General features: G+C 47.4%; 3 protein-coding genes, 1 long non-coding RNA gene and 2 pseudogenes across 6 annotated transcripts; 2 read left to right on the top strand and 4 right to left on the bottom strand.

Moving 5' to 3' along the window:
• Nucleotides 1-24,510: 24,510 nt before the first annotated feature.
• Nucleotides 24,511-24,754, bottom strand: LOC127691217 (PHD finger-like domain-containing protein 5A; annotated as a pseudogene).
• A 29,141-nt stretch (nt 24,755-53,895) lies between these two features.
• Nucleotides 53,896-74,397, top strand: Ctsb (cathepsin B). 2 transcript variants are annotated; one of them, XM_052191229.1, is made up of 10 exons: nt 53,896-54,010; nt 64,352-64,502; nt 65,019-65,104; nt 66,727-66,841; nt 67,504-67,622; nt 69,295-69,380; nt 69,610-69,753; nt 70,249-70,365; nt 73,041-73,169; nt 73,535-74,397. In XM_052191229.1, exons 2-10 carry the CDS (start codon nt 64,377-64,379, stop codon nt 73,630-73,632), a joined length of 1,020 nt encoding a protein of 339 aa, XP_052047189.1. In that variant the 5' UTR covers nt 53,896-54,010; nt 64,352-64,376; the 3' UTR covers nt 73,633-74,397. The 2 variants fall into 2 exon arrangements, with proteins under 2 accessions (XP_052047189.1, XP_052047190.1); XM_052191230.1 differs by lacking the exons at nt 53,896-54,010; nt 64,352-64,502; nt 65,019-65,104; nt 67,504-67,622 and having other exon boundaries at nt 66,768-66,841.
• Nucleotides 74,398-77,792: 3,395 nt separating this feature from the next.
• Nucleotides 77,793-105,773, bottom strand: Fdft1 (farnesyl-diphosphate farnesyltransferase 1). The gene is made up of 8 exons (XM_052191228.1): nt 105,557-105,773; nt 95,906-96,003; nt 94,666-94,849; nt 90,222-90,350; nt 87,703-87,894; nt 83,552-83,728; nt 82,403-82,555; nt 77,793-78,363 (listed from the first exon to the last, which is right to left on the bottom strand). Exons 1-8 carry the CDS (start codon nt 105,653-105,655, stop codon nt 78,142-78,144), a joined length of 1,254 nt encoding a protein of 417 aa, XP_052047188.1. The 5' UTR covers nt 105,656-105,773; the 3' UTR covers nt 77,793-78,141.
• A 6,545-nt stretch (nt 105,774-112,318) lies between these two features.
• On the top strand, nt 112,319-112,733 carry LOC127691422 (uncharacterized). The gene is made up of 3 exons (XR_007979261.1): nt 112,319-112,400; nt 112,545-112,620; nt 112,669-112,733. It is a non-coding gene; the product is annotated as an uncharacterized LOC127691422 (long non-coding RNA).
• Nucleotides 112,734-113,184: 451 nt separating this feature from the next.
• On the bottom strand, nt 113,185-122,710 carry Neil2 (nei like DNA glycosylase 2). Of its 2 annotated transcripts, none has more exons than XM_052191226.1 (5): nt 122,609-122,710; nt 120,854-121,007; nt 119,095-119,438; nt 116,839-117,035; nt 113,185-114,217 (listed from the first exon to the last, which is right to left on the bottom strand). In XM_052191226.1, exons 2-5 carry the CDS (start codon nt 120,989-120,991, stop codon nt 113,904-113,906), a joined length of 993 nt encoding a protein of 330 aa, XP_052047186.1. In that variant the 5' UTR covers nt 120,992-121,007; nt 122,609-122,710; the 3' UTR covers nt 113,185-113,903. The 2 variants fall into 2 exon arrangements, with proteins under 2 accessions (XP_052047186.1, XP_052047187.1); XM_052191227.1 differs by lacking the exon at nt 122,609-122,710 and adding an exon at nt 120,263-120,381 and having other exon boundaries at nt 120,854-120,938.
• A 1,183-nt stretch (nt 122,711-123,893) lies between these two features.
• Nucleotides 123,894-126,729, bottom strand: LOC127690696 (neurotrophin receptor-interacting factor 2-like; annotated as a pseudogene).
• Nucleotides 126,730-130,304: the final 3,575 nt, after the last annotated feature.

Genomic DNA, 130,304 nt, shown 5'->3' with positions numbered 1-130,304 from the left:
GCCCAAAACCTCTTGCCTAAGGAATGGTGCCGCTCACAGTGGACTGGACTCTCCCACGTCAATTAGCAACTAATGCAGTTGCCCACAGCATGCCACAGGCCAGTGCAATCTAATCTAAGTGTTCCCTCAACTGAGACTCCCTTCTCAGATGACTCGAGGCTCTGTCACCTTGATAATTAAAGCTAACTATGAGCTCAGAGTCCAGTGCTATGGCTCTGAACTAAGGACTCACAATGGGAGAGTGAGATGTGTGACCACGTCTACAACCTAAACCTTGACGTGTAAACATCTTAGCAGCCTCCTTCTGCCTCCCTGTGGGTTCTTCCTTGCAGAATACAGAGCCCATGCTGTTGACGTTCTGATGGTTCCTGCGGACTGTTCCAGAGGAAAGGATGGTGGTTCGCAATCGAAGATTAAATCTGTTACACGTTGTCTTAGTCAGGGTTTCTATTCCTGCACAAACATCATAACCAAGAAGCAAGTTGGGGAGGAAAAGGTTTATTCAGCTTACACTTCCACATTGCTGTTCTTCAAAAACGGAAGTCAGGACTGGAACTCAAGCAGGTCAGGAAGAAGGAGCTGATGCAGAGGCCATGAAGAGATGTTCCTTACTGGCTTGCTTCCCCTGGCTTGCTCAGCCTGCTCTCTTATAGAACCCAAGAATACCAGCCCAGAGATGGCACCACCAACAAGGGGCCCTCCCCCTTGATCACTAATTGAGAAAATGCCTCACAGTTGGATCTCATGGAGACACTTCCCCAACTGAAACTCCTTTCTCTGTGACAACTCCAGCCTGTGTCAAGTTGACACACAAAACCAGCCAGTACACACGGATCTTCCTATTGTCACCTCTGTTGAAGAACTGGATTGTTCTCTAGGCCACAGGTGACCTGGATTGCTAGTCAGTTACCCAGATCCACTCCAGGAAAGCTGTGACTGGCAGCAGCTTCCAGGGAGTTCTTCCTATTAACCCAGCTCCTGCAGGAGCCCAGACAGCACAGTTTACAGATTTGTGATTGGTGTTGGCCTTTAAGATCTATGCTATACTCTATGTGTATATGTGAATGCCTGTGTGTATGTATGTGTTTCACATGTGTGCCTGGTGTCTAGGAAGGTCAGAAGACGGTGTCTGATCCCCTGGAACTGGAGTTGCAAACAGTTGTGAGCTATCTTGTGGGTGCTGGGACCCGAACCAGGTCCAGGTCTTCTGCAAAAGTAGCAAGTGGCTTTTAACTGCTGAGCCATCTCTCCAACCTATCACCTTGTTGTTATTTATTACCCTTATATGAATGTAGATATAAACACATCATGAATTGAAATCTCATATAGCATAATAAAGACTGTTAGCTATATAATACAGTTATTACCGTGGCAGGCTATGTTAAACACAAAGAAAAGTACATAAAACCAATTCCCAATATGAGCACCTGTAAGTTGTTTTTTTTTTTATTTGTTTGTTTGGTTTGTTGGTTTTTGTTTGTTTGTTTTCGGAGACAGGGTTTCTCTGTGTAGCCATGACCGTCCTGGAACTCTGTAGACCAGGCTGGATTCAAACTCACAGAGATCTACCTGCCTCTGCCTCCCAAATGCTGGGATTAAAGGTGTGAGCCTCCACATCTGGCTGCACCCATAACTTTCAGCGAGCATTAATATTTTACCACACTGGTTTCAGATACCTTAAGAGAAAAGGCAAACCATTACAGATACAGCATACATCTTTGTCAATGCCTCTATTCTAACCAAGGCAGGTGATCCTGACACCTGGAGTCTGTTTTTATCATTTACAGTCATATTATGAGCTATTTCTGAGCATATACTTATAAACAGACAGCTAGCTACCCATGCTCAAATAAACAAGATTGCATCTGAACGTTACAGGGACACATGCAGTACCTGAACACTCCAGCAGATGGCACTAGAGTCTCGATCAGCGAGGTTTAAAAAAAAAAAATTAGCTGTGCTGTGCTGTGCAGATGAAGACAACTACTAGCAAAACAGAAGGTCTTCAGTTTTCCATTTTGTTTCTGAAGGTCTCCAGTTTGGAATCCACAACCTGCAGTCGTGATGTACGGGGAAGGAATAGAATTACACACCAGAGCTTTGAGCACCAACCCCTTGGGTACGCACAGATTTAGCTGTTATTAAAGGAGCGCGTAGTAAGGTGAGGCCTTAGGTGAAGACTCTGAATCAGAGAGCATAGACACTGGAAACTTCCCAGAGCTGTGCGGACCGTGACCAAGTTTGGCTTCTGAAGAGCATCTCCGGCTCCCAAATTCACGGCAGCCAGGACACAGGCATCCACTCCTAACTCTACCCACGAAAATAGCTAACAGACACAGTAAAATGAGAAATTGAGCAGGGTAGGGAAGGGAGGGTTCACACCCTGATGAACCCTCAGGGCTTCTGGTGCCCAAATCCCGGGTCCTGGTGTCTGGGCTCGAGGTAGGGGTATGGACCCACAAGCAGATCCTGGGGTTCCTGGAGACCTCAGGTTTCCAATAGCTACCCAAGAGGCTTAGAGACCGGCTACCCTGCACCATCTCCTCTCCCGGGCCCTCCCTGACCTGCCCTCTCTCTGGCCTCCGGGCCTGAGAAGGCCTGGAGAGGCCGTGGGAGTTTGGCTAGCATTATCTGGCCCTTATCACCACTAAGTTCAGGCTGACACGGAGCCCTCTTAGTTCAATGACGAGGGGCCCGCCCGAGGTCATGCCTGACTCCAGAGAGCCGGGTCCTATCTCAGTGACCTACGGAAGCCTTGGCGTGAGCTCATGCTTTCTGACGACAGAGAGGGACCCTGCCCTATCACTGCCCAGACACCCACCCCCACAGCGTCTGGCAAAAGCCTGGTGAAGGCTCCACCATTCTTCACTGAAATAGCAACACTGATAACTGCAGCAGACAGAAGTACATTGACGAATCTCCATTCAGAAAAGCACTTCTCCCTCCTCCCTCTGCCTTGGTGCAGCCTTTCTGGAATGGACACCACCATACAGGCCGAGTCTGTCCTGACATAGAGACATGAAGATGGTGTGCCCATAGCCCTGCAGAACCCAGGTTAAAGCATACTTTCTCTCAGGCAGAAAAATGCCTTTGATGCCAACCCCCATGCACCAAAGTTGCTACTGAAAGGATCTTGCCTGGATTGGTGACCTAAACAGTTCGTGGAGGATGCTGGGAAGAGCCCTTGTATAAGCACCCCAGCACCAAAAACAATTGTAAATCTGTTCTTGTGGCAATTTCATCTCTTTGGGTACAAAGTTATCTTTTCTGTGTTGGGCCCATTCTACTGGAAAAACTGCTTACTGAAATTATTTCATATCTGAGATAAAACTACTTTCCTTGAAAGAGAATTCTGCTTGCTTGTGCCTCTACTGAACCACTTTCAACCCAATTCAAAGTTTAATGCTCCTTGGACTGCCCAAGCTATGTGATTCCACCCCTAGTTAACTGGCATGTCTACTTTAACCTGACTATAGGGATTTAACTCTTCAGGATTCCTGTGCAGTATGGGGACCTTTTCTATTCTGTTTTTTTGATTGATTTGGGCTCAGGTTTATTTCTGTCTCCTGTTCTCTGTGAGGTTCTCAAAATAAAACCAATTGACTAGAAATGACAAATGTCCTCCAGGCAAAAGTGGCTTCTAGAGTCTATATCTTTAGGGACCTGTTAATGGGTTCGTTTCATATTAATAATGACTGTTGTCAAATACTTGAGAGGATGTTCTTGATCTAAAATTTGTTTTCAGGGTCTCCCAACAAGGTGACTGTTGGCAAAGGAGGGGGGTCTCTGAAGACTTGACAAGGGAGGAGAGTACTTATGAGTCACCATTGACGTTGTGAGTGAGGAGGGGGTCCCTTTGGGGACAATGGGATGTGGCTCGGCTCCCGTTTGGCTTTGGAGGAGTGGCTCTCCCGTGCTTCCCATGGGGCTCTCAGATCTTAGCTTGACAAAGCCATCAAGGGACAGCAAGACCAAAATCAGACTCCTGTGGTCTAATCACAGAAGTGACATCCCTCATGTGACAGTTACTAAATTAACCAGAAGCTAGCTACCATGGGAACTCACAGGGTAGGGAATACCAGACAGTTAGGACCCCCAGAGACCCCCAAAGCTGCTGGCATGGCCATCCTGGATGCCACCCTAGACTTGGGAGTGTTCTATGGGACACCTCCTCTCTGCCTAGAAGACACTTCATTTCAAAGCCTAGATGTAAAAGAGTCTTGACTCTCTTGCTCAATCATTGATTTACCTTCAGCAAATCACTTCTCTGAATCTTTGTATTCTGGCATTTAAACTAGGATAATGAACCATGCCCCGAACCCCCAAAAGCTCATGCACCCTCACAGCCTTACACTATGCAGTGTTGAAATATTTATAGATTGCTTGGCAAAATTCTAGTTTTTTCCCACCCTTCCAGATGTGCCTTGATCATCCTGAGTCTTAAGTCCCACCTCAGGGTCGTCTTGAACTCCACACTCTCCAGCCTGTTGTCTGTGGAAGCCAGAAGGAGGCATCGAATCTCCTTAATCTGGAATTACAGACAGCTGCAAGCCATCATGTGAGTGCAGGGATTTGAACTCAAGCCTCTGGAAGAGCAGCCAGTGCTCTTAACTGCTGAGGCATGTGGAGTTGCTGGAATCTCAAGTAAAGGTCTTATGACCCTCCTCAGCACCGCCTTCTACAAGGGAATGGCAGCAGGCTGGCTCAGGAGGGTCTCCTGTGAGCAACCCCAGCTCCTCTGATTAAGGTAGGAATACCTGCTGTGCTCTAAGCACAGCATTCCACAACAGTGGCACAGCCATGCCACTACAGAGGAGTCAGACTAGCACTGACAGAGTTCCAGCAACGGAGGATGGTGACAGCCGCCAACTCCATTGCCTTTCCCAGCCGCCCTCTGACTTTGGTAAAGGTGTTTCAAAAGCAGAAGAAGCCCCCGGGAAGTATCTGACCCAAACCTCCCTTTTACCAAACACAGCATCTGGCACAGAAGGCGGAGGCATGGCTTACCTCCCACCACACAGAAGCCATGCACATTGTTTTGGGGGAACTGGTTGACACACAGCCCTATGCCACACACTAGAGACGGCTATGTTGACAGGTAAGATGCTCAGAGAGAGTGACAGACTAAGGACCTACCTGGCCCTGTTCCTTCATCTTTGATGTAGATTTCTCCATTTCCTGCCTCCCTCACCAGTAGATCAACTTGTAGTCCTAGTAGGTGGCAAATTTGAAAGTGTGTTTCCTAAAGCGTTTTCCAAACTTGGATTGAGTCTCACTACCCGCATCCAGCCCCTCCTTGGCCACTAAAGCAAACCACACAAGACTGTCCTTGGCTCCCAGAGTCTGTCTGGGAAATGCTGCTCAAATCTAAATCCCGTCCCCACGCCATCTTGGTGATTGTCCTTTCCTCTATAGAAAAGTGACCCTCTACTACTGGATGCCTGCTAGGATATACTGCATTTCCAGGGAGCTTCTAATTCACATCTTTCTGATCTGTTAAAACAACCATTGGCCCCCTGCTATGCATGTATGCATGCCATCCTGTGCTCGGCAATAGAAATATGGCCTCTGCCACCGAAGAGGAAAGTCAGCTGGAGTTCCCATGGCAACAAAACTCAAAACAAGAACTGGGAGGTCTGTAGAAATCAGGCCAGGCTGCCCTACCTGCCTCACTGCAGGCTTCCCAGGGAAGGAGATGCCTAGGCCGTGTCCCAGCTACTACACAGGCAGTGAGCTGGCTGCAGGGGGAAGAGTGGGCATGGGACAAGAGATGCCCACGCAAACAGACGTGGGAAAGAGTAGAGCTGTCTCGGGAATTGTGCCGGAGAAGTGCTTAGTATTGATTATCACTGTGAGAAAACCTGGAATCACCCAGGAAGCAAAGCTTGGAGTGCCTGTGAGGAAGCTTCTAGACTGGGTTAACTGAAGTGGGAAGACTGCTCGCCCCCTAGCCGCAGCAGCACCATTGCATGGGTTGGGGTCCCCGGGGCATAAAAAGGCAAAAAAGCAATGAGCTGAGTGTTTGCATTCGGCGCACTCTGCTTCCTGACTGTGCTAAGCTGCCAACTACTTAAAGCTCCTACCACCATTGCCTTCTTCAGCACTAAGGGCCAACCTCTTAAATGGTGACCTGAAATAAAGCCTTCTCTCTGTCTCTCTTTCCTTCCTTCCCTCCTTCCCTCCTTCCCTCCTTCCTTCCCGCCTTCCCTCCTTCCTTCCCTCCCTTCTTTCTTCCTTCCATCCTTCCTTCCTAAAGTTGCTTCCCCAGGAGCTTTGTCACAGCACTGAGAGCCGGCTGATGCAGGCATGGGCCACAGCAGCACCAGCGCCTGGTTAGACTCAGCAGCAGCACAAGAACCAAGCACAAAAGCCACGAATCCCCCTGCTGTGCATCAGGTGAGAACCGTGTGGGTTCTCTCAGTGCTTTCTCCAGGACTCTATTTCAGAGTGGTCTTTCATCTTATCTCTGTAAATCCCACCGTCCCCTCCGTTGACCCCTGAACCATTTGTTCCCTAGGCTTGCGCGCACTGCTGTTCTCCAGCCCTACAGTGACCACCTGCTCTAACTGATTGCCTACCTGGACGCAGGGTCTGCGGCCACATCCATACTGGTGCCTCTGAGGAACTCCCAGGCCGATGGCCAGGAAGCCAGCCTTCTGGGAAGACTTGAGTGTCAGAGGGTGCAGAAGGAGAGGGCAGATGGAAACAAAAAGTTAGAGGTGATAAGAGGGAAGCCTTGGGCTGGAGAGATAGATAGTTCAATGGTTAAGAGCACTGACTGCTCTTCCAGAGTTCCTGAGTTCAATTCCTGGGAACCACATGGTGGCTCACAACCATCTATAATGGGATCTGATGCCCTCTTCTGGTGTGTCTGAAGACAGTTACAGTGTACTCATATGTAAAATAAATAAATCTTTAAAAAAAAAAAAAGGCAATAAAGTTTGGGCAAGTCCTGGGCTGCTAAATAGCAGTAGTTCCAGGTCATCTGGTTCAGAGCAGAGCTGAGCCAGAAACACCACTGATCACACGATCACTGAGGAATAAGTTTCCGTGTTCTGCTGTGAATGATCCATCAAGGAAGCTGGTCCTTCGTTCATCCAATAAGGACTTTAGTACGGGGCTATAACTATATGTTTCATACATGCACAAGTCTGGCCTGCCCCTGCGTTTGTGTGTACTGAACATCCCAGCTGTGCTGCTGCATCTGGCGTTGGCTTTTTTTTGTTTGCTTTTTCCTCTTCCTGGAGTTACATTCCTGCAGATGTCCACTCCTCCATCCATTATGTCACCTGCCAAACAATGTTTTATATCGTCATCCTGCTTAGAATTATAGAACTCCTCCAAGCTCACCCTACCCTACTTGCTTTCAAAGTTCCTTCCCCTGACTTCCAAGACCTGCGCTGTGAGCTCAGAGCCCAGTTCACTGCTGGTCTCGAGAAGAGCCAATTGCACACCCTCACACAGATGGGGATTTTACACTTTGTTCACTGACACACTCTTAGGTTATTTACACTCATAACAGAATCTGATATACACTGGTGTTTATCAAATACCTGGAGAAGCAATAATGGATTTGATAGTTTCTAGGTCCTGGGAGAGAAACCAGGGGAGGGGAAGATGTATCTGCATAAAACTTTGTTGTTCTAGAGAACTCTGACAGGAAGGTCATAAGGCGAGTGAGGTGCAACTCCTTAGGAATGGACAAAGCCCATCAAGGACACTCTAACTGAGCTCTACTTCCTGACAGACAGTGAGGACGATGTGCTGGAGTTTTGCAGTCCCGTGCATAATGTTCACATCAGTGTATCCATAATATGGCTGTACACAGCCGTATCCATGGTGACCCAGCTTCAGCCTTTGGCTTGCCTAGTCAGATCCTCATGCCCCTGAGGTTCTTTATTAGTGTTCAATCCACTGGCTTTCTCAATGCTCCTCTTTGGCCTTGTTGCAGTAGGAGTTGAGCCCCAATAGTCATAACTCACTGAACTAGTCTTAAACTGTTTTCTGATGTTTAGGCAGTAATCAGAACACAGGAATCCAAAACTCAGGGTCTTTGACTTCAGAGTTCCAATCAGTAGGAATTCATATGCATAAATATGCATAAATATGCATAAATATGCATAAATAAATAGGCAAATACAAGACCACCAGGAGCATGGTAAAAGCATGATCAGACGTTGAGGTTTGGTCTTGTTGCTGTGTATTGTAATGCTAAATTCTGTACCCGAAGGTCTAGGCCTGTGAGGGAATTCTCATGATTACAAGATTCTGTCGCGCAAACCTTATATCTTTGTCAGGGTTTCTATTCTTACACAAACATCATGACCAAGAAGCAAGTTGTGGAGGAAAGGATTTATTCAGTTTACACTTCTACATAACTGTTCATCACCAAAGGAAGTCAGGACTGGAACTCAAGCAGGTCAGGAAGCAGGAGCTGATGCAGAGGCCATGGGGGGATGTTACTTACTGGCTTGCTTCCCTTGGCTTGCTCAGCTTGCTTTCTTATAGAACCCAAGACTACCAGCCCAGGGATGGCACCACCCACAATGGGCCCTCCCTTCTGATCACTGAGAAAAAAATACCTTACAGCTGGATCTCATGGAGGCATTTCCTCAAGGGAGGCTCCTTTCTCTGTGATAACTCCAGTTTGTGTCAAGTTGACACAAAACCAGCCAGTACACCTTGTTTCTCAATTCAAAACTATTAGTTAAATAATATCGGCTACAGCCAATTACTGGCAAGATTAGAGGTCAGTGGGTTTTGAGTTACCTGGTGGGGAGTGAAGAGGAGAGAGGCCAGGAGGAGGAGGCAGGAAGAAGCCACCACGAGGGGAGATGGACCATGAGCCGGGAGAAGCAGCAAGTAACTGGGGTACACCCCTGGGGCAGTGGCCAGGCCAGCAGTTAGAAGAGTAGATTAGGGATGACCCCCAGTAACTGTCAAAGCTGAATAAAATAACCACAGTCCAAGTCTCATTTATCTGTAAACTAGTTGAGGATGAGCTTAAGTTGCTCGTGCTACAATGAAATGTTGTCCAACTGCCCACTGAATGTTTACGTTTATCCTCTGAGGTTGGCGCTGCCCTCGCCCTTGGCCAGACAGCCCATTTTCTGCAGTGGGCAGCAATGTAGGGACTCACAACTCATCAACACGCAGAGAAGCGACTTGAGTGCTCAGCCTTAAGTGGGAGTCGATCTGTGTCGAGCCACCCCAAGCTCTGGGAACACTGTGGGGGAGGAGGCAGAGGGGAGGAACTGGAATGAAGTCTGTGGAATTCTGTCTTCTGGGCGTGAGCATCACACACAGAGGTACTGCAGCTATGGTCACCAGATCAAGGCAGCACTCTAGCAGACAGTGCTTGCTGGGGACAGAGAGGTGGGGGAGGGAAGAAGAGGGGGAGGGGGAGGGGGAGAGAGAGAGGGAGGGAGAGAGTTAGGGAGAGGGAAAGAGGGAGGGAGAGGGAGGGAGGGAGAAGGGAGAGAGAAAGGGAGGAAGACAGAGAGGGAGAGAAAGAGAGGGAGGTAGAGAGAGAGGGCAGGGGAGGGAGGGAGAGAGAGGGAAGGAGGTAGGGAGAGAGAAGGGGGAGAGAGGGAGGGAGAGAGGAAGGGAAGGAGGGATGGAGAGAGAGGGAGAGAGGGAGGAAGAAAGAGAGAGAGGGAGGGAGAGAGGGAGAGGGAGAGGGGGATTGAAGGCGATATACAGGATATGAACAGGGAATTGGAGGTGGGCATGATCTAAATATATTGCATACATGTATGAATTGTCAAAGAACAACAAAAAAAAGGTTTTCTCAGCAAAAAAGCATGGACAGTTACTTCAGCCTGTGGGAGCCACAGAGTCCTGCAGGGAAGAGCAATGTGGGCTGGACTTGAAGCATACACAAGGCCTCATGCTTCAAGGAGCTCAGTGATTAGAGGTAGAAAATGACTGTCTTCAAAGATTATCAACACACACAATCCTTGACATCGAAAGCAATTAACTCTTTTCTCCCTTTTCCATGTGTGTGTGTGTGTGTGTGTGTGTGTGTGTGTGTGTGTGTGTGTGTGCGTTTACACAGGGAGGGGTCTTTAATCTAGAAGAATGTATCCATTGAAAATTGAGTACTGGGCACGCACTTTTGGGTGGGCTGTCAGAAACCAAGAGAGGCTGCTCCTAAGCCTGGGGGTTTTCCTTGTGGAGTTAGCAAGCGATGCTTCCTTTTCCTGCAAGCTGTTTTGCATGGAAGCAGATCCACTTCGTCTTTACAGCTAGGTGCTGTGGCGGTAAGGAACAGATCTCATCCCCAATGTTTGGCTGGAAGTGCTGCTCATCCCCTGGGCCTAGAGGGCCCAGGAGTCAGGACACCTGGAGTACAAACTAAGAAACCCTTCTTCCTCCAGCCATGCCCACAAGGAAGACACGCCATCTCGGCAGGGGTGGGGGGCTTCAAAGCAGGCCCTGAGTGAGGAGGCTTTGCTTTTAACACCGACTCCCACCCTATCTCTTTCCAGAGGTGGCAAGATGGTCAGGGCAAACATAATGGAGTGTAGCCCAATGTCATCTCACCCTGGGTCAGGCTGGGCCTAGAGGGCCCAGGAGTCAGGACACCTGGAGTTTGGAGAGACGCAGGTTCCACTGTGTGGGCAGGGGGTGGGGTGCAGATAGCAAGGAGGCGGAGGCGCTGATGCAGAAGAATGAGGTGGAGGTGCAGGAGGAGCTGAAGGCAGAGTCGTAAGGAAGGTGCAGGTGGAGGAGCAGGTAGCACCGGAGCTCAGGTGATGGGCAGGTGGAGGTGGGGTGAGATGCGGAAACCAGGCCACCGCCTCTCGAACACACGCTGGCCCATATAAACTTGGGGGTCATTAGACGATGTTATGAGAGGGTTTCTCAGCTCCCCAAGTACAGCCCTGTCTACAGACCCCCGAGACAGGAAAGGAGGAACACCAACGTCACAGCGGAAGAAGTCAGGGAGAGCTGTACCACGTGTTCGAGCGGAACACTGGCATGCCTGTGAGGAGAAGGCTCCTCCTGGATTGGCCCAATTCGCTCCAGGTAATTGGCTGTTCTTCCACCAGGTCAGCCACTTGGTGGCGCTGTGAGCATGACGGGAGGGCACTGGAGTCTATAGGCCTTTTGCAAGACTGGAGATGTGACTTGGAGAAAGTCTAGGCGCAATGTAAGGAGCTCAGCCTACAACCAAGGCCCCAGCTGGAAACAAATGCAGACTTGGAGAGCTCCCGTGAGACACCAGGAGGCAGACAGGGCAGGGACGGTGACTGTCTGTCTCACGACCAGGAAACTGGGCTCTCGGGGTTATGGGACCCGTTCCTCTTTCCTTGACTCTGTGCTATTTGGTTAGGAGAGGGCATATGTGTACAGAAAACAGCACAGGGGAACGGGGTCTACAGAGAACTGGTGGACTCTAGCTGTCCCCAAAACCTCCGGCATCGAGGAAAAGGAAGAAAGGAAGACACGCAAAGTGACCCATAGCTGGGAACCCTACAGGTCAAAAAAGCCCCCTACAGGGCTGGGGATGGGGGTGGGGGTGGGAGTGGGAGGGGTGGCACACACCTTTAATCTCAACACTAGGAAGGCAGAGGCAGGTTGATCTTCATGAGTTCAAGGCTAGCCTAGTCTAAGAGCAAGTTCCAAAACAGCCAGAGCTACACAGAGAAACCTAGTCTTGAAAAAGACAAACAAATAAACAAATAACAACAATAAAAAGTGAAGTCCTGTCAGAAAGGGCTGAGGACAAGGCCTTGACTGAGCATGGCTGTTCTCCAACTTCCCAGGACCCCGCGCCTGCTAAATGTGGACAGTGTCATGGTAGGGTGACAATAGATGACAGCAACAGACCATAGGTTTCATAAAAAGGGAGAGCTGGAATTTGTTTCTGAGACAGGGCCTCCCTGTGAAACCTTGGAACTGATTAAGAACACTTAGGCTGACCTCAATCTCAGAGACTGCCTCTGCCTCCAGAGCTCTGGGATTAAAGATATACACCACCACACCCTGCCTAAGGGCTGGAGTTTTAACCCTAAGGTAGATCCCTTGCCTGGCCCATAGAGGTCCAGCACTGAAGAGTTATCAACACCCAGTCAGGTGGCTCACAGTCACGTGGATCTCCAACTCCAGGGGTACCTGATGCCCCCTTCTGGCCTCCTCGGGCACTGCATGCACAGAGCAGCATAAAATAACAATAAATATATATTTTTAAATTGGCGTCTGCATGTACGTTCGTGTGTGCGTGCGTACGTGCGTGGCGTGTGTGCACCATGCATGCGTGTTCTCAGGAGCCAGCCACCTTGTTATTTTGAGGCTAGGATTCTCATTGGTCTGGAGTTTGGTTGAGTGTATAGGGTGGCTGGCCAGTAGCACCCAGGGAATCTTACCTCTACCTTCCTGGGCTGGGATTACAATCACCACCATCGTGTTCAGCTTTTCCACTTGAGGCCTGGGGATAAAACTCAAATCTTCATGTCTGCGCAATACCCTCACTTCACCTACTGAGCTATCTCTGCAGCCCTGGTTAAAATTATTTTTACTAAAAAAAAGTTTTTCCTAAGACACCTCCCCGCCCCCAACAAACCAAAACCATCTGTGGTTCCACTAATCCCCTCCCGTGTTCACACTATTAGTGACAAGAATTCCCTAGTGCAACTTTTAATACAAGCTCAAGGAGTTTGGGCATGGAGACCCATGCACCTAATCTCAGTGGTAGAGAGACAAACGCAAGAAGATCAGGAGGTCAAGGTCACCCTTGGCTACACAGCAAGTTCAAGGCCTGCCTGGGCTACATTTGATCTTGTCCAAAGGATCAAACAACAAGGCAAAGGTAGAAAGAAATCAGCGAGGTCGAGGGTGTGTTGCTCAGTGGTCAAGGTTTCCGGCCATTGTGAGGCCTTTGGTTTGATCCCCCAAACCAGAGAATAGAAGAAGGGGAGGAGACAGGGAGGAATTTCATCAGAAAAGCCTACAAGCTCCTTCGTTGCTTCACACTACAAAAAAGCTTTCTCTGTGCTGAACACTTTTTTTCAGCCAACACTGCCATTCCACGTTGCTGGGCAACATAGGGGGTACTGTGTCACACCCAAGAGAGTCTCCTATGACCCTGCCTCCTGAAGTCACGCTTATGCAGTGGCCTCTGTCGCAAGCAGCTGTCTGCAAAACTGGTTGCAGAAATATTGATCTGATTTTTCAGACAAGGTCATAAAGAAGGCCCTGCTTTCACTGTGGGGATGTCAGCCACCTTGTTGAGGGAACACTCCAGCAATCCTGGTGGGGAGAAGCTGAGGACTCCTTGCCAGCAGCCAGCACCAGCAGCCAGCACCCAGCACCAGAACCAGCACCCAGCACCCAGCACTCAGCACCCAGCACCCAGCACCAACACCCAGTACCAGCAGCCAGCACCAGCACCCAGCACCCAGCACCAGCACCCAGTACCAGCAGCCAGCACCAGCACCAGCACCAGCACCCAGCACCCAGCACCAGCACCCAGTACCAGCAGCCAGCACCAGCACCAGCACCCAGCACCCAGCACCAGCACCCAGTACCAGCAGCCAGCACCAGCACCCAGCACCCAGCACCCAGTACCAGCAGCCAGCACCAGCAGCCAGCACCAGCAGCCAGCACCCAGTACCCAGCACTTAGCACCCAGCACCCAGTACTAGCACCAGCACCCAGTACCAGCAGCCAGCACCAGCACCAGCACCCAACACCCAGCACCAGCACCCAGCACCCAGCACCAGCACCAGCACCCAGTACCAGCAGCCAGCACCAGCACCAGCACCCAACACCCAGCACCAGCACCCAGCACCCAGTACTAGCACCAGCACCCAGTACCAGCAGCCAGCACCAGCACCAGCAACCAGCAACTAGCACCCAGTACCAGCAGCCAGCACTCAGCAGCCAGCACCAGCACCAGCACCCAGCACCAACACCCAGCACTAGCACCAGCATTCAGCACCCAGCACTCAGCACCAGCACCAGTACCAGTACCAGCACCAGCACCAGTACCAGCACCCAGTACCAGCACCAGCAGCCAGCAGCCAGCACCAGCACCCAGTACCAGCAGCCAAAAGCTAGCACCAGCACCCAGTACCAGAAACCAGCAGCCAGCAGCCAGCAGCCAGCAGCCAGCGCCAGCACCCAGCACCCAGCAGCCAGAAGCAGAAGCCAGAGCCAGCACCAGCACCAGCACCAGCACCCAGCACCCAGCACCCAGCACCCAGCACCCAGCAGCAACAGCCAGCAGCCAGCAGTCAGCAGCCAGCAACAGCACCAGCACTAGCACCCAGCAGCCAGCAGCCAGCAGCCAGTAGCCAGTAGCCAGCAGCTAGCACTAGCACCAGCACCCAGCACCCAGAACCCAGCACCCAGCACGCGCACCAGCACCAGCACCAGCAGCCAGCCATGCAGTGAGCACCTTGGAAGCAGATCTCCAGCCTCAGTTGGGCCTTTTGGGAACTCAGGTTCCCACAGGACAGATAGCATGATGAAATTCCTGGAGACCCCAATCCATGGCAGCCTTCCCCTCTGTTCCACCCCCCACTCCCTCCACACACACCACACTCTCAGATTCCAGATGTTCCAGAAGCACCCCATCACTGTTCCAGATTAAATAGAAAGTGTCCTCCACAGACTCGTGGATGGGAAAATGGCTTCCTCAAGGCTGCGGAGACTTCTGGACATGGGGCTGCCCAGTCTCACTGGAAGCATATCTAGTTTCTGCTTCCCGGTTCAGCCTCAAATTGAGCAGCTTAGCCACAGGCTCCAGCCTCTTAACCCATCATCATGGACCTCAGTCCCCTACCACGAGCCTTGAGTTGTTTCTGTGGGTTCTTTTGTCACCGCCATGAGGAAAGTTATCCAACGCAACCGTAAATGGTTATCTACAGCTGAAGCTCTGTTTGCCCAGCAGCCGGCAGCCAGCACCAACAGCTGATCAAGTGTTTGCTGAGCGGCATGAGAACTAGAGTTCAGAGTCCCCAAGTAAAAGCCACGGGGCCCTGCTTGGTGGCTCACACCTTTAATCCCAGCATCCAGGAAGCAGAGGCAGATGGATCTCTGTGAGTTTGAGGTCAGCTTGATCTACATAGTGATTTTCAGGACCGCCAGGGCTATGTAGAGAGAGGCCCTGTCTCAAAACTCCAAAATCAAAACAAAACAAAAAGCCAGATAGGTATTTGCAATCCCAGGGCTCTGTTAGCAAAGACAGGGGATCCCCAGAGCAAATGAACTCCTTAGCATAATCCAAAGGTGATCTCCAGGGCCACGGAGAGACCCTGCCTGTGTGTATAAGTCAGAGGGAAGGAGACGTTCGGCATCAACCTTAAACCTTCCCATACATCTACAACAGTGTGTGTGTGTGTGTGTGTGTGTGTGTGTGTGTGTGTAAAGCACATGCTTAGTGTGTGTGGTGGGGGAAGCATGAACAAACAGGAACCTGACGAGGGCGTCAGGCTTAGGGAAGAGACAAGCACTGGCCCTGCTAAGCAGGCACTTCACACTGTGACTCACTCTCACTGTAGAATGGGTTTATCTGCCTTCGGGGCTGCTGCTGCGAGAGCCTTGTGGGAATCTGTGGTCAGCGGCTTATAGACTCTGCAGGACCGTGTAAACGTGCAGGAGTTAGCATCTGAGGGCCTATGTCCGGGGACTCTGCCAGCGTGGCTTCCTCGTTGAAGGTTCACAGCGGGGTCTACCAGGGTTGTTTTGCTGCCATGTTATCACAGAACTGTAGGTAGAAAGCAGCAGGAAACCTGTTCCCCTCTCCAGGGACCATCTGAAGTCGCCAAGGCTGGGCCACAGCAAACTCAAACACAGACACAGATAAGGCATGTGACTCAGTCAGGAGACGCTGAGCTTACTGGGGAAAAGGAAGCAAAAATCCCAAAGTGAAAGGTCTTTAGTGATGACTAAAGAAGAAATACGCTGACCACCACTGTGCTGGGAAATCTGCCCTCCCGCGGCCTCTGGGCAGAGCAGTTCTGAGTCCACAGTCCAGCGTCAGGCTTCCTTCTCCCTTTCTGCCTAAGAGTCCTTCGGGCTTGGCAAGTGGGCTGTGATGTGGTTCTGGTCCGATTAAGCACGCGACCCTCTTAAATCACCCCCTGATGACCAATAAAGACTTATGCAAACCAGGGACAGAAAGAGGAGCGAAAATAACTGTGGCCTCATCAAAGGACCCCTGAAAGTTGCTTTTTACAAACGTTTGGGTCTGTGAAATTCTACTTCAAAATCTGAATTTTTAAATTCGATTCTCCTACAATTCTTTCCATTAAACAAATATGTAAAGAAAAAATAATATTTTTCAAAAAATAAAACCAGGAAGTGAAGATGCGGCTCAGTGGTAGAACACATGCCTAACACATACCACAGAATACAGTGTTTATGGGGCTGGAGAGATGCCTCAGTGGTTAAGAGCACTCGCTGCTCTTCTGAAGGTCCTGTGTTCAAATCCCAGCAACCACATCTATCTCACAACTATCCATAATGAGATCTGACTCCCTCTTCTGGAGTGTCTGAAGACAGCTACAGTGTACTCATATATAATAAAAAAAAAAATCTAAAAAAATTTTTAAAAAGTAAAAACAGAATATGGTGTTTATAATGTCATACTTTAAAGAGAAAAACCACTGCACATGGTAGTAAACACTTGTAATCCTACCTCTTAGGATCCTGGAACAGAAGGGTTTTGAGTTTGAGGAAGATCTTGTAGCAAATTAATTAATTGATATTGATTGGAAGGAAGGAAGGAAGGAAGGAAGGAAGGAAGGAAGGAAGGAAGGAAGGAAGGAAGGAAGGAAAGAAGGAAGGAAGGAAGGAAGAAAGGAAGGAAGGAAGGAAGGGACAGACTATACAAACAAGCATAGCTGGGGTTGGTGGGCACATGCGGTAAGCCTAGCACTTAGAGGCCGAGGCTTGTCCAACACTGGTTTGAAAACAGACCAGACCACACAGTGAGAGCCTGTCACCAAAAAAATAAAGAAGAGGGAGAGATGGGGCGGAGGAAGGGTCAGCAGGTCAAAGGTCCCAGAGAATTCTGCATAGTGTTCATAATTTTAAAAGAAAGTAAACAAGCTATTGTGCTGGTGTCCCAGGCAACCAGAGCACACTTCCACAAACTGGATGGGTTGAACCCAGAGAAACACTCTTCTTTCCGTTCTGAAACCTTGAAGTACATCTGACATCAAAGTGTCATGCTGCCTTCAAAGACTCGATCAAAAGAGTCCTTGCCCATTTCTCTTCTTCTTTCTGGTGACAGCCCTTGGGACTCCCCCGGGCTGTGGGGCATGGCTGACACCCAGACTTGGCCCCTGCCTGTCTCTGTGTCCAATGTTCTGTTAAGGATATAGTGAACCTAAATCTAGTGTCGGACACCGATTGTGGACATAGACTGTGTGTACCTTGTTGAACCCACAACTTGGGTGCAACAATTGGAAGTAGCCAATGCTGGTTTTAAAGTGAGACATAGGTGGCCACAGGCAAGCAGTCCAGGTTGACGGGCTGTTGCTCCTGGCCACACTGGAGGAAATTTGCATCCTGGGCTGAGAATGTAGCTCAGAGATACAGCACTTTGCTCAGCATGTATATGACGCTGGGTTCAGTTCCCAGAGAGAACCCAGTGAAAGATTATGGGGAGCTGTCTGTTCTTCCCAGTTCATTACTGAGGCACTGGGAGGGGGGCAGGGGTACTTAGACCAAGAATAACTGGAATCTAAGGAATGCTCCATCTCTGAGATGTAGGGTTGCTATTTGTGTGGGTTACAAATGGGAATTAGCTTAGCACCTGGATACAATGGGACACATGCCTGTGATCTGCTCCTCAGGCCAGAGATCTGGACCAGAACCAGAGGGGCCTTCTCTGCTCCTTGGTCCTTTACAAGGCCCCATTATGGTGCCTACCAAGGTGACAGGATCTGCTTCTGAGCTCTCCTGTGCAGCTGTTGAAAGATTCACTTCATTTTAGGCAGTTAGACTGGGCCTCAGTTCCTGGACAGCTTTGATCCCAAAGCTACTTCAAGCTCCTAGCTGAGATAGACGGCTGGACAGTCAGGAGGCTACCTGAAGCATTACAGTCACACAGGCAGCCTCCTGACTGTCCAGCCGTCTGGGCAAAGGACCCTCTTGTTTTTCTGGGGATGTCTTCTTTCTCCCTCCCCGCCCCCTTTCCCTTACCTGTCTCCTTACTGTTCTGATGCAATAGGCGTCCAGGGCCTTTTACTCTTACTAACTGCTCAACCTAAAATGTTCTTCCTCTAAACCGATGGCTCAGCTGCTGACTTCCTCACCTTCTAGGGCCCCGCCCATGTATTCGCGGAAAGCTGTACAGGGAAAACGAAAGTGACGGGAAAAGCCCTCATCCCCCCTTGTTTTCATCTGCCCCATGGCTTGTTACTATCTAACTTAACACACCATTGATTTCTGGCTATGGCCTCTAAGCTCCATGGATCTGAAATTTGCTTCTGCTTGGACTACATCCCTGGCTCGCAGGAGGATCGCTGGCAAAGGGCAGGCACTCAATAAATACTGAATTGCTACTTGCTGTAACTCTGAGAATATTTTTTTAAACTAAAATTTATATGGATGCATGACAAAACTATGGTCTTTCTTTTAAAAAGTTTTTTTTTTCTGTAATTAGCAAAATACAACAAAACTCAGTATTTGGGAGGCCAAGGTAGAAGGATGGTAAGTTCAAGGCCAGCCTGGACTACATAGCGAGAAGTTGTCTCACAGAAACAAATAGGCTGGACCCGAGAGCACGGGTCTATAATTCCAGCTTCTTTGGAGGCTGAGGCAGGAGGACATCAAGGCTAGCCTAGGTAACTTAGCCATACCCTGCCTCAAAATAGAAATAAAAAAATAAGAAGAACTGAGCTCAATGGTGGGACACTCGCCAACCATGAGAAAGGCCCCGGGCTTAATCCCCAGTACAGGGAAAGTAAAACAAAATAAAACATCTTGGACTGCTTTGTGGGTGCGCCTCAGTGATGTGGGGAAGCCCGCCATCTCCCCAAACCCTGTGGCAACTCTGGGCTGCTCACCCTAGCCACTCACTCAAGCTGCAGGCCCCACCCTACTCCACACCTGCACAAGGCACAGGAAATGCGGAGGAGAATCCAGAGACCGTCTCCCTGTCCCGGGGATCCTCTTGCATTCTCACCTGGTCTTTGCTGCATGTTGCCTTCACTCTGTGGTGTTGTCTTTCCTTGAGTGAGCACCCAAGGACCTGTTTGGTCTTTACAACCAAAGTGTCTAAAAGTTACATGTTCTGTCATTAAAAGTTCTGACAAAACTAAGAAAATCCCTACATTTCCTATCTGTCCACAAAATTAGGAACCAACTTGGTACCCGGAGGCTCCCTGAAGGGTTAGGTATGGACACTAGATACTGGTTCTCAGTGGGACTTGGGATGTGGGCAGAGGGCTCTCTCCAACTGTGGCAGCATTCAGAGTCCCTGCATCCAAGATGATCTTCGCATTGGAGACGAAACCACCCAGCCTTGTTTTGGGGGCAAAAGTGTGTTCATGGAGACCTACAAAGTATTGCCCTGAGCCATCTCCAGAGGACCATGGTAACAAGAAGGCAGAACAGATGGCAGGGTCTGGGGTGGGGCTAAGGGGACTCCAGGCCTGGCAGTTGCTCAGGAAGCTGTGAATAGGTTCCACCAATGACAGATGGAAAGAGGCTGTCACTGCGGAGAAGCCCAGCATTTCCCCAAACCCTGTAGGGTTACCTGGTCAGAAAGAAAGAAAACAGAAAGGTATACGTCAGAATCATAGTTTCCCCAAAGCACAACCTCTGAGGATGATTCTTTCTCCATGATCGTTCCTGTTTTCATTGAAACCAATATCTCATTTTAAAAGATTTTTTTTAATTTTATTTAGTTAGTTAGTTCTGACATGTGCAAAAGTCAGGTGACAACTTATGGGAGTCAGTTTACCCTTTTTACCATGTAGATCTTGAGGTTCAAACTGAGGTAGCCCATTAGGGCTGGCAGCAAGTACCTTTACCCAATGAGCCATCTTGCCAGCCCATGAAACTAGCATCTCAAAAGCAGGGGTCAGGCTGGAGAGATGGCCCAGTGGTTAAGAACCCATAATGCACTTTTCAAGGACCCAAGTTCAATTCCCAGCACCCACTTCAGGAGGTTAACACTTGGTCCTTAGTTGGTGGCACTGCTTGGGAGGCAGCCCATCTCACTGGAAGAAGTGTATCCCTGGGGCAGGCTTTGAGAGCACGTGTCCTCAGGAAACTTCCTGGTCTCCTTGCCTGCTCTCTGATTTGTGATTACAGCTGAAGAGGTGATCCTGCTCTAGCAGCCTGCTGCTGTGCCAACCCCACCATTATGGACTCTTCCTCTGGAACCCCAAACCAAAATAAATTCTTAAGTTGCCCTCCACCATGGGCTTGGCACAGAAATAGAAAAGTAACAAATACAACCACAATTACAAAGTTTGATGATTTCAAAGTCATGAAAGCAAGAAGATCAAGGGACAGAGTAAACAAAAAGGAGGCTAGGCCTGGGGTCAAGGATGTAGCTTGGTTGGTAGAGTCATGGCCTAACATGCGTGAGGTCCAAGGATCCATCTCCAGCACCACATAAAACTAGGCGTGATGGCACATGTCTATAGTCCCAACCCTTGGGAGACAGAGCGGGAGAATCAAGCATTCAGTCATCCTGTAACACACAGAAAATTCAAGGCCAACCAGGAACTACATAATGTCGCAGGATTGTCCCTGTCCATTAGGGCAATAGGAGGCCTGTGATTGGACAGGGAAAGGGAAGGCGGAGCTAAGAGTTGCAGACTCAGGGAGTGTCTTGGGGGTAGCCGGAAGAAAGAAAGATGGCAGCAGACATGAGTCAGTGTGGCTATGGCCAGCCACAGGTTGTTATGATATCATAAAGGTTAAAATATTGGAATAATTTGTCTAATCTAGGTGGGCAGCTTTTATCATTATCAGTTGGTTCTGAAATTATTGTATTGAGAATTTATTGATATATAAATCTGATTGGTTAACTATAAGCATTGAGTATTGTCTTTACCGGGTATTGTGCTATCAAACCTCGAGGATGCCGGATCTATCTGGTTATTGGAATGTGGGACAGAGCCAGAGGGACCCCGCTGGGACATAGTGTTGTGGCCCGCCGGTACTAGAGCGGGAACATGGCCCGGCGGGACCGAGAGTTGGCAGGTTGAGAGAAGCAGGAACACGGAGAGTTGGCAGGGTCTTTTTTTTTTTTTTTTTTTAAATATTTCCCACAACATCAGACCTGACTTGATAAACAAACAAACAAATACATGAAAAAACAAATAAACAAATACTTTAAAATGAAAAAAGGCAACTGTCCAGAAGACTTCTCCCATGATGCACCTGTTCCTGAGACTGCGGTTGATCTTTGCCACTGCTGAAGCTAAAATCCTGGCAAAAAGAAAAAAGCAGTCATCACGGCAGGCAAGATTGCTGCTGCCCAGAGCGCTGTGGCAGAAAGCACTGCATCCTTCAAAGGTCAGAAGACTCCAGCCCAGAAAACACCTGCTCCGGAGACAGCTGGCACGAAAGCAGAAGAGAAGACCGGAAAGAGCAGAGGCTGCTACGGTGTTGGTGCATGGCCATCAGTCTGGCATCGGGAGGTGGAGCCTAGATAATGCAAGCTCTTACTGAACCACCTGTGATGCCTGGGACTCTGTGTCAACAACAACAACAACAATAATAATAATAATGAGGAGGAGGAAGGGAGAAAGAGGAAGAGAAGGAGAAGGAGAAAGGAATAAAGGTTATTTCTAACAAATCAATCAACTGGAGATTTCTCCTCCTGTCCAATAACCCAAAAGACAGCAATATTCTTTTTGGCTTTCCTGGATAGTGGGAACCTGCCTGACTGAGTCATTCTGTTTTCTCTGTGGTGCTTGGGTTAAATCCAGAGCCTTATGCGTGCCAGGCTAGCGCTCTGTGCTCCTCTCAGGAAAGAAGCCAGTGCCTCGCCCCACTCCCTTAGTTTCTCCCCAGCTCTGAGGCCAGCTGTTAACACCTGCCCCTTACTTCTTCTCTTAGGACAGAAATGACTGTAAGCATGATTCTCAAATAGGGGTGGGGGAAAGGAGTCTGGTGCTGACCTCTGATGGAGTCTAATGAACTGTGGGAGGGGCTCACCAGGTGAAACTCACTCCATTGCACTCAGGAGTGGAGTACCCAAGGCTGGCACAATGAGCAGTTTCCACAGACAAACGGGGCTTTGTGCAAGCACAAAAAAAGATGGCATGTGGCCCAGACCTGAACGAACAGGGTGGGCAGGCTATGGACAACAAAGCCCTTTCAACTTCTCTGAAGAAAGAAGGAAGAGGAAGTGAGATTGGGGTTGTGGGTATGTATGGTAGCAGAACGTAGAAGAAAATGGAGATATTTAACCCTCATCTGCTTCCATTTTACGACACATGGGCTGAGAGAAGGCCTCTCGGTACCCTGATGCAGTCTGTAGTTCCTAGCCTGGGATGTTTGGAAGACTACAGACATGGTTTAACTGTTTCCTAGACAAAGCCTCATCTTGATTCTTCCTTCCATATAAAGGGAAGGTTTCTGGATGTCAGGAGACTGAGACAAGAGCTGAGGATAAATATAGCATGGGTAGAGTGCTTGCCTAGCATGCACAACCTCTGGATTCAGTCCCTTGCACGAAACCAGATATGGTGGTACACACTTATAATCATCCCTTGCACTGGGGAAACGGAAGCAGAAGGATCAGAAGTTTAAGGTCATCTTTGGCTACAAAGAAAGTTTGAGATCAGTTTAGGCTTCATGAGACTGTGTACGTGCGTGTGTGCATGTGCTTGTGTGTGTCTGTGTAAGAGAGAATGTTTTTGGTGTGTGTGTGTGTCTTTAGCCCCTGTCCACAGAAGACTAGACAAACAGTCTGGGGCCCAACACACGAACCCTTCCTTTACTGGCAAGTGGGCATCAACAGGTTATATGGACCCCAAAGCCACAGAGAGCAGGCAGCCCCAAGATCATGGGACAAGCCCCCTTTCTCTTTCACTAGTGCATAAGGGGGCACACAGAGACATCTGATCTAATGTCTCTTGTTCCTTTTCAATAGTGAGAGTCCACGTTTTTTTTTTTTCAGCTGAAAAAAAAATGTGTAGAGCCGGGGAGTCCACCATGAGGCTTGGCATCAGGCAGCCCTCTTTCTCTGGAGAGTCATGTTTATTGTGAGAGGGAACTATAAATTCTCATAGGTAGCTCAAAACTAGACAGTGGCCACTTGAACACTGGAAAACACTGTCACACAGTGCTAAGTTGTTTTAAACCCACCAGGGCATTCTTAACAAGCCAGTAACCATTAAGGTGCTACCACAGGGCTAGTATCCAGGTCCTCCAGAGGACAGATGTGCAAGGCACTTTCTCTCCCACCCAATGCTCCCAAGAGGAACAATAATGCAAGAACTATCAAAGCCATGCCTAAGGTGAGAGCTAAGCCTGGAAAAGGAGACTGCTTCCCTAGAAGGAAGACATCCACTTCCAAAAAGAGCTCTGAGGAGTTTACAATTAGGACAGCAGACGGTTTTCCAAAGGCATGACCAGGAAAGGTGTTGTGGGAAATTCTTCCCACAGGTGCACTGCCACACATTCTCCAGGCTCCCATCTGGTTCCTCCAGACCACCATCTCTCGCTTGATTCCCATTAACAGATGTGCTGGATCTTTTGGTCTCTCTTGGAGGCCTTTGATAAAGTCTTCATGATAAAGGGCCCATGATTATTATTATTATTATCATTATTATAAGATTTATTTATTTATTATATGTAAGTACACTGTAGCTGTCTTCAGACACCCAGAAGAGGGCATCAGATCTCATTACAGATAGTTGTGAGCCACCATGTGATTGCTGGGGTTTGAACTCAGGACCTCTGGAAGAGCAGTCAGTGCTCTTATCTGCTGAGCCATCTCTCCAGCTCCAGGCCAATGGTTTTTTGTTGTTGTTGTTGTTGTTGTGGGTGGTGGTGGTGGTTTTTTGCTTTGTTTTGTTTTAGATATACACCACCTTTATTAGCATAACAGAAACTTCCAATTTATAAAGAAAAATAACATGAACCCAGCACCACCTGCGAATTGTCAGGTCACATTATTATTCTGATGACCCCTGGACACACAGCAGGTCACAGGACAACCCCGTCATCGCTGCTGTAAGACCACACTTCTGCTGTGACAGTTTCATCATCAAGGCCACACACTGACTTATTTTGAAGCTTTCGAGTTGAAAAGATCAATGCAGAGAACAGAGCCTTGCTTTTCCAACAAAAACAAAAAGGAAACTAGGGACTGAGTGAGCAACATCTCCTCCAGTCTGCTAGAGCTCTCTGCGGGCACTGGACAATGGCAGGGTCACTAGCACTAGCACTAGCAGGCTGCTCTGGTGACTCTCTGCTCTGTTTCTGCTGGGTGCTTTCTGCTGGTGGTAGCAGGCTTCTATTTTGACAACAGCAGCAGATTGATGGGGGTGGGGTGGGGGAGCGGAAGGAGCCATCCACTCATCACCTCTTCTTGAAGCTGCATATTTTGTGTTCATAGAACAGATCTGTCTTAGAGCTCCCCAAACTGATAACCTTTGGGAAACTGTCTCTATCCTTTTCCTGAATGGTGCTCTCTTTATAATAGTAGGCATCAGAGACTCCGGGACCTCCATAGATCACACACTGGCCATTTTTCACACAGTCTTCCTATGGCAACACCAGCCTGCTTGCAGCAGAAAATCAAATTTGGATGATGTTTGGCCATAACTCTTCTCAAAGCTGGTAGCCAGAAGCTTAAAGGGCCCATGTTCTTAACACAAAGCATTGTCCAATCCTTTCATCAACTTCTTAGACCTTTGAGCAACTGGAGAAACTGAGGCACAGGGACTAAGGTAAGCTTACTCTCTGGGGTTATAAGTACAAATTCAGCAACTTAGCCAAGAAATGAGGAAGCTGTGGGGAGGAGGAATCAGAATGGACTGTCTCTGAGGAGGAGGGAAAGTTAGTGCTTTTCTGTATGACATCACAGGAGAACACCAGGATAAGTCTTCCTCTTTCTGTCATTAATCCCTAAACAACACGGTAGGCCAACTGTGTGCCTGGCATTTACACAGCACACCTGTAAGTCATCCTGAGATGATCTAGGGTTAAAGGACTCTGTGTAAGTTGTATGCAAATTCTGCACCATTTATATAAGGAACATCAAAAGGCTATGGTGGGACAGATACCTAAACCAATCCCTACAGACAGCAAGGGAGAAAGAGGTTACAGTCAAACCTGCCTTTGAAAAGTCTTGCACCCAGAGGACAGAATTTACTTCAAGGGAAGCAAACTGAGTGGGAAGGACTGATGATTGGTCCTTAGGCATATAGTGGCCTGGAACTGTTCTAGAAAAAGAAAGGATTCCCAACATCCTCTTGGCAGCCAAAACCATACACCGGGCTTTTAGAAACCCATAAAATATTTAGGGCAGGCCTCCGCTCCATCAGAGCTGCTGAAGCCAGCCAACACTGCTGATATTGTCATGACCATTGCACAGGAGAGAGAAGCTGGAGGGAGGACCATAGTGTGCTACCACACAGGACAGGGAAGACAGCCAGCAGCTTAGGATGGGTGTGAACACCAGAAGTTTGGAGGAAAGGGCCCCTTCCTTGCTAGCCTTGATGAGCTGTGGTCATTTTCCAGGGAGCAGCGCCTACATGCCTTCACGCCTTGCTCTCAGCCATCCAGGCCCGGTCCATTTCTGAGGCTTTTAAAGGAAGACATCAGTACCTGCTAAGTAGCCAGGATGATGTGAGGTCTGGGCGGGCGTTGATCCATGAGTGGGTGGACCTGAGCCATTTGGCCCCACCTGGGCAGAGTGGCATTGGAAACCAGAGAGGGCTGGTGGCCAGGGCTAAGATTCACTCCATATCAGGAAATTCAGAAAGGCCTTGGAAAGTATTGAGCACACCAGTACCCAGTGTTGAGTGGCCAGTGGCCAGGGTTTGCATTACAGAAACAGAACATTGTTGAGCTGTAAGCTTTTTGGAAATAGATTATATGAGACAATGTTAGAGGCTAAGCTTCTTGGGGACAAAGAACCTGTCAGACTCTGCCCCTGAAAACTAGGAAAGTGCCAGAACATAAAAGTCTGTTCAAGGGGCCTTCCAGTCTTGTGATGATTTAGAGTTTGTCAAGGACTAAATAATAAATGATAATTTCTGGTGTGTGTGGCTCATGTCTGTACTCCCAGCACTTGGGAAGTAAACGCAAAAGGATCAGCAGTTCAAGGCCAACTTCAGCTACACAGTGAGTTTGAGACCAGCCTGAACTGTGTGAGTTTCTGTCTCACAGAATCCAAATAACTAAATAAACAAACAAGGCCGAAAAGAATCTTCTTACCAGAGAAACTTCAGTCATGACACTTAGTCAGTAATGAACTTGGTGTACCATTTGGGCTCCAAAATTACAAAGAAAAAATGTTCACACTGAGGTGTGTTACCAGTGTGTCCTAGACACACCTGCTGTGCCCTGGTGGAATACAAATGCAGTGCACAGCTGTACACAGTACCTAGGACTTGATAGAGCAAGCTGTGACACATCGCACATTTGTCTGTCCTGCTTTTATCATGTTTAAGAGTGTTGTGTGACTCAGGAGGCAGAGGCAGGCAGATCTCCAAGTTCAAGGCCATCCTGGTCTACAGAGTAAGTTCTAGGACAGCCAGGGCTACACAGAGAGAGCTTGTCTCAAAAAACAAACAAAAAAGTGTTTAGTTTCGAGGTTTGGTTGTTGCTGCTTATTTTGTTCTTTGTATGTTTGAGGGTTTTGTTTTGTTTTATTTTTAGGCAGGGTCTCACTGTGAAGCCTTGGCTAGCCTGGAACTCCTTATGTAGATCAGGCTAGCCTATCTCCTTTGCCTCTCGAGTATGGGAGTTAAAGGCATGTGCTACCGTGACCAACATGCTTTGTTTGTTTTTGTCTTGGGGAATGAATCTGGAGCCTCACACAAATTAGACAGATGCTCTGCTCTTGAGCTGTATACACAGCCACTGACAGCGTTTTATAGTGTGTGTGTGTGTGTGTGTGTGTGTGTGTGTGTGTGTGTGTGTCTGGGTGTATCTGGGTGTCTGTGTCTGTGTGTGTCTGTGTCTGTTTGTGTATGTGTGTCTGTGTGTGTCTGTGTGTGTGTATGTGTAAATAATAAATAGGTTGATAGTAGATAGATGGTATATAATTATAGACAGATGACTGATAGATAATAGGTTGATACATAGTAGATAGATGATAGATTGATAGTAGATTGATAGATGATAGATTGATAGATATATGATAGATAGTAGATAGTAGATAGATAACAGAGATATGTAATAAGCATGTAGAGATAGGTATCTGCATGGTGATACCCTAGTGTGCTTATTTTATGTCAACTTGATCCAAACTACAATCATCTGAGTGGAGGGAATCTCAGTTCAAAAAAGGCTTCTGTAAGACAGGGCTATAGGCAAACCTGTAGAACATTTGCCCTCTGTGGGAAGTATGGTCCTGGCTTCTATAAGAAATGTCCCACAGATAAAGGGGCTTGCCATGCAAATTTGGCAACTTGAGTTCAATCCTAAATACCAGAAAAGTCAGAAGAAGAGAATCCACTCCACAAGGTTGTCCTCTGATCTCCACATGCAGGTAGTGCCACGTGAGTGCACATCCTGTTCTACAGGAGACCTGTCTCATAAAGCAGACACTGGCGGTGTTGGCAGCATGCTTACCTAGCCTGCTTGAGGCCCTGGATGCAATCCCCTGCACTGCATAGTGGGTTTCACACGTCTGTGATGCCAGCTAGAGCCACAAGGATCAAAGTCCAAGGTCCTCCTCTGCTTTAAATCAAATTCAAGGCTAGCCTGGGCTACATGAGGCACCATCAAAGGAAATGGAAGGAAGGACAGAAAGACAGACGGGACACAAAGGGAAGAAAGCGGTACCTTGAGCTAAATAAACCAGTACATGTGTACTGTTTTAGGCTTATCCTCCATAATAACAACCTAAACAGAGTCACCCAGGATGAAGTTTCGCAACACCAGCTCCAAACTAAGAAACAAAGGCCGGTTCTCTCTAAGGGTCCAGTGTAATCACTTCCCACTGCCTTAATCATTAAACCAGGAAGGTAGTCACCTGGAGTCACACTTGCCAACCAAACAGCTCATGCATTGTTCAATCTCCTGAACCCAGCCGTGCGAGGAAAGCAACATCGTGTTTTGTCCCTGGCTTTTTCAAGTCCTTTCCTTGAAACTGACTTTCTCTGCCTGACTTCCTGTAACACTTCAATTCAATCAGTGAAGTGTTGCTCAGTTCTAGAATGAAAAGATAAAGCTAATTGAGATCTTTGTTGTATATGTGTATGTATGTATTAGGCAGGGGTGGCTGGATGTCGGGGGATCAAGGCTTGGTGGATGGCTAACACTTCTACCCACTGAGCCATCCTGCCAGCCCTCACTTAAACCCTTTAAAGAATATTTGGGATTTTGTTGTTGTTGTTGTTTTCGTTTTGTTTTTAAATTCCAATAAAGTGACTGTCTAAATGTAAAATACCCTGGGACGCAGACAACTCTGAATCAACCATTGGGGGATGTCCCTAGGGAAGTTATTTTCTTGCTAAGGCCAAAGAGAAGCCCAGGTGTGCTCAAGTCATGAATAGCCTCATCTTCCCATGCCTTTCATCTCAGCACTAGGGAGGCAGCTTCTGGTTTATATATGAGTCCCAGGAGTGCTAGGACTACAGAGAAAGACCCTGTCTCAAACAAAACAAAACAGCACAAAGCCTCCATCCAGGCCAAAGGCTAAAGATGCACACCTAACGTGTTCTGGCTGTGCATCCCAGTAGCATCTGGCTTTCAGGTCTCCCTCAGCCTCACCTGTGGTCCATGGCCTTGGTGGATGCTGTTTTACTTGTATTCAAGGACTTTCTGAGGCTATACCAATTTTTGGCTGAAAACAACACAAAGTAGCCATTGGCCACGTGGCTGAGAGAAGGGCAAATGAGTGAATTATGGCGTTCAAATCCACTTCTCCTGTGGAGGCTTGGCGTACCCACTCTAGCTAGCTTTCAAATCCAGCAACTGGATCCCAATAGCATGGATGCTATAACGTCCTTCAGAATCAATTAGACTCAACCCGTATGGGAGAGTTGAGAAGGATTCGGCTAAAAAAACTTATGTAGAGGGCTAGAGAGATGGTTCAGTGGGTAAAGGTGCTTGCTGCCAGTCCTAATGGTCTGAGTTTAATCCCTGGGACACACATAGTGGGAGGAGAGAACCACTTTCCAAAAATTGTTCTCTAAGCTACACACGTGTACCATGGTATGTGCACACACACTCAAACACACACACACATACATATATACACACACATACTACATATACTGCATACACACACAGACACAAACATACACACATAATCCAATATTTTTTGTATTCCGTGACGTGTACAGATCAGATCACCTGAATAAGAACAAACTGGATCCCAGGTGCCTGACTAAGAATGGTGGCTCTGACCCCCCTGCCCCAGGCTGCCTTCCCAGAGGCACACGCAGATGACTGATAGAGGCATTTACCTGATAGAGATCATCTTCTGCTGTGTCACTTGGGCCAGAGGCAGTAAGACTAATATCACAGCTGGTGTGAGCTGTTCCCCCAGCCCCAGGCTAGTGTCCAGCTTGGCAACACTGGCTGAAAGCTTTACCACAGAGAACATGTGGTAAATCCACCCCAGTGGCACCCCAAATGCCAAGTGACAAGATCACCACGGAGATGACTCTCTCCACACCGTGTTCAATGAGACAGGTGCTGGCAAACGTGCCAGTAGCAGTGGTGTGGCTCACGCTGACACCTACACCAGCTCTTCCACCCCAGGTAGCTCACCAGAGAAAGGAGGCTGCCAGCAGCTATTCCTGTGGGCGCTACAGCGAGAAGGCGTCCAACCTCATCTGACTGAATTCAAGCCGTCTGACCGATGCGCAGGTCTTCTGGGCTTCTTGGTTTGTCACAGCTTTGTGGGGAAACTGAACCTGGTTCATCTGTCTGCTAGTGGAGTGATCTCTGGTGACTATAGCAAGAAGCCAAGCTGAGGTTCTCCGCCTGCTATCTCCAGGTTTTCACAGGTATGGCTAAGTCCATCCTTATCACCCATACCCCCAGAGTGCTTAGATTGTGCCTTCATGGTAGACGAGAAATTTGAATACCATGTGCCCAAACTGTACTAACCTCAACTTGCTTGTTATTAAGAACACATCTTCCACCACCACCACTCACACCAGATTTTATGGAGAATTGAAAGTCAATCTGGCAGATTCCATACCAACTTGAAATCCCACCCCTACATACACCTCCATGTAGACACATAGGCCCCTGCCATCTCTGCTGAGAAAGCCTACCCAAGCATCAAAGAAACCCGAGAGTGGGCAGCAACACCTCCTGGTCAAACTATACCAATGAGGTGTGGTTTGACCAAGAAAGAGCCCGAATTAGAATTCCCTGTTCCTCCCTGTGTCTTCCATCTGTCTATAGTCTGTGATTACTGGTCTGCCTGCAGCCAGTCTGTTGTATGTGTCTGAGATCTCTCCCCCATTGTCTGTGGTGGTGTGCCTATCTCTAACAAAGTGCTTTGCTGTGTATGTATTTACTGAACAGCACATTAGAGGGCATGGGAAAGCAATGAGGATTACAGAAATCTTCAACAAGGTTTTACAAGGGAAAAAGTTATCCCTACTGACTCCAACTGACCCAGAATAGTGCTCAAAACTGCAAATGGGTGTTATCAACCATAAAAAAAAACATTTATAGGTTACTTGTTTTGTTTAATTTTTTAACTCTTGAATGCTTTCAGCAAATGATTACAAGACACTCGCATGTTGTTCTGGGTCTGAGGACGGAAGAGTACATAGCTTAAAGCTATGTATTTAGCTTAGGCTGTAAAGCCGAATACATGGGGATTCCAAGGCATGGTAAGGTTGGCTTCATTGTTCTCTTAAAGGCAGGTTAAACTCAAACAGGCCGAGGACACAGTAGGGCATCACATTAACTACATACTCTTTTGGGGGAGGGGATATTTTCTTTATTTACATTTTAAATGTTTTCCCTTTTTGAAGTCTCCCCTTCGGAAACCTCCTATCCTATCCCCCCTCCCCCTGCCTCTATGAGGCACCCCCACCCACACACCCTCTCCTGTCTTCCCACCCTGGCATTTCCCTACATTGGGGTATCAGGCCCAAAGGCCTCTCCTCCCACTGATGTCCAACAAGGCCGTCCTCTGCCACATATGTGGTCAGCGCCATGGGTCCCTCCATGTGTACTATTAGGATGGTGGTCCAGTCCCTGGGACACTGTTGACACTGTTGCTCCCTCCATGGGGTTTCAGCCCCTCAGCTCCTCAGTCCCTTCCCTGGGTGCATACTCTTAAGGGGTCCTAAGGCATCTTAAGGGGTCCTAAGGCATCTTAAGGGGTCCTAAGGCATATTATTAACTTGGCCCCAAAGTTCAGCAAAAGCTCAATCAGTCTCTTTGAAGTCAAGAGATATTTTTCAGGAAAAAATAAAAGTATCACTTTAGCCTGGGCAGCTTTTATCATGGGCAGCTTTCTATAACACAGGTGCCAATGAGCTGGGCACCCCGATGGTGAATGAGGTAACCCAGACATAAAAGGACAAGCATGGTATGTATTCATGGTATGTAATACGTGGATATTAGCCAAAAAGTACAGGATACCCATGGTACACTCTACAGACCCAAAGAAGCTAAGGATGCTTGAACTCACTTAGAAGGCGGGGTAAACTACTCACATAAGGTAGATGGAGGAAGAGGAGTGGGTAAGGGAGCAGATAGGGAGGAGAAAGGGGGATACAGGATAAGGTGTGGGGACAGCACCTGGGGACTCATCCCAGATACAGTCAGCAATCTCCGACACTATTGTGGATACTAAGAAAGGTTTGCTGAAAGGAGCCTGATATGGCTGTCTCCTGAGAGGCCCTGCCAGAACCTTACAAATACAGAGTTGGATGCTCGCAGCTAACCGTTGGACTGAGTGTGGGGTCCCCAGTGGAGGAGTTAGAGAAAGGACTGAAGGAGCTGAAGGGATTTGCATAGGAAAGAACAACAATATCAACCAACCAGACAACCCCCCCCCATGCCCCCAGAGCTCGCAGGGACTAAGCCACCAATCAAGGAGTACACATGGGCTCCAGCTGCATATGTAGCAGAGGACGGCCTTGACAGCATCAATGGGAGGAGAGGTCTTTGGTCCTATGAAGGTTTGATAGATGTCCCAGTGTAGGGGAATCGAGGGCGGGGAGGTGGGACTGGGTGGGTGGAAGGAGGAGCACCCTCCTAGAAGCAGGGGGAGGGGGAATGGGATGGGGATTTCCTGGAGAGGGGGAAACCTGGTGAAGGAATAACACTTGAAATGTAAATAAATTAATAAATAAATTAATTTTAAAAGGTGTGAAGACAGACAGAATAGTGCTCCAGAGGGCTTGGAAAATGAGTGGAAATTGGCAGCTAGTGGGGGTGGGAATGGAGGGCATCTCTAGGATGTCAGAGGCCTGGGATGGTGAGGCTCCCAAGAGTCTAAGGGGGTGACTTTAGCTGAGACTCCTAGCAGTGAGATTTAGAACCTGAAAGGGCTACTTCTTGTAGCCAGGCAGGACCCTAGAATAAGGACACTAACCCACCTACAAAACTTTCAACCCCAAATTTGTCCTGTCGGCAAGAAATGCAGGGGCGAGGATGGAGCAGAGACTGAGGGAATGACCAGTCTGCAACTTGAGACTTGATGGGCAAGCACCAGTCCCTGACACTATTAATGACACTCTGTTATGCTTGCAGACACGAGCCTAGCATGATTGCCTTCTGAGAGGCTCCATGCAGCAGCTGCTGACTGAAACAGATGCAGAGACCCACAAGCAAACATTAGACAGAGCTCAGGGAGTCTCATGGAAGAGTTGGGGGAAGGATTGAGGAAGCTGGAGGGAACTGCACAGGAAGACCAACAGCGTCAACTAGCCTGGGTCCTTGGGTGCTCCCAGAGACTGAGCCACCAAACAGAGAGCATACAGGGGTTCCCCAGCAGACGTAGCAGATGTGCAGCTGAGTCTTCATTCAGGTCTCCCAACAACTGGAGCAGGGGCTGTCCCTAAATCTGTTGCCTACCTGTGGGGAATCTGATCCCATTCCCCAACAGGGCTGTGTTAGATGTGTCAGAATTGGGGGATACCCAGGGGACCTCCACTCTCTGAGGAGAAAAGGAGGGGAGGTGGGGGGAGAGACTGTGTGAGGGAGAGACCAGGAAGGGGATTTGGAACAATTGGGATATAAAATGAATAAGTAAATTATTGGGGAAAAAAGAACATTGGGAAGAGATATAATTTATCATATTAAAGTTTGCTTTTAGTTTCAAGTTAGCAATTTGATATTTCAAAAATAAAATATTCAAAATTGAAATAAATTAAACACCTCATCCTAATACAGGATTTCCCCCTTCACCTTCATAAACTGACATTTGCCTATGTGCCAGTCTGTCTCTTCTACCCAGAGGCAGCCCCTCATGCCCTGAGGCAAACATCCCTTCCCTCTCCCTTGTTCCCTTCCCCTCCTCCCTCATTCTCTACCTCCTGTCTTTGTCTCTGATTTCCTACCCTCTGTTTTTCTGGGTCAGATAAATCTCCTTTGTGCTGAGAACTTGGTCTTGGGGTGTCTTGTGCCCATGAGGTCCTTAGTCTGAGCCATCTGAGAAAGAGGAGGCTGACAGGGACAGGGACAGGGACAGGGACAGGATAGGAAAAGGCTGGGAGGCTGAGGAACAGAAAGGGAGATCTGTGAAGGAGAGAAGGTTAAAATTACAGAGAATCAGTAAAATCCAGAAGGACCTGGGAGTGGTGAGGCATACCTGCTACTCCAGTGCTTGGAAAGCTGAGGCAGGGGGATTGCTATGAGCTCAAGGCCAACCTGGGCTACAGAATGAGAATCTCCGAGGGAGAGAGAGGGAAAGAGAGTGTATGTCCTGTGTTATAGATGTTATTATCATCAAGCTCCACCGCATGGCTATTTCTGCCTACAAACTTCAGAGTTTACCTCGCTTGCCATGATTCCGATGTGTGCGGAAATCAAACAGGGGCCAAGTTTCATGGCTAGATTAGCATGTGCCCAAGGCCCAGAAACCAGAGTTCAGTGGAGACAGGAGAATCAGAAGTTTAATATCATCGTGGCTATATAAGTTTAAGGCCAGCCTGTGCTACATGAGACACTGTCTCAAACAAACAAAGAAACAAACAAAAATTCCTAAAATGAATAGATACGTGGATAGATGGATAGATAGAGAGATGATAGAAGAAAGAAAAATAGCTTTTCCTCCTTTTTCACGACTGTTTTTGTATTTTTTAAAATTACATTTTAATTGGTTTTGTGTGTGTGTGTGTGTGTATGTGTGTACATGAGTTGTGTCACAGGGCAGACACAAAGGTCAGAGGACAACTTTCAGGAGTCTGTTCCCTCTTTCCACCTTTCTATGCACTCTCAGGATTTGGCAGCCTGCACCTTCGCCTGCCGAGGCCCCTGCCGCCCCCCACCCCCCAGTGAACGAGAATAGAAAGCTGGCTTTTTTATAGTTTTGGCTCCATCATAGTTCGTGGTGGATCTATGAATTCAACTTCTGTGCACTGAAGTGGCAAGAACAATTTTGTGGAGTTGGAGAGAGATCTCAGCAGTTTGGAGCACTGACTGCTTTTCTAGAGGTCCCAGGTTCATTTCCCAGCACCCACATAGAAGCTCACGACTGTCTATAACTCCGTTCTCTGGGGATTTGGCACTTGTACACACACACATACATGCAGGCAAAACACCAATGCACATAAAGTCAACCAACCAATCAATTCATTAATTAAAAGACCAATTTTGCATCCAAAAAAATACACCATGTTTTAGAGTTGGTTATTGTGAAGGTCAGGATTTCTTTTTAATGCCACGGACCTTTGGGGCAATAGGAACCAGACACGACTAGTCACTGCTGACAACTGTCCTGCTCACCCACTTACAAAAAGGGATTAAAAGGATAACGCATTTGTTCTAAGGAGAAGGACCCTATAACCTGAAATTTTCCCTTTTCTCTTCCCTTTAAAACTATATTAAAATTACATTCTGTTATACTTTTATTTAATATGTAGATTGTACTGCTGTACATAAAATGCAGCTTTTACATTTTAAAATTAAGACTAGTGAAGGCCAAGTGTAGTGGTGCACACCTGTAATGTCAGGGCCTTGGAAAGTAGAGATGGGATGATTAGGGGCTCAAGATATCCTTAGCTATAGAGTAAGTTCAAGGTTAGCCTAGGATGCTTTATTGAAGGAGGAGGAGGAAGAGGAGGAAGAAGAAGGTGGTGATGGTAATGGTGATGATGATGATTTTTAGAAAATCAATAGAGGCTAGAGAAATGTCTCAGCAGTTGAAATCATTGACTGCTCCTCCAGAATTTGGTTTCCATCACCCACATTGGACAGCTCATAAGTGCCGGCAGGCCCAGCTCCAGGGGATACACACACACACACACACATGAATTTTATAAATAAATGAATAAATATTTTAAAAATAAATCAAATCCAGAAGCCGTGCAATCAGACTTCTGCCCATTTCACCGAGATGAGGGATTAGCATAAAGCCAAGTACCATGAGTCTGTATCTATGCCAAGTCAGCTAGCCTCCTGTCTCTGTCTCCGTACCAACACCAACCCAGCTCCACGCTGCCCCGCCTCTGTTACTGGAGGCGTCCTTTGAATCACTTGTCTTTAGCCCCAGCCATCCTTCCACGTATGGCCGTGGGCTCTGGAGAGCACTCGTACCAGATTGACAAGCAGAACAGAACAGGAAGTAAAAGACTAGTGTGAAGTCCTTCTGCCTTCCAAGCCCTGCCCAGCTCCTACTGCAATACCCTCCAGTTTCTCACGTGTCCCTGATGAGTGCTCCACTCCGCCCTACACAGACACAAGCGCGGCGGTAAACAACAGAAAAATGCTTCATATGCACAGTCACAGACATCACAATTATCGGAAATCATCTTGCCTACACAGCGCTTTATGTAAACAAACAAGGATGGAGGGCCCCTGGCAGGCAAACAGCTGGCGAAACAAATGATTTCATGCCTCAACATGGACTCCTAAACTCCAAAGATATTCAACCGCCACAGCTCACGAATAATAAAAGACTGACAGCAAAATAATTTGATTTTGCTGTTGTTGTGTTGCTGATGCAGTTCAGAACAAGAGCTTTACTGATGAGTGACAGCCCACTTGCTTAAAACCAAATAAATCCTGAAAATTATTTCTTGGCCATCTTCATCTGCCTGCCTGCGTTTCTAATATGGATAGAGTACTCAGAGCATTCTTCAAGGCCAAGGGCACAGGTGTCAATGTGAACCGGAAGAAATCCTGCACACTGAAGTAGGGACCAATGTTGTTGTGTTGTTTCAGTTTTGTTTATTTTGACAAGATCTCGGGTTCCTCTGGCTGGTCTTAAGCTCGGTGTAGCTGAAGATGGCCTTGGGCGTCTTCTAATCCTCCTGCCTCTGCCTCCCCAGTGCTGGGATTGTAGGTGCGTACCGCCATAGCCATGTTTTGAAATGGGACAATTAACTTACCTACTCTAAAGCTGGATCTCAGTCACACTTTTTCTGCTGGCCTGCAACCAAGAAACTTCTCTCCATCTGGCCTGTGAGCTGGGTCACAGTGACAGAGAAACCACAGTGCGTAGTCCCCTCTTGTCACCCTTTCTGATCACAGACATTGCTGAAAGCACAAAGCTGTTTCTCAGAGAGCTAAGTCAATAAATCTGTCCTGAGGGAAAACTGCATACCCAGAACAAAACCACTCTGGAACATTCTATAAGAGCTCCAGATGGAGGACCAAAGAAACCAGCTCAGTTCCTGTAACCCAAAACTTCCCTGCCAGCTTCTCCAAAACCTTGGAGAGCATCCAAAGAGCACTTCATGGGGAGATGTTGACTGTGACCTCAGCAGAAGAGCCAGGCTGAATCAGCAGACCTGGCTGCTAAGAATCATGTGACTTTGGCAGGCTCTCAGCCTCTCTGGGATTTTTCTCATCTGTAGAGTGCCTACCTCCCAGGGATGCTAAGAAGCTCAAATTAACCCGATTATGACGATGACAATGTGCTGTAAACATCAAGGAGCCGCCTGAATGTAAGCATTCTCTCCTGGCGCTTTCAGGATGGGGCATCCCCCAGTATCCACAGGCTCCAGATCTACAGATCCAACTAACCACAGATGGAAACGGTCTAAAAAGCTGAGCGTGTGCACCTCAACGCCTGCAAGCTAGAACAGGAGGGCTGAATGATGGAGGTCAGCCTGGGCTTCGCTGTCTTTAAAATGAAGAAAGGAAAGAAGGAAGGGAGGGAGGCAGGGGGGAAAGGAAGAAGAAAGAAGACATGGGAGAGGAGACAGAAGAGGAAGGAGGGGATGGGAGGTGTATTCGTAAGTCAAGCACTGTAACATACACCTACAATCCCAGCACTGGGGGAGTGGAGGCAGTCAGATCAAGACTAATCTTGGCTATGAGACGAGAGAGAGAGAGAGAGAGAGAGAGAGAGAGAGAGAGAGAGAGAGAGAGAGAGAGAGAGAGAGAGAGAGAGAGACAGGCTAGCTAGGGCTCCCACATCTTTTTCCTAGGCCTGAATCTAAGCCATGTTTCCCTGCCCTGGAACATCCAAACAGAATGTAGTTGAAGCTTTGTAGATTCCACCTGTCGCCTGGAGCAGATTATAGGGCAGCCTGAGTCCCTCAGAGACACAGCCCAGCAGAGAGCCTGCCTGCCCACAGCTCTTCAGGTGAACAAGTAATTAGCGACCATAAGGCTGAGAGGTGGCTCAGTGGCTCACACTTGCCTTGTGTGTGAGAGGTATGAGGTTTTATCTAAAGCAGAGAAAGCAGGAGAGCGAGAGAGGGAGGGAGGGAGGTAAAGAGGGAGGGAGGGAAGGAGGAAGGGAGGATTGTTCCAGCAGCCCTGTAATCCCAGCTACTAGAAAGGTTAAAGCAGAAGGATCACAAATCCAAGGCCAGCTCACTGTAATGTCTATCAGTGGGAGAGCATTTGCCTCGCATGTCAAAGGCCCAGAGTTTAACTCCCAGACTCACACACACCATTCGGTTAACCCCCAGACTCACACACACCATTCGGTTAATTTGTGACAGGTCCTTAACAGGGACTACTGACTCTCTTTTGACAAGAGCCATAGATCATATACTATCATGTTGGATGGCTTAGGATCGTAAAGTCACCTCTAGACATCAGTGTCAACTAGGGAGCCAGATAACAGTCCGCATAGCAATGAAGGTTTTTATTCTTCCTATAAAAACCTGCATATGGTCTCTATCAACCTAGAAACCACACTATGGGTCTGCAATGAGGGCAGGAGAGACCACTGGCTACTTCTGTCTCCTTCCAGGAGACTTGCTTTGATATCTACCACCTAATCACATAAGACCTGTAGCAACGTTCTCTCCTGATTGCCGGCACCCAGGGTATCTATCGACTGTCGCATGGCCAATGATCAGTCAGTATTTGTGGATGGAATGGCAGGCCATTGTTCCATTTGTTCCCCCTCTCTGTGGTATAAGATACAGTCAGGATCACCCCCTACTGGGTTTTCTCTCTGGTGTCTCCAAAGTCTGAGGCAGTCAGCTTTCCTAGTTTAGTGTTACAGACTCAACTATGGTCCCTCTTAAAGTCAGGTGTGTTAAAAGCCCAGCTCCTAGCAGCTCAAAATGTGACTCTCCTTGAAGATGGGTGCTCTGACATGAGGTCAGCCCATTGGGCGCCAGTCTAAGGTGACATGTGTCTCTCCATATATTTTATTTCATTATTTTGAGACAGTGTCTCATGTAGCTCAGGTTGCCCTCAAACTCCCTATGCATCTAAGGATGTTCTTGAACTTCTGATCCTCCTGCAACTCCCTCCTGGGTCCTGGCATCACGGATGTGAGTCACTATGCCTGGGGATCAAACCAGGTCTTTGTGGACGTTAGGCAAGCACTCTACCGACAAAACTATACTCCCAGGCCCTGGCTACTATCTTAATACAAAGAGGAAATCCAAGCTAAGCCTAGTGGTGCTCTATAGACAGCTCCTTAAGAGCCTGAGGCAAGAAAATAGGAAACCCAGTGTTTGTCCAGTTTGAAGAACACAATTCAAGGCCAGCCTGGTACGAGGTCTTGCTTAGCATGTGCAAGATGCTGGGATTAATCCCAGGTACCACCAAAAGTGAGTGGTGGGCAACCCAGATGCTATGACCCTCCAGGGATCTCCAAGTGGAAATGGCCCCACCCACGAGCCAAGGGAAGAGGCCTTCCCCGGGGGGCAACCATCCGCATTAGCACCTGATTCTGAGCCTTCTGCTGTCTGAACTTTGACAAAATGAACTTGGTTGCTCCTCCCCTGCCGCGTATGCTGTTTGCTGACAGGCCCGACAGGCCGAGTGGACTAACACGGGGTAGGGGGTAGGGGTGGGGGATGGGGGGTGGGGGGGGTGGGAGGGTTGTGAGGGGGGGCACTTGCTTCACGGCCCACTTGCTGGCCCAGCTTACCTGCTGGCCACAGTGAGCAACACTTTCCCCATGATGTTTCCTGGAGAAGCATCTTTCCAAACTTAAACTGTCCCCAAAGTGCTGCCCCTGAGTGTGGAAGGAGCACTCACCCAGAACCCTGAGAATACTGGGTGCTTGGTTGCCTGTGCTGTGACTGGCAGGGGGAAGTATGCCAATGACTTGGATTTGCAGCGAGAACAGCTGAGATGCTGAGATAGCAAATACAACTCTCTCTCTCTCTCTCTCTCTCTCTGTGTGTGTGTGTGTGTGTGTGTGTGTGTATGTGTGTGTGTGAGAATATGCTTGCTCACACATGCCTGGGAGGGGGAGGGGGCTATGGAAGCCACAGGTGGACATTGAAATGTCCCCCTTCTTCCTTTCCTTCCTTCCTTCCTTCCTTCCTTCCTTCCTTCCTTCCTTCCTTCCTTCCTTCCTTCCTTCCTTCCTTCCTTCCTTCCTTTTTTAGTTAGGATCTCTTCACTGAACCCAAACCTTGCCTTTTTAGTCAGATTGGCTGGCTAAGTGAGCCCCGAGACCCACCTGTCCCCACGGCCTAGTGCTGGAGTTACAGGTGTAGACCACCACTCGCAGCCTTTGTGAGCTGAGGGGATCTTCATGTTTAAGCAGCAAGCACTTTACCTACCAGCTGTCTCGTCAGCTGCCTCCCCTTTTCTGTGGCACCCACTTAGCAAGTGCCCCCCCCCCCAGCTGAGCTTCGTCCCAGTCCACGCCTTCCTGTATCTTGAGGCAGCGGTTCATTAAGTTGCTTAGACTGTCCCAGAACTCATTTATGTAACCCAGGCAGGCCTTGAACTTGTGATCCTCCAGCTTCAGACCCCCAAGTATCTGGGGGTAACAGGCCTGTCCCAACAGTCAGGCTTCATGGCTGCATCTGGTTCTGACAGGCTCAATGAGAAAGGATTCGGAAACTCAGTCCCTCATCACACCTCAGCTGGCAAGATGGCCGTCTTTGGTCATTTGGTGTCTCTCAGCGAATATCCTATTGCCACAACTGAATGGCAGCCTGTCATCCAGGGTAATGGGCTCACTGGGTACCACACCCAGCCTTGAAAACAAAGCCAGAGCCTCCAGCCTGAAGCAACTCCACCCTAACTCCGTTTTTTTGTTTTTTTGTTTTTTTTGTTTTTTGTTTTTTTTTCTGGTGCATAGGGCATCCTTCGTTGAGTCATTTGGTAGGCTCTGGAAAGAGTTCCCCGGAGATGGACTCACCAGCTTGAGGACATCCTGGATCACAGCGGGTGACTCTGAGGCTGGCCAGGTGCACACCACACATCACCACCACAGCCTGTCTCCTCGGCTGAGAAGGCTGGTGGCTACCCCGTGAGGAGCAATTCCCTCTGTGTTCACTTCAGGAGAGCCCATGGCACTCCAGCCTACAAGCCCTGGGTGACATCCTGTCTGTGCAGAAGCCTAAACTTTTGACTTTAGCACTATACAAATACAATGCCACTTACAGACTACGAACTTTTCAAAGCTGGCAGGCCTCCAAGAGGGGGTGTTGTTTCTTATCTTGTTTTGTTTAATACCAAGTCTCACTATGTAGCTCTGGCTAGCCTGGAACTGTCTGTGTAGACCAGGCTGGGTGTGGTAGTGTGTACATATTATCCTATGAGAGGCACCCAGGAAGTAAAGGTTCTCATACCACACCCAGGAGAGAGCAGCGAACACTGAGACTCCGGAGCCTCGATGGCGATGGCGACTCCTGGCCCCACCCCCACCGGACCCAGTGCGGACGGCACACAGGACCGTTGCCCCTTCCTTTCCTCTCCTTTTCTTCTTTCCCTTTTTCTTTTTATTATGATCTTTTTAAGGCAGGGTTTCATGTAACCCAGGCTGTAATCTGAGGATGACCTTGAATTTTTGATCCTCCTGCCTCCACCTCCAGAGTGCTAGGATTACGGGTGTGTACACAGTTAACTAGGAAATGGGAGTGTTTCTTTTAAAAAAAATGTGAAGGGCTGGAAAGATGGCTCAGTAGTTAAGAGCACTGACTGCTCTTCCAGGGGTTCTGAGTTTAACTCCCAGCAACCACATGGTAGCTCACAACCATCTGTAATGGGATCCGATACCCTCTTCTGATGTGTCTGAAGACAGCGACAATGTATTCAAATATATAAAAATAAACAAATCTTTTTTAAAAATCTGGAAATTATTTCAGTCAATTGAAAGCCCAAATCAGGAGAGCGGAGTTAAGATTACTGGCTGCTCTGACAGGGGGCCCAGGCTTGGTTCTCAAAACCCACAAATGGTGCTCAGAACCATTTGTAACTCCAGTTCAGCTCTCGCCTTCTCTGGCACTGCATGCATGTAGTATGCAGAAATACATGCAGGAGAAACATTCAAACACATAAAATAAAAATAAATACTTAAATTAGTTAATTATTATGGGTAAGTCTCTGGACAGAGTGTTCAAATATAGTCTTTTGCAGAATAAAGGGAGCTGTGCATAGAACCTCATTTGTAGCACACATGCCTAGCATATGCAGGGTCCGAGTTAAATCCTTAGCACTATAGGAGAGGGAAGAAAGTAGGGGAGCAGGGAATCAACACATCTAAGCAAAACAAAGCCCACAGAAAACATTGCAATGCACAGCAGTTCGTGCCTGTAATCCCGCTTGGCTGCCAGGAGTTTCAGGCTAACCTAGACTATATAAAAATTTTCAAATCAATGTATCAATGTGTAAGATGGAACTGGTGGTCAGCACTGAGAAAGCTGAAGCAGGAGGATTGCTTGAGCCCAGAAGCTCAAGGCCAGTCTGGGTAACTATTTCAAAAAGAGAATCTTTTAAAGCCATGTATGGTAGTATATAAGTGTAATCCCAGCACTCGGAAGGTAGCAGCAGGCAGATCTCTGTGAGTTCTCGACCAGCCTGGTCTACAGAGCTAGTTTTAGGACAACCAAGGCTAGACACACACACACACACACACACACACACAAACCTCCTGCTTTGAAAAAAGCCAAAAAAAAAAAAAAAAAAAAAGGAAAGGAAAAGAAAGACAGATAGACAGACAAGACCAGCCTGGGCTCCATGAGACCCTGTTTCACCCTCCCCCAAAATTATTAATATGAAAATTAGAAAGCATTGCAGCTAATTCAAAGGACACTGTGAAGAGCAAGCACATTTATAAGACAGAAATATGGCCACTCGTGGGAAGCAGGCCGCAGCTGTGTCCCTGTGGGAGGAAAGGCACTGGGCCTTCCCAACTGGAGGGCGATCTTGGAAGACAAGAACCACTGTGAGTATGTGCTATTGCTTATCTACAAATGACAGGGCTGTAGCACGGTCACATTAGAACCACGCCCTGGGAGGTGCTAAGGAGGCAGGGCCCTGCTCAAACACCTTGTAGCATGATGAGAGAAGCAGGTTGGAAGCTGTGATAACCCTAATGATCATGACCGTATAGATGACAAACAAGCCACAGGCCCCTTACATGTGCCTGTCACCACGTAATAGGAGCTAGAGCATTGGGAGTGTAGTGGCAGGAATAACTATTTTCTGTTAGGTAGCTGGCTAGCTCAAGTTTTGGGAAAAGAGAAATTAAAGCCTGTCCCTCCAGAATAGTTTTTGTAGTGACACACATCCAAGCACAGGCACAAGCAAGCACAGGCCCTGAGTACAATCTCTAGTACTGTAGTGAGGGGGCGAACTGGGGTGGGGTGGGGGTGGGAAGTCAATAGATCTGAAAAAGAAAAAGCCAAATACAGTATCCATGTCCATGTATTATGTCATGTCTATGATTCCAGCATTTGGAAGGCTGAAGCAGGAGGGCTTTTTATGAGTATTTGTTTAATCTTTTTTTTTTTTTGAAGTTGGCCTGGAACTCATTATGTAGCCAAAAATAGTCTTGATCTTTTGATTCTCCTGCCTCTACTTCCCAGATGCTGGGATTACAGTTACATGCCACCACGTCTTGTTTATGTGGTCCTGGGGATCAATCCCAGGGTCTCACGCACACTGAGAAAGCACTCTATCTGCTAGGTTTTGTTCACATGCTTGTAAGACTAGACTATTATTACAATATGTTATTGGGCAATTTTTCTAAGTGATGTCCCTCTGTATTCATGGAAAATTGGTTCCAAGATCCCAGTCTCCCAAGGATCTGTGAATTCTCCAATGCTTAAGTCCCTCTCATAAAGCAAACAATGTAGTGGTTTCATAGAGCTGTGGTTCTCAATCTGTAATTCGAGATCCATTTGGGGCTTGAATATCAGATATTCTACACATCAGATATTTTCATTACAATTCATGACAATAACAAAATTACAGCTATAAAATAGCAACAAAATATTTTTATGGTTGGGGGTCACAAAATGAGGGACTGTATTAAAGGGTCACAGCATTAGGAAGGTAAAGAACCACTCTCATAAAGCCTTCGTACTTCCTCCTGTATGAGTTAAATCATCTCTGGATTGCTTGTATAAATAATGATGTAACACTATGTAAGTATTTGTCATGCTGCATTGTTATCAGAACAATGACAAGAAAATGTTCTGTGTTCAGCACAGACACAATTGTGTGTGAGCGTGTGTGTGAGTGTGTGTGTGATTATATGTGTGTGTGAGAGAGTGTGTTATGTGTGTGAGAATGTGTGAGTGTGTGTGTGGGTTAGTGTGCGTGTGAATGTGATTGTGTGAGTGTATGTAAATGTGAGTATATATGTGTGAGTATGTATACATGTGTGAGTGTGTGGGGGGGGGTATGTGCCCATGTGGAAATCAGAGGAGGATGTTGGGTCTTTTTGTTGTATTCCATAGCTGCCTGCAGCTATTACGAAGTGGGTTGCTGGAACAGAAGCTGAGGGATGGATGGGGAAGGGGCGAAAAGAAGGAGGGCCAAGACAATATTTCACTGATCAAAGCCGGAAACTTTAATGGCGGTCGGACCTTTTAACAGTTTGGGCAAATCCTTCCCCCCCAGACTCCGGTCTGAGTTCCGGTGGAAGTTGTCTAGCTTCTCTTGGAGGTCCTTGTCTTGACTGCTCCAGCAGCTGGGTTGGTCACCTGCTTTTAATTCAGGAATTCCTAGACCTGGAGGAACAATGAACTTAACCTTCACTGAGCTTCTCCACCCTAGGATAAAAATTCCTGCTTTAACCTACTTCCCTATAATGTCAAATTCAAACCACGTGCACGACTGCCCCAAAACGCTCTGTACATCTCTTCATTCTACTAACCTCCTTAGTCTGAGGAATCTCAAAGCCTGGAGTCACGCTGGGGTCCTGCAGGCCTAGGCAATCCTCCTGTCTCCACCCCTGACAGTGCAGAGATTCCACTCCATCCTGCCGCCAAGCCCAGTTTTTTATGCATGGAAGCTAGGGACTCAGTCTTGGGTGTTCTTGTTTGCACATTAAGCACCTTTACACACTCATCTGTCTCCCCAGCACCAGGCATCAGTTTTTGTGATTATTATAGTGAGTCATTACAGAGTGTGTGGTGTGTGTGAGGATAGGCTGCATGTGTCACAGTTCCTGTGGGGATCGGAGGACATAACCAAGTTCTTCCCTTCCACCTGTGGGAGCAGAATCTTACTTGTCTGGACCATACTGGGCACTCCAGGATAGCTGCCGTGCTGTAAAATGCATCTGTGACATCAGTATATTTCATGTGTATTAACGTGTGTGCACCTGAGGCCAGGCATAGTACATACCTGGGCTCTCAGCATTTGGAAGGCTGAGGCAGGAAGATCATGAGTTCAAGGCCAACTTAGGCTGTATGAAGAGCTGGATGCTTGGTGGCCAGTGCCCTTACCAAATGAGCCCTTTTACCAGCCAGTCAATATCTGTTTTGTTGGTGGCAGTGGTGGGTTTTTGTTTGCTTGTTTTGTTTTTTGCATATGTGGTATGTGTGTGTGTGTGTGTGTGTGTGTGGTATAGTACATATGGACAACTTATGGGAGTTACTGTGTGGGTCCCAGGAATGGAACTCAGGTTGTCAGGCTTGGTGGCAAGTGGCTTTATGCTCTGAGACAAACATCTCCAGGCCCAATGTGCACTCTTTTCAAGGAGGTCTCTCAGTATAATGAACGGCTTTGAGACCTAACTCCTCAGTGTGTATGACAGCCAGCTGACCCATTTCCTAACTGCCAAGTTAGGGACCATCTCCTGTTGACGGAGGCTTCTGAGGGAGAACACCTGATCTTTGAAAATCTGGGTCACGTTTTGTCTTCAATAAGGATCTCACTATGTAGCCCAGGCTGGCCTTGAATCCATGGGTCTTTAGCCTCAACCTCTTGAGTGTTGGTTTTATGGCAATTTGGAGCTAGTTTGAAGGAAACTGCTGACCACTCTTCTTCTAATCACTTTATGGCCACGTTTCCACTTTCCTTTGCTTCACTAAGTAGATGAAAACAGAATTTCTGGGCTATAGAGTAACCTGGCAATAGTGTGTGTGCGTGTGTGTGTGTGTGTGTGTGTGTGTGTGTGTGTGTATGTGTGTATGTGTGTTTAAATTTAATTGAACAGGGTTTTTTTGTTTGTTTTTAACTGTTCTTCTCAGAAAGACTAATTTTCATTACTAAATTATGGTATTTCTGGGGGTAGTAGACATGCCTCTGTCATCTTTTTTTTTTTTTTTTGGATTTGGTTTTTTTCGAGACAGGGTTTCTCTGTGTAGCCCTGGCTGTCCTGGAACTCACTCTGTAAACCAGGCTGGCCTTGAACTCAGAAATCCGCCTGCCTCTGCCTCCCAGAGTGCTGGGACTACAGGCATGCGCCACCACCGCCCGGCCTCTGTCATCTTTTTAAAGACAACATTTGTTTTATTCTTTGAAAGTGTATACTGTGAATTTCGGTTTTATCTATCTGTTCTGTTTGTACAGCTCCACTCAGAGCTCACCAACCTTACCTCTCTTCCCCTTCATATTCCCTTTTAACGGTCGTTGTCACCAGAACCATGTGTTAGGTCACTGCTGAGCATGTACAATATTGTTAAACTAAACCACTGGGGGCCTGGGAGATCTGCTAGCAGCCACACCTCCACAGAGTGACCCTCCATCAGCAGCCAGTAGATTCTCAGCCAAGGATGCAGAGAGTGTCTTAAGATCAAGTCACTGCCCCAACAACAACCCCCAAGAGCTCCCACTGCTCCCCATGCTGGCAAACATTTGATGTCATCAGAGGGTCGTCCCCCACCCCCAGTTCTTCAAAGATCTATTATTCTTTATTTATGTGTACATGTGTGCCTGCACGTGTTATTAACACGTGTGAGAACCCTTGGAGGTGGGAAAGGTATCAGGTTCTCGGGAGCTGGAGTCATAGGTTGTGACCCACCAGACACGGCTGCTGGGAACTGGACAGACATCGGCTAGAGCAGCAAGTGCTCTTAACAGCTGAGCCTCCCTCCATCCAGGCCTTTGTCTTCGGGGTTTTGTTTGACCAGAATTTCCGGTGCTTTGGGCCTTGGAAACCAGGAGGGGCTTTGCTCTGATTCATGTGAGCTTCTGCGCTGTGCCTGGCATTGATTATCTGAGGATTGTCCTCACATACCCCGGAGGAGTAACGCACAAGTAGGATCCAAACTGCAGTTTTGCTCCATGCTTTTGGTTGGCTGGTTAGTTGTGAGATTTCCCCCCCCCCCCACACACACACACCCACACCCACACCCACCTGGTTTGGAGAATCCTGGAAAGGGAGGCCCCTGTGTGAGGAAGTGGCGAGAAAGATCCTCAGTGTGCGGGTCTGTGGGGATGGTGGGACATACAAGATTCTGGTGCTTTTGACAAGTGAGTTAGGAGATGAAGTAAAGAAGTGACCAGGACAATGACAACAATGACAAAAGGAAATCACAACTTAAACATCTAGGGGCTGGAGAGATGGCTCAGCAGTTAAGAGCACTGACTGCTCTTCCAAAGGTCCTGAGTTCAAATCCCAGCAACCACACGGTGGCTCACAACCATCTGTTATAAGATCTGACACCCTCTTCTGGTGTGTCTGATGACAGCTACAGTGTACTTACATATAATAAATAAATAAATCTTTAAAACAAACAAATAAATATTTAGGAATTTTTTATTTATTTGTTTGCTGTCTTTGCCTTTATTTTGCTGGGTTTTTTTTGTTTTGGGTTTTGGGTTTTGGACAGGACGTCTCTTTGTAGCCCAGGCAGGCCGTGAACTTCTGATCTTCCTGTCTTGGCCTCTGGCTCTGATATTACAGGAGCGGATGCCTTAATTGGCTTTAGTCTATAATTCTGGGACTGAGCAGCCCTTCGTTTCATAAAATGGAGTGTGTTCCAGTGACTTGAACAGAAACCAAAACAAATGGTGACTCCGGGTGTGGCCAGATCAGGGAAACTGAACAATCGCTCAACCGCGGTGGTTTGAGAGCTGGCCAGCTCAGGTCAGCCTTCTGTGGAAGGGTTAAGGCAGGGTCACCTTCATGAAACTGCCCTCTGAGAAGTGTCTGGGTCAGCTCGGTTGCTTTCTTTCAGCTTGGTGGTATGGAACCTTAGTTTTTCTGTGGAGTACCCACCAGAGAAGACTGCTCAGACATGAGTTCCAGCCACTGGGAAGTCGCTATGAGCCGGCCAGTGACTGCACTGCCTGTTCAGGATCCTGGGGTAGGCTGGAGCCTTTCTCAGGGTGAGCTTTTAAGCACAAAAGCCATATGTGTTGATGTACTTCAGTTAACAAGAACAGTTAGCCAGAAGCAGAACTTCAGAAGCTGAAAAAGCAAGGTTAGCGCATTGAAAGGCTTTCCCGGGACTGTAGACATTGAAGGATTGATTAGGTCTTTGTGTCGCTTGTATCATTGGCTGATGCTGTCTACATGTGGAGTTTCATGGCCCGAATGGGTGCTCCAGAACAGTTTGTTTTTTCTTTTGTTTTCTGGGGTGTTGGGTATCACCTCAGAACCTCAAACATGTCGAGACGCCGCCACTATTAAGCTGTAGTTCCAGCCTTTACGTTACTTTTTATTTCCGAGACCGGGTCCCACAATGTGGGGTCCCACAATGTCTCAGGCCGGCCTTAACTTTTCTCCGTAACACTTGTGATGGGTGCAGGCGGGACAGAGAGAGAGGCACTTCATATTCTGCATCATAAAGACACACGTGTGCTCCATGTTGTAAAAGGAATCAGCCCACGCAAGTAGCAGTTTGTTCTAAGTTAAGCAACCACCCTTTGGCTCAGATGCCCCTGGAGCAGTGGTTCTCAGCCTTCCTAAAGCTGTGATCCTGTAACACAGTTCCTCTTGTTGTGGTGACCCTCATCTATAAAGTTATTTTATTGCCGCTTCATAACTGTAATTTTGCTGCTGTTGTGAATCATAAAGTAAATATCTGTGTTTTCCCATGGTCTTAGGCAACCCCTGTGAAAGGGTCACTCAATGCCCAGGGGGTCATGACCCACAGATTGAGAAACGTTGCCCTAGAAGAAATCACGGCTGAGACCAGCAAACAAATAAAGGCCGGAGCCTAAACAGCTACAGAATTGGGAAAGGTGGAAAGAGCCGAGGAGGCCAGAGAGCTGCAAAGCCTCAGTGTCGGCCCTGGCTAAGCACTGAGTGGGGCTTACCCAGATTTTACTAGACACCTTTTCTCTCCTTTACGAAACAGTGAAGCTGGGCCTTTCTTACACAGGATAGGGGAAAGTTTCTCCAAATCTATCTATCTATCTATCTCTCTCTCTCTCTCTCTATCTATCTATCTATCTATCTATCTATCTATCTATCTATCTATCTATCTGAGGCTAGGGTTATTAGAGCTAGTGACAGCACACACCTCTAATCCCTGCACTTGGGAGTAGAGGCAGGTGGATCTCTGAGTTCTAGTCTAGTGTAGTGGCTATTCCTGGTTGTCAACTTGACTATATCTGGAATGAACTGCAATCTAGAATTGGAAGGCTCACCTATGATCCTAATCTGGAGGCTCAGAGATATAAGTTTCTGACCTGGATCTTGGCATGGAGATCTTGAAGCATAGTGGCTATGAATTCCAGAAGATTAAGACAAGAAGATCTCCCGAGTTCAAGATCATCTGGGATTAAAGGCATGGAGGCATACGCCTTTAATCTGGACCACATTCTCTACTGGAGACCCACAAGCCTTTAATCTAGGCCACACCCTCTGTTGTAGACCTACAGCCTTTAATCTGGGCTACACCCTCTGCTGTAGATATATAAGGACATTGGAAGAAGGAAGATTTACTCACTCTTCCTTGCCTGCTTGCCTCATGGGACAGAGCAACTGCTAGATCCTTGGACTTCCATTCACAGCTGCTGCTGACCATTGTTGGGGAGTTGGACTACCGACTGTAAGTCATCGACAAATTCCCTAACTATATAGAGACTGCCCATACAGTCTGTGACTCTAGAGAATCCAAACTAATACATCTAGCCTGATCTACAGAGTGAGTTTCAGGACAGCCAGGGCTACCCAGAGAATGAGACCCTGGATTTAATCCCCAGCCCTGAGGGGTGCGCAAGTCATAATTACCCAGGAGATGACCAATATTGATCCTTTTCCCCTTTTCTTTCTCTCCCGATTGGGCCAAGTAGGTTGTGCAGAAGCAAGCTAACCTGTTCTGTCCTGCTGATGTCAGCAGACACCTTCTGTAGGGTAGTGACAATGTTTCCCTGTCCCCTGGTGTTCTTATTATGTCTGGTTGCTGGTCATCTCACTATTGTTAATATTATCTTCATTGTTACACTCAATCTTAGCTAAAAGGCAGAAAGGTGATTATCATCATTGTTGTTATTTACTATATTGGGAGTCGAACCCAGGACCTCTACAGACTAGGTAATGATCTACCAAAGATCTATATCCTCACCCCTGGAGGTGCCTCTTCCTCTCTCTCCTCTTCCTTCCTTTTCTTTTAATAGAGACAGGGGTCTCATAATAGCCCAGGCTGGCTTTGAACTTATGATGTAACCAAGTCTGGCTCTGAATTGCTGTCTCAGATTTCTCAATGCAGAAATTGCAGGCATGTACTACCACAAGCAGCTATTTGTATCGTTGGGATCATGCTTGCCTTAAGTGTGAGATGCTCCTGCCTCAGTCTACTGCATGCCGGCTTTCCTCTCATAGGAGTCACCTTGTGGACTTCATTCCTGTGAGATAGAACTGGAAAGAACTAGACAGATGACTAAAGCTATCAGTGCTGCCACCAACTCCTGGAATAACCTATTTGTTTGCTTTTTTGTTTTTGATTATTTTGAAACAGGATCTCAGTATGTAGAAGTGGCCTGCCTGGAACTTGCTATGTTGACTAGGCTAGCTCCAAATTCACAGGGATCCAGCTGCCTCTGCCTCCCAGGTGTTGGCATTAAAGGCAAGCACTGTATAGTCAGGTATGGTGGTGCACACCTTTAATCTCTGCATGAGGGAGGCAGGAACAGGTAGATCTCTGTGAGTTGAAGGTTAGTCTGGTCTACATAGTGAATTCCAGGACAGTCAGGACCACAGAGTGAGCCTTGTCTCAGAAAACAAACAAAAAGTAGGGGGTGTGGTGGGTAGGAATCCCCCAAATTCTAAAAATAAAATGAAGCATATAAGTCTGTAGTTGTCTTGGAGAATTTCTGTAATGCAATGCCCCGTAGGGTCCTAGACTGAAAGCTCTCCTCCCCGGCCTCATTGGTTCACCAGCTAATCTATGTTGGCTTTCTCTTGCTGTACGCATAAGTGGGAGCACACAGCATGAGGTCGGTCCCTTACGTAGCATAGTCTTGAAGGTTTATCCACAGTGTATGTGGTATTGCAGCATTTTTTTTATAGCTGAGTCACACCCTCTTTTGCGATTACAGGACATTTTGTTTATCCAAGCATCAGTTGATAAACAGGAGTTGCTTCCACCTCTAGGCTCCCGTGAATAATGCCCCTGCGCATATTTGGTAACGTTAATATGAGGATCCATATTTCTTCAGGGCGTATGGCCAGTCTCCTGTCCACATGTTCACCAGGGAAATCCTTTTACACACTCAGGACAAGATCCCTCTGAACATTCTGAGAACAATGCCTGCGCCCCAGGCGAGGCTGGTGAAGCTGAAACTGTACCCAGTCCTCAAGGTTCACTTCATGTGCACACCCATTGTAATCTGCCCTCTGCCTGGTGACAGGCGCTGTGCCGAACACAGCAAGGAACAGCATAGCATGTTCCTGGATTCAATGTGTGCATGAAGGGAGTTAAATATGCAGGGATAACTTCCTCCCTGAAGTTTCCCAGGTTAGAGGACTTTTGGGAATGTCTGCTCTCCTTCCACTGTGGCTTCCAGGGATCAGAGTAATGTAGGTCATCAGTCTGTGTAGAAAGCCCTTTTACCAGCTGAGCCATCAAATTGGTGCTGTGGTCTTGGACTTCTGACCTTTCTGCTTCCACCTCAGGAGTGCCTGAACCACTATGCCAGGTTTACGTGGGGCTAGTGCAAAACTCTACGCACTCAAGTCAGAATTCAACTGAACTATGTTCACAGTTCTGTGTGTTGGTCATTTGAGACAGGGTCTCATGTAGCCATGTTGGATTTGATTGTTCTGTGTAGCTCAGATTGACCCTATAGCCTCCAAACTTCCCAAGTGTTAGGGCTACAGTCTTTTATCACATGTGACTGTCATTGTTTTGCTTTAGAAGAATCTCCTTTATTAACACACTGTGTGATAATGCATACGTAGCCCTCAGCACATCTGAGGCTCTATAAAGGAAGGATTTACGATGGTCTATGTGTGTCCTCTCATTTGTGCCCATGTGGAGGATGGCATATTAAAACACTGGTTTGCAGGCTGAAATCGTAAGCTGTTTGGACAGGCTGGGGTGAGCCTGCAGTAGTAAAGGAATATTCTAACATTTTAAAATGAAGCCTTTTTCAGTGCTATCAAGGTCACCCCAAGCCAGAGGCTTCTGGGTTCTTGTCTCTCAATTTTGAAGAATGACATTAATGAACCACGGAAGGTGAGTTTTAGGAAGGGGGGAAGTTCTGCAGGGACCTGAAGGGAGAGAAAGAAGGCTAAGGTCCTGAGCAGGGGGGAGGGATCCCGGGAGGGAGGGCGATCCCACTGTGGAGTTTCCCAAGGCCTGGGGGTCAGCAGGACTTTAGCCTTTAGCAGGATGGAGGCAGGAAGGAGGATGAGCAGCTGGTCAGTCCAGTTTCCATTCCAGGTATTCTGGTCATTTCAGTTTGGGTCACAGCCTCAGTGTGGCTTCCAGGAAAGGTCATGCTCCCTTGGGGAAGAGAGATGAAGGGTCCCTTCCTGGCAGTCAGGGACAGTTTTGGCTTAGACACTGGAAACATCTCTAGCTCCTGCAAGGACAAGGCTCTGGACATGTCAGAGGACAGTTTTGGATTTTAGTCAAGAAAGACTGCTCATTTTGTTGTTGTTGTTGTTGTTTGGACTTTTCCCCCTAATAAGCAGCCAATTTCCACCTGTTGTCAGCCGCTGGGACAGCTGGCCTTGGACAGCTGGCCTCAGACCTGCCTTTCCACAAGATTTCAGAGTTCCTCCGGTGTTCCACTTAACTGGGGCTCAGTCTCTATACTTCCACTCCTTTCCTTAACTTGGAGCCGACCAACAGAGCCTTGAAATCTACTAGATCCATATGCCTTTCTTATAGTCACAAGCCTGGCTATAAGACACCATGCTGTCATGAGGCCATTCCTATATTACAAGGATTGGATTATTAAGGATTGGAGAGATCTGAGGGTGCTTGACAGAGACCCTGGGGTGGGGGTGGTGGTGGCGGTGGTGGCAGCACCAGCAGCAGCAGCGTTGGTGGCGGCGGTGGGGATATGCTATGACCTGTCAGATCAACTAAGTTAGCTAGTTTCTCACTGGCTAGCCTACCACACAAGTTAGGGGAAGTTCATATAGCCTGGCAGGAGTTCTGAATTTCATACCATGCCTTGGACAAAAGTTCAAGGGGTCTTGGTTTCTTTCTTTCCTTTTAAAGTGGGAGTCGAACCTAGGAACTCTACTCCTGGGGTACAGTCCCAGCCCAGCTCTAGTTTTTGATTGCTTTCGTTGGTCTGAGTATTTTTTTCGCATTATAGTCTGAGCTTCAGAATATAAGGCCAGGAGGCTCCACTGGGACACCAGCCATTTCCAGGTCCCCGAACCCGCCGGGCTTTCCCGATGAATGCCTGTCACGAAGATGTTATGTCTTCCCGGTGCAGGGTACCTGCAGCGGTCCCTGGAGAGCATCTCTGTGCGAGATGGAGAGAGCAGACGAACCCCGGTTTCTTTTGGGTTTAACACAGAGGTGCGGTGCCGGCCTAGGGTAGGCAGCTTGCGGAGTCCCGGGACGAAGGGGGAGGGGCCGGCGGGGTTGGGGGCGCGGCCCGTGGTCACGTGACGAATCAGCCCCAGCGGAGGGCGGAGCTGCGCGGGTACTTAGGGGTGCACTGGGGAGGCCGGGAGCGGCTCGGTTCGATTCCGTGGCTGCAGGCCCAGGCTGTCGCGCTGCGCTCGGTGAGTTTGCCCGGGGCACAGTGGCTCCGCGGAGGAAGTCACTTTGGCTGGGGTCTGGGGAGTGGGCAGAGCGCGGGCGGCGGAGACGGGCCCCTCGCTTGCCCAGGGCGCAGGCGCGGTTCCTCTGCGGCGGTAGATGCTGCGCGCCGCGGCAGATCGCGGTCCTCTAGAAGAGGAGACCGAGGCTCCGGCACACTAGTCCGGCAGAGCTCCTGGCCTTCACGCTTTAGAGCCGAGCCTGGTGTCCCCGCGGTGGTCGGCTTCCCTCCAGTGGCCTTGGCGCACTTCAAGGGCGGAGGTGGGGACTTCGGGGAGCTCCGAGGGAGGAGCTTAAAGGGAAGGGTTCGGCCCTGGCTCTCCCAGCTCTCAGACTGCGAGTCTCAGGGGTGCTCAGGGCGAGTGTCGACCTGCATTTAGTGTAGGTTTGTGGCTTATTCTAAAGAATCTGCCCCGGGAACTTTTCCACACACAAACCCACGCAGTGCTTGGCACCCTAAAAGACCTGTTCTGTTGAAAACAGGAACCTATGGTAGTAGGTGGCTGGGGTGGAACCTGCATGAAGAGTTAAACCGAGAAACAGGAAGAGAAGCAGAGCTAAAGAATAGGGACTGCCAGGACCTTTCTCTGCAGGGGGATAGCCAAGGTGATGGGAATGTGGTGGAGGAGGGGTATTGCAGAACAGCCTCCTTCATTCAGGGTCCTGCTGGCCGGGAGAGATAGCATGCGGACCAAGAGATGGGTGAATTGGACTTGATTCCCCCAGGGAATCAAGTAGCCCGAGTAAAGGACTAAAGCCCACCCTCCCCTTGCCTCCAGCTGACCAGATCCCCTCACCTCTTTGGGGAGGAAGATAAATTGTGGGATTCCAAGGGAAGCTTAACACCTTTTAGTGTCTCTGGAAGACTGATCTCCGGGTGCCTCCTTGTGAGGTACTGCCACGGAGGTGTGTTCTTCAGTCTCCAGATTCTGAAGGGTAGCATTTGCAGAATGTTGGTGAAGGTGCTCTCATCTTTCCCTAAAGCCCTTCAGAAGAGAATTGCTTCTCATAGGCTTTGGCCATGGTAACCTAAAACTCCAGAGTTCCCAGAGGCACACCAGAGCCAGGCAATCACAGCACTTGGAAGGCTGAGGCAGGAGAATCGCTGTGTATTGGAAACCAGCCTGGGCTACATAATGAATTCCATGGCAGTCCAGAGGGACTGAGAGTGAAACTTTTTCATCTCCTAAACCTTCCTTCCTTAAAAAAAAAAAAAGCATGCTTGAAAGAGGCACCCTGGAGGAAAATGACCTCTGCTCCTCTAAAGCCACGTGACCCGGGCCTACTGGGACTGCTGGCCAGTGCTTCAGCCCAGGTGCCATCAGAGATTTCCAGCACTCCCCCTGATGTTGACTTAAGTGTTTTCAGACTAGTCAGGTAGTGGGAGGATGGAGCTCCTGACTCCAGGTTGAAGCTGTTCCCGGGAGGTGCTGATTCAGCAGTCTAGGCTGTGGCCCTTATATGGTATGGATCGAAACCTTTAGATCTCTGAGTCTCAGGTTGGCCACTGACTTTTGGTGTATTGCTATAAGGAAAATGTTAGCTATGTGTGAAGGTGAAACTGTGCAATAGAACTTTTGAAAATCAAAAGGGAAACCAGGGGCTTCAGTGTGATTGATGTGAGGGTGGTGATGTGGGGAGGTGTACAAAGGTCTGTATTGTCTTTGCTTAGTTAACAGTCAATATCCCTGCTCTGGTCTCCTCAGGTTTTTTGAGGCAGGTGGTTACCCTGTAGTCCAGTAGGTAGTTCTGTGCCTCAACCCTCCTAAAGAGCTAATGCTCCTGGTTTAGGCTTTTTTTTTTGAGAGCAGGTCTCATCGCTCACTGTGTAGTCTTGGCTAGCCTGGAACTAACTGGCTATGTAGACCAGGATGGCCTGGGCATGATGGGATACACAAACCTGCCTCTGCTTCCCCAGTACTGGGATTAAAACTGTGGGCCACATAGCAATCCTTTCATTTTTAGCTTCAAGCCTGAACACCCCTTTCTGCAGATGGCAGGCCTCCCAGGCTCAGGTTTGGGAGAGACGTGGGTGGCTCCCCTCTGTGGGACTTGTTTGGTTGGGGTCAGTTTGGCTCACAGAGACTTTGGCAGCTGTTCCTTTCCTTATTCTTACCTTGAATACACTGTATCAATCTATAAGTATTGTTTTCTGTAACTTAGCTATACTGTGTTTCTCTTTCACTCTGTTTATGAGATTTGTTGATGTCCATTTAACTGCAGATTTAACATTTATTTTAATTTGTTGGGGACAGATGGCAGTGTGACAGGGGTTTCATGTATCCCAGCTAACTCACCACATAGGGGAGGATGGCTTTGAACTCCTGATCTTCTTGCCTACCTCCCAAGTCCTGAGAATATAGGCCTGTACCCAATCAGGCCCAGGGAGTTTAGTTTATTAGTCTTTTTCTTCATTTATTTGAGACTGAGCTATGTAGACCAGGCTGGCCTTGAGCTCACAGAGATTCACCTGCCTTTGCCTCCTGAGTACTGGGATTGAAGGTGTGTGCCACCACAACCCTCTTTTTTTTTTTTTAAATGTTAGAGTTTAGCTTAGCAGGGTAGTGAGCTACTTTAATCCCAGCATTCTATGAGTTCAAGGCCAGCTTGGTCTATCTAACGAACTCTAGGTTAGCCAGGGCTACATCGTGACCCTGTCTCAAAAAAAAAAAAAAAAAAAAAAAACCAAACAAACAAATAACAAACAAAACAACAACAAAAACAAGTTTAAGTTTAGGTTAGGATTTAGTTTTTGAGACAGGATCTCATATTGCCCAGGATGGCTTCAAACTTGATACGTAGCCAAGGAGAACTCGAGATTTCTCCTGCCTGTGCCTTTTAAGTGCTGAGCTTAAAGTATGTATACCATCACATACAACTATTGTTCTTTAGGTCATAAACCTGGGTGTCTGAACTTAGGTGCAATTGGATGTAGCTTCTAAATATTCTTGTGTGTATGTGTGTTAGTTTTGTGGGTGGTTTTGTGGTGGCAGGGGACGTTGGGCGTCTCGGCTTCGTGAGGCAGGGTCACTTAGACCCGGAGCTTATGAACTTGCTTGGTTTGGCTAGTTAGCCAGCTGGCCTCAGGAATCTTTCTCTGCCTCCCAAAGCCTGGGATTACAGTTGCAGACCACCGAGTCCTCACAGCATTTACCTGGGTATTAGGGATTCAGACCCAGGTCCTTATGACTGCACAGCAATGCCTTCCTCACTGAACATCTCCTGCAAGTCCTAGTTTCTCATTTTTAAAATTCAGGATGCTTGTGATGTTGAGAGACTTCATGAGAAAGTGAAGTCACCTGCAAGTCTATGACATGGTTATAGTCACTTAGGTAACTGTGGTGGAATTTGACCTAGAATTCGATCTCCTGGAGGTGATTGATTCCTACTCAGGTATGGCCATTCAGGGCCTGCCCCTGGTCTTGTCTCATGCCTCAGTTTCCCTCCCCATGTGAAATAGAAGCCTTCTACAAGACTGGAGGGCTCATTCCAGAACTGGTGTTTTATAAAAGCTGAATGCTGGGAAGGACCTATGGTCTGTGATCTCAACTGTTAACCTGTTTTAATTGGGTCAGTAACTAGCCAAGATACTGCTATGCCCTAGCTGGCAGGGTGGAAGAGAATAAGGCTGATAAATACCAAGTTAGTATCCACAGAGCACCACAGAACTCTTAGATACTCTGCTCTCAGATCAGAGGTGGCTGCCCTCTGACCCCCCGACCCTCTGACCTGCTGATCTGGCCTGGCCACAGAGGTCACATGCCCTTCTAACTTACATAAAGTGCTGGCCAGCTTGTGCTAGTCAAGGATATATCAAACCATATCAAATTCAAGTAGCCTGACACTCATTCTCAGCACGATCCCCTCTGGATTTGGAGCTATGCTGTGTTTTGGTATCAAATAGCAGAATAGACATCTGCATATAAGGCTTTTTTACAAATAGTATGGTGGTCACAGTTTTTTACACCAAACAGGACATGTGGTAGGGAGAGGATGTGTTTTGAGACACAGTCGTATATTTCAGGCTGGCCTTGAATTCATAGTGTAGCCAAGGATGGCATTTGAACTCTGTATCCTGCCTCTTCATGAGGTGTTATAGGCATATACCACTTACTAGGTTTGGCTTATGTGATGCTGGGGACTGAACCCAGGACGCTAGGTAAGCATGCCAGCTGTAGAGTGTCCTTGGTCTCAAACTGGGATGCTTTTTTAAGACAAAGATAATTACTCAGATAATGTTGACTGCTGCACACATAGAGTCAGTCAGCAGTGACCGGAAGTTGTACCTGGTGGCTCTTCCTTGAGAGGCTCCCAGAAAGGAGAAGCTCATAGACAACATGTTTCTGTTGTCTGCCTGGTCCTCAGGCTGACCAGCCTGGAGCTTAATTTAGCCTGCAATCGAATTAGGGAGCAGGCAGAGAAGCAAGAGCGCTAATCTCATTTACATTTCGAGGTCTTTAAAGGCCTTGTACTCTGTATATTTTAGGAGCAGACTTGGGAGACTATACTACCCCTGCATCTCGGAAGCATCTCTGCAGGTCTAGTCAAATTATCTTGTCTTCTACAAACAATTAAATGTTTTTCCTCTTAAATGAGGGCCTACCTAGCTAGGATTACTATTGCTAAAGTGAAACACCATAATCAAAAGTAAGTTAGGGAGGAAAGGGTTTGATTGGTTTATACTTCTGCATTGTAGTTCATCGTTGAAAGAAGTCAGGAAGGGAACTCCTCCAGGGCAGGATCCTGAAGGAAGGAGCTGATGCAGAGGTGATGGGGGGTGGGGGGGGAGGGATGCGCTGCTTACTGGCTTGCTCAGCCTGCTTTCTTGTAGAACCCAGCCCAAGGGTGGCCCAACGCACAGTAGGCTGAGCCCTCCCCCATCAATCACTAGTTAAGAAAATGCCATATAGGCCTGCCCACAATCTGATCTTATGGGGGCATTTTCTCAATTGAGCAGGTCTGAGCCTTGTCTAGTTAGCAGCTCAACTCACTGCCATTAACTTGCATCTCTAGCTTCTGGGTAGATGTGCCCTGGGTAGGTAGATGGTAGCCGTGGGCAGCCCCAAGCTGCTTGTTCTTTAGGATCACCATGAATTAATTACACAGTTTTTTACTAGGAGCACAGATGTGGAATCTGGAAGCCCACATCAGGGCTCTGATTCATACTTGGCAAAGTGGGGCCTCTGGCCTCCTTCAAGTCTGCTCTGCACACCTTTGAGATTGCTGTGTCTGCTTCCACTACAGCTATCCCAGCGTTGGGGGCAACGGGGCAAACCAGTCAAAAGGGAATGCAGTTCCCACTGTTCTGTTCTGTGGGTGGACTGAGGTGTTAATACTTGAGGAACTGATGTACTTAATGACAGGCAAAGCCTAGACAAGTTTGTTTTATGGAAGAGAAGCTCATAAAGTTCAACATCAAGGTCCCAGCTAGTCTCTCATCCTCTCCCCATCCCCCTCGTGTAGAGTCCCTCCACACATCTGGGATGGACGGCCACAGTTGTGGCTGCACAGTGAGAGCTGGTGTGTGAGAGCTCAGTCCTATGTCCCACAGTCAGGGAGACATGGATGAAGACCGCTTGGGGGGCGCGGTGCACTTATCCTGAGCCAGGACATGGCAGGTGGCCTGTGGGACTTTCGGTCTACATATTTCTGTCTCCTTACAGCCTTTAGAATGTATACTTAGACTCTCGTCTGCCTGAGACTCAAGAAGGCTTTCTTTGTCAGGCGTGTGTCCCCCCAACGCCCCAGAGTTCACTGTGTCATGACATTGTGCTTCCTTCACGCTGGCGTCAGCTTCTCCTTGGACGTTGGCGCCATTTTCTTCTAGCGTCCCAGGAGTATGTTTGTCTGAGGAAGGGCATCCAGCTAGTTTGGGAAATGGTTTTGCTGTTGATAGTATCACCAGTCTACTCACTGGCCATTCTGTTCATGTGACAGTGACAGTAATAGCAGGATATTGAGACACTGATGGCTACAAAGGGTTGACAAGGAAGAGGGTAGTGGAACCCAGGGCCAGCTGACTTGAGCTAGAAATAAATTTTGCCCACAACTGCCCTCTGCATGCACACCTGGAAGAGGAGGCAGGGTAGTACAGGCTGGAGGACTTGTGTGTTCCACCACCACCCCCTTTGTCAAATAAAGACTTTCTGTTAACTGAAGTGAAAAATCACAGAATTGGGAAATACAAGGAAGTGCTTGCTAAACTACGGGAAGCGAAAGCCCTTGGCTATTTAAGGCAAAAGCATGGAACACATGACAGGTTGACGGGTTTATGGACAGCTTAGCTTGTCATTGTCACTGTTGGCTGTGTCATCAGAGTGCTTGTGTGCGTGATGTCTGGGAAGACTGGCATCTTCAGGGAATCAGCTACTGGTGCCCTAGGCAGTGACAGCAGGTTTCGTACACTCCAGGCTCAGGACTCAAGCCTTTTACTGAGGGTGGAAGCTTCTTTTAACTCAGAGTCCTGCCTAGTGGAGGCTTTGAGAGTGGGTTTGGATCAAACTGGAATTAGCTATCACAAGCTGAAAGACGGAAATTTAGGAGGAGCAGGGCCGAGCCTTGTCTAGCAGCTCCTTCTCTCTGTGTCCACTGATATAGGATTTCCCTACCCTCCTCTGCTTCTTACATCACATGGTGCTCAGTACCACCTCAGAAGTGCAGGATCTGAGCCTCAGAGAATTGCCCACGGATGACAGGCAATGCACGATCTGGATGTTGGGGCCCAGTGTCTAGTCTCCAGTAGAGCCTGGCCTCCGCATGCAGCCGCAGTGGCTGGTGGCCAAGTGAATCCCTTCGGGATGCCACCCCTCATCCTAGCCTCTTAAAGAAGAAGTAGAAAATCTAGGTATTTGGGGCTTCATCTTGGTATAAGTAGGGTTAGACACTGGGTGGAGACTGCCTTGCTCCTGAAACCCCAATACCTAGGTTTGCAGCTGGGCAGAACCCTGATAATGAGGAGAATAAAGTAGGGGTCAGGGGGAGGCTGCAGAACCAATGCCAACCCAGCTTCCCAGAGTGTCCTGCAGCTGGGCAGTGGTGGCACACGCCTGTAATCCCAGCACTTGGGAGGCAGAAGCAGGCGGATTTCTGAGTTCAAGGCCAGCCTGGTCTACAGAGTGAGTTCCAGGACAGCCAGGGCTACACAAAGAAACCTTGTCTTGAAAAACCAATACATAAATACATAAATATATAAATAAATAAAGAAAAAGAAAAAGAAAAAAGAAAGTGTCCTGCAGTGGCAGTAGCCAGGACTGTAGGCTACAGTGGTTGGCCGTGGGAGTACATGCGCTCTTTGCAGAAACCAAAGAAGACATCTTGTTTAAAATTTAAAATTTGTTTAGCTTGTTTAAAATTTCAAGTTACTATGGAAACGAACCTTTCTACCCAGCATATATTTAACAGCTCAACAGATGGCCAAGTCCCAATGGGGCATCTTAGGACACTCTTTTTCTCTGCATACAGTATGTCGTGAACCCAAGGGTTTCCATCCTTTAACATAGGAGATCCTAACAGATTTACCAGCCCCTCCTTCATCTAGATACGCACCCTAGGGAGTGGATACTCCAGGGTTTCTGCATCAGTGTCTAGGAGGAATCAGTTTCTGGACTCAGGAAATGAGTAGCTGAAAAAGAGCTTGAATAAGGATCTGAGTTTGATTCCTAAGGACCTGAATGATCCCCTAAACCCATGTCAAAAAGCCAGGCATGTTGGTGCACACTTTGTATTGTTTGGAAATAAGCGCGCACAAACACACACACACACACACACAGAACAAGTACAAGGTACAGAGTGCTGCTGAAAAGAAGAAGAAAGGAGACACAATTACCTAACAGTATGATTGGAGGCCTTGTGATGGCTGACTCATGGTCATGTGACCGTGAGTCACCAGAACCACAGCAGTGAGTGTGCTGCATAGAAAGCCCTGGAGGAGGAAGCCTTCTTGGCGGCAGGAGATGGTGGGTAATGCAGTTAAGGGCCATTTTCAAAGGCCTTGTTCTGCGTGGCTGTGATTCTTCGTCTAACAGTGGATCCCTTGGTAGGTGTGCAGGAGTGCACTAGCAGTCACAGCCTTCAAAAGGCAGAAACCTGAAGGTCACTGTAAGTTCAAGGTTGGCATGGTCTATATAGCAAGTTCCAGGCCAGTTGGGGCTATGCTCATGGCCCTGTCCTATAGCAACAGGGTGAGGAGAGGAGAGAGAATACTTTGAAATACAAGAACGTGTATGTTTAAAGGTTTACATAGTATATGCACGGGCAGTCCATTTTCCACCGTTATGCATAACAAGTCACTGTATCCATTTTCCCACTGTGGTCTTCCTGTGTTTCTGGTGTGAGAGTGTGTGGTGCTGGGGCTGGAGCTCAGAGCCTCAGGTGTGCTAAGCCCACAGTTTCAGCTGTAGTTCAGCCTCGAGTCCTCTGACCTCCAGGTCTTGTTTTATAGAGGACACAAAGCCTTTACTGGGAGCTCAGTTCCCCCCTCCCCCCCATTATCTTGGTCACTGTAAGAGTCAGTTTTCTCCTTCATCAAGCAGGGGATCAAAGTCTGGTCATGAGGCTTGGCAGCAAACTCCTGTACCCGCAGAGCTAGCTCACTGGCATAAGACTTCATTTTAACATGGTGCCCAAAGGCTTATGTTTTGTGCCAGTTTTAGGCTTTCTAGGGAGTTGGTTTGGTTTGGGACTGTTTACTTGTTTCACTCTGTGAATCATAGTGTAGCCGAGGCTAGCCTTGGAGCCTTGCTCCCCAGGCTTCCTCCTTCTGAGCCCTAGGATTACGAGCGTGCCTCCCAGGCAGCTCAGACTTGTGTGTTTCTGAGGTCTGTCTGCCCTCTGTGTAGCACTTTTGTTTGGGGGAGCCAGGTGTACAGAGTTAGCCCCTCCTTGTTTTCCCAGGACAGGCAGCCAGCTGTGTAAGCACGTCTGCAGGAGTGTGCCACTTCCTCTTTCCCTAGCCCGCACACACTTTTCTCACACCCAAGGTGAGTTTTGAGAGGCCTGACTTTTTTTTTTAAATAGAACTTTTCTGAGCCAGTGTCACCAGGCATTTTATAATAATATATTGTGAGATTGTTCCAGAAGGCCTCTTTTGGATCTTTTCCAGATCCATACACATTATTTTTATAGATGAGTTGTTGTTTAGACTCCCTCCCGTGTACCCACCACATGCACTAGACATGTTCTGACTCATTGAGGTCATATCTCTGCTGCTTGAACTTAATAGAGAACTTTTAGTTTTCTTTCAATACAATTTCATGTCTGTGATCCAGCACCCAGGGAGCAGGCAGGAAGGGTAAGTCTGTGTTCCAGTGTCCTTTCGACCTTTGACCCTGATGTAGAGCGTTCACTCCTGTAAGCCCTAGAGTCAGGGCAGGGTCCCAGTCTATCCACACCTACTGTTGCTCCCACCAGGTTCAAACCATATGTCAGCATCCAGGAAGACCTGGCCTTTGTTAGCTACTTGCCCAAGAGGGTGACTCATGGGTTCAGCTGGAAATGACTGGTCTCCTGATTCTTGAGTCAGTTCACAAGCTCTAAAGGCCAAGGTATTGATGTAATAGTTTTCCTTCTCAGGAGCCAGAAGCAAAGCCCTCAAGTGACAGGAAAAACCAGAGGGGCTTCTGGGAGCCTGGTGTCCCTGGCACAGCCAGTGTGGCTCCTTAGTTGCCAGCAGCTGACACCAGCCCAGCTGGGGAGATAGCTTACGCCTAAAGTGAAAGGAAAGAGCCAGCTCCTAGAACTAGGCCTCCAGCCTGCACAGTCACACATACATGCAGAGTGAATTTAACCTGACATTTTACATGTCTTCAAGCGAGGCTTTTAACCCTGCTTTCTTTTTAGTTTCCTTACCCATTGACTCTCCTTAGGACTCACATAGATTGATGGCTCTGGAGTTGTTTGGGTGGTTTTTTTTTTTAATTTAATTAATTAGTTTTTTTATTTATTCATTTTACATCCTGCTCACTGCCCCCCTCCCACTTACCCCCCCCATCTTGTTTTTTTTCTTTTTTGTTTTGTTTTTGTGAAGCAGGCTGAAGCTTCATGACCCAGGCTGAGCTCTTATTCTAATACCTTAGGCTTCCCAGTGCAGGGCTTACACTACGTCCAGCTTAGAGCTAACCCTTCTTCTAGAACACTGGAGAGAGTCTCTTGAACTTAGTTCATCAGGTACATACAGTTTAGAAATAGCCAGGAGGAGGCATATATATTGTTGTGTGTGATAGCGGCTCCCTTCAACCAGGCTTCACTGTGAGGCCATCAAGGCCCGTGTGTGGAAGTCGTTTTGATGTTGCCTGTGTCCTTTCTAGGTGAGTGCAGGATCCAGCTTCCAGGATGTGGTGGTCCTTGATCCTTCTCTCTTGCCTGCTGGCACTGACCAGTGCCCACGACAAGCCTTCCTTCCACCCACTGTCGGATGACCTGATTAACTATATCAACAAGCAGAACACGACATGGCAGGTAGGCTGTGCTGCTGTTTCCTGTCTGTCTGTCTGTCTGTCTGTCTGTCTGTCTTTGTGGGTCCCTGTTTGGGTCACCTTGTGCGCATTGCCTCTGAGGTGACTGATTGGCTGTAGGGCATTATTTTCTGGAAGTTGAAGCTCATAGATCACACCACCGATTCCTCTCTGATTTCCATGGTGTGTGCATGGGAGTGCACATACATGTGAGTCCTTGCACATGGAGGTGCATGGAGGGATATGTGAGCTTTGGAACGAGGCGGACCATGGGAAAGCTCCTGTGGGAGACGAGGAAGTTCTACTTCCTGCCATCATTTCCTCCAGGTCTTGGGCAGGTCTCCTGCTCACATCTGAAAGCAGATTAGAGAAGACACTGTTGTCTGAGAACTGTGCTCTGACCCTGACTCACTCTACTGTTCCCTAGCTCCATGCATTGGACAGGGCCCCTGATCTACCTGTCCCATCATGGGAAGCTCTTTGGTGGGTAGGTGATTGTCCTCGTGTGACTCTCTTTCAGGCTGGACGAAACTTCTACAATGTTGAAGTAAGTTATCTGAAGAAGCTGTGTGGCACTGTCATGGGTGGACCCAAGCTGCCGGGGAGGTAAGTGACAGCCTGCAGTGGACATAGCCCCCACATACTGGCCTGTGAACAGTGGTGCTAGTGTTGAGGTTAGGGAGAGGCAGAAGAAGCCCTCTCTGGATTGCCTCGGTGTGTTCTTCAGAGACTCAAATGCTCGATACACCACCTTGCCTCCAAGGTGCCACATCCTATGTGAGGTCCCAGATGTCGCAGTTGAGGTCTGGCTACACTCAGCTCTGAATAATTCGAGGAGAGCCCATAGAAGTTACCATTACTATTTTATTTTTCTGGAAAACTGAAATGGACATTTTTATGCAGAAGTTGTTCTTAGCAAGGATTAGAGATGGCCATCCGAGGATGGTGACGATGTTGTCTAACTCCAGTCAAACTGTGGATAAGGCACAGTTTAATATTTTGGAAGTTCTAAGTGAGAAAGGTGGGAGAAGATTGCTTTAGAATCAGGGCAGAATCCGTACAGGAGCAAATGCCCCTACTGCAGGCCTTTCTGTGGCTCTCCCTTTTAGTGACAGCAATACAGATACACTGTCCCTGAGGGGGTTTCCTGTGGCCTTGAACCCATGGTCTTCCTGCCAGACTTGCTCCTCTCCATCCAGCCCCCATGCTAGTCCTGGACATCACACAAGACTCACACAGGCTTCACAGTTGCTCAGCTGTTGTGACTTCTGCAGATCTAGTGAGAGAATTTGAATGTTTTCTGTAGACAGCCATAACACATAGGGTAGTCACATCTACCCTAGTGCATTGCTAAATGTCTTTTCAAGGAAAATAAAATAAAATAAATCCCAGGGCTGGAGAGATGGCTTGGTGGTTAAGACACTTATTGCTCTTGCAGAGAGAGGATCTGGGTTCAATTCCTAGCACCTATACAGTGGCTCAAACACATCCATAACCCCAGTCGAGGGGGATCTAATAATGCCTTCTGACCTCTGAGGGCACCAGGCACACAAATAGTGCAAAGACATACATACAGGCAGAAAACAATAAAACAGCTACAAAACCTCAAAACCCACTCGTACACCAAGTAAATAAATCTAAAAGAGAAGGGTGAATCACAGATGCTTTTCTTGCACATCTGCTACGCTGACCTAAAAATAAACCTGAAGGAGTATTTAAAGTCGTTTGAATGAGATGCAATGAGATGTGCTTGTAATTCTGACATTCACTAAGGAGTTGGTCAAGGTAGGAGGATGAGGAGTTCCAGGCTAGCCTGGGCTACATAGCCAGACCCTAAATTAATGAAAGAAAGAAAGAAAGAGAGAAAGAAAGAGAAAGGAAGAAAGAAAGAAAGAAAGGAAGGAAAAGAAAGGAAGGAAGGAAAAGAAAGGAAGGAAGGAAAAGAAAGGAAGGAAAGGGCAGGGAAAAACTTGAAGTACCAGGACAGATACTTGTGGTGAGGGGAAGAAGACCACACCTGCACCCCATGGGCCGGATGGTTTAAAAATACCGGTTAAAAGACCGTAGAGCAAGAGCCGAGTCACACCGACCAGTGGACAGTGGTAAAGGCTACCCCTGCCTGTGTCTCCCCACCTCTCTGGGAGACACCACCCAGGCCGGGGACAGCCATGCCCACTGGTCTGTCAGGGGCAGGGAGTGAAGTTTGCAACCGTCCTTCTTTTGCCTAGGGTTGGGTTTGCTGAGGACATAAATCTACCTGAAAGCTTTGATGCACGCGTCCAGTGGTCCCACTGCCCGACCATCCTCCAGATTAGAGACCAGGGGTCCTGCGGCTCTTGTTGGGTAAGACCCTGCTGGAGGGGAGGGCTGGTGGAAGAAGACTGGTTGGGGTGTGATTGGCATATCTAGGGCGGGACCAGCTGTGACGAGGCAAGCGAGGAAATACTTGAGGTTCATTTCCTCCCATTGCTATGGCTCGCGATCCTCGTGTCGGGAATTACTGCAGGGCTGGAGTGAGTGGTGGGCATGCGGTGCATTTTGTATGTCTAGGTCTGTGTGCATAGGCTGTGAAGCTACTTTCCCTCAGTGAACAAGGCAGCTTCATGAGTGTCCTGTGTCTGTCAGCAAGCCGGTTTCTGAATTGGGGCAAAACACCAGCAAATGGAACCCTCTTCACTAAGCACATAGTTCAGTGCGTTAACCGTGTTCCCAGTGCTGGGCGGTCATGCCTGTGGCCTATCCATAGTCCTTTCATTCCCCAGATGAACTGGTTCAGTTATCTGACTCTTCGTGGCCCTCCTGTGCCTGTGTTAGCTCCCATCTGCTCTCTCTGCCTCGGGATTTGCTCCGTGTGGACCAAGTCCTCAGGCAGAAGAAGGCTCTTCAATGCTAAGTGTGAGCCCAAGGAACCCTGACATTGAAAGGATCTAACCACTCAGGTTGAAGGCTCTCCCTGCTTCAGGCAAGATGGGCTTCTTACCAGGCAGAACTTACTATTACCATAGGCATTTGGGGCAGTGGAAGCCATTTCTGACCGATACTGCATTCACACCAATGGCCGAGTCAACGTGGAGGTGTCTGCCGAGGACCTGCTTACCTGCTGTGGTATCCAGTGTGGGGATGGGTAAGTGTTGGGGACCTAGTCCTGGAGACCCTAACTCCTCCTCTGTGCTCCGCCACTCAGGGGTCCCTGGGAAGAGGAAAGCTGCTTTCATGACTGGAACAGAGGGAGACTCGAGGGTCTGCAGGCAGACTCTGTTGTAGCGGCTGCTGTTGAGCTTCTCGGAGCCAGACTTGCCTCAGCTGGGTGGGGGTAGAGTCCTGGCAGAAAGAACATCGTCTCCAAAAGTTGCTTGCTTTCTGTTCCCTGTCTGGCTTTTGTCCTTACTTGTCCCTCATCCGCCCTCAACCCCAACCCCTAGCTCAGGGAAGCATACTGGTCTGCTCTGTAAGGATGACAGACTGCAGATCGAGTATGGGCTCATCTCTCCAGAAGTTCGGTACTCACTAGTGTCATTCGGCCCTTATTCTATAACAGTGGTACAGGTGAGACATTCCTGCGAGCTCCTAAATGTGTGTGTCTAGGCCTCTCAGCAGTCTGGGAGCAGCCAGGAGAGAGAAAGGATAATGCCCATCTCTCACCCGGCCTCGCCTCATTTGTCTCTATTCTGCCTAATGCTTTGGAGCTGCAAGGGACACCACATCTTGTTTTGCAGGGGTTCTCCTAAGTACAGCCCCCAGCCCAAGTGGATGCCTTAAACCAGGGGCATGTCCACTGTGGCTGTGACTTTTAGAGTTCGACAGGTAGCGGTGAAGGCAACGTGAATCTTCCTTCCTTCGTGATTTAAGGCACAGAAGAGTCATTCTAACTATAGATCTTAACAACTCCAGTTTATAATTTTTTCTCTCATTAAGTTCAGAACTTGTGCCTTTTCACATGAAAAAGGCATTTTATAGCTTCTGTTTGACATGTCTGAGCTGCCAGCATCACCAATCTTACAATTGACCATCAAGGATTACTTGAAGCCATGCTGCAGTATCACAGCTGTGGACTCCATAACCAAGATGGCCCAGTTGGCTAGAGATAGTAGCTGTATACGGTATACAGCATGCAGCATACAGCATAGATACTGCAGACAGAGATGCTTTGTGTTCCGTACTGAATGGATCAAGGGAGAGCGAGATTTCATCATGCTGCTCAGGACAATGTGCAATTTAAAACTGAGTTAATTCTGGAATTTTCCACTTAAGGTGTTTGGCCCTTAATTGATGGTATAAATAAACCTTAGAAATCTAGCCTAGGCCTGGCTGGCGTTTCATGCCTTTAGCCTCAGCACTTGGGAGGCAGAACAGGAGAATCTCAGTCTGGTCTACATAACAAGTTCTAGGACAGCCAGGTCTACATAGAAAGGCCCTGCCTCCAAAAAAAAAAAAAAAAAAAAAAAAAAAAAAAATATATATATATATATATATATATATATATATTAGAATGGAAGCAATGCAGATAGGGAATGGGGTGGGGGTGGGGCTACTGCACTCTAGGGAATTACACAGTTGAGAACCACTGTTCCAGAAAGAGGGGAGTGTTGAAGCTCAGTGTGATATGGACATGAAAAAAAGAGATGGCCTTGTGGACAGAGATGGAGCTTGGTTGAGTCCCTGGTGGGGCGCCAGTGGAGAGGGTATGACTTGGGGTGAGGACAGTGTATTCTCAGTAGGACCTTGGCATTTGTACCGTGCAGTGATGCATGGGAACAGCTGGGACTGCCTTGCCATTGACAAAAGCTCTTTTTCAGCTGCAATGGTGGCTATCCCTCTGGAGCGTGGAGCTTCTGGACGAAAAAAGGCCTGGTTTCTGGTGGAGTCTACAATTCTCATGTAGGTGAGTGTGTGCCCATAACTCCTGTCTCTCAGTGCATTTTATAGGCAAGTGTTAGTGGCTTCCTTTTTTATGGTAAGGGGAAGGTCAAGGGTAGAGGGCCAGCTGATGGATAGTTAGCCAGACCATCCTCAGTATAGGAGCTGCCCCACAGGATATAGACATGGTCTGGCCTGGGGGCCTCGCAGTGGGGATTGCAGGCTGATATCATCTTATCCCCTCCATCCGTCAGGCTGCTTACCATACACCATCCCTCCCTGTGAGCACCATGTCAATGGCTCCCGTCCCCCTTGCTCTGGAGAAGGAGATACTCCCAGGTGCAACAAGAGCTGTGAGACTGGCTACTCCCCGTCCTACAAAGAAGATAAGCACTATGGTAAGCTGTGCTGAGGCCTGCTGAAAGAGGAAGAGGTCAAAGTCATTGAGTGTTAAGAGTCCAGAGATGGGTGGTGGTGGTACACACCTTACACAGTCCTAACACTTGGGAGGTAGAGGCTGGCGGCTTTCTGAGTTCAAGGCCAGACTGATCTACATACAGAGAGTTCCAAGACAGCCAGGGTCACACAGAAAAAACTCAGGAGCAGCAAGAAGGGAAGCTGAGGTAATCCACACCTGTCTCACTGAACAGAGATGCACACTGTACACTTTGTCTGGTTCACACTGTCATGTGTCAGCCCATTTGAGCTCCAAGGGACTGGGCAGATGGTTGTTTTGCAAGGGGTTAGAACCTGTTTTTAAACCTTGGGGTCCTTTTAGCCTCTTCTAGGACTGTCTAGCTCTGCTTAACTTCTTATCCAGGGAAGCATTCCTCGGGAGGCCTGGTCAGGCAGGAGGCCCTTTCTTATCTTGACCAGTTTTGTTCCTTCTGCAGGATACACTTCCTACAGCGTGTCTGACAATGAGAAGGAGATCATGGCAGAAATCTACAAAAATGGCCCAGTGGAGGGTGCCTTCACTGTGTTTGCTGACTTCTTGACTTACAAATCAGGTACCAGTCAACTCCAACAGCAACCAGGGTTGGAAGGAAGTCAGAGCTCAAAGGCTCAGGGTCTACAGAAGCCAGAGGTCTCACAGCGAGAAAAGTAGGGGCTTTGGGAGGGGACTGGGGACTCAGTCCCCCTCCACTCTCTTCTCTGGGCGGATAGTCAGCAGGTGGTAGTGGTGGTAGTGGTGGTGGTGGTGGTGGTGGTGGTGGTGGTGTGATGGTCACACCCTCCCACCTGCTGTGCTCACTGGCTCTCTGGTCTCCACAGAGCCTCTCTAGGGTCCCTTTCCCACCTTGGCAGCCCAGCTCTGCTCCATACTCTGTCGCTCTCACTTCTTCCTTCTACAGCAGTCACTCCTGCCTTTGTCTCTCATCCACACTTGACAGTGGTCATTTCTCTTTATCTTTGCAAAGGCCTAGATCACCTCAGCTGTCCACTTAGCTGGGATGACAACTCAGAATCAGGGTTCTCTAGACCAGTGATTCTCAGTTTGTAACAATGAAAATACATCCTGCATATCAAATATTTACATTACTATTCATAACAGTATCAAAATTACAGTTATAAAGTAGAAACAAAAATAATTTTATGGTTGGGGTCACTACAACATAAGAAAATGTAAGGATTGCAGCATTAGGAAGCCTGAAGGCCACTGCTATAGAAGAACAACGTAAATAACAAGTCTGTCTGGATTGTAAGGTCTTTGATCCTGGATGAATAGATTTTTATAGAGAATTAGCAACATGAGTCTAGTGTCTCTCCTTTACATTTACATATCCAGTTTTTCTTTTACCATTTGTTGAAGAAGCCATCTTTCTCTAATGCATGTTTTTAGCACCCTTCTTAGAAATGAGCTACCTGTAGTTGTGTGATCTGTCTGTCCACCCTATCTATCTATCTCTATCTTTTATCTGTCATCTATCATCTATCTATCTATCTATCCATCCATCCATCCATCCATCTTTTTTCTGGAGGGGATTACAGTGGCTTACAGGCTGTGGTCCAGATAGTCCAACAATGACTGTCTACTAACAGAAGGCTCAATAATCCAGTTCAGTCCATAAGGCTAGATGTTGCAACTGGTCTTCAGAATCTGCTGGAATCTCAAGAAATAGGCTCTAATGCCAGTGAAGGAATGACTTACTAGCAAGAGCAAGGTGGCAAAGAGAGAGTGAGTTTCTTCTGTGTCCAGCAGACAATGTGGCCCAGATTAAAGCTGGGTCTCCTCACCTGCAAAGATCTGAATTAAAGGTGGATCTATCCACCTCAGAGATCCAGATTAGAAGTGGGTCTTCCTACTTCAAATTATTTAATTAAGAAAACAATTCTCATCACAGGTGTGCTCAGTCATTTGAGTTTTAGTTACTTCCAGATGTAGTCAAGTTGACAACCAAGAACAGCCATCGCAGCACCTGTACCCTTAAGATACATTTCAATTTGAAAAGTGGATCACCCTCAAGTAGAAGGCCTGGTTGACCAGATCTCTGAACACCTGAGTAGCACCGCTTTGGTCAGCTGACAGTGGCTTGCACCCATCTCTCCATTACCTTCCAGCAAACCCCAGAGCAGGAACTTGAAAACTCTGCAAGCTATCTAAAGCTTCACAGATGAACCCTGACATGGAATCTCAGGGTGTAAAACAAATAATTGGCCTTTGGGTTTTAAGTTTGCTTCATAACTTCAGAGTTTATCAGAACCTTTATTTTAAAGCCAACCAAACAATATTTTTGTAGGATCCCACTTTTGAAAATTTGCATTTTTAAGTATGTTAGGCTTCCAAAAATACTTTTGGAAGTGCTAGGCATGTTAGTTTACACCATTAATTTTAGCACTCAGAAGGCAATGGCAAGCAGATCTCTTGAGAATACCTTGGTCTACACAGTGAGTTTCAGGCCAGCTAGGGATATTTAAATATGACTCTGTCTTTAAAAGAAAAAGTATATACACACACATTTAAGTCATATATAGTGGCACCCATATGTAATCCCAGCATTTGGGAAACAGAGGCAGAATTTTGAAGTTTGAGGCCAACTTGGGCTTTTTAGACCATTTCTCAAACACAAACATACACACACACACAATCTCCTAATACCATGGATACCGCTTGTCATAGATACTGTTCTGAAGAGATACCGTAACCAAGGAACTCTAAAAAGCAAGCATTTAATGTGGGCTTGTTTACAGCTACAGAGGGTTAGTCCACTATCATCATGGCAGAGAGCGTGGCTCCCCACGTGCTAGAGCAGTAGCTGAGAGCTACATCTTGGTGCACAAGTGTATTTGTGTATGGGGGGCAAGGGGTACCCCAGAGACAGAGGAACACCCAACCCCCCCAAGTTACACACAAGGCACCTTTCCCTAATCCTTCTGACATTTCTAATCCTTCCATAAGTGCCATTCCCAGGTAACAAATCATTCAAACATGAGCCTGTGGGGCCATTCTCATTCAAACCACACATCGAAGCTCCCCGATAAAGACTGGCTTTGTTGGTGCTGGAGACCCAGCCCAGGGCCTTGACATGCTAGCAAGTGCTCATCTTGAGTCCCTTCTCCAGCCTTCTAGGGGTTTCTGTGTTGGAGACCATTTGGTTCCTGTCAACCTGACTGGGTGGCTAGTTGGGAGTCTGTGGGCAGGCAGTGACCTGGGTTCAGTCATAACTGCCTTTTTCTTCCCCAGGAGTATACAAGCATGAAGCCGGTGACATGATGGGTGGCCACGCCATCCGCATCCTGGGCTGGGGAGTAGAGAATGGAGTTCCCTATTGGCTGGCAGCCAACTCTTGGAACGTTGACTGGGGTGATAATGGTGAGTGGCAGTCCCCCTCCTCAGACTACATATGACTGCAAGCGGGTATGGGCCAGAGCATCTTAGCCCCTTTGGTCCTCTGTGGCCTGAGGTGTGGACCTGACTAAGTGTATATAGATAGATCCTTTGGTCTAGAACCATCTGTGAGCCCCAGAGCTCCGCGTGGCTTTGTTTGAGCAGCATGTGAAGAGAACTGAGGGATGGTCTTAGACGATGCCGGGTGTCAGGCAGCTCCCCCTGGCTCCTGTAGCCCTAGCACTTAGGATGCTTGAGGCTAAGGATAGGGTGTGTGGCCAGCCTGGGTTACAGAGTGGGGCATCATTTGAGAGCATACTTTCAAAGCACCTACTTTTTCTCCATCCCAGGCTTCTTTAAAATCCTCAGAGGAGAGAACCACTGTGGAATTGAATCGGAAATTGTGGCTGGAATCCCACGCACTGACCAGTACTGGGGAAGATTCTAATCTGCTGTGACTTAGTCCAGTCCTTAGGGGCTTTTTCCAAAATTTAGCAACCCTGGCAGGGAGTAAGGTAGCCAGGAGAGTCTTTGAGTTCACCTAACATGCATGAAGCTTTCGGCAAGATTTGGGCGACTGGACCAGAGCTGCCTGCCGTCAGAGCTCCCCTCCAGCACTCTGCCCTTTCCTGGCTCCCTTCTAGCCTGGCCCACGACAGTGATCACAGCCTGCACCCTAGCCTCTCCCTAGACTAGTGCTGTGTGTAGTGCCTGCTGCTGCAGCTCTGCCTGCCATCCCTGTAACCCCAATCCCAGGAGCCCCAGACCCAAGGCTGCAGGATTTCCAAAAGAATGAACACCAACTTCATGAGGGCAGATGCCACCCGTCGGTTGCACCTTGAAGCTAGTCCTTTCTAGGTCTATGACGGCATTGATGGCCCAATGCACTTCTCTGGAGAAAGCTACCTTTTCCCAAGGCATCTGCATCCATCAACACTGGTAATGTGGCCAGCTCTTCTTGGTCGTCCTCAGCCGATGCTTTTTCAATAGGATTTTGTGCTTTGTGTACCTCAACTGAGTATGAAGAGCTGTACTGATCATCTCCAATTGTGTGGCTTAAAACAAGCTTCATGGTCATGGTTTGCTGGGTGACCGACAGATACCACAATCAAACTAGTCTGGGACAAACCTGCTTTTTGTTGTAGTTACCACTTAACCCTGTCAGTCTAACAAGAAATGGCTGTGCCAATAAACCACTTCTCCCTCTGCTTGACATTGGCTCTCACGGCCTTCTGGAGGCAGGGTGAATAATGGTTCTGTGCTGCATTTCCAAGGCTTTTGTGGCATCTCTCTCCCGTTTCCGGTCACCCTCAGAAACGCTTCTAAAAATCATACCTCCAACCGTGCTCCCGCCTTGGAGCACTTCTTCCTGCTAGGGAAGGGATACACTTCATGTGTTATTAACCAAAGCAGGCTTCTTATGTGAAATGTGTATTTCACATAAGACCAGGGCCGCCATCTTCCTAGAGGTCGACATTTCCCTGGAATGGAGCAAAAGCTTGTGCACCCTGTTTTACGTTTGCCCCGTCACTAGATTTCATGGATTTTATAAAAATCATAGCGAAGTATAGTTCAGAGGGAACAGGGAGCCTCACTCATCAGCACTGGCGCCATGGTCCTGTGGAACTGTCACTTTTCCTGCTAAAGAGGGGCCCATTCTCTGGAAGCTGAGGAAGCTTGCCTTCCCGTGTCTACACATCAGAACTGCATCAAAGAAGCTCCGAATGCCTGCCCAGTGCTAGACATGTAACTCAAGGGGTTGAGGCAGCCTGGCCTGGGTGCTGGGGCCTCTGCAAGATGGTTCCACCTGTCCTCAACCACACCCAATAGTTAGTTCCCTCCTACACTTCCTTTCTTGCCTCACCACATGCCCTCCTGCAACTCCCTATCTCCCATAGCCAGTGAAGAAGGGCTAAATTAAGAGGACCTTGGGTATCCTCTCGCTCATTGAGGGAGCCTGAGAAACCTGTTTTGTTATCATATGCATGGGGGTGGCTCTAGATGTCTTCCATAACCAGATTGTCCTGTGGGTGGCTTCCTGTGCTCGAGTCAGGAGTTGTCTTCCGTAGGTACAAGATGACAAATAGGTACTTGGGAGGCAGAGGCAAACATCTCTGGGAGTTTGAGACCAGCCTGGTCTACAATGAGACCCTGAAGCTAGGAGCATTTCCATTTCAGCCCGCCCAAGGGCTTTTTGATGATTCCATGTTTATACATCCCTCTCTTTCTACACATTAGACTAAAACACACCATTGTAAGAGTCCTATTCTGTGTGTGTGGTTCTCAAACCTGAGCCAGTATCAGTGCCAGGCCTTTGATTGCAGTTCTTTGTAGCCTGGCTAGATCATTTTAGATACACTAATTACAGTTTGAGCAATGGCCTTCAAACAGGGCCTATGACAAACAGCATTCACGCCACCCAGGAGCTCACTAGGTAACACGGCAGACCATCAGGGTCAGAAGTCTTGCTGCAGATGGAGTATACTACGGAACCGCCACCTTAGAGCACTCACTCCCTCTACCAGACACTAGGAAACTCCAGCGGGGGAAAAGCCTCCAAAGGGCTGTCCTAGACATGATTTGCAAATAACCAGAGGAAAGGTATAGGGCACATCCTTCTAGTTGTAATGGCTGGGTGCAGATGAGCCTCGGAAGGCAGAACTCAATGTGGACACATTGGCGATGCTGTAAATTACAGAGTCAAAATAGGCTAGGGATGTCTCTCAGTGGTAGAGGGTTTATCCAGCACATGGTCCAAGCAAGACCCTTGGTTCAGTGCCCAACAAAAAAATAATGGGAGAAAGAGGTAGGTGCGTCAGATGTAGACAGTGTGTATAATGTCCAACTAAATTTATATAATGGCTTGATAGAAATGCATCATGCTAAATATTTGGATATAAACAAAACTATCTAGAATTCAACTGTCTTGTTTTACTTGCTAAGGGAAAGAAGTTTCGGAGGGTTAGAGTCTGTCACACCCTCCCCCCCCCCCCCCCAGTTTTTTAAAGATTATTTATGCAGTTTGTGTACAAGTGCTCCGTCTTCATGCACATCAAAAGGAATCAGATCTCATAGGTGGTTGTGAGCCACTATGGGGTGGCTGGGGATTGAACTCAGGTGCTGACCACCTCTCCAGCCCCCAGGTTTTGTTACAGTGTCGTGTGTAGCTCAGGCCCACCTCCCTGAGAACAACCTTGAACTTCTGCCTCCACCTTAACATGCTGGGATTACTGGAAGAGTTGTAGCTTCCAGAAAGGATGAACATTAAGACCTTTGTGCTTCCGTGAGAACAGAAGTTAAGGAACCGTGTAACATTACTTTGACTGGTTTCAACAGGGTGATATTTGGTCAAGGCTGAGAACCTCAAATGACCAATTAAGTGAAGTCTCCATACCCCAGTGATCCAGCAAGGAATCAAAGATGAACAACCGGACCAAGCTGGCTAAGGCACCTCAGTGATGAAGTCAACATACCCAGCAGGCTGAGGAGGGGAGCAGACTGTATGCTACACGTGTCTGTGGTCTGAGCGTCCCCCAAAGGGTCATATGCATGTCACAGAATGACAGTGAGCTGGCTGAGGCCCAGTGCAAGGTGGTCAGGTTTTGGAGGCACTGTTTTCAAAAGGGCTCAGTGCTCATCTTACAGAGCTAGGGCTCCCGAGACCAAGCTCTGAGGACAAGGGTGGGGTGGCTCATGCCTGCAACTTACATTCAGAAGGCTGAGGCAGTGGGATCTCCATTAAGTTCAAAGCTACACAGACTTGCAGCATGCCAGGGCTTCAGCTCCTGCTTCTTGTCACATGCTCTCTCCTGCATGTCCTCTGACCACTTTAGGGTCATTTCCCACAAGGCCCTCCAAGGGCTAAAGATGGGGGCCACCTCATCTTGTACTTTCATCCTCCTAAGCTGTAATATAAATAAACCTCTTTCTTTGGTAAAGTAGCCTCCGGTATCTTGTTATACAGGTCAGCATGTTTGCCTAGAGCCTCTCCACTGCTGTGCCTCAAATACTGGTTTTCAGATACACAGGGTGCTAGAGACCAACATGACAATGAAACCGACTAGCCATGCTAGAATTAAAAAGTATACCAATATAGAACTGGTCTTCCTGCCTGTCATCATTTGTCTTGAGACTACAAGAAAAACCAAAATGACTGCAGAGGTGGCTGGTAGGGCAAGTGCCAGTGGCAGGCTGAAGCAGCCCGATCAGACTGCCTGCTTACCCTCCCATCAGCAACACGGCCAGTCCCTGCCGACCGGCTGTTGGACAGGACCCTGTCCTGAGATCACTGCCATCTGTCTGGGCTCTCAGGTGAGCTGCACTGGATAAACTCAGTCATTACAGGGATTTTAGTTTGTTACCTTGTGATGCTGGGGATCAAATCTAGGGCCTTGTGGACTACATACTATTACAAAAATCTCAAGATCAAAAGCCTTTCCTCGAGGACATGCTTCTGACAAGTAGACAAAGTGACCAAGGACTGCTTAAGCTTCCCACTGCCGCCGTCCGAGAAAGCACGCACTCTTGGGAAGCCTGGCAGCATCACCTAGAGTAACAGCGATTAACACCTTCTACTGTCAAACTGATGAGAAAGATAAGGACCAGACAGTCGCTTCATTTTCTATTGTCATAGGTATTCAAAGGCTGTTTCAAATTAAATAAATTCAATCAGCAGTCTAGCCAGGTTCACTAGGATCTTGTGACCATCACATGTGGCCATTCCAGCTAACGTGCAGCAGTGAGTACGCTGCCAGTGGCTACAGGAGGCAGAGGGACCACGACCCAGCGAGCACCAGGCTGCTGAGGGCAGGGCATCCTTTCTTCTGCAGAGTTCCTAAAGGTCCCACACTCCGTTCTCCGAAAGATTAGAGCAGGAGGAAAAACAAGGGAAGTCATAATCCGCCTGGAGGAAAAGGAAAAACCCACTTCACGAGAACGTCCATCCAGCTCAACAAAATCAGTGCTCTCCTCTCTGGATGTAGTCTTCTGTGACCTGGGACAGGGTGCTCAGGTACTGCCAGCTCAGGGCAGCCAAGAGCATGATAAATGACAGGTAAATGGGGGAGAAGTGGCTCCGGGAGATGAGCTGACAGTTGGGAAGGCTCTGTGTCCTGATGTTGGAGATGATCTGCTTGGTTTGGCCAGACGATGGGTCTGAGCTGGGGATCCGGTGATAAATCTGTTAAGGAAACCAGAGAAGCTACTTAGCACTGCCTCCAGTACCTCACATTTTCCGTGCTTTCTTCTAACAATTCTCAACAGGTAGGTGCTTTAGTTCATGTCACCAAGGTCAAAACAGGTTCTAAGAACAGGAATCCCTTGTTATTCTACGATAAGGCCGCTGCACCGCCTAGGCCCAGTAAGCAAGGACAGTGCACCACACACCTCACCAAGGAGCCACTAAGTGCCTGGAGAGCAGTGACCATGCAGCTTCAGATCCCAGCCACCCACAGTGGCAGCCATGGAGTGGGTGCCCAGTGCGTGTTGGCACAATGGAGTCAGGTTGACCAAAGAGCATGTGTTGGATGGGGAAGACTCCAGTCTCCAATAGGCAGATAGCTCAGCAGTTAAGAGATCTGATCACATCACCCATATGAAGGCTCACATTTGAAATTCTAGTCCCAAAGGATCCACCACCCACTTCCTGTCTCCATAGGCACTGCACACACAGACATGCATATAAGCAAAACACCTGTGTGCATAAAAGAAAAAAAAAAGCAAATCTTTGTGAAGACAACTGGGGCTAGAGAAATGTCTACATGGTTAAGAGCACGGGGACCAGATTTGATTCCCAGCACCTAGATGGTGGTTCAAAACCATTTGTAACACCAGTTCTGGGGGACATGCATGGTGCATATATACACACATAGGCAAAACATTCATACACATAAGGCAAAATCAAATGCCTCCAGCCTGTACTTGTGCAATGGTGTGCAGCTTCGGATCTGAAGCTCACACACATAAATGTGTAATAAACAAAGCATGAAGCTGATGGTATCAAATTTTCACTATACAATGGATATTTCCCCCCCAAAGGTCATACTAAATTTTCTTTAGTGTTTTTGTTAGAGTCAGGGCTTATACTGTCCCGGCTGGCCTTGACGCCTGACCTTTCTACCGCAACCTCCCACAGGCTGGGATTACGTGTATACAATATACACTTACCTTTGGGGGGGATGATTTATTTTTAATGTCTATCAGTGTTTTGTATGTATGTATGTATGTATGTATGTATGTATGTATGTGTATCATGTATGTGCCTGGTGCCTGTGGTAGTCAGAAGGGGGCATTTTGAATCCCTTGGAACAGCTGTGAGCTGTCACGTGGGTGCTAGGAACTGAATCCAAGTCCTCTACAAGAGTGAGTATACTTAACTACTGAGCCATCTATCTAGGCCCTATTATTTTTTAAAGTGTAGGAGGGTGGAGAGGTGGCTCAGTGGTTAAGAGTATTTGTGGCTTGTGAAGAGAGCCTGGGCTCAGGTCCTGGCACCCACAGAGTGGCTCACAGCCACCTGCTATTCTAGCTCCAGGGACTCAGACACTCACTTCCGGCCTCTACAGGATCCTACACTTACTCGTGACACTTACACAAGATATACACATATATGCAAAAACAAATAATTTAAAACTATTTCAAAGTTCATATCAGCACTACGAACAGGAGTGAAAACCCTCACACTCTACCTTACCCACAGGCTGGGGCCGGTCCCTCCCTCCCTCCCTCCCTCCCTCCCTCCCTCCCTCCCTCCCTCTCTCCCTCTCTCCCTCTCTCCCTCCCTCCCTTCCAGATAGTGGAGAGGGGAGGATGTTACTTCACTATGCACTTGCATAAATGTGCTGCCTTGCCACAAGCCGGAACTCCCAACACTCAGCCAAAATAACCCATTCTCTTTGTAAGCTAATTACCTCAGGTAGTCCATTATAGTGACGCAAAGCCAATGAGGTCAGAACAAATGCTATATAACCTGCACCCCCTTCCATACATGCCCTTCCTTCTGCAGATCTGAGTCCCGCACACTGATCAGAGGCTGATGCAGTTATGAAAGTAGTGTGGATATGTGGGGGCTCTAGGGGGTCCCAGGACTAAGGAAGATGGCAGTGTCACTAAGAGTTCACATCCAAGGCCTTAGCTGGGTAAGAGCCATCAAACAGCTCCATGATGGGAAATGATGAAGGCTGAACACAGAGCAACCCAACACCCAAGGAGTGAGTAGAAGAGACAGAAAGGCTCAGGAGCAGGGACAGAGGTTAAGTAGCACCGTCAAAGTCACCGCCAAAGACGGGAAAGCCAAGGGCTCCGAGGAGAAAGAGCCCCGGAGTCAAATGACGGCAGATGGTAATTTGAAACAAACTGGTTACTGGGCTTATCATCAGAAAGACCATCAAACTATTTCTTCCTCTTCTGGGTTATACACACCCAAGTGGCTAATGTTAAGGATGCCCCAAGAGTAAAAATAAAAAAGGCACAGGAACATGAAAACAATGGCCCTTGCCAAGGAATTCAGTTTGGCAGAGTAGGGGATGTAAGTTTCCAGGTGTTTGCCCAAGATAGCAGGGAGAGTTCCTGGGCTGACGGATATGTAAGCTGCTCCAGCCACTGCTGAGGTCTGTCCACCTGAGCTGCAGGACACAGGCCTACATACGCTGCACCTCTCTGGAGGCATTAGGGGCCTCTCGGAAGCCTCTTCCTGGTACATTCTCAGTACAACTGAGGAGACAGAGACTACAGAAGAGATATAATCTCCTTTCCTATAAGTACAGAACTGATCTGTGAGGAGAAACAAGATCGGATCTAGCTGATATCTAGATATCTACAGATCAGCCTACCCACAGACCTCATATACATCTTGACTGGTTGACTGACTTTGAAGACAGTGCCTCATAGCTATGGCTGGCCTCAAACCTGCCATAAATGTGAGGATGACTTTGAACTCCTGACCCTACCTCCCCAATAGTGGGATTATAGCCATATTCCACCCTGGCCGGTTTATATGGTGGGTGCTGGGGACTCAAACCTAGAGCTCCGTGCATGCTAGGCCAACACTTTACCAGCTAAGTTATATTTCCAGGCACCAAGTCTTCATTATAAAACATCACTGGGAAAATCTCCATTAGGCTGACAGGAAAGCTCAGATTTTAATGTTTGAACTTTACAATTTTGATTATTTTTTTCTTTATCAACTTAAATATTAATACAGTCTTTACCTTGCATTTCACTGAAGTAACTAAAGAAAATTGGAAAACCCGGATCAGAGGTCAGCCAGCTTTCTCTTAAAGGGCTGGAAGCTATTTTTAGCTATCTGGGCTACTGTGTTGTAACTACTCAACTCTGCCCTGAAGTGACAAAAGCAGCCAGATAAGGAGGGGACACAGTGGCAGAGTTCCAGCAGCAGCACTCACACAAACACCCCGTGCCACCTTTGCCCCCAAACTCAGCTACCAGCAGCCCTTACTAACAGTCAAGAAAAACACAAAATACAACATGAACTCAACTGCTCATCAACTTTTCAAAAACAATTTTCTACAATTAGGGACCAGTAAGCCAGGGTAATTCCCAAATCTCGCCTGTAGTCCCAGTGTCTGGGGACTGAGGGAGAAGGATTACAGTGTGTTTAAAAGCAGGCTGGGCAGACTCCAAGTTCCAGTCACACACTGCCACCTGTGCATGCCGGCACAGCTTGGGGAGGTATGTTTTGCTTTATACAGTGGTTTTGGCATTTGAATAAGAGTTACAGGAAAACAAAACAAAACTCATTTAAGAACTGACTGCATCTTCATAGTCTTACTTTGTCTCTATTTCCCACTGGGGTTTTTCAGGTGAGGTCTGTGACAAGATAGAACATACCAGACTGACTGTCAGGACATGAGCATTTATAATCTGAGATTCCCTCAGCCATGTTCTGCCTTAGCTTCCAAAAGCCTCCATGTCACATCCTTCACCCAGCACACAAGCTTGGTTGGCCTCGATCATCTCACAGCTCAGGAGACACGAGTCTTCCTTGAGGCTTCAGCATGCATACTCATTTCATGTCTTCACCCGCGTCCTGCAGGGCTGTGTGTGTGTTCTCCAACAAGGGATACCAACTACTCTCTAAACTATAACACTAAGTAGTGAGGACTAACTATCTACTATCTGAACATGGTCTGGTTAAACAGTGACATGACTTAATGTGTAAAAACAGGTAAAGATTACCAGAAAATTCAATGAAAACCCACCTCTTCTATATACTGGTATATGATAGCTTTGACAGCTGGCATGTTGGTGGCATCCATCATGAGGGTGACTGCTTGTCCCTTCCGAATCTTCACTACTCCTTTGAACACCTGCTGGTTATTATAACAGGCGGCCAGTGTAGCAATGGCCATTACCTACAGGCAACAGGAGAGGGGAGACTCTCAGTTCATGAAGACAGAGCAACAGGCGCTCCAGACACTCATAAATTAGCGAAGCCCTTCTGTGGCATGCACAAGTGCCAAAGAGCCAGTGTGTGCCAGCCAAGCAGCAGTACCCAGAGTAGGCCAGTAAGGTTCTACCCTCCTAGCTCCCCATACTCAACAACAGGGTTAAATTACTCTGTCATTTAGTCAAGAAGATTCTGTCTTATTTATAAACACAAAGAAATCTAACATTTTCCATACTAAAGCAGTTAGTAGACTGAATATACATTTCAAAATAGTATCTGGAAAGAGTTTTTAATCTTCTTATGGATATCGTCATTATACATTAAAAACAGTGTGAAATGAGAATAGGAGGGGAGAGGGTCATGGCTTCCTGTGGCCAAAGGTAAGGGACTCTTGGGCTGATGGAAACCCAGGACAGCCATATAGATTTAGCTGAGATCATTTAGAACTGTCAGGACAAGATGAAGCCAAGCTTCTGAGTGAGTTAATATAGAAATAACTGGTAAAGGTACAAAAATAAAAAGATTACAAAACTTAAGTAAGTTATTGCGTGTATCTATTGTTTTCCGTGTGTAGGCAATGCGGGATGGAAGACCAGCAATCTAAATGAGGAGCTCACTCAGAGCAAGAGCTCTGGCCTGCTGAGCCATGGCTCATGTTAACAGCCTTACTCAGTTTAGCCAGCATGCTGGTCATCTAGGCTGAGGCCCAGGCTTTATAAGCCTAATGATCTAGCTAGTTTAGAACAGTTGATGGAAAAAGGGTAAACCCCAGAAGGAAGGTTCTGGAGCAGTCAACCTTGTTTCCTGAACGTGATACAAAGACTCTGCCGTAGCCCCTATCTACTCCTGAGACAGGTAGTGAATGCTGCTAAGACACCATGACCCTGAACACAACAGAGCAAGAAAGAAGCTACATTCTACCAGCCCGAGCACCCTACTCCTTTGGCACCCCACTTCATACCTGTGGAATAGCACAGAAGTTAAACACACTTTGGTTCCGGAGCCTTGACAGGTAGGTGATGACATCGGGGATGTGTTGTAGGGCGTTGGTTATGAGTTCATTCAAGCACTGCACAGCCACATCTATGTTCTCTGGCTTAGCAAAGTCTTCCAGCTTCTTAACGTATCTGCCCCACACCTGGCCAGTCAGCAAAGACAGAACAAGTCAACAGGTGGAGAATTCATATGTGTTGTGAGATTTCCTGTGGGGGCCGTAGGGGTTCAATGTAGATCATTTAGCGTGCAAGCTTAGCACACGTGGGGCTTGAATTCCATCCTCAACACCAAAAACCCACAGCAAGACATGAATGAGCTGTGCTATGTACAGTGAAACCATTCCACTGTTCACTGAGATCCAGCTGCTTTAGGCTTCAGGTAGCAGCTGTTTACAGTGCCCAGTCACAGTCAATGAATGACACGAGAGGCAGCATGGCCTGTGGGAAGGTTCCCTTATAAATAAATAAGGCAGCATGCACCAAGCAGTATCATAATTAGCGTAGCATATAGAGGTCTTCTGCTAGCAGGGAGGGTGTGAGTCTATGACTGAACACCTCCAGCTAATACAAAACAACCCCAGCACCACCAACAGAATGTTCCAAACCCAAGACTGCCAATTGCACTAACAACGCTGTTGGGCAAGAATGTGTAGAAAAATAAGCAACTGCATGGCAGGGCCATGGCCTCCCTAAACTGTAGAAACCGCTCTTAGAGCAGGGCTCTCAGACCCTCACTTCCAAAACATGAAGAGTTCAGTAGTTTGTTTTGGCGTGGGAAGGGCCTTTTTTTTTTTTTGTCTTTCGTTATTGTTTGTTTGAAACCAGAATCTCATTAAGTAGCCTCAAATGCCCAGTCTCCCAATGTCTGTAATACTGAGATTATAGGTATGTGGCCACCCTACTTGACTTGGTTTCATGATTTTTAATTTGAAATCATGAAACATGACTATTTATTAGAGATCCATTTTTATATATACTTTATGTGTCTATGTGTGTAAATGCCGCATGTGGGTGGTAGGAACCAAACTCAGGTCCTGTGACAACACATCAGGCACTCTGAACTGTTGAGTGACTGCTCCAGCCCAGGTTATCCATTCTTAATATGCACCCAAATCTACCCAGACAAAAGGTACCAGATGCTTTGCAGAACCCAGAAAACAAAACAAAAACTTAATGAATAAATATATGAATGAATCTGCTTCAACAATTACTGACGCAAGACAAGTTTGTTTAATCTACAGGCTACTCATGAAATTATTTTAAAGTAGAGGTAAATTTGTTTTATAAATATATGATGAATTCCCAAACGTCGAACTTAGGGCCTCTTGCATGCTAGGCAAGTGTTCTACCACTGAGCTATAGTCCCTACCTTTCTTATATTCATAAAATATCAGGTCATATCTAAACATGAATGATTAATACTTAATATAAAACACTCTCCAAATGTACCTTCTCCTGCCACCCCCGCCCCAGTTTGCTCAAATTTAAACAAGATCCACATCCAAAATATGCTGGGTACCACTGAGTACCTTAGCCATGAACTTATTGAAGAAAAGGGTATGTTAGGTCCTGGAAGCCTTTTCAACTTTTCTGTGTTTCCGACTTAATCCCAATAGTGTTCACTCGCCCTGCTTTTCTTGTAAATGTTAAGTCTGGCAAAAATATTTCACTAATGATCTGTGTCATTTGCCTAAGCTGGGCCTCTTGGGAAAATCACAGTTCATATGCGCTTCCTGACACCCAGCAGGCTGAGGGCTCACTCTACAAGAATGCTCTCCTAGCTCAGATGCCCATTGCAAGTCCCACGTTGTCACCTGTTCAGTACTCAATCATGAAGGATGCAGACAGCAGGCTAGAGACACAGAGTAAAGCTGTGGGAGAAGGCTGTGGCACCTCCCTGCCCTCACCACTGTGCTGCCCTGCAGGCCCCTCCACTTACTCAGCTACTAAAACTGAATCCCTGTCCATCTGGGGTTTTGAAGGAGACCTCATCATGGAAACAGTATCAATGAAATCTATGCCAATTCTCTCTCCAGTCCTTCCGCGTTCTGCAGTACCTCTCTCTTGTCCGTTTTCCTTGGAGGAATCTATCAGTGGCACACTGAGCCCCAATCCTCTACTCACAAACTGTTAGGAGCACACAGTCATTAGTATTCTGTTGGCAAAACTCCTTTAGGTCTGTCTTTGAAGGCCTCCAATCTTTGTACGAGAAGACCAAGGCAGGATGAGCGTAAGTTTAGGTCAGCCTGGGCTATATAGTGAGATCTTGCTCCAAAAATGTAAGACAAAAGAACTCAAAGGTTTTAGGAGGCTTGTGCCAGGAAAACAGGCACCGAGCTCGGTCTACTGTGAATCAAAGATCGCATGAGCACAGGCTCTAGCCTGGAGAGCCTAGCAGCCTCATGCTGCCGCGTTTATGTAGCAGCAGGAGGTTTTGTTCACTGTTTCACAGGACCAGGTATCAGGCCAGAGTCTCCCAGGGACTAGCAAGCACTGCCTCTGAAGCAGATCCCCAGACCCCTGCCCAACTTCAGTATTTCAATACTAATTTGTTTACGGTTTTTTTTTTTTTGAGCGTTTACTCAGATTAGCTTTGAAGCAAAAGATGTCCATCCTCAACCTTGAGGGCTGTGGGATTGCAAGACGGTGTCATGATATCCAGCTCTGCTATAAAATCATTTTATAACGGATTACTTTTTCTTCCTTTTTTCTTACCCCGCCCCCGCCCCCAAAGCCCACAGTTGGTGCTAGGGATCAAACCACAGCCTCATGGATGCTCGAAGTACTGTGCCTCTGCATTGTATCCCTAAAACTGCAACATGGCTACAGAAACACTAGAGAACCTTCCAGTTAAACTGCAGCATAGCAGGCTCTGCAGATTGGTTTTCCCACTGGAGGTGACTCTACAGTAGCAGTGTGGCTCTTTCTACCCTTACTCTCCTGTGACTAGACATTTGAAATGTTGAGAGTTTACCTTTACACATAATGCTATAATAAACAGCCTCTCAAGCAGCACAGTGCCCTGCAGTCTTGCCTAATAAGAAATGGCATCTTGGTGGCCTTCCTTTCCAGGCTGTCTGAGCTGACACTAACACTGGGGAGTAGATGTTTGTCTCATTTCTGTCCCACCTCCAGTACAGGCTGAGGAACTGGTGCTCATGAGTCACAGGCACACGAGACTGTGAGACTGGGGTCAGGACAGTCAGACTCCTCTTCTACGGGTGGCCAGAGATGCCTGGGCGTCATCCTACAAGGCCTTTACCACTCTCCACCATGGAGGGAGGCATCACAGGAGAGCGCCAGGCAGGAGCCTTTCTGGAATCTGTCTGCCCACGTCACCTGGGACGTGTAAACACCCTACTCTCACTCACTTTTTTGTGACACGGCTGGTCTCTTTTCTTGCAATCTCGGCACCCACAAGGCTGAGGCTGGAGAATCTCAAGCCTAGTCAGAATATAAATGTTGCATCTGTTATATACATTGCAAATTTCATCACTCTGTGACTATTTTGTTTTTAATCTAAAAGCATTTGGCTTTAGAAGAACATTTTACAAAAAGCAAGAGTGAACACAGGGAACAATTACGGAATATTCAAGCCTTTTATAAGTGCACGTGGTTTAATTAAATTGTTTCTTATATAATGGACATCTGTAGTTTTTTTCCTACCCAGCACCCCTTATACCTCCACTCCTGCCCCAAGAGCTGGAGATTTGAACCCACAGCCTTGCACTCTTAGCATAAATGATTCCATGAGCCATAACTGCAGCACCTTCTGCCCCTCATTGTCAGAGACTTCTTGGTCCAATCCATCCCGTTTGTGTTGGACACCTATGATGCAGGTCTACAGGCTGTGGCTGGCTACAGATACACTCAGGGAAATGCCTGAGCCCCGAGAGCTAGGGTATTAAGTTGGTTTGCCTGAGACATATCTGTGGCTTGGAGGAAGTCTGCTCAGAGAAGAGAAATGGGTCAGAGCCATTCAAAGAGCCTGAATCCCTAGATGCAGCCAGTCTACCAAAGGAAATGACTTATTTTAGTCACTTGCAACTGCTGGGTTAGATGATACAGTTTTCAGAGTCTAAAACTGTTTTCCCCAAGTAACCCCATTATCAGTTACCTCTTGAGGCCAAAACTTTCTTCCTTCTTGTTGGTCTTCCAGATAATCACGAATGATATTTGTTTTCTGCAGGAACAGACCCATTGAGTTGGCACACTCTATGTCTTCACCAACTACAGGGTCTTCAAACTCTGAGGCAGAGAATAGACGAGAAAGGCCGATTCCCACCAGTCCAGCAACATAGTGACAGTACTGCAAGAGATTGAGCAAAGTACTTTAATAAGGACACAGACACGGCCTTGTCAGGCATCATTAGCTACAAAACAGCAAATTGAGAACAGAAAATCTGAGCTCTCCTTCTGGTTAAAACACAGCAAGTGCACACACAATCACGATGTCACCACACTGTGTTCCCGACTCCAAGTAAGCACTCTGAAGGCAAACACCTAGAGAACCTACTATTGTATACCCTCCACTGCACAGACGAGGAAACAGAACCAGTAGTCAGTGACTTTGTCCACAGCACTAATCTGGGAAGCCTAGGGCTATGACCCAAAGGTAGGTGTCTGTCTGTCTGTCTTCCCTTTCCTTTTCGTATTAGAGCTTGAACTGCAGAGCTTGGCAGATCTTGCTCACTTTACTTCTGCCATATTCTGCAGCCCAGGCAGGCCTCGACCTTGCTATCCTCCCACCTAGGCCCTGGAGTAGCTGGGGTTATACAGTAGGCAGTCATAGGTGGATAAGAAGGTTTTTGAACTATGAATCCAGCCTTACCAACAGTTCTGAAAAGGTCTCACCAAGATTTTGGGGAAACCTAATGTTTACCTGCCAAAGAAGTTCCTTCCTGTGAAAGCACCCTGCCCCCACCCTCCGAGAGGGACATGTTGCTGACAGTCACATCAATCTATAGACCAGATACTGGAAAGTACATCTGCATCTATAATGCTAAGAGAAGTGCATTTCAAGGTAACGGTTCTTGGGTAGAAACACTTAGAGAAGAGACCCATAATTCATCTGCCTTTTAGAGCCGAGGGAAAAATAATTCAATTACATTCAATTATATCTGGTTAGAACTTTCTTCCATAAGTATGTCTCCTAAACAGCTCTGTGCAGAAGGAAAGGGGTAGATACTGAATGAGCCATGCCGAGAGCTGGCTAGGACTTTTAACCGTTCACTGAAATTCAGAAACTGTTCTCACACCCACCACACAGTGACTGACAGACAGTATAAGACACAGTTCAAAAGACATCCCCCTAAGTTTGAGGTTCTTTTGTTTGCTAGTCAAGTCTCTGTGTAACTAGCCCTTCACTGTCCTGGAATTCATTATGTAGACCAGGCTAGCCTCAAGCTCCCAGAGATTGCTGTCTCCGGAGTGCAGGGATTAAAGGCATGTGCCACCACACCTGGCCATGCTTCGGTTTTTGTCTGTTTTGTTCAGTGCTGAGGTCAGAGCCCAGGGTCTGACTGCATCCCCTGGATCCACACTGCCTCAATGAATCATGTCAGTCTACTTCAAGATCTGAACCTAAGCACGGTAAGAAATACAAACCACATAAACTCTCTACCTCTTTAAGAGGTCAACACATTAGTGAGCAAGCCACTCCTATGTCATTTCCTTTGTCCAGATAAACAATCTATTGTAGTCTACCATCTGCTAGCCTGGCTTGCACCCCACACTGAGAGTAAGCACGAATGCTGGCGAGATAAGCTATTGTGTTTGCCTCACGCCCTCTCCCCATTCTCCCAGGAATATGGACCTGCCCACAGAGAGAAGATGCACCAAGCCTACAGAGATAGCTCTGTTCACCATTCGTCAGCAGTTGCTATGGTTTCAGTGTTGCTCTAAAAGGACATGCTGGGAAATCTCCAGTAGCAACAGTGCTAAGGTAGGAATGCCTCATGGGAGATGGAGGCCATGAATGCCCCATCCTTACAAATGGATTAGTCAAAGTTATGAATGAGCCTCAGGCTGGGACTTCCATCTCTTGTTCTCTTGCACTTTCTATGTCCTTGGACATGTTACAGCGAGAACAAGAAGGGCCTCTCTGGATATGGCTAAACTTCCCAGACATTTGAGAAAGAAGGCTTGAAAATGTGGCTACATCTAATGTATCCTTCCTATTCTCTTTTAGGCTTTCTTTTTTGGCAGTGCTGGGGATCAAACCCAGGGCCCTAGGCATGCTGGGAAAGCACTCTATTGCTGAGCTACTCCACAAGCAAAAGAAGAACTTAACTCCTCTGATGACTCACACACTAAAGCAGGTGCATACCCAGTATTCCATAATGGAAAGGGAAATGCCAATGACAAACAAAGCATTGTTTTAAAAATTTGAAAAGCACTGCTATTTCTGTTACAGGAAAGTATTTGCCCATTTATCTAAATTTTCATAGCAACTTGGGGCCAATCTTACAATTCACCTGGCAACAGTACGCCCTGTGGGACATGTATTGTCACTGACAGAACATTCAACTGTAAGCTAAGTGGTTTTGAGGAGTACTCTGCCCTCGTTCTGAGCTTCACCATGGGAACAGCTGGCCATCTACATAGCAGATATGGACCCTGACTACTGATACTAACCTTGTCCCAGTCCTGTTTGGAGGTCACATCCTTGTCCACGAATTCTGCCATCCCACAGCCCATCCTGTGGCAGATGTCAGCGATCACTGTTTGATATTTCTCAGCCAAATTTCTAAACTCCAGGGAAATCTGAAATGAGACCACAAAAAAACAATCAAACACACTAGACTGCAAACTCCATGGTACCAGAGAGAAACGCATACCCTGTAGAGCTCACAGGTCAGTGATAGGGCAGCTGCTTCCCTGAACCAGTCAGGTTCCCCAAGGACTCATGAAGCCAGCGTCTTTCTCACTCCAAGGCCGTATCTTTAAATTACCCAAGGAGCTCAGTTTAACTCTGTATGTCCACTACCCAGTGCTGTCTTCCTTGTAAGCCTAAGATCCATATAAAAATACAGTATTATTTCTACTACACAATTATCTCAAGCTCAAAAAAGCATTTAAAAGTTACCAACATACAACATAAACACAGTAACACTTTTGTTCTTATTTTTTGAGGCAAAATCTCACTATGTTGTCCCAGCTGACATCCAACTCACAATCCTCCTGTCTCAGGCTCTCTTCAGGTGTGTGCCACCACAGCTGAGCCCTCCATAAAGTTTATAAAAAAAAACAGCTGAGTTGTTATCACAAAGCACTGAACTATGAACAGGTGATGTTAAGACCTTGTGTGAGAGAGCTGTGTAAGAAAAGCTAGACACACTCCTCAGGAAGGGCCAAGGGCACACCAGCTGGCCAGAGCAGCCATGTCATCTCTGATGAACATCAACTATTATTAACTCCTCCCTCCTCAAATTACATAAAAACCAATCTGGTCTTTCAGAACTCTCTTCTTCTAGGACAGCTGATCCAAGTGGGAGGCACAGGGCAACTCCTACGTGAACTGACACTGCCTAACAGTCTGCTGGGGTCAGATCCCTGCGCCTCCCTTGTGATGGTTCCTAGCCACACTGCTCTGTGGCAAGGGCAGTTCTGTTTATAAAAGGACAGGGCAGGAAAACAAACACCTCAAAAGGGGCACCTGATCATCCTTAGTGGCCTTTTGGAATTCCAAAATTTGGAATTCTGGAATGTAGTTATGGAACTGAAACAAATGAAAACAGAAGAGCCCAGCAGAACAGGAACTCTGCCTTGCTGGAACCCTGAGGAAAACTATTTTTCCTTTCAGGCTCTGCAGTATGACACAAGCCACAAGGAGGGAGCACTCCCAGGTCCCTGTATCACTTGCTGGCCACTCCAAGGACATGAAGGCACAGTACGGTGACAAGTCTCCTGGGACAATAAAGGCCAAATCCCAAACAGGGCAAGAGATTATGGCACTTCCATCGACTTTCAAGACAAGCTCCTCACCTTAAAGGAGGTCTCGGAAAGGTTATGATTAAAGCTGTTTTGTTGTTCCTACCCCTCCCCCAGCCCCTGAGACAGGCTTTCATTCCATACTCAGAACTGTCAAGCTCCTGGTCCTCCTGCCTTTGCTTCTCTGGAATAGCAGATGTAAGGCAGCATGCCTGGCACCTTTAACCCTTTCCTGCCCTTTAAGCTTTCTGTTTGTTTGTTTTCCAAACAAGTTCACATATATCCTGGTCTATAAAACTCACTACAAAGCTGAGGCTAGTCTTGAACTCCTTTTCCTCCTGCCTCTGCTGCCCCACCTCACTCAGCTGCCAATTTTTAAAGAAGCATCAAAAAGAGACACACGAGTTAAGCACAAGGTTTCTGAGCACCCTGGGTGCCAATCCTGACTCCCTGTTTAGGCAAAGAACTTTATTTGTTCCATACCTTCGTTTCCCTCATACGCAACAATGTAGAAAGTATAGGCACACCACACACAGTGTAAGCCAGGGTGGTGGCACATTTCAAAGGCTGAGCGGACAAGCAAGAGGCTGCACAGGCTCATGGGCCCGTGATGTGCATCAAACAAACCGCGTTCACTTGGCTTATTCTCAAAACAAGAGTGCATGCAGTATTTAGAGAGAGAGAGAGAGAGAGAGAGAGAGAGAGAGAGAGAGAGAGAGAGAGAGAGAGAGAGAAAGAAAGAGAGAGAGATGTCCTCTAAAGTACATTCTATCTACCCAGCCTTGGAACCTGGACCCTTTAGGTCTGAGTTTAAAATGCCTGGTACCTCATAGTTTTGTTTCAAACCAACACACTTGGGTTCCTTTCCCTTCCTATTGCAGCTCTGTGTGTAGCACTGAGGGATCCTTTACTCCTAAAGAAAGATATCCCAGGGCCAGTCTTCCTGGCTACAACTTCTCTGAACACATCTTTTCTGTGTCCTCCTAAGAGGATTCCCAGAGCGAGGGTCCCCCACCCTCAGATACAGAGCGCGGCCTCACTGTGCTTCACACTCAGCAGGACATACAGGTTAATAGTTGTCTGGTGGTGGTGGCGCACACCTTTAATCCCAGCACTTGGGAGGCAGAGGCAGACAGATTTCCGAGTTCGAGGCCAGCCTGGTCTACAGAGTGAGTTCCAGGACAGCCAGGGCTACACAGAGAAACCCTGTCTCAGAAAAACAAACAAAAGTTACCAGTACAAGCAGCACCGGCGGGGCCTGGCCTTGCTTTCAGTCCCCTCTCTCCCTACAGAGTTCACTGCTTCCAAACTCTCTTGAGCGAACAGGAGGAGACCAAGATCTATGTACTGCTCACCTCTGAAACCCTCCAAAGCAGAATATTCTCCTCTGAATACACTGCCACACGCATAGACAGCTGGGCTTTACAAACGCACTAGATGAGGGTCTGAAAATTACCTAGCTTCCCCAAATTCCTTCAGCATTCTCACACTTTTGTGTTCTTTCTGGTGAGTAGATAAGGCTACCTGGAATTTTTATGATCCATACAATAAAATTATCCCATGATCAGAAAGTCTTTACAGGTTATAATGTGCCTACATGAAAAGCAGTTTGGTAGCACACACCTTTAATCCCAGCACCAGGAGACCAGCCTAGCCTACATGGCTAGCTCCAGACCAGCTAGGGCAACATAGTGAAACCTTGCTTCAAAAGCAAAACAAAACAAAAAACAAAGAAAAATGTATTTTTGGAGACAAGTCTGATTACTCAGGAAATTGGGGTAGGAGGGTTTTAAGTTCAAGAGCATCCTAAAACACAAAGTGAGTTCATGGTCAGCTTGGGCAAATTACTGAGAAACTGTCTCCAAAGGGGGTGGGGGGACAGGCTGAGGAAATAGAGCAGTAATAGAGTACCTAGTAATCACAGGCCCTGGGTTTCATACTTAGTGCTGAAGAGAAAAACAAAAACAAAACCCACTTCTGCTACTAAGAAGGTACAACCAAGTGGCTCACAGCACTTCATCTACATTAGCAGAACTCAAAGGGTCACCACTGGATGTCTATATGGTCGTCAGAATAACTGAATTCGCTGGCCATCAGGGATCCCGAGGACACCAAAGCACCAGTACCTTCCCTAGAGCTTTAGGGTCCTCGGTAACCTGCAGATGCCCTATGAACACTCAGAGCACAGCATACTGTATTTTCGTCTCTGGCCCTGAAAACAGGATCTCAGCAAGCTGGAAACAGCCCATCTTCCTCAAACCTGGCTGGGCTCCCCTTCTCTTCACCCAACTCCCTCCTACACAGACATATAGACTAGATTCCTTTATTGTAAAAGTTATTTTTATATAAGGACTGTTCTCCAAAACTCTAGAACACTATGCACAAGACAAGTGCCCTCTTTAGGGTATCAGAGAACACGTGACTTTGCTGAAGATGCAAATTCTAGAAGTGAGGTCCATGTACACCATGAACTTTAGGGCCCCTAGAGCTTGGGACTTTACCTATAATCCATCTCAAGAGCTGACACCTACAGAATACTTAGCATGCACCAGACACTGATGTAAGAACTATATACATAAGAAATTATCCAACTCTTATGGTTCTTCAAGTACAGATTGAGACACTGAGTCAGAACTCAATTAAGAAAGTGCCAAAGATCTCACCTCAGTTGCTGCAGAAGCCCACGCCCTGCCCAAAGGTGTGAGCCACACTGAGCAGCAACCCTAAGCTGCCAGCCTCCCTGCGGGATACACCACAGTCAACAGGCCCATGTGATCCAGCCTGGAGAGCCACCTTTTTGTCTTTTAATATTTTGACAGTTCTTCAGACATAAAATGTGAATTTCAGATTTTCCTATAAGAAGGGACCTGGGACTTCTCAGTAACAGCCTTTTGTAAGGGTCACAGCCCCAAGAGTATCAACACTACCAGGACTAGGAGCTGTCATTATCTCTGCCATACAGAGGGGAAAACTGAGGTATATAGGGAGGAGCTATATACCTCACTACCAACTACCAAGTTGGGATTCCAACCAGAAAAAGCCTGGCTTTGGCCTCTCAGCTGCCCTCAGCCTGTTCGCGTCACCTCTCAGCTCACAGGCCAGCCACTGCACTGGCATTACCGACAGCATATGCCCAGGGAGCCCATACCGTGGGGAAGTCCTCCAGCACTTGACGGTCCTTCTCCTTGCTCTCGGTGAACCGCCACTCTGGATCATAGAGGAAAGTGTGGAAGTTGTGCAGCAGTGGGATCTTCTTCTCCACACTGATGGTCATGTCGTCCTCCACCGTGTCCAGGGCTCGGAGAACCAGGTAAAACACACACACCGCATGCCTGTCAAACAGGAAAGGCTAGGAACATGCTACTAAGCATGTACTTTTTTAAAAAACATCTACTTATCTGGCGTGTGTAAAACAATGTGTGTGGTGTGTGCGAACGAGCATGAGTGTGGCCCAGCACGTGTCGGGGGTCAGAAGACAAACTTCAGGAAACAAACTTCCCTTTCCCTGTGGGGTCTGAGAACTGAACTCAAGTTGTCAGGCTTGGCAGCGAGTGTGGTAACCCAGTTCACCAGCCTGTTTTTTAAATATGTATTTCTGAAGAACATGTAATCAGGGCGGTGCTTCAGGCCTGTCATCTCACCTTAGGAGGCTGCGTCGGGAAGATCTTGCGATCAGGACAACTGGGACCATAAAGTGAGACCCTGCTTCAAAAGCTTAACTAAGTAAGTACTTTAGTTTGTGCCAGGCCATTTTCTAAAGTTGTCTTACAGGATTAGAAGTGACATCAAAGCCTGCCATACTTGGCACTTAACAATTGTTTTCCTGCCTTAAGTGGGAGTAATGATCTCTACCGCTTATTTATAAAGAGTAAAATGGAAACCTAGCAGGTGGATGTTCTGCTGCTCTAAGAATGTTTTCTCTCTAACCACTGCACGGCAAGAGGCAATGCTTAGAGGGCACTAGGATTGTTGCAGATGGAACACTTTTCAGCATGAATGCTGTCACGGGTACAGTAACTGCTCTAAACTCGTGTGCAATGCACAGAAGAGGGACTTTCTGAAGGCTCAGTATGCTTGAAATGTAAGGTGACAAAAGTCAAGAAAAATGTCCGGCCAGTGAGGGTGGGTGCCGGTGCCAGGATTAAAAGAGGTAATCAACATGGCTGCCCCACCCCCTTCTCTGAAAGGGCTGGCCTAAAAGGACGCTGGTGGATGGCCAGGTGCCTGGAAGGGCATTTGCAAGTAAACACATGGGCAGAGTGGGGGGAGGTAGTCCTGCCTGGGCTACAACAAGGAGCCCATAATTCTAAGTGGTGTGTCAACGTGGCTGCAGTGACTCAAAGGTTTCTGGAAAAGCACTCCTCCCCAAGTCAGGGCTCTCCACTAACCGTATGTCCCCATCCAGCGCCTGGATAACCGCGGCAAAACTGCGACTGGTCTGATTGAGATACTTGTAGCAGGTCTTCAGGCTGCTGCTGAGCGAGTCCTGTGGGCAGAGAAGACACACGGCGGTGGCAGACGTGGAGCAGGAGTGAGGCTGGGGCAGGCAGCTGGCAGCCGGGCTCCGTGCCCGGGACCAGTCCTTGAAAGGCCAGGCGGTGGTGGGCCAGGAGCAGCCCCGTGGGGGTGACCCCGGAGTCTTGGGCGCAGCGACCGGGCTCAGCACCAAGGTCCGCTTGACCAGGGCCATGGCCTTGGTGCTGCCGGCGGCTGCCATGGGAGTGAGGCGCAGAGCCCTTCCTCCATAGGCCCCACGGAGCTGCAAGGCGCCCACCGCAGGGCGGGGATCTGATAGGGCTAACTCTGGACAGAGTAGAGAAAGCCTCACTCGGCAACACGTGCGGGCCTGGGGCCACGCCCCTCCTGCCTCTGGCCACGCCCCGCAGCACGAACCACAGTTTACCCTTACTCTGGTGCTGGTCTGTGTCCCCACAAGCTGGGGGCGGGGGTGGGGGGGGTGGGGGAGGGGAGAAGTACCCGGGGAAGGGGGGAGCGGCCGGGCGCAGCACTGAGAAGATGGGTTTCCCTCCCTGTGACAGTCTTTCCTAAACTAAACTATCCGTCCTCTGGCTCCTTTTACCCACTCAGCCGGCCTTTGGTAAACTGAAGTGTTCTTTGTATATACGGTCAATCTTACTAAGTAGCTCTGGCTGACTCGGAAATCGCTGTGTACACCAAACTGGCCTCGAACTTGCTCAGGCAACCCTTTTACCTCTACCGGATTGCATATGAACACCACATCCAGCACTGAACATGTCTTTGCACTAGCCAACCACACTGGTCCACCTAAAGCAATAACCCCTAACCCTCTGAAGCTCCCTGTTACTCATTTCCGGCTCTTGTACACACATAGTCAGGACTGAGCCCAGCTCTAGCCGAGGCTTCCTAACCCTACTTCAAGCATTTTCTTCTGAAGAGAATCTGGCTTTCGACTACTGCTGTACTGCTTTTGCAGTTCCTAGTCCTGTTAGGACTGCTGGAAACCTTACTATCCTGTTCTCAGAAGTGCAAAACCAGCCATGTGCAGTAACCTGGTCTCTGCAAGAGAAAACTTTGCAAGGAGCAGGAGGTTTGGAAGGTGTCTTACTACAAATGCCAACACAAAACTGCTTTTTGTGTTGTGTGTGTGCTGTGTGTGCTTTATAAGAACTTTTGTGAGCAGGAGTACTGAGCTGAAGGAGCAGCGTTCCCACTTGCCTCCTGCACGATCCTACCCACTATCTCCACTCATTTTAACAACCGGGAAACACATCTAATGAGGGAGTTGTTTCTGAAACACAACACACATGCTAGAAGGCAACCCACAGCTGCACTGGAAATGTTAGAGAGCCCTGCACCCTGGTGGGTCCTGTGAGCTCTCTTATTTGGATTTCCTAATACGGACACACATTATTTTGTCTAAAGAGTTAAGACTTTCTTTTAAAGAAAAAAAGAATCCTGAGTTTCGTTTTATTGCCGTTTCTAATAAAATCTATTAGTGAAAACTACTATTTACTGATCAACATATAAGTAAAACTCAGTCTAGCACATTAATAACCTGTAGAGTTTCAATAAGATAAAGCAATACATTCACAGACAATTTAGAAGTCAGGAACTTCTTCAAAATGTGGAAAGACAAAATTTCATTGGAAAAAACTGAGTAACTGTTTTCTTTTGAGGCAGTCTTACTTACTCTTGTAGCCCAGACAGTCCTGGAACTCATGGCAATTCTCCTGCCTCGGCCTCTTGACTGCTCAAATTACAGCTGTGATCTACCACACCCAAGGTGAGCAGCTCTTTGCAAAGCTTACTGTTACCATGCCCCACAAATTTCTTTGCTGTGTTTCTAGGGCAGTGTTTCTCAACTTGTGGGTCCCGACCCCTTTGGGAGTCAATGACCCCTTCACAGGGGTTACCTAAGACCATTGAAAAAGCAGAGATTTATATCACAACTCATAACAGTAGCAAAGTTACAGTTATGAAATAGCAAAATGATATGGCTGGGGGTAACCACAACATGAGGAACTGGATTAAAGGGCCACAGCCTTAGGAAGGTCAGGACTACTGGCCTAGCATCTGCTCTCACCACGACTTGCAAGGACTGCAAAGGGACAATGGCACTAGGTTAGAAGAGCAGGCTTAGGGAACACGCTTCGCCCAACACCCGAAACAGACAAGCTACAGGACTTGCGTCCCTCTGCAGCCTTTCTGTTTTGTTTCCGTTTCAGTATGTCGCCTTAAACAACAGGTCCCTAAAATGACCAAGAATAATCCTATTAAGTGGGTGCTGGAAAGCTCTCATGGTTGTGGACTCCCAGTATGTCACAGCTACTGTCCCTAGAGCCTCCCATTTTCCCACTGCTGCCTGAAGCTAAGTGCACACCCAGAACTGCATGAGGGAGACAGGGCTCAAAGGGCATTCAGTGCAAGGGTACAGACCACTCGTTAGGGAGGCGGGGTGTCCAGACTGGGGCTCCAGGCCCCAACTACCAGAACCACCCTTGCCAGTCCTGCCCCTGTGTGTAAGAAGCCAGCTGTGCTTAGGATGGGAAAACCAAACCCCCAGAACCCATGAAGCTCAGGAATGGCCATCGCCAAAGTTAATAACTGCCACTTACTAGGCACTGCATGCCAAACACAATACAAACATTACCTTTAGCCCTTTCTAAATGTTTATGGATGGTCAGCAGGCTGTCCATGCTGTCACACAGGTAACAGGGGTCATTCTCTTTAGTGTTTTAGAAAACAAACCACAAGCCTGGATTAAGACCCCAGGATTTCTTAACAACAACTCTTAAGCAATGCAGCCGAATATATAAACCAAATGGGACAAATGAAGCCTCACCCTCAATCAAATCAGGCTCTGCCGCCACGCCAAATAAGGCTGTTAGCCAAGCGTAGTACTTGGGAAGCAGAGGTGAAAGATGAAGTAGTAGGAGGGATCTAGGCTAAACTCCAAGACCTTCTAGCATAAAGGAAAACAACAAAAGGAAACCAACCTCCTTTCATTCCAAGCCGGGAGCTGGCAAGAGGTGACTACGGCCCGGCCCGTAGCTCTCTGTACTATCTTACAGATGAGAAAGAAACACAGAGATTAAGTTACTGACCAGAACATGCCTGGCTAAATAGTAAGAGTTAGAATGGACACACAAGTCAGATCTCCTTGGAAAAGGTCAGCTTCTTCGAAGCATTTTGTGGCCTGAGTAATGTCACACAAGTGAGGTAGTCCATTGAGATGTGCTAATTGTGCTCAGTGAAGCACTGAGATGTGCTAATATGCTCAGTAAAAGACAAATTATTTGAACTTGATTTTTTTTTTTAAGGTAATGTCTTACTTACTACTTAGTCAAAGATCTGTCTGCCTGTTCAAAGATTAAAAGCCTGACACTACTATGCCTGGCCTAAACCCACATTTATTTTTTGTTATAGAAATAATCAGTTCTCAATATTAATAACAGTTCAGGGTACATATCTGTCAGGTATAGCTATTGTTGTTGTTACTTAAGAAATATTGAATGAAGGGAAATAAATTTTCCAGTTATTTTCCACTAATTAGAGGTACTTCGGACTACTCTTACTTGTTTGTTTATTTATTTGAGGTTTTGCCGTGGCATCTAGGCTGGTCTTAAACTCCTGGGCTCACAGGAGCCTCCTGCCTCCTCCTTTGGAATGCCATGTCCCACAGCATGGATTTCAGTGGCACGTGACCAGCATGCATGAAGCCCTGGGTTCAGTTCTCACCACTAGGGATGGGGTCTCCCAGGGGCTTGCAAAGTGCTCAGCAAACACACTGATTACCAACCCCTCTGGGAGAAGGAATAGCCCAAGCCTCACTTTCTCTGCCCTTCCCATGGCCACCCACTTCCCTTCATGGAGGAAACCAAAGCCTTCAGTCTCCAAGGCTCTCACTGGGCTGCGGATCTCCTTTATAGAGGAGAGAGGTACACAGTCCCCCCACTCTACATCACAACCCTTAAAATCTGCCTACTCCAGCCTCTTGTGACTGCGTATTTCTGTCTGAAAGACTGTGTGTCTTTCCTCTCCCGACAGAGCACAGGCTTGACCACAGTCAGGTCTCTTGCCTAGTTCCTGTTTTTAATCACACACCGTTTTGGATTGCTAGCCAGGCTCATGCAACACCTGAGCTTTTGGAGCCCAACAGCTCCAAACTTAGAAGCACAGAGGTGAGCAGGGCGGTGGTGGCACACGCCTGTAATTCCAGCACTCTGGGAAGCAGAGGCAGGCGGATTTATGAGTTCGAGGCCAGCCTGACCTACAGAGTGAGTTCCAGGACAGCCAGGGCTGCACAGAGAAACCCTGCCTTCAAAAAAAAAAAAAAAAAACAAAACAAAACAAAACAAATCCAAAACACCAAAAAAAAAAAAAAAAAAAAAAAAAAAAAACCCAGAAGCACAGAGGTGCGCATGTGGCCAGGCCTGGCTGGGCACCTCAGAGGCATACTTAAAAGTTGAGAGGAAAACCATACTGGTAATTCGCAAAGTGGCAGCAATACTACTACTTGTCCCCTTCAGATTACTAAGAGTGATAAAGTACAGTAAGTTGTAAACATGGCCATAAAATTTTGTGACTTCCCATCAAGAAGGAGTCTTTCTCTCCTCCCTCATAACCTGGTTCCCTGAGTAACAGATGTGACTAATGCAGAAGTCTGAGAAGCGGGCATACAGAGGTTTGCTGCCTTCCAGTGTCCATGAGTCCCAGGACAAGCCTGCTGGCTGATGAGTATGTCTCCCCAATTCTGGCTGTAGCCTGCTAACCACCCACCCCTTCATTAGCTACAAGCTGCCTGTCAGCTGGGCAGGCTGTGGAGAAATGAGTCCAGCTGTCCCAGACAACTGTGAGCTACGTTAACAGCTATACTATAAACCACTAACTCTGGCTTCCTAAAAGTAGGATCAAATAAGCACGCAGCACATTTTACCGCTTAGCCATTGTCTGGCAGTTCACTAGTATCAGGAAGCGGCAGGTGTGGTTCAGCCAACCTCCATAATTGCAGCCTTAAGCTTTGGGACGGTTTGTCCTCAGTAAAAGCTGAGGGGGAAGCTGGTCAGGTGCCACAGCTTAAGACACTGGCTAAACAAGACTGGTGACGAGAGTTCAATTCCTGCAACCTGTGTAAAGATGGTGGAGAGAACAAACCCCTCAAATGTGTATGCAGTGGCATATGTGCACCCATACACACACACAATAATACATTTTAAAAGAAATTTAATTAAAAAATTCTAACAATAAATAGCTATTCAACAGCATCTGACCTGGAACTCACAGCCTAGAACTAATAGAAATCCACCTGCCTCTGCCTCCCAAGTGCTGGGATTAAAGTCATGTGCTACTGTGCTCAGTTTGAAAAAATATATATATTTATGTAAAATTTTGTCCGTATTTATTTTTATAGTGTCATGTGCCACAGCTATGTAGAACAACTTCCTTCTACCAGGTGGGTCCTGGGAATTAAACTCAGGGTGTCCGGCTTGCTGGCAGTGCCTTTACCCGCTGTGCCACTGAGCCAGTCAGGCTGTTTGGTAGTCCTAGTTAGAACAGGCATTTGTGTGCATCAGACCTAGATGTGTCCACCACTTAGCTGGCTCTGAACAGTCTGCTTAATGTACTTCTGTGCTTCACTACCCTAAGGATGAGCAGCATATTGGGGTAGAGAGCTCTGGAGGGGCTGGGGAGATGGCTCAACGGTTAAGAACAAGCACTGCTTTTGAAGAGGACTAGAGTTCAGCTCCCAGTGTCTGCAGTTCACAACCACCCATAACTCCAGCGACAGGGATATCTGATGCCCTCTTCTGGCCTCAACAAGATACTGCACTCACTTCCACAAACCCACACAGACACTGTAGCACTCAACACAATTAGAAAATTTTTAAAAAATGGATCTTTTTTAAAAAGAGATTGAAAAAGCTCTGTAGCCAGACTGTGAGATCCAAATTCCACGAGACCACACCACAGCTATGGAAGCTTAGGTAACTAACTTCTGAGTCCCAGCTACTAAACAGGAAAACAGATTCTCCAAGGGCAACTGTGTGTTTACATAACAGATAGGTATGTAAAATAGTGTTAGGCACATACCAAGAGCGGATAAACATTCGCTAATTATTATGGCTCTAACTAAAAGGCAAGGCACACAATCTCAGTTTCAAAAGGCTTTCAAGCAAGGCAAAATGACAGAGGAAAAGGTCCGAGACAGGTGTCCACAGTTCTAAGACTACAGTGTGAGGAGACAGCCTGGAAAAGCCAGGCGAAGATGAGAATGGGGCAGGCAGGCCAACATCAGACGCAGGGGTGCCTAGTCTGCCGATACTTTCCACTGGGAGCCATCAACAAGTGTGTTTAGCTCTGAGCTAGATCTGGGAAGGTCTGCTGCTCTAGGTGTTTCTGAGTATTTAACTTCTTAATAAGATATAGAGAATGAAGTAGATTATGACAGGATACAGATGCAGTGGTTTGTTATATATAACTTTTGATATTTTTCTGCATCAAGTATTTTGTAATGAAAATGCATTTTAATTGGGCATGGAGGCTCACACCTGCAATCCCAGCACCCAGGAGGCTCAGCGTTCAAAGCCAGTCTGAACCACAAATCGAGTTTCAGAAATCAAAAATGACCAAAGAGTGTTTTAAGTTAATACCCATCTTAAGGTATGGGAATTAGAAATGAAGGCATCATTAAGAAATGTAAAGTTCTGAAGTAACCAGGTTAAAATTGCCCCAAGTATTGTGCAATTATGGAAACCAAATTTTAAAGAAAAAGGAGGTACACAGCTTAGGAAACGTACCATAGGAAAATAACGGGAGAAAAGGCACAGCTTCAGAGCAATACTTTTTTTTGGGTCTGACATTTGAAACAGGATCTCACTGTGTATCTATGGCTAGCCCTTAACTCAACATGTAGAACAGGCTGACCACAAACTCATAGAGATCCACCTTCATCTCCTTTCCTTATGTTGGGATTAAAGGCATGTGTGGCACTATGCCAGGCCCATCAGTATTCTTAAAGATTAGGAGAGTCGTCTTAATACTTCAGAGTTGTCTTAATACTTGTGTATTCCAAAACAAAGATTAAATATCCCCTGGGCTCTAAAAGCAGCTTCTAAAAGGGTGGAAGTTCAGTCCAAAGCTTCCTAAAACCTGAACTTCCTGGGCTGAGGGAAGACAGTGAGGACACCTCCCCAGAGGCAGCCAACTGCCCTCACCAGGTGTCAGGGGGCCAAGCGACACTGACTGCACCCAGAGATTCCTTTTCTTCTTCTTCTTCTCTTTTTTCTTTTTTAGGTTTTTCAAGACAGGGTTTCTCTGTGTAGTCCTGGCTGTCCCAGAACTCGCTATGTAAACCAGGCTGGCCTCAAACTCAGAAATCTGCCTGCTGTTGCCTCCCAAGTGCTGGGATTAAAGGTGTGCACCACCATTGCCCAGCTTTTAGAGATTCTTTATCTTAGGTTCACCCTGTAAAAGCTCAGTGTACAACTTCTCCAGGATAGAAGTATTTAGATTTCTGAAGATTTGTGCAATGAGATATCTTGGCAGTGGGACCCAAATCCAAACCTGCAATTGTTTTGTGTTTCACATATGCCTTACATATACACAGCTGACAGGTAATTTTCTACAATGCTTTTAACATACATGCATTCTGAAAGCGACACGTCACATACATGGTCAGGTGTGGAAGTGTCCACCTACGGCATCATGTCCGCGCTCAAAGAAATCCTATTACAGCTGAACCAAGCAAATATTTATTCACAAAAGCCACAGAGACATTTGAAAGCTCTATTTCCTTCAGGCAACCCTGAAAAAGTTAAACTCGCATCCTAACTAGCAGAGATTTTTCTCTCCTGTAAAATTCCCTTATGACAGTCACTCTTCTGCCACACTCAGGCAAAGGCACCTGGTTTAGAAGGCTAGAAGCTTCCCCAAGGCAGGTCTGTTCACTAATTCACCTGCACACATTTTTGACAAGCTACTTTGTTCAAGGCAGTAAAGGCATGCACAGAAGAAAAGATTATTTTCAAGTTGCTTACAATTCAGATTTGCCAAGGGCTGGTGACCACCTTTAATCCCAGCACTCAGGAGACAGAGACAGGGAAATCAGAGGCAAGTGGATCTCTGTGAGTTACAAGGCTGGCCTGATCAACTAAATGAGTTCCAAGACAGCCAGGGCTACAGAGTGAGACCCACTCTTGAAAAAAATCAAATCAAATCCAGAATTCAAGTAAGAGAGCCTTAAGACTGTAAGGAGACTGAAATACAGACTCTTGCACCTGAAAGTGGTTTTTGGTTTTTAACTGTGTAAGTTAAGCAGTGCTACAGAAGGCAGGTAAGGAAACCTTGCAGGTCAGAATGCCATCCTCTGGTTTCCACAAAGCAATTTTGTAACACTTATTTGTAAGATTCCTGGCAAGGCAGAATGAGTAGTGACTATCAGGAGAAGGCAGAGTGAATCGGCCTCCGGGGGAGGGGGAGGGGGAGGGGGAAGGGGAGGGGGGGAGGGGTGGCATATGAGCTACCTGTGACTGGAGCTGTCAGGAGACCAAGTTAGTTGCCTTGTGAAGCAGATTGTTCGCATTGATCACTTACCCTTGCGAATCTAGCAACTGTCCATCCTTCTCCCCTGAAACCTACTCTTGGCATTTAGGTCCTCGCGGATCCTAGCAGTCTACTCTCTTAATTACACCGCTAGCCATGCTTTACCCAACAGAGCACCCATCACCGCGCAGGTGTCCCGGGTCTGCTGAAAGGCTAACAGCACTTGTTAAAGAGCTAAATCTTAAAAAGTGAGGATTCTGAATGAGAAAAGTAAAATACCCTTAAATAAAATACATTTGTCTGACGTTTCCAGTAAAGGGGATACATTTTAAGTTTTCGATGTAACCCACTAAGTTAACGGGATGTGTCTTCATACAACAGTTACATACTTTTGTTAGAATACATATTATCATAAAAGCACGGGTTTAAGAAAGGGTACAGACGGATGAAATCTGAACAAAAACCAAGTTTTGACCTTTTGGCAGCCAACAGCTAGTAGGAACTTGAACACAACAACTACAACAACAACAACAAAAACCGTAGGAAGCCCCCAAGAATAAAACAGTGGCTGCAGGAAGGCGGGGAAGCTTATGGGGGAGGTGATGTCTGAAAACTGAAAGGAGTGGGTGGGTGCGAAGTAAGTTTCATTCCAGTGAAGATAGTCATGATAATTCCTACAGGGTTCCTTATGTTCTCAAAATTTTCCTCGAACCTGTTCTCTTTATCTAATCTCAATTCTGGAACGTACCCATTTAAGTAAAAATAAACTCCAAGCTTAGAGGAGCAAAGTATGCAGTCAAACTACCAAGAAAACCAATGGCTTGAATAGGCAGAAACCTTTAAAGGCAGGTGGGGGAGGGCGGGGCCTGGCAAGGGGACAGGGCCCATGTGGGCTGCGCGACCCAGGCAGGGATCCCGCCTTCCGTGGAGACCAGGGCGTCAGAGACCACCCTCAAGAGACCTCCGGTGCAGGCAGCGGCCACAGCTCTGCGAGGGAGTAGGGATGCTCAGCTTACCTGGTCCATCTTGGGTATGAAATTCCGCCGGCCTCCCATGCGGAATCGCAGCAGGTTGTAGAACTCCTCCGGGTGGCCTAGACACTTGACGAACTCCATCCTTGCGACTGCCGGGCGCGGGGCTCACCTGTCGGGATGTCCCGATCCCACCTGTGTTTAGACGCCGGGGAGTGGGCAGGGCGAGGAGGCGGGGCCAGCGCCGGACGTCCCGCCCACCTCCCGCCCTCCTCAACCGGCCGCTCCGCTCGCGCCTCCAGGCTAGGACGCGCGGAGTGGACTGACGGATGTTGATTGGCCAGAGCTGCTCGCACCAGGAAAACGTTGGCCAATCGGCGGCCGGAGGAGCCTGGCGCGATGACCACACCTAGAATCCGATTGGACAACTGGAAAGAAGCCAGCGAGCACGATTGGTACCCAAAAGAGACCCTTTGTTTGGCGGCGTGTCGTAGGCGGGCAGCGAACAAGGCGCATGCGTGGATGTTCTGGCGTTCTGAGACAGGCTTGATCCACACGTGCTCTGGCACTCGGAGGAGAGGCTCGCTTGCTCCCTCCGCCTCCATTCAGCGTTCACCTCTTCAGGCGCCTAAGGCGTAGACTAGCGAAGTCAGAGTGGAAGGGAAGCGGGACTGGAAACGCGATGAGTGGCTTGTAGGTGAGCCCTAGCAAATCATAAACGGAGCGGCCGGTCATTCCGGGCCTGAAGTTTCGCATCCCTTGACCTCAACACTATGTTCTAAGGAATATAAGTTTTTAAAAGAAAATAGGTTCGTGATTAAAAAAAAAAACAACAACAACAACAACAACTTGAAAACAGATAAAGCAGAGTCTTGTTTTCCTCCGAGGAGTTTGCTATGGCTTTCCTGAGCTCCAGGAAACTCCCAAGTAGGACAGCGCACAGTATTTCTCAGACATCTCCACCCACCATTTGTGAAACAACAGGGTGATGACTCTTGGATCCCATTTTCAAAGTTGCTAAAACAAAAGGAACTGAGCTCTTAATGGACATACCTCTCAATGTTCTGGTTGACATGAACCAGGATTTATGTAGAGCCTGAAAAATCTGCTGCAAGATTGGACCTCCTAGGGGTGGGGTGGGGACAAAACCTCCTGCCCTCCCCTTTTAAGGATTGCAAGAGGCGAGGAAGGGCTCCCTCCCTGAAGATCTATGGCTAGTGGAATGACTTAAAAAGTTACTAGTGTAAATGATACATGAGTTTTATTATGAAGTCTTCATACATCTATATAATGTATTATTACATTCCCCTTTAGCCCTCATAATCCTTACTGTTCCAACTAACCCTCATACCTTTTTATTATATTTTATTATAATTTGATGTGGGCATAAGTCTTATCACACACATGCCATGTGTGGAGGTCAGTTCTCTTCTTCCTCCATGTGTGTGAGTCATGGGAGTAGAACTCAGGTCCTCAAGTTGGGTGGTGCCTTTGTAAGACCTAAGGACAGAGATTTTAAGTGGTATGACTATAGATTCTGTCTTAATCTTAGACTTCCATCTTGAAGATCTGTGAGAAGTGAAGGGTTACTCAATCACTCGGTCTTTGATTTTAATTTCCATTCAAAATATCAGTCTATTAGAAACAGCTGGAACGTCAGACTGAGCCCCATCTGAGTGGTAGCTAGCCCCTCCTTCCCACCCCAGCCTATGATACCCCCAGCAGTCAAAAAATGACAGCTCTTGTCAAAATGACCCGTCACAGAAGCTGTCCAGTGGTGACACCTTTCTTGCCTCAGCCTACAGCATTAACAGAGAACTGCAGGGGCTGTTTTCACAGTGGCAGCACCTCTCTCGCTTTCTGAAGCAGCTCCACAGAGATGGGCCCTCAGCCAAAGCCACCTATTGCCAGGAAGAATTTCCCATCCTAACCCATGGGCAGGGAATGGGGTGGTAGTAAAAAATAAATAAATAAATAAATAAAAATAAATAAAAAAAAAAATAAAGCCACTGATTACTGAGCTTTCCATAAAAATTCACCAATCCCTGAGTTGCCCAAGCTCAGGACTTGAAATCCCACCAATCTTCAATCTGGAAATCTCTGCATCCTATCCCTCACCCCCCAGAAATCCTATATATTGCCATTTGTCCAATCCCTACTGTCCACTCCCAGGAACAGAAGGCAGCCATCCCTGGATTGGTCTCTCCTCTCCCTGGATCCTCCAGTAACTCTTTTATAAGACTGCTGCCTGGTGTGCTTCATTGAAAGACGCCAAGAAGCAATCAAGAGAAGGAAAAAACGCTCAGAAGTGGAACAGGGCTGAGCTCCTCGGCTCAGCTGGGAATACCCTCCCCTGGGAGCTACAGTGCCTCTCCTGAGGACACTTCCTCTCAGGGTTGTGTGGTTTCTGAGCACCTGTGTCTCAAGATACCCTTCCACTGGAATACCTCTCCCCTCTGGTTCCTCGGCTTCCAAGTCCCAGGATACCCTTCCCTCTGAACAGAAACACACCATATACCTCAGCTCATCCAAGAATTACAAGCGCCCGTGGCAGCTCTTAGCAGCTTATCTGCCTGTTGTCTTAATATTCTAGAAGGCAGCCTCACAGGCACCCATGTCCAGCCCGCAGCCAGAGGGCTTGATTCACAGGGTGCAGTGGAGACCCCACCACAGCCTGCCATCTTCCTGTGGGACTCACCCAGTGCATACTCAGTCTCCTGAGAGGACACCGTTAATGACGGTAAAACCCTGCAGAGAGTTCTCACCAGCGAGCAGGGAGATGATCTCAAAGGCATGCTCGATGGCGCAGTCATAAACTCACTGTCCCAGGGATGGGATAGTCCCATCATGAAGCTGGTGAGATGCGCCACATATGGGGTGGCACAATGCCAAGCACTGCACCCTGCACCAGTGCCTGTCAGGCTTCTCTGCAGGGATACAGTCTTGCAGGGACCTGTCGCCTGCTCACCATCAGTGCTCCAAGTCCCCCAAAAGCTTCATGTTTGAGGCCTCTGCTACCACCCTGTGACTATCTCCCATCAGCCATCTGGGTACACTGAGGACACCTCTGGCACAGATGGGAGAGTTGAGGTTTTGGGGGATTTTTATTTTTTTTTGTTGTTTTTGTTTTGTTTTCTATGTGTGGTGGCTATTCCTGGTCGTCAACTTGACTATATCTGGAATGAACTACAATCCACAACTGGAAGGTTCTCCTATGATCTGGTAAGGCTGGGAGATACAGGTTTCTGACCTGGATCTTGGCATGGAGATCTTGAGGCATAGTGGCTATGAATCCCAGAAGAGTAAGACAGGGAGATCTCTGAGCTCAAGGTCATCTGGGATGAAGTAAGTCCCAGATCCAGGCATGGCGGACACACCTTTAATCTGGGCCACACCTTCTACTGGAGACCTACATAAGAACATTGGAAGAAGTAAGATCTTCTCTGCCTGTTTGCCTTGTGGGACTGAGCAATTGCTAGATCCTTGGACTTCTATCCACAGTTGCTGCTCACCATTGTTGGGGAGTTGGACTACAGACTAAGTCATCAACAAATTCTCTTACCTTATAGAGACTACCCATAGGTTCTGTGACTCTAGAGAACCCTGACTAATAGTACTAAGTTGGTACCAGGAGTGGTTCTAGAGAAGCAGAAGTATAAGGATGAATCTTTTAAAAAATCTGGAGTGGGCTGGCTAATTCACTAGCACCTTCAACTACTGAAACCTCTCCAGATTCTCTCCCTCCTAGGAGCTCGGAGAATATTGAAGACCTGTGGATGAAACTATATTTCAAGTTTAAAGAAGCTAATGTCTTTGATTATCTTGATGAATTAGGTGATTCGGTGTACAAAACTTTCTACAAGTTGGGGGGAATCGGAAAATGATTTTGTTGGCTGGTTGCTCTTAGCATCTCAGGGAAAAAAACGATGAAGGAAAAGGAGTTGTGTAATAAAATCAAATGGCTCCAGACACAAGTAAACAATCTAAAAGTTGCTAAGTGTGTCCTTGAAGAGAATCTTCTCTCTGACAGCCAGAGAGCTCAAGTTGCAGAAAAATCAAACTGAAGCCCTCATCATAAGGTTGGCTTATAATTTTCAATTAGAGTGAAAAGAGGGTGTCAGCAGTTAAAGGGCAGTAATTGGCAAAGAATGGAATCCTATAACTTGGGATGGGGATGTCTGGAGGGCCTTGTTGAAGCTGAGAATTTTGAATCTTCAATTCTCAAGGGTTTATCCTACCTGCAAAAGTAGTACCCTCAGCCCCACCCCTTGAAATAATGCCTTCTCCACATGAGGAGATTAATCCCCCAGAGTCTGATAAACCAGCAGTAACTTTCACTGTAGAAAATGCCAGACAAGGCAATACTGATGTTCCTCAAGGCCCACCAATAGTTTCTTCTAGACCTATAACCAGACTCAAGGAAAAACAGGCCCTTAGAGGAGAGGTAGAAATGTAGTCTGTGAGGATATTTGCTACACTACTAAGGAGCTTAATGAGTTTGCTATTTCATTCAAACAGTAGTCTGGGGAATATGTGTGGGAATGGATTTTAAGGGTGTGGGATAATGGTGGAAGGAACATAAAACTAGAGCAGGCTGAGTTTATTGACATTAGCCCTCTGAGTGGAGATTCTAGGTTTAATATGAAAGCTTGCACAGTTAAAAAAAAAGTGTCAGAATTTTGCTTGAATGGTTGGCTGAAGTGTTTATCAAAAGATGGCCGACTGAAAAGGAGTTGGAGATGCCCAATATCCCTCGGCTTAGTGTTAACGAAGGGATTTTAAGGCTTAGGGAAATTGCAATGCTAGAGTGGTTGTGTAAAACCTAATTCTCCACAGTGGGAAGGTCCAGAAGATATGCCGTTCACCAGTCCTATAAGGCACAAACTGGTGAGAGGAGCACCAGCACATTTGAAGAGTTTTGCCCTTTTCCTTGTGCCAGACCTTAAGGTTGGAGATGTTGCTGCTCAATTAGATGAATTAAATTCAATGGATTTAATTGGGCCCCAAGGTAACAAGGGCCAGGAAGCAGAACTGAATCGCCAGAGACAAGGTGATCGTAGTTATTATAATGGACAGCGTAGACAAAACAATATTTATAATGACATACCCCATTAATGGTCAGCACAGAAGACCAAATTTATAATGGCATGACTCATTTGGACCTTTGATACTGGCTAGTTAATCATGGTGTTTCCAGGCATGAAATAGTTAGGATGCCTTCTGCATATCTGTTTGATCTGTATATGCAGAAAATTTCTCAAACAAATTAAAGGAAGGCTACTTTGGATAGTGGCAAAAGGCAATCTCGGCCAGTGAATCAATTTCCAGACTTGAGCCAGTTTGCAGATCCAGAACCCTTTGAATGAAGGGGTAGTCAGGTTCTCCTGAGGAAGGATCTTGATAAGACAACTAAAAGTTTTGCTGTTAGTCTTTCTCCAATTCTTCCCCAGAGGGACTTACAGCCTTTTACAAGGGTAACTGTACACCGGGGTAAAGGAGATAATCAGACTTTCCAGGGTCTATTGGTTACTGGTTCTGAATTGACACTGATCCTAGGAGATTCCAAGAAACATTGTGACCCTCCAGTTAGAGTAGGGGCTTATGGAGGACAGGTGATTAATGGAGTTTTGAGTGATGTCCGACTCAAAATAGGTCCAGTAGGTCCCCGAACACATCCTGTGGTCATTTCCCCGTTCCAGAATGTATAATTGGAATAGATATACTCAGAAATTGGCAGAATTCTCACATTGGTTCCCTGATCTGTGGAGTAAGGGCTATTATGGTTGGAAAGGCTAAATGGAAACCTTTAGAGTTGCCTCTGCCAAAGAAAATAGTGAATCAAAAACAGTATCGTATTACTGGAGGAATTGCAGAAATTACTGCCACTATCAAGGACTTGAAAGATGCGGGGGTGGCGGTTCCCACCACATCTCCCTTTAACTCTATCTGGCCAGTGCAGGAGACAGACGGATCATGGAAAATGACAGTGGACTATCAAAAACTAAATCAGGTAGTAACTCCAATTGCAGCTGTTATACCAGATGTAGTTTTGTTACTTGAGCAAATTAACACATCTCCTGGTTCCTGGTACCTGGTATGCAGCTATTGATCTGGCAAATGCCTTCTTGTCAGTACCTGTCCATAAGGTAAAATAAAATCTCCTTAAAAATAATAAAAATTGTATTTTTAAATGATTAAGTGTCCATCTCTATGGGTTATTTTATAGATTATGAATATGACCTCAGAGGTGAGAGGCTGGTGTAGGTGAGCACACAAGGGTCAGCCAACAGCTAGACACACACACACACACACACACACACAGAGAGAGAGAGAGAGAGAGAGAGAGAGAGAGAAAGAGAGAGAGAGAGAGAGAGAGAGAATCAAATTAAAAGACTGTTTTAAAAAGTAAACTGGAGAGATGGCTCAGGGGTTAAGAGCACTGGATTCTTTTCCAGAAGAGCAGGGTTTGATTTTCCGGATTCACAGAACAGCTCACAAGGTAACTCCAGTAAATCCCCAGGAGAATCCAATGTCATCTGACATCTATAGGCACTGCATACACATGGTACACAGACAATACAGGCAGATAAAATATGCATTGACATTTAAAAAAATATGTTTAAGAAGGGTGATCCTTCAGTGCAGGTGAAGGGTGATCCCTCAGTGCAGGTGAAGGGTGATCCCTCAGTGCGGGTGAAGGGTGATCCCTCAGTGCAGGTGAAGGGTGATCCCTCAGTGCAGGTGAAGGGTGATCCCTCAGTGCAGGTGAAGGAAGGGTGATCCCTCAGTGCAGGTGAAGGGTGATCCCTCAGTGCAGGTGAAGGGTGATCCCTCAGTGCAGGTGAAGGGTGATCCCTCAGTGCAGGTGAAGGGTGATCCCTCAGTGCAGGTGGAGGGTGATCCCTCAGTGCTGGTGAAGGGTGATCCCTCAGTGCAGGTGGAGGGTGATCCCTCAGTGCAGGTGGAGGGTGCTCCCTCAGTGCAGGTGAAGGGTGATCCCTCAGTGCAGGTGAAGGGTGATCCTTCAGTGCAGGTGAAGGGTGATCCCTCAGTGCAGGTGAAGGAAGGGTGATCCCTCAGTGCAGGTGAAGGGTGATCCCTCAGTGCAGGTGAAGGGTGCTCCCTCAGTGCAGGTGAAGGGTGCTCCCTCAGTGCAGGTGAAGGGTGATCCCTCAGTGCAGGTGAAGGGTGCTCCCTCAGTGCAGGTGAAGGGTGCTCCCTCAGTGCGGGTGAAGGGTGATCCCTCAGTGCAGGTGACTTCAGTGCCGGATGACTCCTCAATGAAGGAGCGAGCACTTGCTGCGGCTCAGTTCCCCTTGAGTGTCACGTGATCACTACTGACAACCATCAAAAGTTGAATTTCAGAGCAAGGAAAGTAAGGGAAAGTGAACCATCAGCCACTGCTTTCAAAGTCTCTCAAAAATCACACCATCTGCCAGAGGAGAGCAACAGAAGCCACGTTCTCCAAGGCAGAGGGCAGGTTTTACTTCCTTCCGGTCCTGCTCCTAAGTGGACTCATTAGACCAACCCTGCAAAGCCGCCTTCACCAAGGGTGAAGCTGGAGCAGCTCAGTGGTACAGTCCTTGCTTAGCACAAGTGAAGCCCCACGTTCCATCTTGGCTCTGTGAAACAGAGAAAAACAACAAACAAAACACCATTTCCACCTAACGAAGACAACAGAAACTATCACACCGTTTTATTTTCAATTGCTACTCCAGTTCCACAAAGCTGTGGCTAACAACCTGAAGGGTTGTTTCTTTACATCCCCAGACACACAAATTCTTCAAACATCAGCAGTCAACAAATGCCCAAGTTAAGGGGTAAACCAACAGCTAGCTTTTCTCAGTCTCTGGTCATACCTCCCTGTCCACCCTGGAGTCTCTAGCCACTAGGAGGGCACCAGGTAGGCTGGCCAGCGGTGAAGTTTTGCCCTTTTCTCTGATCCCTCCATGGGAAAGAAGAAAATGGAGGGCCTCAAAATCAACCAGTTCTCAAAACACAGCACACTACTAGCAACATAGCGTAGGAATATAGTATCCCCCAGCTGTTCACCCTGCCGGCTCTCCCCACCCCCACCCCGATTCCCAGCTGTCTCCTCCAGCTGTTCCCCAGAGCTGCATGCCCCCAGTCACGCTCCTTTCAGACTCACTGCTGCTCTGGGCAGTTTTCCCCAGCCCTCTGTCAGGATTTTGACAGCATGGTGGGATTACACAGAATTAATTTGAAAAGAAAAACTGCGGCTGAGGCATAATCCAAGGAGATGAATGTGAGCACTCCTGGCCCTCCTGACCTCACCCTGCTCTGTCATACTATCCCTGCCTGCACCCTTCTCTCGGGGCACACAGCATCTGGATCTCCAAGACTACAAGTCCCATGGCAAAGGCCACATGTTTTAGGAGGACAGTAGGTTCTGTGGCCCCTTGGATGACAGCTGGGGCTGGCATTGAGGGCACCACCAGGTGAGCCTCTGGAACCCATCTGAGGGCCCAAACATCTCCTTCATGACCTGGTGACCAGAAGGACATCGCTCCTTCTGGTAGATCTGTGTGTGCCGTTCCTTGCCTTGGAATTTGTCCTGAAGCCAGTCTTTACTGAACTCCACCACATGATCCACAAGGGTCTCCAGAGAGGCAGAAGTCAGGAATGAGCCGAGAGAGAGGGGATGGATTCTTGCCCTGTACAAGGCTTCATTCTTTATAATGTTCCCTGAAAACAGAGAGACATCCTCATGTGAGCTATCTACATAGGTTCAAACTTGCTATGCAGCCTGGGCTAAACTCTTGATCCCCCTGCCTTATCATGTAAGTGCTGAGTTAGGGACATGTGCCACCACACTAGCTCATGATCTGTCTCAAGCGATAATGAGTAGGGTCTAGTCCATCTTGCTGGGTTACTGACCAGCTAATGAGCTAATGATCTTGCTAATGAGAGGAGAGTAAGCTAAACAGCACACGGGGGCAACAGACTAAACAGTTGACTTCTTCCCCAAGAGTTTCATAATCTCACTTGCAGTTACAGCTGAGGACTACCTGGACCCATCTCGGCTTCACTGCTTGCCAGCAAGGTGCCCTTTGCTTTAGTTTCCTCATCTGAATAAAAGGGAAAGCTAACAAATGATTATCTCATGGAACAGCATAAGGACGGGACTATGCCAGAGTCCCTGGAGTCACGTGAGGCACGCTGGCTCTCACCAGTGTCATTGTGTAGTCGGGTCTCTGTACACATCCAAAAGCCACTTCTGGAAACTGTTCATCCTTCTGGCACAGAAACAGACTCTACTGGTTGGGCCATGAGAGCACAGCACTCTCCCATCTTCTCAGCATGAACTGTATTCATGGCAGGCAAGTCATACTTTACGTTTGCTTTGCCAATAACAACTGCTTTAACAGCCAGCTGTGATGGCCCTTACTGTTCTCCTGTGGGCAGAAAACGGCCCTCCCAGTACTAAGAACAGCAGCATTCCTGCTCTCAGCTGGAAATGCTCAGTTTCACGTCGCAGTTCTCCAGAGCTGAGACCTGCTTCTCTCTCTTGGCTTCTACGAGCCTGGAGCTGACCTGATACTGACTCTGCTTTGATGTCAGAAGCCCCACTGTCCAGGAGCAGTCAGTATCTGTTAGTGGGTACACTTCTCCCTCTCTTTTCTTTTAAAAAACATTTATTATTATATGTAAGTACACTGTAACTGTTTTCAGACACACCAGAAGAGGGCATCAGATCTCATTATGGATGGTTGTGAGCTACCATGTGGTTGCTGGGATTTGAACTCAGAACCTTTGGAAGAGCAATCAGTGCTCTTAACTGCTAAACCATCTCTCCAGCCCTATTCTTCTTTTTGTTTCAAATATCTTTATTTAAAGAAGAAACTTGGTAAAAATAGGTTTTTTTTTTTTTGGCTTGGCCTCTAATATCTATTTCTATTTCTCTGCATTCCTATAGTCCATACTCTTTCCAGACACACACCTGTCCATGTTCTTACTTTCTTAAATCTTATATTTCATTTTTATTGAACATTTTCTTTATTTGCATTTCTAATGTTTTCCCCTTTCAGGTCTCCCCTTCAGAAACCCCCATCCCATCTCTCCTCCCTCTTCCAGTGGCCTACAGGACCACCATTCCCAGCATGACTTAACCCAGAACCTTCTATATGTTCTGTTAGGTCACCAAGCTTTAGAGGATGCCAGGTATACAACATGATCCCTCTGTCAGGTCACACTGATATCATATCAGAAGGCCACGACAGTCTTATCATGTCAGGACATGGTCCAAAAATGGAATCTTTCGAGGAGAATTCCGAGTGCTTGTGAGAAAACACCAAGAAAACAAGACAAGAGTCTTGTTTTCTTCAAAACATGGAATTATTCTTGGAATGAGTTTTCATGCTCTTCCCAGGTATATCAGATAGGGGTGAGTTTACTTCGTTGTTCATGCAACAGGCTGTTATTTATTTATAGATCTGCAATGGCTATTCCTGGTTGTTAACTTGACTATATCTGGAATTACTACAATCCCAAAAAGGAGGGCACACCTGTGATCCAGATTTTGAGGCTGGAAGACACAGTTTTCTGACCTGGATCTTGACATGGAGATCTTAAGGCACAGTGGCCACGCAAAGCTTAGGCAAGGTAGCAAGGTAGTACACGCCTTTAGACCCAGGAGACTGAGGAGTGCACATCTCTCAGTTCAAGGTCAGACTGGGACAAAGCAAGTTCCAGATCGGGCACCGAAGCACACACCTTTAACCTGGACCATACCTTTTGCTGGACCTATACAAGGACACTGGAAGAAGGAAGATTTCTTCTTCTTTGTCTGCTTCCACTAATTTGCCAGCACATTTGTTGGAACTTACTGCTTCAGGATTCCAGCTTATACAGAAGACCAGGTGAAACAACTAGCCACATGGGGCTGAGCAACTACTAGATGTTTGGACTTCTCATTCACAGCTGCCCATTGTTGGGTTAGTTGGACTACAGACTGTAAGTCTGTAGTGACCATTCTCTTAACTCTCAGAATATAAATTGTCTGATGCTTTGAATAAAGTTGGCTAGTGCATGAGACTTTTGTCTTCCTCATTTATCTGGTCCATTTTTTCCCAGGTCCCACTGCCTCTAGGGCAGTATACACTATCATGTTGTGAATGTTATGCCAGAAAAAAAAAGTAAGGATCTTCTTAAACTAACCTGAGTCTAAAATCAAGGGATAAACAACCTTAAAACCAACAGTGTTGGCACAACCAAGATAGTAGTCTTTAAGTATAGCCTGCCCTACAGATGAGTGACTTTTCCAATAATCAACTCTGTGGGGCTCCTCCCTATCACACAGGTCATACCTAATCCTGAGAAGTATCTCTGGTCCAGTAGTGTGTAGCACACAGGCTGAGCCTGGCGTAGAGCTTCCAAGGCTTGTCCTCGATGGAACTTTTCAGACAAGATGTCACAGGTAGGCACAATCACTGGAGGAGGGCTCCATGACATCTGGCAATTATAAAATGCCAGGAAGCCACCACCACTAAAATGGAGTACCAGCCTGAGGAGACAGAAGAGATCATATATATGGTGTTCTCACACATAACGAAATCATTCATTACAATGACCACTGTGTGGTCAACTCATACATTCATAAACAGTCCCCTGTAGAGTCAGTTCATAAGTATATATGTTACCATAATATAAACAGCTCACACATGCAGCTATTAATGTACATCACCATATAGTTACTGCTATATAACTATTTCACATGTGCATACAATGACCACTATGTAGGTCATATTTACACACAGTTACTATCTATGCTGTCAGGTCAGCTACACATTAAGTTTCTATACTAGTCTGGATCAAACTGAGAAGTTAAGGTCCTATGGTCAGAATCATAAACATCTCAGGGCCAAAAATATGAAGTAAAGTATGAATATACATTGCAACAATCCATGTTGAGGATGGAAATCTGAAAGTCTGAATCTAGGAGGTTAGTAGGACCAGAGCTGGGAGTTGGGCGGAGCTCACAATTGAGATGATGAAGAAATGGTGGCAAAGATGGCATCACTTCCAGTTTCAGGACAGATTAACCAACTCCTACAGGTATGTGTCCCTAAGCCTCTTGGATGTTAAGCAAAGAAAGGACATCTCACACACTTCGGTAAGGAAATAATGGGATTCTCTGCAGTGATAGTGAATCCAACCAGAGCTGCCTCTACACTGGAAGCTGCAGAACCGGAGTCCATGGCTGACCTAGTTAGTGTTTTTGGGAAGGGCAGATAACTCTGGGAAGCTAGGAGGTGGGCACATGCCTGGAATCCAAGCATGCAGAAGCTGAGACAGGAGGATTATGAATCTGAGACTAGCTTAGGCTAGTCAGGAATAATACAGCAATGTTTTCTTCTTGTTTCTAATTGTCAGAGCTGGCGAGAAGGCTCAGAGGATGCAGGCACTTGCCATCAACCCTGATGACTTGACTTTGGTCTCCAGGACCCATAGAATCAACTACTGAACGTTGTCCCCTGATCTCAACACATGTGCTGCGGCATATGCATGAACACATGCAAGGGTATGCACACACACAGTTTAAATGAGTAAATAAATACATAGATAAATAAATGTAATAGAAATTTCTCTTTCAAGGATTGGAGGTGAGGCTCAGAGGTCTTGCACAGTACTACAAAAGAACCCATCACACTTATAAATACTGTGTCACTCAACAGAAGGGGAATCCTTTGCTACAAGGGAAAGTCAGAAGTGACTACTTACTACATAAAACTTAAAATCTCCATGTGCCAAAATGCTTTACAAACACACTCAAGGGACATACGCTGGCCTGGAAACAATCCTGACAACACCTATTATCAAACGTTAATACCCCAAGGCTTAAAAACTTGCAACATGAAGCTGCTCAGACAGACTAAGCTTCCCATGAAACCTTAACCTGAGTTTGATCTCCACAATCCACAGTAAGAGGAGAGAATCAACTCCGGGAAGTTGTCGTCTGAGCTCTACATGCACACTGAGGTACATACACTCATGCAATGATAACAAAATAGAACATGTTCATTGCTGGCATGCATGCAAACATTCCAACGCCAGTCACTAGACAAAGCCAGCTGTTAGAAGGTGCATTCCTGGTAACTCCCTGGAAACCCAGAGGGAACCTGACCACAGTCCATGCTGGTTGATATTTAATTAAAGCTTGATTCAGATTTGAAAATCATACTCTTCCTGGAGCAACTGGGAACTGCCCGTTAAAGGAAGCAATACCACACACATGTGGAGCTTCATGCACCAATTTCTTCTCAATGTTCACAAATTAAATAACTTGGAAAATGGTAACCCTAAATTCAGAGCACAAGAGTCTACACATACATTCTTCTTCTGAGACAGCTCATCTTCAAGTACCACGTTGGCTGGGAACCCCCACCCTCTTCTCTCCAGGACTAAGCAGATACAACCACCTAGGTCCAGGGCCAGTTCTTATGGGTGAATGTGCACCCTTTCACCTAGCAAGACCTGGACCTCCCCAGCCATGCCTTGCCACAAAGGGGACTGAATAAGCACAGTAAACGCCACTACGACCCCTGCATGTGTCACACCATTACCTGGGCACTGGGTCTCTCCAGTCACCTTTTTTGTTAGCTTTCTTTGCTCTGGAGAAGTCATTCACCCAGATACTGCCAAACAAACCAAACCTGACCTCGAGCCACCTCTGGGCACCTGCTAAAGGGATCTTTGTCCCAAGATCATATGATCCATCAGATCTACTGGTGGCAGGCTCCCCAGATCCAGAGGGGCCTGCAGAGGTTTCCTGAGCACTGGGACCCAAGGCCAGCTCTGGGTCCACACCCTCTTTCTGGCACGTTCCTCGTACATTCTGTGGGTTGCTGTGGAGTGGCTCCATCTCCTCATCTGGATCAAACCGGAGGAATAATCTTTTTCCATGAACCTGGGAAAAATAAAAACAAAAATAAGCAGAACACGTATTGACCCTTAGAGACCTTCACAGGGGCCAAAGCGTCACAAACAGCTAGAGGCCAACAGTCTGGTCCCTTCCCCTCTCACAGAGCTTCCCCGGCTCAGAGGATTTCTGTGTCCTTTGCCCTTTAGTCCCAGAGGTGTGAGCAGCAGGTACGTGGCTTTGCAATGCCTGAAAGCAGCTGCAGAAGGTGGAGAGCGATGAGATCTGTGCCAGACAGCAAGGTCGCTGAGAACGTCCTAGGAGAGCTGTTCACAGGGATTTCAGGGACCCACTCAAAGGGTCTACAAAGGGTTATTCTTTTAGTTACTTCATGACAATCTTTCTAGGCCCAACATAGTCATCTGTTCCCAAATCTATCCAGCGATGCGTGACAGCTCAGTGCCAGCTATCAAAGTAAGTGCTGGGACATCAAAACCATGGGACCTGAACCATGCAGGACAGTCTCTACAAAGAGGCCACCAGCCTGAAGTTTGGAAGATGTTGACTCCTAAACTTAGACTGTTCAGGACCTCAGTTTCCAAAGATGGAGTCTAGGTGAAGGGTTATGAGCCATCTTCCACTCAAAGAATGGTTCTGTAGTCTGTTAGGTATGTGTGCCTGTGTGCATGTGTACAGTGGGAGGAGAGAACCAGCAATTATCAGATACATAACATATTTAGTGTCAGGTATAAAGTCTACTTCTACAAGAGTTTTGTCAAATAAGTGTCTTAGTCCTTGCTCTGTTGTTGTGAAGAGACACCAGGACCAAGGCAACTCTTAGAAAAAAGGCATTTAACTGGGAGCTTGCTTACTGTTTCAGAGGATTGGTCCATTAGCATCATGGCAAGAAGCAAACGGCATGCCACTGGGACAGCATCAGACAGCTGCTGCAGGATATTTGATCACACTGTGAACCCTGAGATGGTATTTACTGAAGAAAAAAAAGATCTGTTTCTAGTTGTGGTGTGGCTCAGCCCTTAGCACACACCTTTAATCCCTCTGGCTGGAGTCCCTGAGTGCCCTGAAAGAATTCTGACTCCCACTTGGGCTGAGGTCTGAACTCGGATCCTTGACAGTGTTCAGCCCTTGCTTCACAGCTCGCCTATGGGAGCCCGTGGCACCGCATCAAAGATGCACATAAGTCAATGGAGTTCTCCTGATCCTGTGTTGGGTCATGGGGTGGGGGGTGGGGGTCGCCAGGTCTGTCCTTTTCATCTGTTCTTCACAGCCCCCAGTCCATTGTGAAGGGATACACCACACTGAGAGCAGGACCACATGCAGTCCTAGCACGGCTGTCCAATGCTTAAAGAAGGGATATCACGAGTCATCCTCAAGGCTAGATGTCTCCAGGGGAGGAGGGTAAACCAGCACACCTGTGTGAGCCCTGGGAAAGCAAAACTCACCTGAGCATCCTGGAGCCACAGAGACTGAAAGGTGGCAGGGTGCAGCTTCTTACTGCTGCCGCCTGTCTTGATCACCTTCTGGCCCACAAAGGGGGAGACAAGATGGTGGAACTTCCTCACAGACGGCCCTTCTGGCATCTCTGCAGGAAGAAAGCTGCAAAGAAGACCTCTGACTTAGCCTGGCCCTCTCTTAGCCTGGCATGTCTGATCACCGGTGTGGCACCCCAAGGATTTGGGCCACCCACTTTGAGAATATAGATGTCAAAACCCGAGCTGAACTGAGGTGGGGGGCTCAGATCTCAGAGAAGACTGAGCTGGAATTGGGTAAGGGCCAGCGTCTCAGGATTGGTTTCTCTTCCTGGCCCTGAGCCTTATCCACACAGCAAATGCTAATCACTACAGTATGCTAGGTGGCACGTAGCAGGCACTGCCTACTTCAATGGCACTGCCACCTCAGTGGTCAGCCACTCCTTGGTTGGTTGGTCCTTAAGGCAGAGTCTTGCTATATAGCACCAGGTGAGCTGGAACTATGTAGACCTAGCTGTCCTCAAACTTTCATCCCAACCGTCTTTCGACTGATCCACACTTGGGTCTGGCTCTCTGGACCACCTCAGGTAAAGAAGACCTGCACTAGTTCAGTGATCTCTAGAAATGGTTCTCTGTCTGTGACCACAGGCTAGCAGAGCTCAGAACCATGATAAGCAGACACCAGCCGGGCAGGGCAGCTGCCAACCAGCTTAGCTCCTGATATGTCCAGCAGCTGAAAAGCCAGCGTAAAAGGCAAGGCAGGTCTACACGTCACCCCTCCCCTCCCTTCCCTGTCCTCACTGAGATCCACCAGGATGAGACAGCTGGGGAAGAGTACACCCAGATTTTACTGAGCAGGAGTGGTCCCCCCATCCCCCACTCAAAGCTCTACCTAACCTCACCTGCCACTCACCAGCACCAGGCTCATAAACTGAAGTGAAAATTAACAAAGGTATACAGCCGGGAGTTATTATTGCAGTGTTTCTAAAAGCCAGGATGGCCGTTGTTAAGCCTCACCCTGTAGCCCAGGCTGGTTTTGAACTCTCTAAACAATCCTTCTGCCTGAGTCTTCCAAGTGTGAGCCATATACAACTCCCTCCCGACTAAGACATTTAAAATTTATACTGGGGAATCGGGATGCCCCAGACATCCTGCAAATTCCCATAGCTTCAAAAATAACACATTCAATAATGCGATCTATCTTGAGGCAGGTTTGCCTGTATTCCAAATGCCACGCTGGCCTCTAGGCCACTGTGTACGGATGGTCTCCACCTCCAGAGCTCTGTCATTCCCCCCTGGTTTATGCTCAAAATCAGGGCATCTTGCAAGCCAGGCAATCCCTCTACCAACTGTGCTAAGGCCTCAATAATGCTTAACTAAATTCATCCCTGCTTGGATTCCCGTCCACACACCCGGAAATTTGTTAACAGTTCACCTAGACAGACCTTCAGGGCAAAATACTGGGCTGGAAGGCAGCTTGCCAGGCACTGGTACCCTAACCACCTCTAAGTTTAGAGTCTTCCTGGCTACTGTCAGAGATATTTCTGGAAAAGCCAGTACAATGCAGCATAATCTTAAATCCCAGCACTCTGAAGGCAGAAGCAGGGCCCACTCAGAGAGTTCAAGGTTAGCCTGGTCTACCACGAGAGCCTGCACTACATAGAGGTCCTGTCTCAAAGCAACCCCTGCACCCCTGGGTATGGTTTGATGGACAGAAAAGGTGAGAACCTTGGACTTCGTCGCTAGGGCGAGGTGGCCAGGCTGAGCAGGATGTGATCCCTTCACTCCAGGAGCCAGGGGAGAGTCTTAGGCCAGGGTGTTTTCTAACTCTTCTATGTGATTGAAGGGGGAAGGGAACACGTGAGGGTCACGAGGGCTCGGGGAGTCGGAAGGCAACACGATCTACAAAAACAAATTTACGACCAGGCTGCGCATGTCCGGAAGAGACACTGCTTAATTTTCCTGTGAAAACTGCTGACTGCGTGCACGTGTGTGGGCTACAGAGGGTTGGGAGGAGGCTGCAGCGGGCCCCGGTGGGTCCTGGGAAGCCGCAGCAGGATCGCAGGATGCGTTCAGCCGGCTGGAACGCGCGGGATCGGTAGCGGGGTGGCTGGATTTCCAGGGGCACCTCCCCGGAGGGGACCGGAGCTACTTCCAGGACTCAAGGGTTCCTCTCCGGGCCCCGAACTGGCCTTGGAGGTGGGTGGGGAGCGACAGAGTTTCTGTCCTGGAAGCTCTGGGTGCTGGAGGTGGGGTGCACCCAGAGGGGGAGCTGCAAGTTTCTTTCCTGGAGGCACTGGAGGTAGGGTTCACCTCGGGAGGGTGATGGAGGCTTCTCTACTCGGGCTCCTCCTATGGTCTCCTTCCCGCGGTGAACACTGGAGGCACAGCTGTCAGTTTCTGTCTCTCCCTCCCCCTCATCGCCATTCCCCCATCGCCCTCCCTCCCCAAACCACCATGGTGATACAAGCTCTTTCTCTGGGAAGTAATTCTGGGAGCACTTTCATCCACCCTCCAGAGTCACCATACCTCTGAGCAAACCCCCCACCTCCCCATCCCCCCATTTCAGCCCCACCTCCCCGTCCCCCATTTCAGTTTCTTCATACCCTTTGCAAAGTTTTGTGGGTGTGTGTGTGGGGGGGGGTTGTAGTTTTGAAACAAAGCCTGGCTGTCCTGAACTCCTGCAGGAACCACCAAAGTTAGTTCCTTTAGTATTGGGATTTTAAAATACAGCTAACACACCTGGCCTGTAAACACTTTTAAAGAGTGAGATTTATTTACTTTTGCTTTATGTTTTTTTTAGAAAAGTGCCACACAAATGTTTATCTATATACTTTTAGTTTTGTTCACTTACACACTTTACCCTGTGTAGAAATATCAGTGCAGTTTTTGGTACTTGGCTTCTTAAACTTAAGATGAATTTTTAGATCTTCTATTTCCTTTTGAGGATAAATGAAGCAATTAAGAACTCCCTGATGGTTTCACTCACTGCTGGCTAGGTGGTGTCCCGAGCTTAAGGTGTGGGCTCTGCTTGTTCAAAGCCTATCATACTCAGTGTCTGCATGGTACATCTCAAGGCTGAAAAAAAAAATAGTGCTTTGAAAGGCACAAAGGCTACGATTTGGGCTGCTTCTTGAACTCCGCCCCATGTGCTCTGTGTGAATGCCTTCCCACGCTTGGTGCACACATAGAGTCGCTCCCCAGTGTGAGTTCTCGCATGCCTGGTGAGGTGGGAACTCTGCGGGAAAGCTTTCCCACTGTGCTGACATTGCTAGGGCCTGGCTTCAGTATGAGTTCTCAGGTGCTGAGAGATGGCTGAGCTGTCACTGAAGGCCCTCCCACACTCTGAACACTCACATGGTCTCTCTCCACTAAGATGCTGCGTGAGGGAGGAGCTCTGAACAAATGCTGTCCGACAGGCCATACACATGTAAGGCCGCGCTCCTGTGTGGATCTTCTTATGGACAGAGAAATACCTAGCATTTCGGGACATTTTACCATATTCACTGCATCGGCAAACTTGGCTCCCCTTGTGAATATCTCTAGAGAATATCTGCTTAGCATGGCGGCTGATGACTTTCCTACAATTGTTGACTCTCCTGAGCTTTCCCACTCCAGAACCCTTATAGTAAGTTTTCATATAGGGACCACATTTTATGGAAGCCTTTTCCTCTTTCAGAGGCCTTTAGGTGATTTTTTACATAGGGGACATGTTTTTCAGAAGTGCTAAGTTCCCCGACTCTTTCCCCTTTAGAACCCTTCTGGCGAGGTTTTACACATTTCAATGAATTCCTGCTTCCTTGGACTTTATATTCATAGCCTTCCTGGTGAACTTTTACAGATAAAGCATGTGTCAAGATACTGTTGTCCCCGGCTCTCCCTACCCCAAACTCCTTCTGGTGATTTTGTACAGAGGAACCTTGTGATGTGGAATTGTTGCTTTCCCCAACTTTATGCCATTCAGGACCTTTCTGGTGAATCTTTGCAGGTGCATCAGGCACCATAACATTTCTACTGTCCCTAAATCTACCCTCTTCAGACCCAGTGACTTTCTGGTAAAATTTTCCAGGCACAGTAAGTGTAATGAGATCCCTGCTGGCTCAAGCCTTTCCCCACTCAGAACCCCGTTGGTGGTTTTTTTTATAGAGGAGCCATGTGTCATAGGATTGCTGCCACTCCTGCCTTGCCACTCCACAGAGTCCTTCTGCTGATTTCTTATGTGTAAACCTCATGTCATGGAAATGGTGTTTGTCCTGCCTTTCCCCTTTCCAGTGCCCTTCTGATTAACTTTTACATGCTTTCTAGGAAGAACTTCACTGCGTGAGCACTGGCTTTTGTGAAGACTAGTTTGGTTCTGAGACTCGGAGCTTTCAAAGAGCTTCTTCTGAAGGTAGCCTTTTTCCTATAGAAGCCCCACTTGATTTGATTCTATGGTATGTATTTCTTGGATACCATCTTGTGAGATACTTTCAAAGACAGTGGACTGGGTACCATTCCTTGAGAGATCTTTTGGGTTTGGGTCATGAATTGGTTTTACCACAGGAATCAGAGAGTCTGGAGTTTCCCAATGTAGTCTCCCATTTCACTGAGACCAAGTTGCCCCAGGTCTCTTGCATCACATCATGATACTCAGTTCTCTGCATCAGACCTAGTAACCACCACCCCTCCTGACTGAAGTCTACAGCCACATCCTGGAAAGTCACCGACTCCTCAGGTGGTACAGTAACTGGTAAAGTGGCCACATCCTTCTTTTTCTCCTTTAGTTGATCAGTGGTCTCACTAGAACAGGCAAGCCAAGCATCGTCCTTAGACACTGAAGTCATATTCTCTAACAAAGCCACTGCTGCTTTGCAGTCTTCTGGGTGCTGTGACTCTACCTACACTTGAAACTTCTCAGGCAGTGCATTCAGGAACTGCTTGAGCAACAGCAACTCAAGGATCTGCTTCTTTGAACATGTATTGGGCAGCAGCCACTGGTGACACAGCTTACGAAGCTGGGACACAGCCTTCTGGGGACCAGCTGACTCTTTATACTGGAAATGTCAGAACTTTGGCGAGAAGCTTCATCTTGTTCAAATAAACAGCTTCTTGTCTGTTGAGCTTGAGGTTATGTGGGTTCAAGTCTTCTCCACTTTCTGGGTAGAAGGGCATTCTGGGGACCAGCCACATCCTTGTTCAATGTAAGGACTTCAACAATCTTGATCTTCATCAGGGGACTCTCAGCAGGGAAGGAATTCATTCCAGGGTCCGAGGAAGGCCCAGAACATTCTGGAAGAGTATCTTGAGGAATTTCTCTCTGCATTGGCCTGCAGTCTTCTTCTGAGATATCACATTTGACTTGGAAAAGTGATGTTCCACTGAAATCATGTCACTGTAGTTCTCCATTGTGATTTCCCTGAATAGGCACTTCTGCTGGAGGTCTAGCTGTGCCCACCCTTGCTTGGTAAATGTCAGTGATACATCTTCAAACTTCACAGAATCATGGATCCAGGTTGTTGGGAGCATGGAAGCCATATTGTCCTCTGTTCTCTCGCAGGATTTGGGAGAATGCTGACCAACCTTCTCGTAGGTCCATAGATGTGGGCCCACTCACGAAGCGGACACTGGGCTCCAGAGGTTGCAAATAAAGCAGAAGAGGGTGCAGTCCCCAACAAGCTTTCACGAAGCATTAGAAGTGCCTGCGAAAGACAAAATGGTGCTCGCCCTTCAGTCTTGTCCCGAATTGTGTCGGCTCATTGGTCCGGACTACAACTCCCAGAGGCCCCCGCGGACGTGGAGCAGCAGCAACAGGCGGAAGCCGGAAGTCCGTAGGTATGTGCTTTTGGCTGCTAAAGAACTAGGATGAAGCCTTCCAAGAAGTATACTAAGACGCTGAGCACCAGTACCTCTGGACAGAGACCAAGGCTAGGAGAGAGTCGAACCCACTAACAGGAGCCGCTTTATATTATTTTAGTAGTCTTTGCATTTTTATTATATGCTTTAAAAAAGTTCTGTATTGAAGTTTTTACTTGGAAGATTAAAGATGGTTAGCAGGCTATTCAAAGATAGGACTCCAAGAAGGAGCCAGCACTTTATAGGATGTCAAGGGACCTTTGGTGAACTCTGAGGAGGCCTTCAGAAGTGGGTAAGGTGTCAGTCTCTGGACTTGCCAGCATGGGGAGACAGCCTTGCTTCGAGGAGCTGTTTAGCCAGTCTTCTACCAAATCGCTGGCTGTGGGGCAAGAACAGGAAGCAAAGAGAGGAGGCCTCTAGTATCTGAGAGGTACAAAGTTTCCCTCAAGGCAGAGGGTGAACTTGAAGGTACAACATTTGCTGGGGGGTGGGGGGAATACTTTTTGTATATGTAAGCACCAGAGCATGCTTTCCCACTTCCTGTAGCTGATATCTTGGGAGACTTACATCTACGGGATACAGTGTGTTCCTGTGGCAGCTTCCAGGCGCGCGCGCGCGCACACACACACACAGACACCCCTATTGTAGGCTGGCTGTGCTGGGCAGAAGCCATATACTAAAGCTAAGCCTTGCCTTATCTGGTGGAATCAGGAGCTGGGCACCTAAGAGGTCTCTTCTGAGCCCTGGGGATTCTGCAGCTGAGAAAAATGAACGGTTCACAGTTTGCTGCCATCATTATACTTATAATCACAAGTACAGTTTACTGAGCACACACCATGAGCAAGTCACCTTGGAAAGTCTTTACCCAGACAGCCTCATTAGCTGTGAGAAAACAGTACCTAAATCCAGTCTTTAAATGGAACATCTTTGTCACAGTGTTACAGACATAAAGCCACACTCTGTAAACCCTGATACATATATGAGTCACTCAGAAACGCTTAAGTGTAGAGTATGAGAAATCTGTGGCAGGACCAGAGACGTGCCTTTCTGGTACTGATAGGACTTGTATAATAAAGACCACACTCTGGCTTGGAGAGTGGATCTAGGAAGTCACATTTGTTGAGGGAATGCTTGAGATATTAGGAAACACTCCTAAGATGAGGATTGTTCAGCTCAGACCGTGCAATGACTCCCCAGATAGTAAGGTTCATTTTCCATGGGAGTGGAATTCTGGAATCCAATAGACAGGCTTTATAGCTTGTTTCCACAGCAGTTCTGTGAACTTCAGCATGTGACTTGAAATCTATATTTTTATGTGCAAAACATGTTTGCAAAGTCGTACAAATGTTTCCCTGAAGCTGGCTCAAGCTGTCAGTGTCTGGCAGCAGAAGTGCTCAATAAACACTAGTGCTTTTGAGTAGCAGAATTTGGTTGTGTGCTGATCTCAGATCAATGGCTTGAAACGGGGCTCTAATGGAGCTGGAAAGGGAGAAGCGAATGCCTGTGCCCCCAAGTGGTGAATGTGGGAACTGCACGCACAGTACTTCCTGGAGCTTTAGTCCTATGGAGGGGCTCTGGAGCCTTAAGGACCGTCACTGGATGGCAGCACTGGGGAATCTGGTCCTTCCGGTGATCTCTGAGACCACTATGATCTGAGCTTCCTTTTCCATAGCTGGATTGTCCTCATTCAACTCTCCCAGGCTGGCTATAGGTGACCTATGAGACAGTTCTCACATTCTTAGCAACTGAGCCCCTAAACTCTCATAGAGTGTAGACTTGTACCTACAGGAAGGGATGGAGTGATTGGCAGAAATTATCCAGTACTTGTTAATCTACTTAAGGCTTTCCTCAGGCCCCATTTGGCCCACCAAGAACTAGGGCACCCTAGAGAGAATTGAATTGGCTAATGTAACAGACAGATTTCCAAACCTAGACTATACCAGATTCTTAAAATAGGGTTTCTTATTATTTTATTTGAGGTAGGGTCTAGCATAGCCCAGACTGGCCTTGAACTTGTGATCCCCCTGCCTCGAGAGTGCTGAGGTAACAGGTATATACCACCACACCTGCTTTGTACAGTGCTGAGAACTGAACCCAGGACTTCGTGCATACTGGGCAAACACTTCACCAATTGAGGTAAATCCCCAGCCTAAACCTTTCTCTTTTAAGTTAATTAACTTAAGTATTTTGTTATGGCAAAGGAAAGTTGGCAACTATAGTCAGCATGCCAAGCTTTGGGGTCAGGACTTCCTCCTAATCAACCCCCAGCCCCACATTCAGTGAGGAGAAATCTGTGGCCATTAACATCTATCCAGCCAAACAAAATGACAGCTAAGCTGCCTCCTGCTCAGAAGCCAGGGCCAAGGCTTACCTGACTGCATATTGACTTAAACTGGGTTCTAGAAAGTTTCTTCATGTCGGTGGTGTAACCATAATGCAATGTGATTTCTTAGGTAGATTTGCCCCTTGATAAAGCCATTTATTCTAAGAACATAATTTTTCACCACCCTTCACCCCAAACATGTTCCAGCGATTTGGAAATGTGATTTTACAGTTGTTGAAAATGACCGAGACAGTGCTTGCCTCTGGGCCCATCTGCATTTTTTATAGACTCTTGAACTTCCTCTGGCTAACAGTTTGGAATCTGTCTTCTTACTAGGACTCATCTTACCTGACAGACAGTAGCTCTCAGTGTAATGGCTTTGACTATTTTTTATAAAGATTTATTTATTTTATATATGTGAGTACTCTGTCACTGTCTTAAGATACCAGAAGAGAGCATTGGATCCCATTACAGATGGTTGTGAGCCAGCATGTGGTTGCTGGGAAGTGAACTCAGGACCCCTGGAAGAGCAGTCAGGACTCTTAATCAATGAGCCATCTCTCCAGCCCCCAGGCTATTACTCTTTTAAGAGCTGAAAAGGTTTTCTTGGGCCAGTAAGATAAGTCACTTGAGCAGAGCAGTTACTACACAAGCCTGAAGACCAGAGTTTGTTCCAGGAACCTGTATAAAGGTGGACTCCCGGAAGTTGTTCTCTGATCTCCACTGGGCTCCCAGGCATGTGTGCCCATTAACACAATTAAATACTTAATTTTGAAAAGATTTTAGAAGATTTTCTGGTTTTACATAGAATGTTCTCTCTCTCTCTCTCTCTCTCTCTCTGTGTGTGTGTGTGTGTGTGTGTGTGTGTTTGTGTATGTGTGTATGTGCACTATCACTACTAGGAAATAATCAGGCTGCCATGAGATCTCAGGCCCTAGATGCCTGGTAGGTTTGACATAAGCCAAGTGAAAGATAAGGTGGTTCTGAAGGGGGTGTGCAAAGCCTGCCAATATCATAGGGACCAAATAAGACACGGCAGAGTGCTCCACACTCACACTTCTTAGATGAAGCAAATAGGCAGTCCTGTCACCTGAGGTGAAGCCAAAATAAAGGCGACAAAGCTGTGTCTTTGTCTCCCTGGGGTATTTGTCCCTTGGGGGCCAGCCTTCAGGGTGTGTTCTAAATCAGTAGACAGAAGAGATCAAGTACCATCTAGTTAGAGGGAGCCAAAAGCACTCAGGCAGATGCTCTAAGAATGTCCCCACTCAC

The sequence above is a fragment of the Apodemus sylvaticus genome, chromosome 8, assembly GCF_947179515.1.
Source record: "Apodemus sylvaticus chromosome 8, mApoSyl1.1, whole genome shotgun sequence".
Classification (NCBI taxonomy): domain Eukaryota; kingdom Metazoa; phylum Chordata; class Mammalia; order Rodentia; family Muridae; genus Apodemus; species Apodemus sylvaticus.
Note: the sequence above shows the minus strand (reverse complement) of the source record. Positions and strands in the feature narration are given on the sequence as shown.

Coding starts and splice junctions, on each gene's coding strand:
- Fdft1 (XM_052191228.1), bottom strand. CDS start 105,655: ATGGAGTTCGTCAAGTGTCTAGGCCACCCGGAGGAGTTCTACAACCTG. Junction 94,850..95,905: donor GCGCTGGATGGGGACATACG/GTTAGTGGAGAG, acceptor CCTGTTTGACAG/GCATGCGGTGTGTGTGTTTT. Junction 83,729..87,702: donor GAAAGTTTTGGCCTCAAGAG/GTAACTGATAAT, acceptor CTGACTGGCCAG/GTGTGGGGCAGATACGTTAA.
- Ctsb (XM_052191229.1), top strand. CDS start 64,377: ATGTGGTGGTCCTTGATCCTTCTCTCTTGCCTGCTGGCACTGACCAGT. Junction 69,754..70,248: donor CAAAGAAGATAAGCACTATG/GTAAGCTGTGCT, acceptor TTCCTTCTGCAG/GATACACTTCCTACAGCGTG. Junction 70,366..73,040: donor CTTCTTGACTTACAAATCAG/GTACCAGTCAAC, acceptor TTTCTTCCCCAG/GAGTATACAAGCATGAAGCC.
- Neil2 (XM_052191226.1), bottom strand. CDS start 120,991: ATGCCAGAAGGGCCGTCTGTGAGGAAGTTCCACCATCTTGTCTCCCCC. Junction 119,439..120,853: donor TGTGGCTCCAGGATGCTCAG/GTGAGTTTTGCT, acceptor TATTTTTCCCAG/GTTCATGGAAAAAGATTATT. Junction 117,036..119,094: donor TGGAGAGACCCAGTGCCCAG/GTAATGGTGTGA, acceptor CTGTCTCCTCAG/GCTGGTACTCCATTTTAGTG.